At 54.5% G+C, this 140,346-nt stretch overlaps 2 protein-coding genes and 1 non-coding gene across 5 annotated transcripts; 2 read left to right on the forward strand and 1 right to left on the reverse strand.

The window, feature by feature from the left end:
• Window positions 1–216: 216 nt before the first annotated feature.
• Window positions 217–63,849, forward strand: FANCI (FA complementation group I). Of its 2 annotated transcripts, none has more exons than XM_029064966.2 (38): window positions 217–363; window positions 4,709–4,811; window positions 8,092–8,164; window positions 13,737–13,867; window positions 14,919–15,075; window positions 15,231–15,288; window positions 16,482–16,523; window positions 20,731–20,854; window positions 22,094–22,176; window positions 22,820–22,946; window positions 24,889–24,981; window positions 26,612–26,748; window positions 27,431–27,611; window positions 29,782–29,869; window positions 31,509–31,639; window positions 32,367–32,437; window positions 34,319–34,433; window positions 35,729–35,851; window positions 38,038–38,106; window positions 40,439–40,540; window positions 43,498–43,668; window positions 43,748–43,869; window positions 47,806–47,970; window positions 50,040–50,219; window positions 50,441–50,607; window positions 52,312–52,388; window positions 53,740–53,856; window positions 54,105–54,156; window positions 55,200–55,327; window positions 55,434–55,502; window positions 55,634–55,727; window positions 56,246–56,430; window positions 57,175–57,228; window positions 57,314–57,373; window positions 58,472–58,630; window positions 59,882–59,977; window positions 60,873–60,980; window positions 63,293–63,849. In XM_029064966.2, exons 2-38 carry the CDS (start codon window positions 4,728–4,730, stop codon window positions 63,344–63,346), a joined length of 4,047 nt encoding a protein of 1,348 aa, XP_028920799.1. In that variant the 5' UTR covers window positions 217–363; window positions 4,709–4,727; the 3' UTR covers window positions 63,347–63,849. The 2 variants fall into 2 exon arrangements, with proteins under 2 accessions (XP_028920799.1, XP_028920800.1); XM_029064967.2 differs by lacking the exon at window positions 217–363 and adding an exon at window positions 417–442.
• POLG (DNA polymerase gamma, catalytic subunit) lies at window positions 62,255–81,398 on the reverse strand. 2 transcript variants are annotated; one of them, XM_039912291.1, is made up of 23 exons: window positions 81,306–81,398; window positions 78,022–78,700; window positions 76,988–77,183; window positions 73,953–74,120; window positions 72,665–72,811; window positions 72,387–72,466; window positions 71,994–72,176; window positions 71,201–71,367; window positions 70,908–71,034; window positions 70,287–70,529; window positions 69,792–69,909; window positions 68,072–68,161; window positions 67,705–67,824; window positions 66,924–67,084; window positions 66,684–66,737; window positions 66,424–66,541; window positions 65,947–66,082; window positions 65,600–65,846; window positions 65,306–65,428; window positions 64,877–65,045; window positions 64,446–64,654; window positions 64,029–64,129; window positions 62,255–63,621 (listed from the first exon to the last, which is right to left on the reverse strand). In XM_039912291.1, exons 2-23 carry the CDS (start codon window positions 78,603–78,605, stop codon window positions 63,557–63,559), a joined length of 3,606 nt encoding a protein of 1,201 aa, XP_039768225.1. In that variant the 5' UTR covers window positions 78,606–78,700; window positions 81,306–81,398; the 3' UTR covers window positions 62,255–63,556. The 2 variants fall into 2 exon arrangements, with proteins under 2 accessions (XP_039768225.1, XP_028920802.1); XM_029064969.2 differs by having other exon boundaries at window positions 64,029–64,189.
• A 141-nt stretch (window positions 81,399–81,539) lies between these two features.
• Window positions 81,540–81,612, forward strand: TRNAR-UCG. The gene has a single exon. It is a non-coding gene; the product is annotated as a tRNA-Arg (tRNA).
• Window positions 81,613–140,346: the final 58,734 nt, after the last annotated feature.

Consider the following 140,346-nt stretch of genomic DNA (forward strand, 5'->3'; position numbering starts at 1 on the left):
TAACAGAATGAATGAATGGATGACTGCCTGCCTGCCCGCCTGACCGACCCGACTGACTGAACGAACGGCCGAATGACGTCATCCGGGGAGGGGCGGGGCCCCGGAGGCGGGAGCCGTTGCCGGGGGGACGGGGGGGGGACGGAAGTGGCGTCACGAGGGGCGGGGCCGCGGGCCAGGGTCCCGGAAGTGACGTCTAACGGCGGCGGCGACGACGACGGCAGCGCGGGAGATTCGGAGCGGAGGGGACCCGCCGCCCTCCGCCAAGCGCTGCGGGACGACCGCGGGCAGCCACGGGGCGGGCGCCCGGCCTGCCTGCCTGCCTGCCTGCCTCACGGCCTGCCAAGCGCTCTTCTAAGCGCTGGGGTAATCAATAATAAGAATAATAATCATGTGGTAATTGTGAAAGGCTTCCTATGTGCCCAGCCCTGGTCTAAGCGCTGAGGTAATCAGAATAATAATGATGGGGTATTTGTGAAGGGCTTCCTATGTGCCCAGCGCTTTTCTAAGCGCTGAGGTAATCATAATCATCATAATAATGATGATGTGGTATCTGGGAAGCGCTTCCTATGTGCCCAGCACTCTTCTAAGCGCTGAGGTAATCAGAATAATGATGTGGTAATTGTGAAGGGCTTCCCATGTGCCCAGCACTGGTCTAAGCGCTGAGGTAATAATGATAGTAATAATAACAATAATGATGTGATATCTGGGAAGCGCTTCCTATGTGCCAAGCACTCTTCTAAGCGCTGAGGTAATAATGATAATAATAATAATGTGGTATTGGTGAAGGGCTTCCCATGTGCCCAGCACTGGTCTAAGCGCTGAGGTAATAATAGTAATAATAATAATAATGATGGGATATCTGGGAAGCGCTTCCTATGTGCCCAGCACTGTTCTAAGCGCTGGGGTAATAATAATAATAATGATGTGGTATCTGGGAAGGGCTTCCTATGTGCCCAGCACTGGTCTAAGCACTGAAGTAATAATAATAATAATAATAATGATGATGATGTGGTATCTGGAAAGGGCTTCCTATGTGCCCAGCACTGTTCTAAGCACTGGGGTAATTAATAATAATAATGATGTGGTATTTGTGAAGCGCTTCCTATGTGCCAAGCACTCTTCTAAGCCCTGGGGTAATACTACTACTAATAATGTTGGTATTTGTTAAGCGCTTACTATGTGCAGAGCACTGTTCTAAGCGCTGGGGTAGATACAGGGTCATCAGATTGTCCCACGTGAGGCTCACAGTTAATCCCCATTTTTTAGATGAGGGAACTGAGGCACAGAGAAGTGAAATGACTTGCCCACAGTCACACAGCTGACAAGTGGCAGAGGGGGATTCGAACTCATGACCTCTGACTCCCAAGCCCGGGCTTCAATGATGCGGTGTTTGTTAAGCGCTTACTATGTGCCAAACACTGTTCTAAGCGCGGGGGTAGATACAAGGTAATCAGGTTGTCCCACGTGGGGCTCGCAGTCTCGATCCCCATTTTACAGACGAGGGAACTGAGGCCCAGAGAAGCGAAGTGACTTGTCCAAGGTCACACAGCAGACGAGTGGCGGAGCCGGGATTAGAACCCACAGGCGCTGAACTAAGCGCTTAGGTGGATACAAGCAGATCAGGTCGGACAGAGTCCCTGTCCCATGTGGGACTCACGGTCTCCATCCCCATTTTACAGATGAGGTAACTGAGGCGCAGAGAAGTGAAGGGACTGGCCCAAGTTCCTTCATTCAGTCGTATTTATTGAGCGCTTACTGCGTGCAGAGCACTGTACTAAGCGCTTAAAAAGTACAGTTCAGCAACAAGTAGAGATAATCCCTGCCCACAACGACCTCACAGTCTAGAATGGGGGAGACAGACAAAAAAACAAGACATGTAGACAGCCGTCAACAGCATCAGTATAAATAAACAGAACTGTAGATATATACACATCTTCAATAAAATAAATAGAATAATAAATATGTACAGATATACAAAAATGTTGTGGGGTGGGGAGGGGGGTAGAGCAGAGGGAGGGAGTCGGGGCTATGCGGAGGGGAGGAGGAGCAGAGGGAAAGGGAGGGCTCAGTCTGGGAAGGCCTCCTGGAGGAGGTGAGCTTTAAGTAGGGTTTTGAAGAGGGGAGGAGAATCAGTTTGGCGGAGGTGAGGAGGGAGGGCGTTCCGGGACCGCGGGAGGACGTGGCCCGGGGGTCGACGGCGGGATAGGCGAGAACGGGGGACGGCGAGGAAGTGGGCGGCAGAGGAGCGGAGCGTGCGGGGTGGGCGGTAGAAAGAGAGAAGGGAGGAGAGGTAGGAAGGAGCAAGGTGATGGAGAGCCTCAAAGCCTAGAGTGAGGAGTTTTTGTTTGGAGCGGAGGTCGATAGGCAACCACCGGAGTTGTTTAAGAAGGGGAGTGACGTGCCCAGATCGTTTCTGCGGGAAGATGAGCCGGGCAGCGGAGTGAAGAATAGACCGGAGCGGGGAGAGAGAGGAGGAAGGGAGATCGGAAAGGAAGCTGATGCAGTAATCTAATCAGGATACGATGAGTGACTGTACCAACAAGGTAGCGGTTCGGATGGAGAGGAAAGGGCGGATCTTGACGATGTTGCCAAGGTGAGACCGGCAGGTCTTGGTGACAGATTGGATGTGTGGGGTGAATGCGAGAGCCGAGTCAAGGAGGACGCCGAAGTTGCGGGCTTGTGAGACGGGAAGGACGGTAGTGCCGTCCACAGTGACGGGGAAGTCAGGGAGAGGACAGGGGTTGGGAGGGAACCCCTTGGATATGTTGAGTTTTCGGTGTTGGGAGGACACCCAGGTGGAGGTGTCCTGAAGGCAGGAGGAGATGAGAACCTGGAGGGAGGAAGAGAGAACAGGGGAGGAGATGTAGATTTGTGTGTCATCTGTGTACAGATGATAGTCAAAGCTGTGGGAGCAAATGAGTTCACCAAGGGAGTGAGTGTAGATGGAGAACAGAAGAGGGCCAAGAATTGACCCTGGAGGAGAACCTACAGTTAGGGGATGGGAGGGGGAGGAGGAGCCCGCGAAGGAGACTGAAATGAACGGCCAGAGAGATTAGCGAGTTGAGGAGAAGGGGATGGACAGCAGTGTCAAAGGCAGCTGAGAGGTCAAGGAGGATCAGGGTGGAGAAGGAGCCATTGGATTTGGCAAGAAGGAGGTCATTAGTGACCTTTGAGAGGGCACTTTCTGTGGAGTGGAGGGGACGGAAGCCAGATTGGAGGGGGTCCAGGAGAGAGTCGGAGTAGAGGAATTGGACGCAGTGAGTGTAGAGGACTTGTTCTAAGATTTTGGAAAGGAAAGGTAGGAGGGAGATGGGGTCAAGGGAGGGTTTTTTTAGGATGAGGGAGACAGGGGCATGTTTGAAGGCAGAGGGGAAGAAGCCGTTGGAGAGCGAACAGTTGAAGATGGAAGTTAAGGAGGGGAGGAGGGAAGGGGTGAGAGTTTTTGTAAGGTGAGAGGGAATGGGGTCTGAAGCACAGGTGGAGGGGGTGGCACTTGCAAGGAGGGAGGGATCTCCTCTGAGGGAAGGGAAAGTAGGGGAGAGGGTTGGAGAAGGGGGAGGGGAGCTCAGACCTGATGGTGTTAATTTTCCTAATGAAGTAGGTGGCCAGATCGTTGGGGGTGAGGGAAGGAGGAGGGGGAGGAACAGGAGTTAACTGTCCGGAACAGCTGCTGCTCCCTGTGACCCCGTGCCCACTGCCCCCTGTGCACCGTGTTTCTTGTGAACCCTGTGCCCGCTGCTCCCCCTGCCCACTGTGCCCACTGCTCCCACGCCCTCTGCTCCCTGTGACCCCATGACCTCTGCTCCTCAAGCCCACTGTTCCCTGTGCTCCCCATGCCCGCTGCTCCCTGTGCCCACTGTTCCCTGTGCCCTCTGCTCCCCATGCCTGCTGCTTCCTATGACCCCTGCTCCCCGTGAGCCTTGGGAACTCTGCGCCCTGTGCCCGCTGCTTCCTGTGACTCCCCTGCCCGCTACTCCCTATGACTCCTGTGTCCACTGCTTCCCATGCCCACCGATCCCTGTGCCCACTGCCCCCCGGGCCCGCTGCCCCCCGGGCCATGCTGTGCCTGGCCCCCCGGAATGTGCCCCAAGACTCACCATCCGAGGTCGGCGCTGCTTGGCTCCCCCCAGCATCCTGTCGCCGCTTTGGAGGCGGAATCCTGGGCTGGGTGGGACGTGAGGTTGATCAAGTGGTGACGGGGCATATAGTGCGTGTTCCGGATACCGAGAGGTCATTTCTGTCGTTTGACCACCTGGTAATTCCCTTCGGTAATGCCAGGAGTCGCACAGACCCTTTGAACTGAATAGAAAGTCCTGAAAAGGTGAGAGGAAATCCTAAGCAACCATCTGTAGGTTTTGGTTTTTTAATGGTGTTTGTTAAGCATTTACTATGTGCCAGGCACTGTACTAAGCACTGGGGTAGATACGAGATAATCAAGTCGAACACATACCCCGTCCCACACAAGGCTCGCTGTCTTAATCCCCATTTTACAGAGGAGGTAACTTGGGCAGAGAGAAGTTAAGTGACTTGCCCAAGGTCACACAGCAGACAGGTGGCAGAGTCAGGATTAGAACGCAGGACCTCTGACTCCCAGGCCCATGCTCTTTCCACTGGGTCACACTGCTGTTTTGAGTGGGTAAAGAACTGGCCTGCCTGGCTCTTTCATTCTGGGTCCTTCTCTGACTGACCCAGTTTACTTTCCCTGCAGCCCATTGATGTGAACTACGATGGACCAGAAAATCTTATCTCTGTCAGCAGAGAAATCGATCAAGAAACTGCAGGAATTTCTGGAAAGCTTGAGAGAAAACCAGGTGAGACCGTTTTCCAACTTGCCTAATTTTGGAGAAAGTCTTTCTCAAGTACTTAGCAAATATCTAAATGTCACTGGAGATACAAGCAACTAAATAAGAATGACTAAAATGAGCCCCAGGACAAGGGCGAGAGCATGAGTAAAATAATCTTTGGGGAGAAGTGGTTATAGAAGCTCAGGAGGAAAAGCAGCCTGATATAGAAAATGTGCCTGCTTTCCCACCTTCAAAGACTTATTAAAATCACACCTCCTCCAAGAGGCCTTCCCTGACTCTAAGTCCTCATTTCCCCCTACTCCCTCTCCTTTCTGCGTCCACCTAGCATTTGTTTGGATTTGCACCTTTTAATAATAATCATGGTATTTGTTAAGCCCGTACTATGTGCCGAGCGCTCTTCTAAGCGCTGGGGAGGATACAAGGTGATCAGGTTGTCCCGCATGGAGCTCACAGTCTTAATCCCCATTTTGCAGATGAGGTAACCGAGGCACAGAGAAGTTAAGTGACTTGCCCGAAGTCACACAGCTGACGAGCGGCGGAGCCGGGATTAGAATCCTTGACCTCTCACTCCCAAGCCCGGGCTCTTTCCACTGAGCTACGCTGCTTCTTTTATTCATCCTTTCCTCGGCTCCACAGCTCTTTTGTACATATCTGTATTATATTTATATTTATGTCTATGCATCAATATAATATTTATATGCAGTCTCCCCCTCCAGACCGTAAACTCATGCGAGCAGGGAACATGTCTAGCAACTAAATTATGTTGTACTCTCCCAAGCGCTCTCATTGATTAACTCTGAGCTCACTGTGGGTAGGGAATGTGCCTATCAACTCTGTTGCATTGTACTCTCTCAAGCACTTAGTACTGTGCTATACACACAGTAAGTGCTCAATAAATACCATTGATCGACTACAAACGATTGACTGATAAAGGTGTATTTGAGAAATAAGAAATCTGCAAGGCTTGATGTTTGGCCTAAGGAGAGCTTCCAGGAGGAGCCCCCAGATGGTTGAAATTGGTTCTATGACCTATAACCATCCCTTGTTTTTTTGTTTTTATTTTTATGGTATTTAAGCACTTCCTATGCATCAAGCACTGTTCTAAGCATTAGGGTAGATAAAAATTTGTCCTACCTAGGGCTCTCAATCCACATTTTACAAACGAGGCAACGTGAAACACCGAGAAGCCAAGTGACTTGCCCAAGGTCACACAGCGGACAGGTGAAGGAGCCGGGATTAGTACCCAGGACCTTCTGACTTCCAGGCCTGTGGAGAGCACACGCTGTGTTTCCTGTTCAGAACCATCTACACTCCCTGGGAGAACGCATTCGCTCTTACGGCTTCAGCTATCATCTCTATGTGGATGACACCCAAATCTACATCTCCTCCCCGTTCCCTCTCCCTCCCTCCAGGCTCGCACCTCCTCCTCCCTTCAGGACGTCTCCACCTGGATGTCCTCCCGCCACCTAAAACTCAACATGTCCAAGACTGAGCTCCTTATCTTCCCTCCCAAACCCTGTCCTCTCGCGAACTTTCCCGTCACTGTAGACGGCACAACCATCCTTCCCATCTCACAAGCCCATAATCTCGGTGACGTCCTTGACTTCCGCTCTCTCATTCAATCCCACCTATCCAATCTGTCACCAAATCCAGTCGGTCTCACCCTCACAGCATCGCCAAGATCCTCCCTTTCCTCTCCATCCAAGCAACTACCACATTAGTGCAGTCACTCATCCTATCCTGACTGGAGTACTGCATCAGCCTCCTTTCTGACCTCCCAACCTCCTGCCTGTCCCCACTTCGGTCTATACTTCACTCTGCTGCCCAGATTATCTTTCTACAGAAACACTCAGGGCGTGTCAGCCCCCTCCTCAAAAATCTCCTATCAACCTCCGTATCTATCAAGCAAAAACTCCTCACTATTGGCTTCAGAGCCCTCCCTCACCTTGCCCCCTCCTATCTCATCTCTTTTCTCTCCTTCTACATCCCAGCCCGCACATTCCGCTCCTCTGGTGCTAACCTTCTGTGCCTTAATCTCTCCTGTCTCGCCGCTGACCCCTATCTCTGGCCTGGAATGCCCTCCCTCCTCAAATCCGCCAAACAAAGCCCTAGTGAAGGCGCACCTCCTCCAGGAGGCCTTCCCAGACTAAGCCCCCTTTTTCTCAGCTCCCCCTCCCCTGCCGTGTCATCTCGACTCGCTCCCTTTGCTCTCCCCACAGCACTTACATATATACATATGTATATATATAATTCTATTTATATATACTGATGTCTACTTGTTTTGATGTCTGTTTCCTCCCCTCTAGACTGTAAGCCTGGTGTGGGCAAGGATCATCTCTCTTTGTTGCTGTATTGTACTTTCCAAGCGCTTAGTACAGTGCTCTGCACACAGTCAGCGCTCAATAAATAGGATTGAACGAATGAACCGGATTTATTGAACCGCATGAATGAATGAATGAATGAATGAACCGAAGTATTAGTAATTGCCTAGCCTAAAGCTAGTGAGATTTTGATCTATAATAATATATATATAATGGCATTTGTTAAGCGCTTACTATGTGCCGAGCACTGTTCTAAGCACTGGTATAGTTCAGTCATTGAGCACTTACTCTGTGTAGAGCACTGTACTAAGCACTTGAGAGAATATAACAGTTTGTAGGTACGTTCCCTGCCCGCAAGGAACTTACAGTCTAGAGAGAGGAGCTCTATGTCTTGATTATATTGTGATTGCCTACGGAGATTGTGCCTACCAACTCTTGCAAGGGCTTGGTACGGCACTCTCTGCACAGTAGGAGCTCAGTAAATACTACTGATTGACTTCATTCATCCACAGGACTGCCTTCCTCATCATCAGCGGTATTTATTGAGCTCTTATGGTGTGCAGAACGCTGTACTAAGCGCTTGGGAGAGTCCGATGCCACGGAGTTGGTAGACACATGCCTTGCCCACAGCGAGCTTCCAATCTGGAGGGGGAGGATCTAGGCCACATCCAGGGCCCGAGTGGGACTGAGAGCCCTTCTCCCCAGTTGGGTTTCTCTGAAATATCCGGGACCGAGAGCGACTTGCCAATCCATTGGCTGGGATTGTGGATTAGTTGATTCAGACAACATAGCCTTCCAGTTTACTCCACCATCCCATTAAAAGAAAACTCACCTCATCTGGTAATCTTGGTCTTTTCTGACAGGGATCCGGTCCCGATCCCCGAATCTGTTTGGGAAAAGAGCTTAGTAAAGGTTCAAGAGCTTAATACTATCCATAATTTACCGCCTTTTCGTACCGACTTCAGTTAGGTGAGTTCCTCCGGAATCAGGCGATAAAAGGAAAGCAGGTCGGAGCCCTCCTCAAAGCCGTCTTCAAAGGTAAGAGCCCCACTTCCTGAAAAGCTTGGGAGGGGAAAGAGGAGGATTAGAGGCTTCCCTTTCCTGTCTGAGTTTGCATAGGCTAAGCCTGTATTCCCTGCCCCTTTCCTCCCCTCTTGGATGTAGCCTTAGCTCACGACCCTCCCTATAGTCAACGAAGTAAACCTGAGCCCGATGGTAATTAGAATGATGATAGTACCTGTTAAGCGCTTACTAGGTGACAAGCACTGTTCTGAGCGCTGGGGTCGCCCCAGATGGGGCTCACAGTCCTAGTAGGAGGGAGAACAGGGATTGAATCCCCATTTTATAGATGAGGCTAAGTGAGGCCCAGAGAAGTGACGTGATTGACTCAAGGGCACACAGCAGGCAGGTAGCAGAGCCGGGATTAGAACCCAGGGCCTTTGACTCCCAGGCCCGGGCTCTTTCCACTAGGCCACACTGCCCCTCATGTTTCCTTTTGTTAGCTTGGACCCTACCACCTTCATACTTCAATGGGAGCCCCTCACCTGTGCTGTGAGATTTGGTGAATGACAATTCCACGTTCACCGCGTCCACATCTTCCTGGTTTGGTAAATTATAGATGAAATCCCTGTTCTCCCTCCCTCTTAGACTGTGTGGCCCAAGTGGCACAGGGATCGTGTCTGACCTGATTCTCTTATATCTATCCCAGCTCTTAGGACAGTGCTCGGCACATAGTAAGCCATTAACAGTTGCCAAAATTATTCTAAATATTTTCTTACTGAAAAATGTCTACTCTCTTCTGTTGTTCCTGGGATCGTCTTCTTGCTCCCAATCATTTGTGAATAATTTCTGTCCGTCCCTTCCATTAGGTTGTAAGCGCTCGGAGGGCAACAGTTTCATTATACTCTCCCAAGTGCTTAGTAACCACAGCAACACTAATAATGATAATAATGGTATTTTTTAAGTGCTTATTATGTGCCAAGCACTGGGGTAGGTAGAAATAATAAGATCAAACTCCCTATCCCACATGGGGTTCACAGTTTTGGGTTTGTTTTTGTTTTTTAATTGTATTTGTTAAGCACCTACTATGTGCTAAGCTCTCTACTAAGCACTGGGATAGATGCAGGTTGATCAGGTTAGACCCAGTCCCTGTTCCACATGGGGCTCACAGCCTTAATCCCCGTTTTACAGATGAGGTAACTGAGGCCCAGAGAAGTTAAGTGATTTGCCCAAGGTCACACAGCAGATAACTGGTGGAGCTGAGATTAGAACCCAGGTCCTTCTGATTCCCAGGCCTGTGCTTCATCCACTAGACCACCCTGCTTCTCAATCTAGGTAGAAGGAAGAACAGGTACTTTAATCCCCATTTTACAGACGAGGAAACTGAGGCAAAGAGAAGTTACTGACTTGCCAAAAGTCACACAGCAGGCAAGTAGCAAAATTGGGATTAGAATCCAGGTTGTCTGATTCTTAGGCCCGGGTTCTTTCCAATAAGTCAACTTCATACACAGTAGCTGTTCAATAAATATTATGAAGATGATGATCTCTGCTCTTCGCGTTCTCTGTGAATTTCTGGAAAATCACCTAACCTTTCTTTGCTTCTGTTCCTCACCTGTAAAATGGGAATATTATTATTTGCTTCTCATTCATTCATTCAGTCATTCAGTCATTCAGTCATATTTGTTGAGCGCTTACTGCGTGCAGAGCACTGTACTAAGCACTTGGAAAGTACAATTCAGCAACAAAGAAAGACAATCCCTGCCCAGAGCAGCTCACAATCTAGAAGAGGGCTGACAGACATCAAAACAAACAAGCATCAATGTAAATAAATATATTTGTAGATATATGCACATTAAAACAAGTACAAGCATTAATTATAAATAAATAGAATTATAGATATGCACATATATACAAAAGTGCTGCGGGATGGGGTGGTCGAGCAAAGGAAGCGAGTCAGGGTGATGGGGAAGGGAGGGGGAGCAGAGGAAAAGGGGGGCTCAGTCTTGGAAGGCCTCCTGGAGGAGGTGAGCTTTCAGTAGGGCTTTGAAACGAGGTCAGTGTGCTAGTTTGGCGGATTTGAGGAGGGAGGGCGTTCTAGGCCAGAGGTAAGACGCGGGACAGGGATGGACGGTGGGATAGGCGAGAACGAGGCAAAGTGAAAAGATTAATACCACAGAAGCGGAGTGTGTAGGCTGGGATGCAGAAGGAGAGAAGAGAGGTGAGGTAAGAAGAGACAAAGTGATGGAGATCTTTGAAAGCCAATAGTGAGGAGTTTTTGCTGGATATGGAGGTTGAGAGGGATAATCGGGGCAGCAGAGTGAAGTATAGACTGAAAGGGGGATGGCAGGAGGTTGGGAGATCAGAAAAGAGGCTGATGCAGTAATCCAGTCGGGATACGGTGAGTGATTGTACTAATGTGTTAGCGGTTTGGATGGAGAGGAAAGGGCGGATCTTGACGATGTTGCCAAGGTGAGACCGGCAGATTTTGGTGACGGATTGGATGTGAGGGGTGAATGAGAGAGCAGAGTCAAGGAGGACACCAAGGTTGCGGGCTTGTAAAATGGGAAGGTCAGGGAGAGGACAAGGTTTGGGAGGGAAGATAAGGAGCTCAGTCTCGGGCATGGTGAGTTTTAGGTGGAGGGAGGTCATCCAAGTGGAGATGTCCTAAAGGCAGGAGGAGATGTGAGCCTGAAGGGAGGGAGAGAGAAGAGGGGAGGAGATGCAGATTAGGGTGTCATTCGTGGAGAGATGATAGTTGAAGCCGTGGGAGCTAATGAGTTCACCAAGGGAGTGAGTATAGATGGAGAACAGAAGGGGACCAAGAACTGACCTTTGAGGAGTCCCTACAGTTAGTGGATGGGAGGGGGAGGAGGAGCCCGCGAAGGAGAACCGAGAATGAACGGCCAGAGAGATAAGAGGAGAACCAGGAGAGGACGGAATCCATGAAGCCGAGGTTGGATAGCATGTTGAGGAGAAGGGGATGGTCGACAATGTCAAAGGCAGCTGAGAGGTCGAGGAGGATCGGGACAGAGTAGGAGCCGTTGGATTTGGCAAGAAAGAGGTCATTAGTGACCTTTGAGAGGGCGCTTTCTGTGGAGTGGAGGGGACGGAAGCCAGATTGGAGGGGGTCCAGGAGAGAGTCGGAGTTGAGGAATTCGAGGCAGCGAGTGTAGAGGACGCGTTCTAGGATTTTGGAAAGGAAAGGTAGGAGGAAGATGGGGCGATAACTGGAGGGGGCTGTGGGGTCAAGGGAGGGTTTTTTTAGGATGGAGGAGATGTGGGCATGTTTGAAGGCAGAAGGCAAGAAGCATTGGAGAGCGAGCAGTTGAAGATGGAAGTTAAGGAGAAGAGGAGGGAAGGGGCGAGAGTTTTTATAAGGTGGGAGGGAACGGGGTCTGAAGCGCAGGTGGAGGGGGTGGCACTTGAGAGGAGGAAGGAGAGCTCCTCTGATGATACTGCAGGGAAGGATAGGAAAGTAGAAGAGGGGGTTGAGAGGAGCGGGGATGGAGGAGGGGGAGGGGTGACTTTGGGGAGCTCAGAAGTGATGGTGTTAATTTTCCTAATGAAGTCGGTGGCCAGATTGCTGGGGGTAAGGGATGGGGAGGGGGAAGAACGGGGGTCTGAGGAGGGTGTTAAATGTCTGGAACAGTTGATGAGGGTGATGAGCATGGGTGTCAATAAGGGAAGAGAAATAGTTTTGCCTGACAGGAGAGGGCAGAGTTAAGGCAAGAAAGGATAAACCTAAAGTGGACAAGTTTGACCTGGTATTTAGATTTCTGCCAGCAGCATTCAGAGGCCCGAGCATAAGAGCAAAGGAGGTGGACAGTGGAGTTGATCCAGGGCTGTGGGTTAGTGGTGTGAGGGAGAGGGGAGTGAGTGAGTTAACTAGAGAGGGGAGTGAGTGAGTTAAGTAGAGAGGGTGGAGTTGAGAGCATGTATTTGGTCATCCAGAGTGGGTAGAGTGGGTAGGGAGGCTAGGTGGGGTGTGAGGCGCTGAGAGATATGGATGGGGTCGAGAGAGCGGAGGTCTCTGTGGGGGAGTAATGCAGATTTACAGGGAGGTGGGGTGTGAGAGAGGAGGCAAGTGAGAAGGTTGTAGTCAGAGAGAGGAATTTCAGAGTTGGTGAGGGGGAGATTGTGCAGCAGTAAGAGATGATTAGATCGAGGGTGCGTCCGAGTGGGTGAGGTGGGGTGGAGCAGAAGGTTGGCAGAGTCAAGGAGTGATAGAAGGCGGGCGGCAGGGAGTCCCCGCATGCATCCTTGTGTATGTTGAAGTCTCCCAGGTCTTACGCCCAAAATGATGTTGTGAGGAAAAAATGAGGTAATTGGGGGAAAAAATGCCATACAGATTCACGATATTATTATTCTCTCCAGCCATAAACAAATGGTAATATTTCAGGTGCTTAATTGGAAATTTTTCAGGAGCAACCAACTCAAGCAATCTTTAAAGATGCTGTGCCCTGGGGAGCGATGTAGTCAGATCTACAGGCTGGGAGGGATGGGTAGAAAATTTCAGTAACTTCTCCCCCTCCCTGTCTCCCCCCACCACTCTTCTGAACTTGCTGTGGCGTGCTGAATTTCCCCAAATCCCTTGGTTCTACATTAGTAGTTCATTCAGTCATATGTATTGAGTGCTTACTATGTGCAGAGCACTGTACCAAGCGCTGGGAACGTACAGTTTGGCAATGGATAGTGACAATCCCTGCCCAACGACGGGCTCCCAGTCTAAACTAAAGTAATAAAGTGTAAAAATTCATTCACTCATTCAGTCGGATTTATTGAGAGCCTACTGTGTGCAAAGCACTGTACTACGTGCTTGGTATGTGTACAGAACTGCTAACAAGCTAATCATTTGGACCCAGACAGTGGCGGGCAACGTGTCTTGTATATTGTTGTGTTGGTACTCTCCCAAGCGCTCAGTCCAGTTCCCTGCACTCAACAGGCGCCCAATAAATAGGATCGATTGATTGAGGGAAAGGAGGCTCAGAGGAGCGTAGCGCCTTGCCTGAAGTGACAGAGCAGACAAGGAGGCGGCGTTAGAAGCCAGGGCCTGCTGGCCTCCGGCCCCGGGCGCCGCCCACCGCGGCCTGTTAGAACAACAACAACAACGATGGTATTTGGTAGGCGCTTACTATGTGTCAAGCACTGTTCTAAGTGCTGGGGGAGATTCAAGATTATCAGGTTGTCCCAGGTGGGGCTGACAGTCTTCATCCCCATTTGACAGATGAGGTCACTGAGGCCCAGAGAAGTGAAGTGACTTACCCAAAGTCACATGGCGGAGGTGAGATTACAACCCACGACCTCCGAGTCCCAGACCCGGGCAGTTTCCATGAAGCCCCGCCGTTTCTCTAAGCAGAGGTGGCCGTCGCCTCGGGGCCGGGGCAAGGTGGGGGATAGGAGGGGAACCCCAGGGCCCGGGCCGCGCGCGCGCGCTCGCTCGTGATGATTGACGGCCCCCCTCCCTGGGTCCTTCAGGTCGCCCCACGCCCTGCCCCGCTCCCCTCCTCTGCTCCTCTGGTTGGGCGGGGGGTGTTTAAGGTATGGTTCAAGTGCTTACTATGTGCCAGCCACTATTTTCTTGTTTCTGCTCTGCTTTTTCTGAAACAACAAGGATCCCCATGCTGCCAAGAGGCTGGAATCCTTCGCAGAATCGACGTCTACAAGTGCTGCCTCCAGTTAGTGGAGTCGGGGGACCTGACCAAGGATGTGGGATCGGAGATCATGGGGATACTGATGGTCGAGGTAGGGTCCCCCAAAGCCCTCCAAGCAAAGTCTCTCATGGGATTATGGTTTGAAAAGAGGACGGGCGTTTTGGAAGCTTTCTGGGCGTTCTTTAAATTATATATTATAAATTATTAGTTTTTGCGTGTTAATGTCTGTCTCCCCCTCTGGACTGTAAGCTTGTTATGGGCAGGGAATGTGTCTGCCAATTCTGTTGTATTGGACTCTCCCAAGCGCTTAGTACAGTGCTCTGCACATAGGAAGTGCTTAATAAACACCAGTGATTGATTCCAGCATGGCTTGTGCCGTCTTGACCCAGTTATATCCCCACACGATAATAATAACTGTGGTATCTGTCAAACGCTTACTATGTATCAAGCACCATTTTAAGCTCTGGGGAAGATACAAGATCGTCAGGGCAGTCACAGTCCCTGTCCCACACAGGGCTCACCGTCTAAGTAATTATCAATTATTATTATGGTATTTATTAAGCGCTTACTGTGTGCCAGGCACTGTCCTAATCTCTGGGGTTGATACAAGCAAATCGAGTTGGACACAGTCCCTGGCCCACGTGGGGCTCACAGCCTCAGTCACCATTTTACAGATGAGATAACTGAGGAACGGGGATTGAATCCCCGTTGTTCAGATGAGGCAACCGAGGCACGGAGAAGTGAAGTGATTTGCCCAAGGTCACACAGCAGGCACGTGGCGGAGCCAGGATTAAAACTCAAGCCCTCTGACATCCAGGCCCGGGCTTTTTCCAGTAGGTCATGCTGCTCTTCAGCATGAGGAACAATTGGTTGATTACTTTTCGTGTCCTTGCAGAGATGCCCAGTTGAGAAGGCCAGTAAAGGTGGCGGGTGCGGGCATGGGGCTAGGGAGGCCTGACTCCTAGGGACAGTGCCGCTCCTCGTTTGCAAACAAAGCAGGAATGACCATTTGAGAGTGACTCGAGTCTATTCCCCCACCTGTTAGTCTGGGGAAAAGTGCCGTCCGGCGGAAGAAATGCCAAACTGCCTCTGGGACGGCCCGATCGACCATTTGACCTGATCTTTGTCCTGCGGTCCCTCAGGTTCACAACTTCCCTACTTCCTCACTGGTTCAGATAACCAATAAGTTTGTAGGCGCCATCCGAGAAGGCAGTTTGATAAATGGGAAATCTTTGGAATTATTCCCCCTTATCCTCAACACCCTGGCTTCGACGAAAGAAAATCTGGATGACGAAAAAGGTAACTTTCTCCCATATCCAGGGTGCGTCTTTCTCTTGAGCGCGTGCGCCCTCTCTCTCTCCCTCTGCCTCCTTCTTCCTCTCCCTGTCTCCCTCTCTTTCTGTCCCTCCACATGTTCAAGCCCGTTCGTTCCTCAACCCGCTTTGTATCTGTAGGTGAGCCGAATGGAGAAGATTGTAAGAAGCAGGTGATAAGCACCCTCTGTTCTGGCAGGTGAGTCCGTCTCTTCATCCTATGAAATGCCTGCAAAGCTGTAGCGGTGACTGTGCCTACACTTGGGAGACCGTAAGCCCATCAGTGGGCAGCGACTGTCTCTATCTGTTGCCGATTTGTCCATTCCAAGTGCTTAGTACAGTGTTCTGCACATAGTAAGCGCTCGCTAAATACTATTGAATGAATTCCGAGCTAAGAGGAGCCTGAAGGTCCGCTCCTCGACCCCCAGCGTCCCACTGATTTTTTTTATTTTGCGGATCTGGCCGTGGCTGGGTTATGGTTTCATCGTGTCTGCTAATTCTGTTGCGTCGTATGCGTCTGCGCATAGTAAGCGTGCGGCCGAGTGGATAGAGCGTGGGCCTGAGAGTCAGGCGGACCTGGGTTCTAATCCTGACTCTGCCACTTGACTGCCGGGTGACCTTGGGCTTGTCACTTCACGTCTCTGTGCCTCAGTTACCTCGTCTATATAATGGGGAGTGAGACTGTGAGCACCATGTGGGACGGGGATTGGGTCCAAACTGATAATCTTGCATCTACCCCAGCGCTCAGTGAAGTGCCTGGCACAGAGTAAGCCCTAACAGATACCATTATTATTATCATTAGATATCATTAAAAATAAATAAATGCCACTGATTGATTGATCCCTGAGGGATCGGGTCTGTGCGCAGTTTGTTCATTCATTCAGTCGTATTTTTTGAGCGCTTACCGTGTGCAGAGCACTGTATTGAGCGCTGGGTAGAGTACAATCTAACAATAAACAGAAAGATTCCCTGCCCACCCCGGCTTCACCACTCAACTGCCGTGTGACCTTGGGCACATCACTTAACTTCTAAGCTTCAGTTCCCTCATCTGCAAAACGGGGAGTCAATGCCTATTCTTCCTCCTTAGACTATGAGCCCCATGTGGGACCTGATTATCTTGTATCTACCCCAGAGCTTAATACAGTGCTTGGCACATTTCGATCAATCGGTGATATTTATTTAGCACTTATCGTGTGCACTGGGCTAAGCACTTGGGAGAGTACAATACGACAGAATTAGCAGACACGTTCCTATTCACGTAATAAGCACTTAAATGCCGCAATTAATATTATTTTGTAAATGCTCAACACACTTTAGGAATAATAATTATCATTACGGTGAAAATATATACTTATGGAAATGTTTCTGTTCTTTGTGATTTCGTTTGCTCAGATGGGACCTGAGGCACGTAAGCCGCCTCACATCAATGTTCAGGTAAATTCTGTTTTCTTCTTCCTTTCTTACCCTCTCCTGCTCATTTCACAAGTGTCCAGTGATAGCCTCTGCCTCCCTTTTCACCACCCTGTCCTGGCATCTCCTTGGGCTTATCTCTTAGCTACCCAAGACTCAACTGTATTTTCCCTCGATGTGATAATTCACATGTTTAATAAGAGGGATCGAGGTAAACCAATGGGCTTTTTCTCTATTCGCCAGCTGGTTCGGGTCCTTTGCGTGAGTGAGTTTATTAAGCCCACCAAAGGGCTTCAGATAAAGGTGGAGTTGGGACACGCCGATAACCGTAGAGGAGTTTGCTTCTCATTTGCATTCCGGTGGGATTTTAACCCCTCTAAACCGTCAGAGGTGGAAGTTCTGACATTCTGAATGCTGCGCTCTGTGGGCCTCTTCCAAAACGCTTAGGAAGAACACGGCCGTCCGCCTGGCGTCACATCCGAATCAAGCACTCAGTGCGGGGTACGGTTGGCGTGTACGGTAGGTGTTCAGTAGATATCACTGATCGATCAGAATCGAGGCCACTGAGAATTCCCAGAGGCCACCGGAATCGTTCGGAATACCGTGACTTTGGAGGTCCATGGTTCAGGAACTCTCAGACGGCGTTCCACGCTTGGTGCCTCCGAGAAGAGACCATCTCGGTGCTCTGTAGCTTCAGACCAATCCCTCTCTCTGACCACAGTCTTCTCACTTGCCTCCTTCTCTCACACCCCTCCTCCCCGTCCTAAACTTGACAGTTCATCGGCAGGGACCAGGGTCTCCCATGGGCAGTGACTCTCTGTGGAGTCTTCCCCCTACAGAATATCCTTGAGAATCCTCTTTAAATTTACCAAAAAACCAAGAAATCCTAATCCCCTGTTCATTCATTCAGGCAGTCAGTCGTACTGATTGAGCGCTTACTGTGTGCAGAGCACCGTCGCCTCGAGAATCCAATTCCCTTCAGGATTCCTGACAAAAAGTGCACTCTTGGACTTGGCTCTGTTTTCTGTCTAGCCGAGCTCTTTGGGTCCTGAGCCGGGCAGACACGAGTAGATGTATATATCTGTAATTTATTTATCTATTTATATTAATGTTTGTCTCCCCCTCTGTGAGCACTGTGAGCTCATTGTGAGCAGGGGTGTATCTGTTGTTATATTGTACTCTCTCAAGCGCTTAGGACAGTGCTTTGCACCTAGTAAGCACTCAGTAAATACGACTGAATGAACGAAATCCCCGACCTTACACTGGTGGGGCTGGTGTCGGGGGCCGAGGGGCTCATTTCCCTGAGGACCCAGATCTAATAAGCGTACTCTGGAAATTGGTTATTTCCTGGTAGGAAGGGTTAGGGAAGAGATTCTGAGTCCTAGCATTAAAATCCCTTCCCCACCCCCAGATCCCTCCTGAAATACCACCTCCTCCCAGTGGCCTTCCATGATTAATCCTCTTGGTCACGCCAGCCACCTTTACCCTCCCGCTGATGTATTTCTTTAGTTATTTACTTGCTCCTTTGGGTTTTTATCATTTGCATCTCTGCTCTGCCCCTTTCCCTTAACGCATTTTGGAAGCTCTCCATCTGTTTATGCCCCCCATTTGATTGACGCTCCTCGAGAGCAGCGGTCACGTGTTTCATTACCTCTGTTGCGTGTCTCCAGGGGTCCAGGACAGTGCTCTGCACACTGCAAATGCCCTCGATGATAGGCATGAGTCAGGTCCCGTTTCAGTACCTGAAACCTCCCCTCGACTTGAGAGATGATTAGCTGACCTACCTGAGGGCCCCTCTTGGGGGGATGGTTGCCGCCTTGACCGGGAGCCCTGGGCTAATCCAAGCCCCTGAGGCTGCTGGCTCACTGAGAGAACAATCTCCACCCTCACCAACTCTGAAATCCCTCTCTCTGACCACAGTCTTCGCACTTGCCTCCTCCCCGTAAATCTGTATTACGCCCCCACAGATACCTCCGCTCTCTCAACCCCATCATCTCTCTCAGCACATCACATTCCGCCTAGCCTTCCTGCCCACTCTTGATGACCAAATAGAGGCTCTCAAGTCCACTCTGTCTACTCAACTCACTCGGTCCCCCATCCCTTTGTCACTCTCGCACCACTAACCCACAACCCTGGATCCCCTCCACTGTCCGCCTCCTTCACTCTTACGCTCGAGCCGCTGAACGCTGCCGGCGGAGATCTAAACACCAGGCCAACTTTGTCCTCTTTAAGTTTGTCCTTTCTTGCCTTAACTCTGCCCTCTCCTCTGCCCGGCAAAACTATTTCTCTTCCCTTATTGACACCCACGCCCATCACCCCTGTCAGCTGTTCCGGACATTTAACTCCCTCCTCAGGCCCCCTGTTCCTCCCTCTCTCCCACCCCTCACCCCCCACGATCTGGCCACTTAACACCATCAGATCGGAGCTCCCCAGAATCACCCCTCCCCTTCCTCCATCCCCCTCCTCTTCACCTCCTCTTCTACTTTCCCATCCTTCCCGGCAGTATCTTCAGAGGAGATCTCCTCCCAAGTGCCACCCCCTCCACATGCGCTTCAGACCCCATTCTCTCCCGCCTTATAAAGACTCTCACCCCTGCCCTCCTCAACTTCCACCTTCCACCTCTCACTCTCCAACGGCTTCTTCCCCTCTGCCTTCAAACGTGCCCAGGTCTCCCCCATCCTAAAAAAGACCCTTCCTTGACCCCACTGCTCCCTCCAGTTATCACTCCAACTCCCTCCTACCCTTCCTTTCCAAACTCCTGGAGCTGCCTTGAACTCCTCTCCTTCGACTCTCTCCTGGACCCCCTCGAATCTGGCTTCCGTCCCCTCCACTCCACCGAAACCGCCCTCTCAAAGGTCACCAGTCACCTCCTCCTTGCCCAATCCAATGGCTCCTTCTCCACCCTAATCCTCCTCGACCTCTCAGCTGCCTTTGACACTGTCGACCATCCCCTTCTCCTCAACGTGCTATCCAACCTCGGCTTCACGGACTCCGTCCTCTCCTGGTTCTCCTCTTATCTCTCTGGCCGTTCATTCTCGGTCTCCTTCGCGGGCTCCTCTTCCCCCTCCCATCCACTAACTGTAGGGGTTCCTCAAGGGTCAGTTCTTGGTCCTCTTCTGTTCTCCATGTATACTCACTCCCTTGGTGAACTCTTTCGCTCCCATGGCTTCAACTGTCATCTCTACGCAAATGATACCCTAATCTGCATCTCCTCCCCTGTTCTCTCTCCCTCCCTTCAGGCTCACATCTCCTCCTGCCTTTAGGACATCTCCACTTGGATGACCTCCCTCCACCTAAAACTCACCATGCCCGAGACTGAGCTCCTTATCTTCCCTCCCAAACCCTGTTCTCTCCCTGACCTTCCCGTCTCACAGGCCCGCAACCTTGGTGTCTTCCTTGACTCCGCTCTCTCATTCACCCCACACATCCAATCCGTCACCAAAACCTGCCGGTCTCACCTTCACAACATCACCTGGTCCCCTCCTACCTCACCTCCTTCTCACCTTCTCTTTCTACATCCCAGCCTGCACATCCACTCCTCTGGTGCTCACCTTCTCACTGTGCCTCGTTCTCATCTGTCCCGCCGTCGACCCCCTGGCCACATACTACCTCTGGCCTGGAATGCCCACCCTCCTCAGATCTGCCAAACAGTCACACTTCCCCCCTTTGTAGCCTTACTGAAGGCTCACCGCCTCCGGGAGTTCTTCCCAGACTAAGCCCCCCTTTTTTTCCTCAGCTCTCCCCAACCCCAACTTTCTCCCTTTGTTCTACCCACCCACCTCACCGCACTTGGGTATATATGTGAAATCTATAATTCCATTTACCTATAATTAATGCCTGTGTACTTGTTTTAATGTGTATCTATATATTTATATCTCGGCTATCGATGCCTGTTTGTTTTGATGTCTCTCTCTCCCCTCCTAGACCGTGAGCCCATTGTGGACAGGGATTGTCTCTTTCTGTTGCTGAATTGTACTTTCCAAGCGCTTAGTACAGTGCTCTGCACACAGTAAGCACTCAAAACGTACGATTGAATGACTGAATGAGCACTGGACCCAGTAGTTTGATTGGTAAACTTCTCGGGGACATGGGCCTAGCCCAGACTTCTCTTGTGATTCCCCTCTCAAAGGCTAGTACAGGGGCTCTGCCCCAGGTAGGCCCTCCGTGAACACGGGGGAGGATTTAGCGACGGTGAAGAGTGGAGTGGCTCAGTCTGACCTGTGGTTTCCAGGGACATCCTTTTAAGTTCGGAAGAGCTGGACCTTGTGGTGGGGAAGATTCTCAGCTTGTTCTACAAGTTGGACCTGCAGGAAATTCCTCCTCTCGTCTACCAGCTTCTGCTCCTCTGCTCCAAGGTAGGCACCCGATAGGTTATTTTATTTTATTATCTTTTTTATTCTAAATGATCTATTTATATTCGTGACCCTCCTCCCCCGAGACTAGAAGCCCAATGTGGGCAGGGAATGGGTCTGCCAACTCTGTTGCGTTGTCTTTTCCCAAACGCTTAGTATAGTGCTCTGCATCCAGTAAGCACTCAATACGTACCATTGATGATGATGATGATGATGATATTAGGATATATGCCGTGGAAATTGACCAAGGGACAGGGAGCTATTTCATTCCCAGGGTGGCCTACTGGAAGGAGCCCTGGGACTGGGACTCATAAGACCTGGTTCTAATTCCAGCTCTGCCACTTGCCTGCTGTGTGACCTGGGCCGATCACTTAACTTCTCAGTACCTCGGTTTCCTCGTCGGCAAAATGGGGATTCAATCCCTGTTGTCCCTCCTATTTTGACTTCCAGTCCCATGTGGGGCAGGGACCGTGGCCCACCCGCTTATCTTCTATCAACCCCAGAGTCTAGTACAGTGCTTGGCACGTAATTAGTGCTCCGGTGATTACTCAGGCCCAGCTGATGTGTTCTTGTCTGTCCGTCTCCCCCGATTAGACCGTAAGCCCGTCAAACGGCAGGGACTGTCTCTATCTGTTGCCGACTTGTTGATTCCAAGCGCTTAGTACAGTGCTCTGCACATAGTAAGCGCTCGATAAATACTATTGAATGAATGAATGAATGAATCCAGCAGCATGCCCCCTGAGTCAGGGTTCCCCGATTGAGGAGGGGGCCCTCGTTTGGAGCACCTGGGGCCTGAGTTGCTGCCATCTGGGGTTCCCATAAAAATAGTAATTGTGATATTCGTTAAGCGCTTGCTATATGCCAAGCACTGGGGCAGATTCAAGTTAATCAAGCTGGACAGAGTCCCTGTCCCACATGGGGCTCACAGTCATAATCCCCATTTTACAGAGGAGGGAACTGAGGCCCAGATAAGTGAAGTGACCTGCCCAAGGTCACACAGCAGACACGCGGCGGAGCCGGGATTAGAACAGGTCCTCCGGCTCTCAGGCCTTTGCTCTTTCCACTAGGCCCCGCTGCAGGTCCCCAGAGTCGCTTGCAACAGTAGAGGCTCCAGCAGCCCCACCCCGGCGGGGATTTGTGGAACCATTTAGACTGAGGGGCTGGGGATCTGTCGGGGCTACAGGCTCCCGTGGAGTCCAGTTGCTGAACCTCGTCCTTCCCCCGCAATTTCCCACCGTCTAGGGCTGTAAGAAGAAGGTTCTGGAGGGAATCTTGGTTTTCTTCAGCCAGCTGGACAAGCAGTACGAGAACCAGGAGGACACTGAGTGAGTAGCCTATGGATCGGACATGCAGGGAGCTGTTGGAAATTCAGCGGGCCACAAAGTTTTTCATCTGCCCACTGTATTTTCCTGCCCCTCCCTGCTGTACATCCGAAGCCAGACAACCCTTAACGCGCACCTGTACCCGTACACGCATACACACGCGCACGGAAAGCCTCCCTGTTCTCCACTTTCCGGTTGAGAGTTGGCCGTGATGGGGGACCAAAACCACTTCCCTCCGTGGAGAGCCGTCGGTCTGGGGGCTTGAAATGGAGCCACCTTTGGCCGTAGCAGAATAGTGAACGGCAGCTCCAACTCCACCGTGGCCGGGGCCCCCTGACGGCTCCCAGTTGCCGTCTGAGCTCTAGCTCGGCCTACAGAGGCCCCGTGGATAGCCGACGGCAGGGATGGCTGCCAGGGGATAAGCCCTCCGGACTCATTCTGCCGTGTCCGGGTCGGCCATCCCGGGAGCAGGCCTTCTGCTCCCTCTTGGGCCCAAATTTCAGTCACCAGCCGGACAGGTACCGTGTATACCCTTTCCTTCCGTGGCGACGGCTCACGGCAAGATCCGCGCCGCATTCGGCGCGAGCCTGGTCGGCCACGATCCGTGAATCAGGATGGCTCTTTCCTCCCCCCAATGAATTTGCAGCTTGTTGGATCTTGTCACGGACCCACCAGGAGAGCTGCGCCATGTGGAAGGCACCATTATTCTGCATATTGTGTTGGCTAGCAAGATGGACCGGGACCTAGGCAAAGTGCTTCTCAACTTCTTAAAGGTAAATCAGAACTGCGATGGAGCCCTGGCTTTCTTGCCAACCTCTAGGTCCCAGGGAAAATAGCATTGCTGATAATTTTGCCGTTTGTGAAGTGCGTACTAGGCGCTGGGGTGAAATAATAATTGTGGTATTTGTTAAGTGCTTATCGTGTGCCAGATATGGTACTAAGTGCTGGGATAGGTACAAGTTACTCGGGTTGGACACGGTCCCTGTCCCACATGGGGTTCACAGACTTAATCCCCATTTTAGAGATGAGAAAACGGGGACAGAGAAGTTTAGTGACTTGCCCGAGGTCACACAGCAGACAAGTCATGGAACTGGGATTAGAACCCAGGACCTTGTGACTCCTAGGCCTGTGCTCTATCCACTAGGACGTACTGCTTCTCTAGATACGAGATGATCGGATGGGATCCAGTCCCTGTCCCATGTGGGGCTGACCGTTTAAGGGGAGGGAGATTTTACAGATGAGGAACAGAGGCCCAGGCGATCAATCCGTCGATCAGTCGTATTTATTGAGTGCTTACTTTGTGCAGCGCACTGAACTGAGCGCTTGGGAGAGGACAACATAGCATACACATTCCCTGCCCACAGTGAGCTCGCAGTCTAGAGGGAGAGGCAGCCATTAATATAAATAAATTATGCATATGTACATAAGTGCTTTGGGGGCAGGAGTGAGTAAAGGGAAGGAATCAGGGCAACGCAGAAGGGAGTGGGGAAAAGAGGAAATGAGGGCTTTGTCAGGGAAGTTAAAGTGGCTTGCTCGAGGTCAAAAACCAGCTGACAAGTGGTGGAAGTTGGATTAGGACCCGGGTCCTCCGAATCCCGGGCTCTTCCCACTGGGCCGCACTGTTTCCCTTGAAGGACAGAAGAGCTGGGTTTGGTGGTGAAATACCATAAAAAGAAAAAAACAGGCCACTTTCAAAGCTACCTCTTAAATGACCCTGCACTAGGGATCTGGAGATGAGAAAGCTGAGTTCTAGGGGCCAGAGTAGTTAACCGGAAAGAGTTAACAGGGGTCAGGGGTTCAGGAGTCCAGGTGGCTAATCCCAGCTCCACCACCGGCCTGCTGTGTGACTTCGGGTGAGTCACTTAACTGCTCTGGACACAGTTCTGTTCCTCATCTGTGCAATGGGGATAATGATAGCTGCCCCTCCCTCCCTCATGGGCATGGTTTTTTTTTTTTAGTTCTAGTGGTATTTCTAAGCACTTACTGTGTGCCAGGCATTGTTCTAAGCTCTTGGGTAGATAAAAGATGATCGGGTTGGACACAGTCTTAATCCCCGTTTTTCAAATTAGGTAACCGAGGTCCAGGGTGGTGAAGTGACTGGCCCAAAGGCACACAGGAGACAGAGGCCGGGGCCGGGATTGGGACCGAGTTCCCCACCTTTGATATCTTGGGCGGCCCGGCCCCCGTTGATGAAGTGGAGAGATCGCCTGCCCCGTCCCTCCTTCCCTCCCTCCTGGGGTCGCTAGAGTAAATGAGATACCTGTTTTCATCGACACTTAGAGCCCACGAGCCGAACATAATGATCAGCTCAGAGAGAGAGTGCTAGAAGCAGCGTGGCCCAGTGGATAGTCGGCAGTACCTGGGTTCTGATTCTGGCTCCGCCACTTGTCTGCTGTGTGACCTTGGCCAAGTTACTTCACTTCTCTGGGCCTCAGTTCCCTCGTCTGTGAGATGGGGATTAAAACCGAGAGCCCCACGTGGGACAGGGACTGTGTCCAACCCTCTTATCTGGTATCTACCCCAGCACTTAGCACAGTGCCTGGCACAGATTAGGTGCTTAACAAATACCATTTTTCATTATGATTTTTATCATTTGAGTTCACTGGGCAGGGAGCACCGAATAGGGTATTTTATTAGTCAAAGGGTCTGCCTTAATGAGCCTACCTAGGTTATTAACCTTTACTTTGATGATTTCTTTCCGACTGCCTTTCCTAGACTGGGCAGCGAGGAGAACCCAGCCAATCTCTGTGCCCCTTCAGCATCGCCCTCCTCCTGTCTATGTCGAGACTCCCGAAGTATGAGGAGCAGGTGTGTATCTGAACCATCGCCAGGGTCTCCCCAGGGCGAGCTCCACCCCTCCCGCGGCTGACTTAGTTGCTTTGGGGGGAGAGTAGAGCCGATCGTTGGACCTGCACTGGAGCCTACCCTCAAAAAACAAACCAAAAAATCCTGCTCGCCCGGCCCGACCACCACTTAATGAGAGGACACCTCCCCCGGCCAACCGCCCCCCCGTCCCCCCTCCCCAGGATGGGCCAGGTAAATGGAGGGGATTGTGAGTGTTTCCCCGGGGGCCGCCTGCTCGTCGCTTCTTCCGACACAGAAATGACTGCCCACTTGTCCCGTCCTCCCCTCAGAGCAGGGAATTGTCAGGGCCGGGGCAAGGCCACGAGGGGAAAGGAGGAGGGTTAAAAGGACCGGAGAGAGAAAGGGCGGGGGTGGCCGGGGGCCTAGTCTTGGCCACGTCTTTCCCCCGGCCCTCCGAGGGCACCAGTGGCTGCTCTTTCAGTTATTCGTCCCAACGGACCTCACCCGGCTCCTGGCACCAATGATCTGGACCGTCCCCAACTTTGCCGACTGGGTCAGGTGAAAGGTTGGCGTGCGGGTCTCTAGGTAAAGGGTGAGCTCCCGGAGAGCAGGGATTGTATCTACCAACTCTTTTCTAGTGTACTCTCCCAAGTGCTTAGGGCAGTGCCCTGCACACCGAACCCTTCTTCTTCAAATGCCGTCTAGTCATTTCTGACCCGTAGCCACGCGGTCCGCGTCTGACGCTTCAGCTTAGAACTCTCCATTCCGAGTAGCCCTCTGTAGCAGAGCTCTAAACTTCGTCGGCGTACACAGACTCTCCCGCCAAGCTGAAGCGTCGATTCGTAGGAGAGCCGCACAGCGGAAGCGCTCGGGATTTACCGCCGGTTGATGGAGAGCAGAAGGACCGCAAAAGCCCCAGTCGGCAGCGATGAGAACTCCCAGCCGTTGGCAGATATTTCGTACCGCGTCGGAACTGTTTCCTCCGAGTCGAATTGAGGATGCTCTTAGAGAAGAAAGTTAGAGTAAGAAGAAGAAAAATTGTGGTATTTGTTAAGCGCTTACTCTGGACCCAGCACTGTACTAAGTGCTGGGGTAAGTACAAGATAATCAGGTCCCGCATGAGACTCACAGTCTTAAGTAGGAGGGAGATTTGATGGGTATCGAATCCCCGTTTTGCCAATGATGGACCTGAGGCGCAGAGAATTTAAGGGACTTGCCCAAGGCCACCCAGCAGACAAGTGGCGGAGCAACATTAGAACCCAGGTCCCCCGACTACCAGGCCTGAGCCCTTTCCCCTAGGCCACGCTGCTTCTCCAGTCAGTCCACCGGTGGTATTTATCGAGCGCTTACTGTGTGCAGAATACTGTTCTAAGCACTTGAGAGAGTACAGTACAACAGAGTTGATAGACACGTTCCCTGCCCACTGTGAGCTTCCGGTCTAGAGAGGACGGAAGGGTGTTTTGTCTCCCAAGGGAAGGCAGGGATTCCACCAGAATCAGCAATGACCCAGTTTCTGCAGCCCTCAGAGTCCCGATGCTTGGGGAGGGGAGGAGCGGTGAATGGAGGGCAGACAGAGGAGGATGCTCGCGTCAACAGTTTGGGTTTGCTCCGTCCTTCCCTCCAAATGTATCAGGCGTTTGACTTCTTGAAGACGTCGGTGGTGAAAAGCCTCAGACACTACCAGTTCCACCAGGGCTCAAAGTTCCTGCGAGACTTAGTCCCTCAGACATCTTGTGTCTCGGCGATGATCCTGGAAGTGGTGAAGAACAGGCGAGTCGGTGGGCGGTACCTCCGGTGGACCCCGCCCACGGTCCGGTTCGGGGCGGCCACGAAAGGGCGGTCAAGGGCCGCCCGTGAAGCCGTGGCCAGCGGAGGTGGGAATGGGCCGCGCTCCCGTGGACACTGACCCCCCGGACTCTGGGGGGAGCAGCCCCTCGGGGGGGGACGGGAACTCCCAGCGTCCCCTCCCACCTGGAAGTCGGGACCATCTGGTGCCGAGGACCTGCCCCCCAAGGAAGCCTACATTCTGTGTCGATCAGTCGATCAGGCGGTGATATTTATTGAGCGCTTACTGTGTGCTAGCGCACTACGCTAAGCGGTTAGGGGGGTCCAGTATCACAGAGTCGGTAGACACCCTCCCCGCCCGCGACAAGCTTACAGTCTAGGGCGACTGCGTTCAGACGTTAACTCGCCGCCACCTCACATCCCTGTGATAATTCGGCATTAACGGCGACAGTTAGCCGGCACCTGGGGGCCCTTGGCCCTGCGTTTGAGATCCGTTACCTCATCTGGAAAATGGGGATAAAGACTGAGCCCCACGTGGCTCAATCTGATTACCTTGTCTCTCCCCCAAGCGCTTAGAACAGCGCCCGGCCCATGGCGAGCGCTTAACAAATCCCATCGTTGCTATATTATTAGTACTTCCTCTTTTAACCGTTCGGTTTCCCCACAGCGTACACAGCTGGGATCACGTGACCCAGGGGCTGGTGAAACTCGGTGTCATCCTAATGGAGTCGTTCGGGCCGAAGAAGCTGTGGGGAGGAAAGGCGACCGAGCCGAATCGGGAGCTCCCCCAGACCCCGGCCCAGCAGGCTTGCAGCCTGGGGGCCAGTATCCTCCTGGAAACCTTTAAGGTGAGAGAGCGGCTCAGCCAAGTGAGCAGAGCGTGGGCGTCCCACTGGGACTCAGCACCAACGGGACGTTCCCAGGGTTCCTGACGGGGCGCGGTGGGCCGTCCGGAGGCCTAGCCGAGGTGGGGAAGCACTCGAAACAATCTTGCAGGTCCCCACGACAGGACAGGGTGGGGGAAGAAAGGGTCGAGAGGCTGTGTTTGAACTCTAGCTATTTGGTTGAGTTTCCTTCATTCCCCATCTCTTCCAACATCCGGAAATCTCGTTTCCCAGAGTTTTTCCCTCTTCCCCCAGAAGAGTCATTTGTGGCCTGGGGGAGAACTTCTGTGCTTTCTTTATCTTCTGGTATTTGTTAAACGCTTACTACGCGTCAGCCATTGTACTAAGCGATAGAGTAGATACAAGACAGGTCGGACGCCGTCCCTGCCCCATGCGGGGCTCACAGTCTCACTCCCCATTTTACAGATGAGGGAACTGCGGCACAGAGAAATGAAGCGACTTGTCCGAGGTCACCCACCAGGCAGGCGGCGGAGCCGGGATTAGAACCCTGGTCTTCTGACTCCCAGGCCCAGGCTCTTTTCACTAGGCCGCGCTACTTCTTTGGAATTTTTACAAGAGACAGATTCTCCAGGGCACTGTCGGGCGGAAGGGTTATTCGAAAGCGTGGACCGCCCCTCTCCGCTTCCGTGAAAGCAGTCGGCAGACACGGTTCCCACAGCTGGGGGTTGCCTCCGGTGATCTTAGACGAGCAGGTACTCGTTAACGCCGGCCTCCCCGGTATCCCCTGCGGTGGTCTTGGCCCAGTGGGTGGAGCAGAGGGACCTGGGTTCTAATCCTGGCTCTGCCGCCTGTCCGCTGTGCGACCTCAGGCAGGTCACTTGACTTCTCTTTGTCTCGGTGACCTCATCTGTAAAATGGGGATTGAGACCGTGAGCTCGGTGTGGGACCGGGGATCGTGTCCAAACCGATTATCTTGTATCTACCCCAGGGCTTAGGACAGTGCAGGCACTGTGAGCTCATAGTGGGCAGGGATTGTCTCTCTTCATTACCGTAGTGTATTTCCCAAGCACTTAGTACAGTGCTCTGCACACAGTAAGCGCTCAGTAAATACAACTGAATGAATGAAGAAAGAACACAATTATTATCGTTATCATTACCCAACTGTTTTCAGGATTCCTGCTGAACCCGCCCACTCCCTTTGGAATTCAAAGTGCAGCTCAGAGTGAGGGAGGCTTTATCACGATATCTGCAAGTCTCTCCTTAATCCACCCTAGTGTATCTAAACATGACAGAAATCGGGCTGGGCCTAAAGGGAATCCAATGGCTTGTGAATGAAGATTCTGATGAAAAATGTCGACGGCATAAGCAGAGCACGCCTCTGGCATCCTGGCATCCGTCGCTCAGTCAGTCGATCGTATTTCTCGAGCATTTGCTGTGTGCAGAGCGCTGCACTAAGCGCTTGGGAGAGTATAACGTGACAAGAGAACAGACCCATTCCTTGCCCACAAGGAGCTTTGCCGGTTCCTAAAAATGTGGTGGTTTTGGAAACTGAGCTGCTGAGGCTGTACAGCCCATCGAAAGGAAGATGACGACGACGATATCGGTTAAGCGCTTACTATGTGTCAAGCACGGTCTTAGTCCCCATTTCACAGATGAAGTAACTGAGGCACAGAGAAGTGAAGTGACTGGAGCAAGGTCGCACAGCAGACAAGTGGTGGAGCCGGCATTAGAACCCAGGTCCTTCCGACTCCCAGGCCTGTGCTGCAGCCACTAGGCCAGGGGGTCTGGGTGGGGGCGACGGACCCAGTGACAACCTGTGGCTGTCACCTAAGCCCGTCTGGAGAAGAGCATTGTGTCCAGCCCCACTCTTTTAGGTGGATTTTCCTACTTGGGAAAAGGAACCTCCTGCAGGCGAATCGCCGAAGCAGAAGACGAGACCCAGCAGAGTAGGCCTGCCCTTTTAGATGATCCAAACCGAGGCCTCGTTCGTCGCTAGAGCCGAAAACCCTTATCCCCCCCAGTCCCTCAAGCTCTCCCGGAGGCAGAGGGAGCCAGTCGGCTACCAAGTGGCCCGGGGGGTGCCCAACTGGCATCGGGCAGGGGCCGGGCGGCTGCCCCGAAGAGCCTCCGCGACCCGGGGAGTATCTCGGGTTTGTTCTTCTTCCCCTGGCAGGTCCACGATCTGAGCAGAAGAGAGATCCTGGAGCAGGTCTTGAACAGGATCATCATCAAGTCCTCATCTCCCGTCGTCCATTTCTTAGGTAATCGGCTAGAGGAGGGTGAAGGGAACGCCTGAAGACTTCGTTATCGGGCGCTCCCTGTGTGCCGAGCACTGTACTGAGGGCTCGGGGGAATGCAACAGAGTCGGTAGACACGAGTCCGGCCCTCAAAGAGCTCACAGTCTAAGTGGCGGGGCAGGAGACAGCCATCTGTGCGCAGAGCACTGTACTAAGCGGTTGGGAGAGTACAAGCCCGGCTCTGCCACTTCTCAGCTGGGTGACTGTGGGCAAGTCACCTCACTTCTGTGGGCCTCATCTGTAAAATGGGGATTAACTGGGAGCCTCACATGGGGCAACCTCATTACCCTGTATCTCCCCCAGCGCTTCGAACAGTGCTCTGCACATAGTAAGCGCTTAACAAATACCAACATTATTATTATTATTGCATTTGACCGAGTTGGTAGACCCTTTCCCTGCCCGCGAGGAGCTTACAGTCTGGAGGGGCAGACAGACGTGAATACAAGTTGAGAATTCATTCGTTCGTTCAGTTCATTCAGTCGTATTTATTGAGCGCTTACCGTGCGCAGACCACCGTACTAAGCGCTTGGAAAGTACAATACAGCAATAAAAAGAGACAGTCCCTGCCCACGACGGGCTCACAGTCTAAGGAGAAGCAGCGTGGCTTAGTGGAAAGAGCACAGGCTTGGGAGGCAGAGAACGCGGGCTCTAATCCTGGCTCCGCCACTTGTCTGCTGTGTGACCTCGATCAAGCCACTTAACTTCTCTGTGCCTCAGTTGCCTCATCTGTAAAATGGAGATTAAGAGTGTGGGCCCCACGTGGGACAACCCGGTTACCTTGTATCTACCCCAGTGCCTAGAACAGTGCTTGGCACATAGTCAACGCTTAGCGAATGCCATTATTATTATTATTATTATTATTATTATTAAATAGGTAATTTACAGATATATACTGGTCAGGGAAGCTACCAAATGTAAAGCTATGCAGGTAAATGCAGCGGGGGGTCTGTCTCCCCTCTAGTATGTGCTTGGAAGAGTACAATAAAACAGAGTTGGTAGACACGTTACACCGTAAGCTCCCCGTGGGGAGGGACTGTGTCTACCAACTCAGTATTGTACTCTCCCAAGAGCTCAGTACAGTGTGCTGCACACAGTAAATAGTCAGTAAAATAGCCATTGATTAATTGATAACAGTACCAGATCCCAGAAGCCAAGATCCATAGCCAACCGGTCGGTCAACAGTATTTATTGAGTGCTTACTGTCGGCAGAGCACCGTACTAGGCGTTTGGAAAAGTACGGTATAATAGGGTTGCTAGACGGGATCCCCGCTCACGGCGGGGTTTACAGTCCGCCGCGGGAGATAGACGTTAAAATACATCACAGCTAAATAGTTCCCCAAATGAGGTGAAAGCGTAATCGAGAGTGGGTTTGGTCCGTCTTAGCTGTTGAGGGAGTCGGGGTCGCCTCCGCATCTGCCCTCTGTATTCTCAAGTTGGGGAGAGATCAGACTCGACTTGATGGTGTCACCCCAGCTTAGACACCCGAAGGCGTCGGCAGGAAGAGGCACTGAAATGCTTTTGTCTTCCGTCCCGTCCCGTGGGATTTGAAATGACCTTCCCTCCCAGTCTCCCGCGCCAGCTGACCGAGAATCGTGCCTTTCAGACCTGCTGTCCGGCATCGTCACGTACGCACCCATGGTCCTCCAGAGCTCTTCCTCCAAAGTCATTGAAGCCTTTGACTTCTTGCCCTTCCTGCCCCTCCATATCGTTCAAGGGCTGCTCAAGGCGGTACAGGTGAGGCCAAGGCCCTGGGGGTGTCCCAGAGGAGGGGTGGGTGGGGTTCCCCATCCCAGTCCCGTCAGCCCTACCCGGTGCTACTAAGACCCAAGCTTCTTTCCGTAGGCGGGCCGAAGGGGCCGGACGACCCCCTCCATCTCACCGGTCCGCTCTTTCTTCGTACCTCTGGCTCCATCTCTCTCTCGGTCCTTGTTTTTGTTAATGAAGCATCTGAAAGCCCTTAGATGAATTCATCGGTGGCATTTATTGAGTGCTTACTCTGTGCACAGAAGCGACAGATACGTTCCCTGGTCACAGCGAGCTTCCAGTCCAAAGGGGAATGATTTCTACATTAATATAAATAGAGGTTCCTGAAGGAGGAATTATGAACAGAAAATAATAGAGCCAATCCATCGATGGTATTTAATGAGCTCTTACTGTGTGCGGAACACTGGACTAAGCACTTGGGAGATCATAATGCAGCAGTCGGTGGACACGTTCCCCGCCCCCAGGGCGCTTCAGCTTTTACAGCCGATTTCTGGCCAGTCCCGTTTAGCCTGGTATTCAGAGGCTCCTGCTGACTCCACCGTCGAGCTGGCTGAAACAGGAAGCCGCGGAAGCCACGGGAAGCCATGGAAAGACTCCTTTACAGGCTGGGATTGGAATTCCAAGCAGTCCCGGGGGAAGACTGAGCCGGGCCGGGCAGGTCTGCTTTTGTTTAAGTCCATCCTGTCTTCTCTTTCAGCCCCTGCTCAAAGTCAGCATGTCAATGAGGGACTTCTTGATCCTTTCCCTCCGCAAAGCCATGTTTTCCAGGTGAGTAGCTCGTTTTGTGTTGTCAGAGGAAAGGCCTCTGGGATGCAGTGGATCTTGTGCCCCGGTCCAGTCCAGCCTGCGGCCAACTCTCGTGCCAAAGCCGACTATCCTGCAGATAAGCCGTTTCATGGCTCTCCGTCCCCAGACCGAGTGGCTGCCGGGCCAGAATCCTCAAGTCAGTCTTCGAAAGCAAGCCAGCCGTCGCAGTTCAGAAAAACTGCTGAGGAGATGAATGAAAACCGTACTGAACTGAAAATGAATAGTTCCTAGCCGTACAAACACCGGTAGTGCGGTTCACTGGACGGAGGGTCGGTCGAGGAGCCGGGTCTGGCGTTTTCCCCGGGGTCCAGCCGCTGGCTTGCAGGGCGGCCTCGGGCTGGTCACTCAGCCTCTCTGTGGCCTAGGTTCTCCGTTTAGAGAACGGGGATGATAATTCCTCCTCCTTCCCTGCTTCCAAGAAATGTTCTAAAAGGAATAAAAGAGGGTCTGGCAATTCCTGAACCGTTCCATTGGCAGGATGAAACATGGCCTAGGGGAAAAGCAGCATGGCCTAGTGGCACAAGCACGGGCTTGGGAGTCGGAGGGCGTGGGTTCTCATGCCGGCTCTGCCGCTCGTCTGCTGTGTGACCTTGGGCGAGCCACCTAACTTCTCAGTGCCCCAGCTGCCTCATCTGTAAAATGGGGATTGAGACTGTGAGCCCCACGTGGGCCAACCTGATTACCTTGTGTCTACCCTAGTGCTTAGAACAGCGCTTGGCACACAGTAAACCCTTAACAAATACCATTATTATTATGATTTTGCCAAGTGAGCTTCACGAGATTGACTCGTGGCTTTCACCCACAGCTTGGCCTAATGGATAGAGCGCGGGCCTGGGAGTCAGAAGGTACTGGGTTCTAGTCCTGGCTGCATGTGACCTCGGACAAGTCACTCCACTTCTCTGTGCCTCAGTCACCTCGTCTGTAAAATGGGGATTGAGACTGTGAATCCCATGAGAGATATGGACTGTGTCCAAACTGATTAGCGGGTATCTGCCCCAGCGCTTAGAACAGTGTCTGGCACATGGTAAACATTTAACAAATACAACGACAACAATAATAATAGACTGAGTCCATTATTAGAAATTCCCTTACTTTGCTATCCCTCGAAGAATCTTACAGCTCTTAGCTGTTTTAGGGCGGCCAGGATACCCTCACTGTTATTTTCATCGATACCCGAGAAGCAGTGTGGCCTAGTGGAGAGAGCCCGGGCCCGAGAGTCAAGACCTGGGTTCTAATTCCAACTCTGCCAGTTGCTTGCTGGGTGACCCTGAGCAGTCACCTACATCTCTGGGCCTCAGTTACCTCAAATGTGAAATGGGGATTAAATCCTCCTCTCTCCAATTGAGACTGTGAGTTCCATGTGGGACAAGAGTGGTGTCCAACCAGAAAAACTCATATCTTCCCCCAGCCCTTAGGACAGTGCTTGACACAAAGTAAGCGCTCAACAAAAAAAGGGAAAGGAAAAAGATGAATGGAATGGGAGGGAGTCATGGAAAATGCATTTTCCTGTAAAGAGAAATAGGGATTCAACCCCTGCAGAAAGCAAGTACCCCAACACTCCGCTGTTTCCGTCTGTGTAGTCTTAGGGGAAACCAAAGGCAGTACAACTGGGGTCATTTAATTTCACTAGGATGGTTTCCCTGATTTCATAGAATGGCCTAGATTTATTTCTAATAATAATAATAGTGGCATGCGTTATGTGCCGAGGACCGTACTGAGCGCTGGGGTAGGTAGATACCAGAGAATCGGGTCCCACATGGGGCTCCCGGGCTAAATGGGAGCCTTTTGCAGTGGAGTTGGTATTATAAATCAATCTTCTTTCTCTCCCTCTACCCGAGTCAGCCAGCTTGATAGCCGGAAGTCTGCAGTGGCTGGATTCTTGCTCCTGTTGAAGAATTTTAAAATTCTGGGCAGTTTGTCATCATCTCAGTGCAGCCAGGCGATCTGTGCCTCTCAGGTAAGACTAGCCCTGCGTGGCCCCTGAAGCGCTGCCAGCCTAGTGCCCGCGCGCTCAGCCTTGATTACGGAGAGCCCTCCCAATGCCCTCCGGACCTCAGTTATCTCATTTCATCCTCACGACATCACTGGGAAGTAGGAAGAGGTGGGTATTCTTACTCTACTTTGCGGATGAGGAGACTGGGCCACAGTGAGGCTGAGTGATTTGCTCAAGATCCTCTAGCGGGCGTTGGCGGAGCTTGGGCCCGAGAGTCTGGATCTGACTTCCGGGCGTTGGAAAAGGCTGCGTAGCTGTGCTGTGATGACAGCCCAGGAGTGAGAACCAGGAACTTCGGGTACTGCTTCCAACTTTGCCATTATCTTGCTCGTTGAAGGGACGTCTCCTCCAAGAGGCCCTCCCCGACTAGACCCTCAGTTGTTCCTCTCCCATTCTATTCATCCTTGCACTTTATTCACCCCTCCCTCAGCCCCACAACACTTATGTCCGTATCTATAATTTGTTTATATTGATGTCTGTCTCCCCCTCTAGACTGTAAGCTTGTTGAGGGAATGTGCCTAACAACTCCGTTATATTGTACCCTCCCAAGCGCTTAGTACGACGCTCCGCACGCATTAAGTGTTAATAAGTATGATTGATTGATTGGGCCAAGTGGGAAAAGGGCTTCGTCTCTGAGTTTCCAAGGCTTAAGTTCCTCAGATGCAGAGAGGTGGGGATTCCTTGATCTAAGGAAGGTATCGAGGCAGATGCATTGACTCTTTCAGGCCACTGAGATAGCATTTTGTCCATTCTTTCCAACTTGTGTCTGTAAATCTCCCTCCAACCTCACCTACTGACTTAATGTTGAAAATCACAGTGAAATTCCCTGCTGAAATAAAAGTAGGTCATACACTCCACCGTGTCAACCCCAAGTGTTCATCCGGCCCGGCACTGTCTCTCTGACGGGGACCTCGGGGTGCTCGGAGGAACTGTATCACGGTGGTCCCCTGAGCCTGCCATCTCTTTGGTTGACGTTTCCTATCAGAGCTGATTTTTCTCAGTAGCGACTCAGTAGAGAGCTGTGAATCTTTCGGAACCATTAGCCCAAAGCATCTGGTGTCCACCCGAGGCACGGTGCTGATCGGACACCTCGGTCCCTCAGACTGATCCCACCTGGCCAGTTGTTACTACGATAGCACCTTTTCCAGCAGGAGGTGGTTGAGGATAGTAGGATCCGAATTCCTTCCGCTCCGCCGGCCTTGACTGATCGGACCGGGAAGAGGGAGAGAGGCAGAAACCCATCCCGTCGCCTTTTTTAGGTCCAGGTGGACGTGCACAGCCGTTACAACTCTATGGCCAACCAAGCCTTTTGCCAAGAGATCCTAGATTGCCTGAAGAAGTGCCTGAATCAGAAGGCTGACATCCGTACCATGCTCTATGAGGTGAGAGGCCCCAGTGCCTGTAAGCTCCTTGTGGCCAGGGAGCGCGTCTCCCTACTCCGTTTCTTACCATGCTCTCCCAAAGCGTTTAGTACGGTGCCCTGCTCATAAGTAAGCGTTCGGTAAATGTCGGTAATTGATTAGTGTCGGGTGCTCCCTCTGCCTTGCGGCCTGCCAGCTTTCTTTTAGCTCACCGGTTAAAGGAGGATCCGGAGTCCCTGCCGAGAGGAGGGCGAGATGCAGCCATTTCCCAGGGAGGGGGAAGCCGTTCGCTTCCCTGCTGCCTCGGGGAACGGCGGCTGCGCCGGACTCCATCTTTCCCCGGGCTTTCCCGAGGGCGTCTGTTCCCACTGGCACCAGCTCCTGGGTTTCCGTTCAATAATAATAATAATAATAGCAGTGGCATTTGCCAAGCACTGTCCTAAGCGCTGGGGGGTATACAAGGTAATCAGGTTGTCCCAAGTGGGGCTCACAGTCTTAATCCCCGTTTTACAGATGAGGTAACTGAGGCCCAGAGAAGTTAAATGACTTGCCCAAAGTCACCCAGCTGACAAGTGACGGAGCCGGGATTAGAACCCATGACCTCCGACTCCCGGGCCCGGGCTCTTTCCACTGAGCCGCGCTGCTTCTCGTTGTCATAGTCACTGCTCTCTGACTTGCACCCTTTATTCATCCCTCCGTCAGCCCCACGGCACTTAGGCACAGGTTCATCATTTATTTATTTATTTATTTATTTGTATTAACGCCTGTCTCCCCCTCTAGACTGTGGGCAGGGGACATGTCTACAGACTCTGTTATAATGTATTCTCCTGAGCATTTAGTACAGTTCACTGCACACAGTAAGCGCTCAATGAATACCATCGATTGATTTGTCGGGGGCCCTAGAGAAGTCCTCAAGTGATATAGGCCACACCAGATTCCCATCCTACGAACCAGCAGTCTGAAAAACTAGGAAAGACTCAGAATCACCTTACTGCCCCTGCAGGTCTTTTTGACGGGGGGCAACCGAGGGCAACTTGAACCCGCCCCCCCCCCCCCCCCCCCCCGAATCCTCTGCCAACCGAAGAAGGGATTCCTTCTCCCCCAAAACCCCAGAGGAGAAACGGCAAACTTTATAAGCCATTCCTCTCCCCGGCTGATGGTATGCAGGTCGGGCCCTGACTAAATCTCAGGAGATTAGGAGATGGTTATGTGCAGCTGGCTAGTTCCCAGACCAGTACCTTTCTGTTGTTTTTCTAAAGGAGGGACCCAGAATGGAAAATTTAGATAATACCCATGGGGAGATGGTAAACTCTAATGGTAAACAACCCATTATATTAAAGGGATCCAACAGACATTTCCTCTGAGGTCTTCCCCAACTAGGCCGCCATTTCCTCCCACTCCCTTCTGTGTCACCCTTGCACTTGGATTTGCACCCTTTATTCACCCCTCCCTCAGCCCCACAGCACTTACGTACATATCCGTAGTTTATATTAAAGTCTGTCTCCCCTCAAGACTAAGTTCACTGTGGGCAGGGAAGGTGTCTACCAACCCTGTTGCACTGTACTCTCCCAAGCACTTAGTACGGTGCTCTGGACACAATAAGGGCTCAGTGAACACCATTGATCGTTTGAGAGAGACTGCCCTCGAACTCTCTCGGTAAAGGAAACACTGGTGACGGCACGTAAAGAAGCCGGGCTGTATGATCGCCACTTTACGTGGTGGAAGAACCGGTGAAGCAGCGTGGTCTAGCGGGTAGACCACGGACCCCAGAGTCCGAAGGACCTGGATTCTCATCCCGACTCCACCGCTCGTCTGCTGCGTGACCTGGGGCAAGTCACTTCACTTCTCTGGGCCTCAGTTACCTCATCTGTAAAGTGAGGGGTGAAAGCTGTGAGCCCCATGTGGGACATGGACTGTGTCCAACCTAATTAGCTTGTATCCACCCTAGTGCTTAGTACAGTGCCTGGCACATAGTGAGCACCTAACAGGTACCCCCAAAAAAGTGATGGCAAAGCAAGAGGAATGTGTCTCACCCTCTAGACTGTGAGCTTGTTGTGGGCGGGGAATGTACTGCCAACTCTGTTGTATTGGTCTCTCCGTAGTGCTTAGTGTAGTTCTGTGCGCAGAGCGTATGCTCTGTCAATACCACGGAATGAATGAATGACTTGTTCGTTTTATTACGTGAGCTAACTCGCTCCTCTTTTCAGGGATTTTATGACATCCTGCGAAGGAACTCCCAGCTGGCGAAATCCATAATGCAGACTCTACTCTCTCAGGTAAAATGTGCTCCTTGGCTGAAGACAAGGCTAACAAAGAAAATCCCTGAAGGTTGACCATGAAATTTGAAGGAGGCTGACGTGAAAACTAGAAGCTTTTCGGGGTCTAGAATTCCCCATTGAATAATAGTAACGGTCACCGTGGTATTCGTTAAGTGCCTACCGTATGTCAAGGACTGTACCAAGTGCTGGGGTACTTCCGAAATAACCAGTTACCACGTGGGGCTCAGTCTAAGTAGGAGGGAGAACAAGTATCGAATCTTCCTTCTGAAGATGAGGGAACTGAGGCACAGAACAGTGAAGTGACTTATCTCGGGGCACACAGCAGGTAAGGGCTGGAGCCAGGGCTAGAACCCAGGTCCTCTGACTGCCAGGCGTATGCTCTTTCCATTAGGCCGCACTGCTTCTCTGACCCTGAAAAACTGTGGTTTGGTCGCCAGTTACACCGGAAGAGTGCTGGGCCTTTTTCTTTTTTTTTTTTTTTAACTTCTGGGCCATCTTTCCCTGAGCATCATAATACATTTAGTCCGGCCCGTAGAGCGTGTTCTCACCACGTGTTTTGTCTAGTGCGCTGTTAGGAAATTAATGAACTCATTTGGCTATAATGTGCTGCAAAGTCTAAAGAAAAAGTTAAGGAAAGTTTTCCTCAATTTGAAGGTTTCTGCAAGAACTCAACCCCTTGGAGAGGAGAACTGGTTGTAATGCTTTCCCCCGCATCCTGTCCGGAGACCTTCTGCAATCTGAACAGGCCACGGGAGCAGACCCCAGGCCCACATCTAATGTCTGTGTCCAGGGCCAGGAAACGACCAGGGATTCGGGAATAAGCTCTCTATCATCCCTTAGTGATTTGCCAGTTTGTCGTCCATGACATTTCCTGGATCTGCCCATTCCTCTCCTTGCAAACAGCTGGCACCCTGCTCCAAACTCTTGTCAGATCACAGACTCCTGTCTCAGCCTTTTCACTGCCCTTCTTGCCTCCAGCCTTTCCCCTGTTCAGTCCACATTCCACGCTGCTGCCCGGATAATCTTGAAGCGTCGCTTGACACTCTCCACGCCTCAAAATCCTCCACGGGCTACCTAACTCTCCTTGCAATTGGCTTTAAGGTTCTCCACCATCTTTCTCCATCTGACAGATAATAATAACGGCATTTATCAAGCGCTTACTTTGTGTCAAGTATTCTTCTAAGTGCTGAGCTAGGTACAGGCTAAGTCAGACACGGTTCCAGTCCCACAGGGGGCTCGCAGTCTATGCATAAGTGCTGTGGGGCGGGGAAAGGGGTGAAGAGCAAAGGGAGTGAGTCACGGTGACGGGGAAGGGAGGGGGAGCTGAGGAAAAAGGGGCTCATTCCGCGAAGGCCTCGTGGAGGAGGCGCGCCTTCGGTAGGGCTTTGAAGTGGGGAAGAGCGATTGGCGGATTTGAGGAGGGAGGGCGTTCCAGACCAGAGGTAGGACGTGGGCCGGGGGGTCAACGGGGAGATAGGCGAGATCGAGGCACAGTGAGAAGGTTAGCAGCAGGGGAGCGGAGTGTGCGGGCTGGGATGTAGAAGAAGAGAAGGGGAGGTAAGGAGCAAGATGATGGAGAGCTTTGAAGGCAGTAGTCGGGAGTTTTTGTTTGATACGGAAGTTGATTGGCAACCAGTGGTGATTTTTGAGGGGGGGCGGTGACATGCCCTGAACGTTTCCGTAGAAGGATAATCCGGGCAGCAGAGTGAAGCGTACGGACTGAAGTGGGGAGAGGCGGGAGGTTGGGAAGTCAGGAGGCCGATGCAGTAATCCAGTCGGGATAGGATGAGTGACCGTGCTAACGTGAACGCATCTGCCATGAGGCTGTGTGATCTAGGGAAGAGACAGCTGGGAATTCGGAGATCCAGGTGCTGTGGCTCTACAGTCTCAGCGTGGGCTCGAACAAGTCCCTGACTTCTCAGTGATGATCGGCTCCTCCGTCTGACTTAGCCCGTGGGCCCCAGGTGGGACAGAGACTGTGTCTGACCTGATGAACTCTTGAATCCACCCCAGCGCTTAGAACGGTGCTCGACACGTAGCAAGCGCTTAGCAAACACCATCGTGGAGGCAGATGGGAGGTGTCCGGGAAGTGTCGTCAAGACTAAGGAAGAGGGCGTTAAGGCCCTTAGACGTACCTCGGTTGCCAGTAGCCGGTCTAGGATTAAAGCGCGGCCTGGTTGTCTTCGTTCGTTGATGGTGGCGTGAGCAACGGGGTTGGGGGCGACGGGCGGCCGTGGAGGTCGAGGGTGGCGTCGGGTCAACTGTCCGTCCTGTGAAGGAGCGCTAATACACCGGATGCTGTTTCTTTTCCTCACCTCCGTTTTGGCAGTTAAAGCAGTACTATGAACCTGAGCCTGACCTGCTGCCCCCACTGAAGCTGGAGGAGTGTATCGTGCTCCAAGGAGATCTGGTCCTGCTACAGGAACCTCTGGTGAGGGCTTGGATCGATTTTTCTCCCCAGGGATGGTATTTCTGACCGAGGAGCAACTGCCGGGGAGTGGCAAGAATGGGAGCCTGTAAATAATAACTGTGATACTTGTTAAGCCAAGCACTTGAAGCCCTGGGGTGGATACAACCTAATAATAATAATAATGGCATTTGTTAAGCGCTTACTCTGTGCCAAGCACCGTTCTAAGCGCTGGGATAGATACAGGGTTTTCAGTTTGTCCCACGTGGGGTTCACGGTCTTAATCCCCGTTTTACGGATGAGGGAACCGAAGCACAGAGAAGTGAAGTGACTTGCCCCAAGTCACACAGCTGACAAGTGGCGGAGCCGGGATTAGAACCCACGACCTCCGACTCCCAAGCCCAGGCTCTTTCCACTGAGCCACGCAGTCTCCGTCCCATACGGAGCTCACGATCTTAATCCCCATTTGACAGATAAGGCCCGGAGAAGTGAAGCGACTTGCCCAAGGTCACACAGCAGACAAGTGGCAGAGCCGGGATTACTACCCAGGTCCTTCTGACTCCCAGGCCCGTGCTCTATCCCTTAGGCCACACTGCTATAGCCAATCAATTTTTTTTTTTTTTTTGCTGGGGAGGGTGTTTGTTGAGCACTTGCTTTGTGTCAAACACCGTTCTAAGCACTGAGATAGGTGTAAGTCAGTAAGGTCGGGCACAGTCCCTGTCCCACATCCCAGTCTAAGTAGGAGGGAGAGCAGGAATTGAATCCCCATTTTAAAGTAGAGAAAACCGAGGCACAAAAAGCGCCTTGCCCAAGGTCACGTGGCAAACAGTTGGCAGAGCCAGGTTTAGAATCCCGGTCGTCCAACTCCCAGGCCTGTGCTCTTTCCTTGTTGCTGCTCAGTGGTATTACTGAGCGCTTACTGTGCGGAGAACACTGAACTGAGCGCTTAGGAGAGCATAGTCCAATGGAGTCGGTAGACGCGATCCCTTTCCACAAGAAGCCCCGCCTTGGACCCAGCTGTTATCCCTGGGAAACGGCTTCCCTTCCGCACAGGCGTCCCCCTCTCCTGGTTAGCGGGGTTTGATCCTGAACCTGGATCGGTAGCCTGGGGGGCCCAGCTACTTCTCGAGTCTACCCGCTTGCACTCTCCGCGTCACCCTTGCACTGGTATTTGCGCCCTTTATTCACCCCACCCTCAACCGCACGGCTCTTACGGACAGAGCTCTCATTTATTTGCATTAATGTCTGTCCTGTTATCGTACTCGCCCAAACACTGCGTACAGCGCTCCGCACCCAGGAAGAGCTCAGTAAATGCGATCGACCGCTCTGCAGAGTCAACGCTCGATAAATGCAAGTCGATTGATTAATGACAGCCTCCGTCTATGCCTCCAACCCCTCTCCTCGTGTTATAAAAACAACTGCACCTACTCTTCTTCCCCCCCGGCCACCACTTGGCCTAGTGGAAAGAGCGTGGGCCTGGGAGTCGGAGGAGCTGGGTTCCAGTCCCAGCTCCCCCATTTGGCTGATGCGTGACCTTGACGAAGTCACTTCACTTCTCAGTTACCTCATCTGAAAATGGGACTTCAGTGCCCGTTCTCGCTCCCCCTGAGACCGTGAGCCCCCCGGGGGGGTGCGGACCGATTATCTTGTACCTATCTCAGTGCTTAGTACAGTTACTGTGTGTCCTTGGGAAAGGCACTTCACTTCGCTGGGCCTCAGTTTCCTCATCTGTAAAATGAGGATGGAGACCGCGAGCCCCACGTGGGACAGGGATGGTGTCCAACCCGATCTCCCTGTATCCACCCCAGCTGTTAGTACAGTGCCCGGCACATACTGAGCGCTTAACAGATACCATTTCGTTATTACAGTCCTTGGCATATAGCGAACCTCTATGTACATATCGGCAATCTATTTATGAATATTAATGTCCGTCTCCCCCTCTAGACTAAGCTCCTTGTATCTGCCAACTCTGTTGTACTCTCCCAAACGCCTGCCAACTGCTTGCTCGTTATGGGCGGGGGATGTGTCTGCGAATTCTGTTGAATCGTGCTCTTCCAAGTGTTTAGGACAGTTCTCCGCACATAGTAAGCACTCGATAAATGCAACTGATGGATCGATTGATGAACAAATACTAAAATTATTATCACCTTCGATCTCTCACTCTCTAAGAGCTCCTTTCCCTGGGCCTTCAAACACACCCAGATCTCCCCATCCTAACAGTAGCTTTCTCTCGGCCCCAATTTATCCCCGCCTAGCGCCCCGTCTCCCCGCTCTCACTCTTTTCCAGACTCCTCAAACTGATCGTGTATCGCCGCTGCCTCGACTTCCTCTCCGGCTCCCTCCCCGATTTGTCATTCATTCAGTCGTATTAATGACATGATCTTAAATCCACCCCAGCGCTTAGAACAGTGCTTGACACACAGCAAGCGCTTACCATCGTGAAGTCAGATTGGAGATGCCCAGGAAGCGTCACGGCGAGACTGAGGAAGGCCCTAAAGCCATTGAGGCCCTTAGATATCCCTCGGCTGCCAAAAGATCATATGGGATTGAAGCCCTCATTTCCCCCATGGCCTCTCCCTTCCGTGTCACCTTCGCACTTGGATCCGTACCCTTTATTTGCCCCTCCCTCAGCCCCACAGCTGATGGACGGGTCCGTGATTTATTTTAACGTCTCCCTCCCCTTCTAGACTGTGAGCTCCCTGTGGGCGGGGAACTTGTCTACCGACACTGTCGTATAGTACGCTCCCAAGCACTTAGTACAGTCTCTGCAAACAGTGAGTCCTCATTAAATATCACCGGTCACTTAGAGATTTCCTCTCTCTAGATGGGTTCTTTCCACAGATTTAGGCCTTTAAGGGTTTCTTTCTTGGGGGTGGTGCGGAGATACCGGGCTTGAGTTCCGGGCATCAGCTTCCTTGGGCCTCTAATACTAATGACGATAAAAATAACCATGGTATTTGTCGATCGATTTGTTCCATCAGGACCACCTCCTGCGATGTGTCCAGCAGTGCCTGGCCTGGTACCAGAGTAAAATGCAGCACCCGCTGCAACACGAGGAGGATGAGGAGGGAGGGTTGCAGGAAGAACTGGATGACATCCTGCAGTCCGTCACCAGCCGCATGATCAAGAGCGAGCTGGAAGACTTCGAGCTGGTGAACTGGGGGCCGGGAGGGGGGTGGGGGGAGGGACGGGTGCCGAGGAAAGCACTGACTTTGGCGTTCGGACTTTCAGGACAAATCAGCCGACTTCTCTCAGGCCACCGGCGTCGGCATCAAGAATACCATCTACGCCAGCCTAGTGATGGGAGTGCTTGAGGTCCTGATTGAATATAATTTCAATATTGGCAACTTCAAGTAAGAATCCCCTTGTGGTCCCAGCCTACAGATAGTGGGAGGGTAGTACTGACGAGGGTTATTTTCTAGTAACTGTCATGAATCCACAAGGTCCTAGGAGTAGTAATCACATTTGTCCAGTGGCCACTGTCAGTCAGTCGATTGTATTTGAGTGCTCACTGTGTGCAGAGCACTGGGCTAAGCACTTGGGAGAGTACAATCTGACAATAAAACATCCCGCACCCCCAACAAGCTCACAGCCCAGAGGGGGAGACAGACAGGAATATAAATAAATAAAATGAGATACGTACATAAGTGCTGTGGGACTGGGAGGGCGGATGACCGAAGAGATCAAATCAGGGTGATGCAGAAGGGAGTGGAGAAGAGGAAGTTGGGGGTGGGGGGGAGTTTAGTCAGGGAAGGCCTCTTGGAGGAGAAGTGCCTTTGAAGATGGGGAGAGTCATCGTCTGTGGGATATGAAGAGGGAGGGCGTTCCAGGCCAGAGGCGGGATGTGGGCGAGAGGCCGGCAGCGAGACAGATGAGATCGAGGTGCTGGGAGAAGGTTAGCCTTAGAGGAGCGAAGTGTGTCGGCTGGGTTGTAGTAGGAGAGCAGCGAGGTGAGGTGGGAGGGGGCAAGGAGATCGACTGCTTTAAAGCCGATGGTAAGGAGTTTCCACTTGACACGGAGGTAGGTGGGCAACCGCTGGAGGTTCTTAAGGAGTGGGGAAACGTGTCCGGACCGCTTTGGTAGAAAAATGATCCACTGGGTTCAACGTACTGCGCTAAGCATTTGGGAAGAACAAAACAAATGAGTGACACACTCCCCGTCCACTGGTCCGGCCAGAGCGTCGAATTGGAGGTGGTGTCTTTCCCGGGAGCTTTCGTTCGAAATCCCATTCTCCCCATTGAGCTGCAGAGGTCAGAGAGAACAGACCCGCAGTGTTTTACGGTCGTCTTTCAAGCGGGGAAAAAGTTGGATAATTTTGCGGTTGGTTTTGAGTAAGGCTGCCTTTCACAGGTGCAGAGTCTAGAAGGAGAGGAAAGACAAGGGGTGACATATTGGCGAAGCCTAAGAGCTTTTGATGGTGAGGTCCACCCTCCCTGGGCTCGGATGGTACATTTGGGAGTTAATTGGATTTGCTGACTGTCCAGCAGAAATCCGACAGTCAGGTTTCTTCTTCTTTCATTATTCCCCACCTCTCTGGCTTTGTTCCTCAAAGCCAACAAGGGATTTTTTTCTTAGGGTTTCTTTTTTGTTAAATGGTATTTGTTAAATGGTTATAATGTGCCAGGAACTATACTAAGCGCTGGGGTGAGTACAGGTTAATCAGGTTGACTACGGTCTTAAGCCCCATTTTACAGATGAGGTCACCGAGGGGTCAAAAGGGACTTGGCCAAGTGTGACACCCAGCAGGCGGGTGGTGGAGCCGGGAGTAGAACCCAGGTCCTTCTGACTCCCAGGCCCGTCCTCTCTCCACTAGGCCGTGCTGCTTCTGCAGTACCTTCTAGCCATCATTCATTCGATCGGTCATCTTAACTGAGCGCTTACTGTGTGCGGCGCCCTGTACTAAGCACTCGGAAAGTACACTTGGGCAACAAATACAGGCAATCCCTACCCAACAACGGGCTCAGTCTAGAAGTCACAGTCTGTCCTCACTGAGCGCCATCCCCTCACTCACGCTGTTCCCCTGGCTTGGAACTCCTTCCCCCCCTCCGGCTCTTCAGCCAGATCCCTGCTCTCCCCACATTTACACCGTGGCTTGGTGGATAGAGCCTGGACCTGGCAGTCAGAGGTCCTGGATTCCGATCCCGGCCCCACCCTAGTGTGCTGCGTGACCTTGAGCAAGTCACTTAGGTTCTTTGTGCTTCAGTTCCTTTATCTGCAAAATGGGGGTTCAATACCTATTCTCCCTCCTACCTAGTCTGTGAGCACCATGTGTGAGCTGATAGTCTTGTATCTACCCCAGCACTTAGAACAGTGCTTGGCACATAGTAAGCGCTTGACAAATACCGTTATTATTGTCGTCATCATCCCTCAAGTTGCACCTCCTCTAACAAACCAGTTAATTCCCCAGTTACCTGAGCCATTTCATCCCTTGATTTGGCCAGCTTAGCACTTAAGAACTTATCATCCTCTGCTTAGCTTTTAGGGATATCTGTCCTCTCAGTGTTTTCATTTCGGACCTCTCCAGTTGTATATACTTTTTATGTTCATCTCCCCCATTAGCGTGTAAGTTCCTTGTGGGCTGCCAACGTGTCACTTGGTTATTCTGCAGTCCCCAAGCACCTAATACAGTGCACCACATCAAGTGGGTACTCAGTAAATGCTACATACTTGTACTGCTATTACTACTATGACGGGATTAAGGGAGAGTCGGTGGAGAACCGGGGAGTTGATTATGAGGAGTTTTTGCCCGATGTGGGAGGCCGGTGTATTCGTTCATTCATTCAGTCGTATTTATTGAGCGCTTACTGGGTGCAAAGCACGGTACTGAGCGCTTGGGAGCGTAAAACATAACAACAGACAGACACATCCCTGCCCACAGTCTAGAGGGGGAGACAGACATTAATATAAATAAATAAATAGATAAATAAGTATAGGCTTTTGAAGGGTGGAGAGATGTGTGCCTGGCAACTTTTCAGGGAAGTGACCCATATTGCAGCAGAGAGACCAACAAGGAGGCTGCTGGAAATAGTCTCGCCACACTATGGTGAGAGTTCGGTGGGTGCCGTGTCTGCTGCGTGACCTTGGGCAAGTCACTTCACTTCTCTGGATCTCAGTTCCCTCATCTGGAATTTAAACTGTGAGCTCCATGCGGGTCATGGACTGTGTCCAACCTGATTCGCACTTAGTTCAGGACTTGGCACATAGTAAGTGTGTTAACAAATACTAATTGTGCATTCCAAGCGCTTAGTACAGTGCTGTGCATATAGTAAACGCTCAATAAACACTATTGAATGAACAAATACCATTTTTAAAAAAAAAAAACCCACTGAATTTGGACCATAATAGTAGCAGTTCAGGTAGGAGAGGAAGTGGTAGAATTGAGAAAGGTGTAGCAATCGCTGCCCACGACAGGCTTACGGTCTGGAGGGGCGAGGCGGACATAATCAGTCACTGGTATTTATTGAGTGCTCATTATGCGCAGAGCACTGTAGTGAGCACTTGGAAGAATGCAATGCAAGAGTTGGTAGATTCTGAGAAGCATCATAGGGTGGTGGATTGAGCACGGGCCTCGGAGTCAGAAGATCGTGGGTTCTCATTCCGGTCCCGCCGCGTGTCTGTTGTGTGGTCCTGGGCAAGTCACTTCTCTATGCCTCAGTTCCCTGATCTGGAAAATGGGGATGAAGACTGTGAGCCCCATGTGGGTCAGGGACTGTGTCCAACCTGAATTGCTGGTAACCACCCCAGCGATTAGTACAGTGCCTGGCACAGAGTAAGCACTTCAAAAGTACCACAATTATCATTTTTATTAGACACGTTCCCTGCCCACAAGAATTGCAGACTTCTGAAACCGGGAAGATGGTGGTGTTCTCAACCAACTAAATAATTAATAGTTTTATTGTCAGTCATATTTGTCGAGTGCTCACTGTGTGCAGAGCACTGTACTATGTGCTTGGGAAAGTGTAATTCATTCAATCGAACTTATCGAGAGCTTACTATGCAGAGCACTGTACTAAGCGCTTGGAAAATACAATTAAGCAATAGAGACGATCCCTACCCAACAACGAGAGTATAGTATAACAGTATAGCAGGCACATTCCCTGCTCACAACGAGCTAACAGTCTAGAAGACACCGAACCAGCCCCTGGGATTATACAATGCAACAGAGTCGGTAGACACGTTCCCTGCCCACAGAGAGATGGGTGAGGTAGGCGGAGGAGTCGGTTTAGGAAGGAGCATTGATATATGCTGTTCTGTGATGAGCATGGCTGCTTTTCTCTTCCATCTCCAGTAAGAACAAGTTGGAGGATGTCCTGAGCCTGTTCAAGAGTTACAGCAAACTTTCCGACATCCTCAAGGAGAAAGCCGGTAAAAGCAAACCTTCGGAGACCCACAAAACGACCCCCAGCTTACTGTCCATGAGCTTCGTGTCGGTTCTGCTCAAGGCTCTGTTCAGGTGAGTCCCTTGCCGATCTGAAGGGGTCTGGAGGAGCTCGGCGAGGCAAAGATAACTGGTCTAGGGCTAAGCCCTGAGCTCTTCGAGGCTATTTCCGTGACCCGAGGTGGTTCCTACACGTTCATGAATGTGAGCAAAGCAGCATCAGAACATGCCGTGGAGGCAATCTCTGATTCCCGGGCCCCTTGGGTGCCCCAACCCGGAATCAGTCTAATCCTGGATCCATCATTTGTCTGCTCTGTGACGTTGGACAAGTCGCTTCACTTCCCTCTGCCTCAGTTACCTTGTCTGTAAAATAGGGATTAAGATTGTTGGTCCCACGTGGAGCGTGGGTTGCGTCCAACCTGATTAGTTTACATCTACCCCAGTACTTAGTAGACAGCGCCTGGCACGTAGTAAGTGCTTACCAAGAGAAGCAGCGTGGCTTAGTGGAAGGAGCACGGGCTTGGGAGTCAGAGGTCATAGGTTCTAATCCCGGCTCCGCCCCTTGTCAGCTGTTTGACCTTGGAAAAGTCCCTTCTCTGTGCCTCAGTTACCTCATCTGTAAAATGGGGATTAAGACTGTGCGCCCCACGTGGGACAACCTGATTACGTTGTATCTACCCCAGCGCTTAGACAGATACTGTTATTATTATTATTACCATTTTAAAAAAACAAACAGTGGACTTGATGATGATGATAACGGTGATGGTATTTTTAAGCACCTACACCGTGTCATGCACTGTTCTAAGCGCTGGGGTAGATACAAGCTAATCAGGTTGGACACAGTCCCTGTCCCACGTGGGGCTCACAGACTTAATCCCGGTTTTACAGATGAGGTAACTGCGGCACCGAGAAGTGAAGTGACTCGCCCAAGGTCACACAACAGGCAAGTGGCAGAGCAGGTATTAGAACCCAGGTCCTCCCGACTCTCAGGCCTGTGCGCTCTCCACTAGGCCGTGCTGCTTCCCACTTTGATGATGAGCCCAGGCTCAAATCCCGGGATTTTGCACTTCTCCATCACACAGATGGATGGTCAGCCAGGTTTGTGCTAGGAGCGTCCGCCAAGAAAGGAAATCACATTTCAGTGATTTCACAAATAAGGGAAATTACTTGCACTATGAGGGAGGCACACTGGGCCAGCACTTATGTGCATATCCGCTATTTATTTTTTTATATTAATGTCGGTCTCCCCTTCTAGACTGTAAGCTCATTAAGGCCGGGGAACGTGTCTATTAACTGGTGTACTTTCCCAAGCACTTAGTACAGTGCTCTGCAGTCAATCACTTGTATTAATGAGCACTTTGTATAGACCACTGCTCTGAGAACGCGGGAGAGTACAGTATAACAGGGTTGATAGACGTGTTCCCTGGCCACCACAAGCGTACAGCCTAGAGAGGGAGACAGGCCTTACTGTAAATGAAGAAATGACGGATATGGAAGTGCTGGGGGGCTGAGGGAGAGGTGAACAAAGGGTGCAGATCCCTAGTTGAGGGTGACACAGAAGGGAGGGGGAGAAGAGGAAATGAGGGCTTAGTTGGGGACGGCCTCTTGGAGGAGATGTGCTTTCAATTAAGCGCTCAGGAAATTCCACTGATGGTATCCCACCGGTCCAGGCAGAGGCAAAAGATATAACACGTGGGTCTGATAGGATCCAAAATATGTGGCGACTAAAGGCCGGCCAGTCCCTCAACTCGGTGACCGGAGTATTTCTGCATGCACCGGACATCTTCAAGGGCCGGGCCTCCAGTGCGCCGCACACTGTCAGCGCTTAGTACTTCTACTACTACGCTGGCCTGGGTTCAGAAGGAAGTACTACCGGGTAACTGTCAAATAACCAGAGATTTTCCTTTCCAGAATAGTTATTTAAGGGCATGGCTAATGCCAATACTGTTATAATGAGTGACGACCGGATTAATCTGAAAAAGGAAGGAGTCGTCCGATGATAAAGCCTTTTGAAGTCTTAACCGTCATGGGGCACTAGTGGCCAATCAGAGTCTGCTGGCTGCTTCTTGCCTGAAGGTTCTGTCCAGGCCAGAAGGTGGGTGGTTTCAGCTCCTACTCCCAGGGTGATTTTTAAAATTCCCCAGGGACAACGCTCAGAGCCACGAGGAGAGCCTGGCTGTCCTGAGGTCCAGCCAAGAGTTCATGCGCTACGCCGTGACCGTGGCCCTGCAGAAAGTGCAGCAGCTGGAGGAGACGGGTCAGGTGGACGGACCCGACGGCCAGAACCCCGACAAGACCTTCCACCACCTGTGTGAGATCACCCGGTGAGCCCCCCCCCCCCCCCCCCCCCCCCCCCGTTGCTCGGAGCCCCGACCTTCTCAGACGTCCCCTCTTGCCCCCTGAAGAGGGGACTGGGAGAGGGGAAGGTGGGCGCGGGGGGAGGACGGAGCCGGCCGGGGTGTTGACGGGACAGCGCCCGAGATTGTCTCTCCGAGTCCTGCCGCGGGGAGACCGAATGCCGGCCCTCCCCTCCGTCCATTTCCAGGGTCTTGCTGTGGAGGTACACGTCGATCCCCACGTCCGTCGAGGAGTCGGGGAGGAAGGAGAAGGGGAAGAGCATCTCCCTGCTGTGCCTGGAAGGCTTACAGAGGATCTTCCACATGGTGCAGCAGTCCTACCAGCCCAAGGTCAAGCAGTTCCTCAGGGCCCTGGGTAGGCACGCAAATTTTGTACTTCTGTTGGTGTTAGTATTCCCCTCTAGACTGTAAGCTCGCTGTGGGCGGGGAACGCGTCTACCAACTCTGTGGTACCGTACTCTCCCAAGCGCTTAGCACAGTGCTCTGCATACGGTAAGCGCTCATCAAATACTGTTGGAATACGACGGATTGGGATGAGCACTCTAAGTGTGTCGCCACAGCTCGGAGTTGCTAAACGGTGACGTGTGATGGTCGTATTTTTTTTTTTTAGAAATGGCACTGACTGGGCTGCGTCTGATTCAGGGGACTCAGAACAATTCCGGAAGGAACGATCGAGTTTTCTTGTTTTTAATCTGGGTAGGAATCCGGTGTAAATGTCAGAAATAGGGGGTTTATTGGAATGGTCGACCCAAATCATCAACTGTCCGGATGGAGCCTCTCTGACAGTGCTACATACTCTTTTCTAGCCCTTGCAAACGAAGGGAAAGCATTCTAAATGAACCCTTGACACCGCGGCTAGCTGTTGGCACTCTCCATGGAACTCAGGCAGCTTCATTTGTAGAGTCGGACCCTACGCCCCTCCAAAGCTTTCCAAAATCAAAAATGTTGGTTTGGTGGCAAGGACTCTGTGGGGGAACAGGAATCCTTTAATCCCAAAAGCAAGCATTTATTGAATGGCTACTGCGTGCAGAGTCCTGTCACAGGCATTTGAGAAAGGACAGTAAAATCAGGAAGCATGATCCCTGCTCTCAAGATTATAATCTAACTGGAGAATGATGGAATTTATACGCGTGATGAGCAAAAAAATTGATCAGGGATACTGTTTATCCAAGGAAACTGTAGTCTCTTTACGGAGTGGGAGGAAGAGAGATCGTTCAGGAAAAAAAAAAAAAGCAAAAGCATTATAAAAATGACAAAAACCTCCAGGGTTCACATTCCAAAATATACGTAAATCTGCTGATGGCAGATGAAGTTTCGACAACTCAACCAAATGTCCTAAATGGACCGAAGTCCGAGTTAGGGTGATTTACTAAGGAATCACCGCTGACGAGATTTATCGAGTCGACAGTGCCTCGACCACCGCATTCATTGGGTGCTTGGAACCGTACAGTAGAAATGACTTGGTCTTTGCCCTCAATTTGCGTACAGATTATTTGGGGAGGCAAGCAGATATAAATTGCCAAAAGAGTAAGGCATCGATCCAACTAATAAGAAAAGAGAAGCAATTCAACAATAGATAAGTAGATATCCGCATGATGACTAAAGTGGGTGATGACTAAACCATGAAGGTGCGTGAGTGTCAGGGACTTAAGTCCATTTTGGCAGTGACAACAATTTTTTTTAAATTACATTTTTGGGCCACTCTGTGGGATTTAGCTCCATTTTAAAATAATGCTTCCGCGGTAGAAATTGAGCTAGATTAGGTAAGGCCTTAAAAATCCAAACTACAAATAATCAGTAGCGGGGGCTAAGAAACTCAGATGGGGTAGAATTAGAACGTCTTGGGTCCTCCCATTCCGTCTTCAGGCATCTTTGTTGCCTTTCAAAATGGCGCGCGAGGAGGAAGAGGAAGCCGCCATAGGACACTCGGTTTGCAGCCGTCTCTCTTTTCACACTCCAGCGGTTTGTCTACAACGGTGGCCCCCGGACTGCGTGAAGGATCCTATTGAGGGTCGTCCTGCAGGTCACTGAACCTCATGGTTTCGATTTCCTTTCATAGATATCTCTTACGGGGAGGGTGAAGCGACAGAAATCAGCGTCACCCAGAGAGCGGCTTTCCAGATTCGACAGTTTCAGGTGAGGGGGCGTTGGGGGTAGGGCGTTGAACTCACCCTCGGGGAGGGTCAGAAAATCTCCGGGAACCTCAGGCAAGAGACCGAGCCAGTTTTCAACCCGCTCCTCTAGGTTGCAAGCTTGTTGTGAGTTGGAAACGGGTCTGCTAACTCTTTTGTATTGTACGCTGCCAACCGCTTAGTGTAGGGCTCTGCGCATAGTAAATGCTCAATAAATACCATTGACTGATCGATCCGCTACCGTGGGGAGCAGAGCGGGAACTCCTCATCAGCTGAAAGAAGAGTGGAGCGGAGAAGACCAAGGCGGAGACATGAGAGAAGGAGAGGTAGCCACAAAGAGGCCGAGGAGATCAGTCCAGTGATTTTTTTCATTGACAATCACACGAACAGTGCTAGTACCTGGTCAGACCAGTTCTCCTTCCAACTGAGGATTCTGGCAGTGGTTCCGGAATTCTTGGAGGTATTTATTGAGCGCTTACTGTGTGCAGAGCACTATACTAAGCGCTTGGGAAAATACAGTGTAATAGAGTTGGTAAACATGTTCCCAAGAGGAGCTTACGGGAACTATTAATTGGGTTAATAGTTGCCTTTTGGGACATCCATCCTCCTGGTTGGGGGTGGTTTATCTTAACTTTCTATTAGAAGTACCTAGTAAAAGCTTTTACCATCTAATCCCAACTGCTCAGGTGGCAGGTCTGAACTCTTTCTGGTTGCAAGTCCCCACAGTCCCATAAACCACTCGGAAGTGCTCGTGGATGGTTCCGCACGGGTGGCCAAATCCCCACATCGGTGCACCATCGTCTTTGGCCGGATCGAGTGGGTAGGAGCAGATTCCCCACTGGCTGAAATTTAAGATGGTGGCATCCATAATCATCCTGGGACGGCTCCCAGATCGGACACTTCTGAGGTGGTGGACTCACGATCAAGAACCCCAAGGCTAGGAGGAAAGTTAGCACTGCCATTCCTTCTGAGTAAAAGTCACTTAACTGCTGGGAACACAAAAGCCTCGTGGGGTTCATCTTCATCTTTTGCAGCGGGCAATAAGATTTGTTTTTATGTAGCACAGAAGCCGTGGCCAGAAAGGACAAGGACTGGAAGACCTTCAGTACGTCTAGGCCTCCAATTCCTAGAATAATTTAACATCCTCCCCCACCCCGTAGTTTCCTCCCCTGGGATGTTGATGCTGCCCAGATTTTGTTGGCTTCTGATCCCATTTTTCCCTCCCCAGCCTAAAGAGCCTATAGCCAGACACCTCTCCATCCTTGCCAATTGAATGCCTTTTGGTAATTCATTCATTCAGTCGTACTTTTTGAGCTCTTACTGTGTGCAATTCTGTCTTGTCTTGCTTCTATCAGAGATCCATGGTGAACCTACTAAGTGGCAGCGATGAGGATTTCAATAGTAAAGAAGGACTCATCCTCGTCACCATTTTGTCGACTCTGTCCAAGCTGCTGGAGACTACCTCCCCCCAGGTAAACCTGTCCTTCGGAGCAGGAGATAGTTGACCTAAGCTAGCCAGCCAGCCAAGGCAGAGGATCTACTGAACGTTCCTCTATACGGGGTATTGTGCTGGGCAGTGGAGGAGGGAGATCGCGGGGGCTCCCTCTTGGCGTAATTTACCATCTAGTAAGGTAAATCGGGGCAAACGAACACGCGAGCCTTTTCTTCTGTGGAAACAGTGACCCACCCTCTAAGGATTTCATTGTCTTCCCCGGTGTAGTTTGTACAGATGCTCTCTTGGACGGTCAAGATTTGTAAGGAGCACAGTGTCGGTGAGTCCCCGCTAACTTTGTGTGCCGTCTTCCCCCTAAGCAAATGGTACTTAATAAGTTGTTACCCAGTCGATCAACTGAACCTTAGTCGTTCCCTCTAGCTCTCCAGGGATGCGGGATATTCTCCACAAGGTTGTCGCCTTAACAAGACCCAGTTGAGTTTTTTGTTGTTGTTTTGTTTTTATATGGTGCCCGTTAAGCACTTACCATGTCCCAGGCACTGTAGTAAGCGCTGGGGTAGGTATAAGATCATCAGGTTAGACAGAGACCCCGTCCCACGTGGTGCTCTCAGTCCAAGTCGGAGGGAGGAGGGTCAGTCCCCATTTTACAGATGACAATAACTGCGACACAGAGAGGTGAAGCGATTTGCCCAAGTTCACAGAACTGACAAGTGGTGGAGCCGGGATTAGCACCCAGGTCCTCTGACTCTCAGACCCCTGTTCTTTCCACTAGATCACGCTGGTTCCGTAATGGAGTTGTTCTGGTAGCCTGGTTTCTAGGGTCTGCTCTCTGGGCCTTTTTATGCTCTTGAAAGATGAAAATCCTATCCCCGGGACACCGCGTTTCTGCTTGTTGCCCAAAATCCTAACCACCGCCAGTGAGGAGCTCTTGTTCGGGGCCCGCTGCTTGGTAGCCAGTAGCCACTGAAACAGCCTCCCTGTCCCCGGTGATTTGAACCTGGTCCTGTCCTTGAGGAGCGGTTAGTAGCGAGGGCCCGAATGGGGGTGTCATTGATGTCTACAGACGTTCCCCAGGACAGAAAACCTGTTTCGGGGGGGCTCGCCTGCACTCGGGCCTCAGATTCGGTCACGACCTCTTTGCCGGTGAGAGTGGCGAATTTTGAAGCAGGGGTTTGGAGTGGTGAAGCAGCGCAGGAGGGGCGGGGGCTGAAGGAGACCCGTCCGGTGGGCCCAGGGGTGTCGGCTTGAGGTCTCCGTCCACTCCCGCCGTCCTTCCCCGCTGGCCCTCCGATGGGCTGTGGACGGCCGCGCGAAGTGTAACGTGAGCCCGCAGCTCCCGAATGTTTTCCTGCCCCTTCCCAGAGGATGCCGCATTCTGCAAAGGCCTGCTGAACCTGCTCTTCAACCTTCACGTTCGGTGTCGGAGTCCCGTGAGCCTCCTCCGTGACCTCTCCCAGGATCTCCATGGGCAGCTTGGAGACATAGACCAGGTACCGCAGACCAGCCCGCTCTGTCCGGGCCTGGCGGCCGGCAGACGGGTTTCCGCTCTAAACCCGAATGAGCTCAGGTGGGCCTGACTCCCCTCTCCCTCCCTAGGATATAGAAGTGGAGAAACCAAACCACTTTGCCATGGTGAATCTGAGGACAGCAGCCCCCACCATCTGTGTAAGTGTTGGCTCTGCCCTCCGCCCCGCCCCCAAAACACGTGGGCACCTGTCCACGTCACCCCGGCCTGGGCCCTCCCACAGCGGCCGAGGAGGATTGCCAACCCAACCGTCCCCCTCTCTCTTTCCCAGTTGCTGATTTTGGATCAGGCGGAGAAGGTCTTGGACGACGTGGACTGGGTCATCGGAAGGCTGAAAGAGCAGCTGAGTCTCGAAGCCACCGCCGGTGAGGAGTCTTTTCTCAGGGGGTGGGCGGGTTTGAGGACGACACAGAGAAAGAGAAAGGAAACCTGGGACCGGCGATGGAGAAAGCACCACGTGATCTCAGGTCAGAGAGTTTGAGTAGGAGAGACCTGGGGGGGAGACGCTTATCAGGTTAGACCCTGCGTCCACATACCCGAGCCTGAATCTTTTTCCACAAATGCACCGTTGGTCTGTTTCTAAGAATCGGACCTTCAAGATAAAGCCTTGCACTGTAGTTTATTCCCCTTTCTGATCCCAGTGGCTTTAATACCTAGGCCTCCCATCGGTCAAGAGTTCTGTTCCTTGGCCTGAGGACCACAGTGCCGTCCCCAGGATCGGGGAGACTGCGGACCTCATTTCTGCCGCGGAGTCAAGCCAACGGCACCTTCGCCCCGAACAGGGGTGGGAGCCGAAGCCTTGATTTCCACCCCGGGCTCTTCCGTTCCTCCAGAAAACACGGAGGGCTCCGGTTGGAACGGCCCGCATTTCCTCTCTCGGCAGAAGAGGTCCCTCAGACCGAACTCCCAAAAGAGCCCCTCGAGAAGGCGGTCATCCTCCAGTTGGGAACGCTCATCACCGCTTTCCATGAGCTGGTGCAAACAGCCCTCCCGTCGGGCAGCTGCATAAACACCCTCCTGCAGGACCTTGGCAAGATCTACACCATCCTCACTTCGTTTGCCAAATACGTGAGTACGGGGCCTTCAAGGAGCTTACACTCTAATGGGAATAATAATGCCTGTGGTCTTTGTTCGCTGCTTCCTCTGAGCTCAGTCATTCGTACTTATCGAACGCTTACTGCGTGCAGAGCACCGTACCGAACGCGAGGGAGAGGACAGTATAACTAGCACGGTCCCTGCCCACAGCAAGCTCACGGTCTAGGTCGCGCAAGTCACACGGTCACAGTCCCGCTCCCACAGGAGCCTCACGGTCTTAAGTGGGAGGGAAAACAAGTATTGAATCCTGATTTTACTGATGAGGAAACCGAGGCAAGGAGGAGGAAAGGATCGGGCCTGCCGACTCTACGGTACCGTCCTTCGCCAGGCACTTAGTACAGTGCTGTGCACCCAGTAAGTGCTCCTTGGATACGACGTGCATACGTTAGCACCGAGGAGGATCTAAATTAAGCCCGTTAAAGGGATGATGTGACTCGGCATTGGGAATTAATCCGGGAAGGCTCATTGGAGCAGTTGGGATTCTAAAGGGGGATTTGAATGGAGGGAGAACAAGGGTCTGAAGGGGCTGGGCTGGGTCCCCTGGAAAGACAAGTTGCAAAAGCACAGGGTGTGAGAGATGACACCAAGCTAGACACAAAGCTCGTTGCAGGCAGGGAACGTGTCTACCACCTCTCTTGTACTCTCCCAAGCACTTAATTTAATGCTCTGCACACAGTAAATGCTCAGTAAATACCACTGATGGTTCTCGTTTACCAGTATCTCCAGGTCTGCCATGACTCCGTAGGGATTCCCACTCGCATGGAAAAGCTAGTGAGTGCGTCTTTTTTCGGGGTTTGCGGGGGAGAGTGGAGGAGAGGCTCCCCCTGAATTGTATTGAGGTGTCTCTCTGCTGCAGGTGAAACTCTCAGGCTCCCATCTGACCCCGCAGTGCTATGCCTTCATCACCTACGTGCAGGTAAGGGGATTCAAACACGGAGCTGAGGTTTGGATGATTTCCCTGGTCTGAGACCGGTAGGGGTGAAATCACTTTTTAAAAAATGATGATAACGTTCGTATTGTTATCGTGGTGCTTGGTAAGTGCTTACTCTGTGCCAAGCACTGAGCTATGCGCTGGGGGAGATCCAAGATACTCAGATTGGATACCGCCCCTGCCCCATATAGGGCTCACAGTCTCAACCTCCGTTTTACCGATGAGGTAACCGAGGCCCAGAAAAGTGAAGCGACTTTCCCAAGGTCATATAGCAGATGGGTGGCAGAGCCAGGAGTAGAACCCGGGTCCTCTGACTCCGAGGCCCCGACGCTTTCCCCTATCCAGTTTACCTGCTCTTCGATCAATCTTCCGTCACCCTCTTCTACAGAGAGTTAAGCAGGAGCAGGGTTGAGGTCAAACCTGTGGCCAAGTAGGAACTAGAATCTGGCTTTCTGGCTCCTGGTTGGCCCCCAGAAATGACCGGAGGTAGAACACTTTCCCTGAGAAGTTTAGAAAGCGGACGCCTCGACCAAGCGAGTAGCTCCCGGCAGAAAGATTCCAGGCCAGAGGATTTCGGTAGGAAACATTTCTGTGGGATGCAGATGTCCACAAGAAGTAGTAGAGGAGGTCACACTCACCGAGCACCCGCTAGGCCCAGAGCTGCTCTGTACTGAGCGCTGAGCCAGAGCATTCCGATTTATGAAGGATTAGGGGAGGACAGAGCAGTTGGCATTGGAAGGAGGATAACATATCTGCCTTTTCTTGGGTCTTTCGAAGCTCGTCAGTGAGTATCTGGCAAATGGGGAGAGGAAGCCATGGAATGGTAGCGGGGAACTGGAAGTGGGGGGGGGGGGGGGTGTAGCCTCATTTCTTACAAGCGGGAGGTGGCGGGGAGGGAATGCAGGGACAGTTTCTCCCATTATGGGAGGCAGGGAATGCATCTTCCGACTCTCGTAGTCTCCCAGGCGTTTAGTACAGTGCTGTGCACACGGTAAGCCTCAGTAAATATCGTCGATTGACTGTGCCCCACAGGGCAAGCTTCCAGAGCCAGTGTGTGATGACAGTCTGTCTCGATTCCCGCAGAACATCCAAAGCGAGGCCCAAAGCACTGTGGCAGAGAAAAAGGAGAAGAAGAAGAAGGAGGAGGAGAAAGAGGAGGAAGAGGACACGGAGGAGGAAGAGGAAGAGAAGGACGAGGACGCGAAGAAAGAGGAGAAAACTGCCGCGGTGGCTCCGGCTAAGGTGAGCCAACTGTGTCCGTGGTCAAGAAAGCCGTTTCTCCCCGGGCTCGGGGATTTCTCCTTTATCCCCCGGAACGGTCTTCCGTTTTCAGTGGGCTTCAGAGGGGAATGAAACACTTCGCCTCAGAAGTGGCGCGGCAGGAAAACCGTGAGAAAGGACGAGAGGTCTTGGGAACCGTTGCCCAAACTGATCCGGGCGTGCTCCTCAGTGGGAATTACATCGGGGCAGAGGCAGCCTGTGCCCTGGCGGCCCCCAGCCCGAGCTCGGTGCCCGCACGTACCCCCACCCCACCACACGCCCCAGCCGTCCCTCAACCGACAGGCTGAGTGGCAGAGGAAAAGAGGCCGGGGGTGGGCAGGGGGTTCCGCAAGGGAAGCACCCCCTGGCTCCCATTGGCGGCGGGCCCTGCTCGATCCCCGACTCCGGCACCCGGGAGCTCCCGGGTACGTGGTCCCGGGAGCCGCCCTGTCTAGACAGCGGAGGGTGATGAAGACAAGGCCGAGGGCACCATGGTGAGCATAATCATTCTCTCCTGGACTCCGCCCAAAAGGTTTGCGTGGGGACTGAAGGAATTACAGGAAAAAACTGTGATTTCCCTGGGAGCAGAGCCAGGCCAGAGGGGTCGGGATTGACTGTTGCCCGGAGCCGCTGTTGAAAGGGATGGTGGGAAGAGGTGGCGTCTCTCCACGGTTGCTCTCTGAGCTTACGGCTCATCCCCGTGGACGGTCCCAGCCGTCCACGGAGTGTAGTCCACGGAAGGGGGCGTCCCGCCCCATCGCCCCTCCCGACCGATAAGTGGGCTCCGCCGATTCCCGTGCCAGGCCCTTAAGGTGGTGCGCCATCCACCCCCAACCCTCGGAAACTTGAGGTTCCCCCGAGAGGCGGCAGTTGGCTGAGCCCGAGGCCCTCTGCCGCAACGCACTCCGAGGCCCCCCCCCCCTCCTGCTCCCTGAAGGGCTCCGCCGCCCCCGGGAGCAGTTTGGGGTTGCAGGAGTCCTCACCGTCCCGGGATCCGGCCCCCTTTGGGACGGGTCAGTGGTGAAAGGGCCCAGTAGGGCCCAGATTGGATCAAGTCGCTTCACCGGCCCGGCCCTCTCCGGGAAAGATCACATCAAACCGGGACTGGCCGGAAGCAGAACAAGCCCGATTTCTGGGTCCGGTCCCGCACTTGGCCCCAGACTCCCCTAGGGTTGCCCCCTTCCCGCGCAGCTCTGAGCCCCGATGTCTGACCTCCGTCTGTGTGACCCGCAGGTTAAGGTTTTTCAGAAGGCCAAGCCGATCCCCAACCTGATCTTCGCTATCGAACAGTATGAAAAATTTGTCATCAACCTTTCTAAAAAATCAAAGGTAACGGTTTGTCTTTCTCTGGCGTTTATTAAGCGCTTACTACGTGCCGGGCATCGCGCCAGGCGCTGGGGTAGGTACAAGTCGGTACCCAGTCCGTGTCCCACGTGGTGGGCGGGTGCTCGGTCTTAATGGCCGTTGTACAGGTGAGGTGACTGACTCAGAGAAGTCAAGTGACGTGTCCGAGATTCACACGGCAGACAGAAGTGGCGGAGCCGGGATCGGAACCCAGGTCCTTCGGTCTCTCAGGCCCGGGCTCCTCCACTAGGCCGCGGCGCTTCTCTCGCCCTGCTCTTGAGCCCAACGGTCCCAGACGGGCACTGCCCCCCGTTCCGGATGACCTAATCAGAACTGCGGTTTGAGCCCAGGCATCAGGATCACAAGCCTTGCAGGGCTGTGGGGAGACGGATTTGGGACGCGCAACACTGCCCTAATAACTGTCGTTATCTGTGAAGCGCTTACCGTGTGCCAAGCGCCGTAACTAGGTGCCGGGATAGATTTGGAATAATCAGTTCAGGCACGGTCCCTAGCCCACAAAGGGTCACAGTGTAAGTAGGCGGGAGAACAGGAATCGAATCCCCATTTTACAGATGGGGGAACTCGGGCGGTGAAAGTTCAGGGACTTGTCCGACCAGGTCACTCCGCAGGCGAGTGGCGGAGCTGGGATGGGAAGCCGGGTCCTCCGATTCCCAGGCCCGCGCCCTTCCCACTAGCCCACCCCGCTTTCTCTCGTGAGTTACCAACTTCAAACAGCCCTGCCCGATGGAGCAGTGCGGCAGGGGAGAAAACAAGAAGGGGGTGTTCTCCGGGAGGGACCGGGGAGGGAAGACGAGGGTCGGGCCGGGCCGCCCGAGGAGCGCAGCGTAACGTACCGTGTATCCCCCGTCCTCCCCCTCAGATAAACCTGATGCAGTACATGAGGCTCAGCCTGTCCCGGGACTTCAAAATCAACAAAGCCATCATGGGCAGCGCCCTCCAGGAGTCGGGCGAAACCGACACGAACCAGGTACGGTACCTTCCTGGGCCGAGGCCGGCCAGGCTACCGTTCCCGCTGGGGGTTTGCCTTCAGCGCAGCCGCTGCCGCCCAACCCGAAATCTGTCCCTCCGGCCCGGTGATCCCAGTCGCGCACCCCAGAGTCAGCTCTCGCTTGCTCCCCCCCGTCCCCCCCGTAATGGGGATAGGGAAAGCGTGGACCGCTAAATCTCACCAACTGACGACCTGCTCCCCCAACAGGGCTTTGACTGTGCTTATCTGTTCAGTGCTTAGTAATAATAATAATGTTGGTATTTAAGCGCTTACTATGGGCCGAGCACCGTTCTAAGCGCTGGGGTAGATGCAGGGTCATCGGGTTGTCCCACGTGAGGCTCACAGTCTTCATCCCCATTTTACAGATGAGGTCGCTGAGACACCAAGAAGTGAAGTGACTTGCCCGAAGTCACACAGTTGATAGGTGGAGGAGCCGGGATTAGAATCCATGACCTCTGACTCCTAAGCCCGTGCTCTTTCCACTGAGCCACGGTGCTTCTCTAAGTAGGTCGATCAGCCTCTCAGTCAACTCTATTGAGCGCTTACTGTGTGCAGAGCACTGTACTAAGCACTTGGGACAGTACGGTATAACAGAGTTGGTAGACACGTTCCCTGCCCAGCACTTTACTAAGCACTGAAATAGATACACGGGCACTTGAATTTCCTCTCTTTTTTACCCCTCCCTCAACCCCTTGGTACTTATATAAATGTCTGCAATTTATAAATTGTAAATTTATGAATTGTCTATCTCCCCGTCTAGACGATCAGCTCATTCTGAGCAGGGGATGTGTCTGCTAATTCTGTTGCATTCTCCCGCGTCCTTAGTAGAGTGCTCTCGACCTATTAGAGAAGCAGCGCGGCTCAGTGGGAAGAGCACGGGCTTGGGAGTCAGAGGTCAGAGGTTCGAATCCCGGCCCCACCGCTCGTCAGCCGTGACTGTGGGCAAGTCACTTAACTTCTCTGTGCCTCTCAGTTACCTCATCTGTAAAATGGGGGTGAAGACTGTGAGCCTCATGTGGGACAACCTGATTACCCTGCATCTACCCCAGCGCTTAGAACAGTGCTCGGCCCATAGTAAGCGCTTAACAAATACCAACATCGTTATTAATTAATGCCATTGATTGATTGCCGCACAACGGAATTGCCAGGAACCCCTTCTCCTCTGCAGACCCCTGGCCGTGGCTTGTGTGAATTATCCCTTAGGGGAAGCCTCTATTTTCATCCGAGATCTTGGGCAGCCATAAGGAATCATCATCAATGGGGTATTTATTGAGCGCTTACTGTGTGCAGAGCACTGTACCAAGCACCTAAGAAAGTGCAGTACAACAGAGTCGGTAGACAGGGTTGTCTTTCCGGCCACTTACGGCCACTGGATTCACGGGATCAAGGCCACGGCTTGAGCCTCGGCACGTGAACGATGCCACCAAGCTTTTGGTTCCGTTATCCATTTGTCAGTCGACCAGCAGTATTTACCGAGTGCCAAGCCCTGTGTTTGGCCCTTGGGGGAGAAAGAAGTAGGATTAACAGACAAGATTCCTGCCCTCAAGGAGCTTCTAGTTCCACAGGGAAGACAGATGCTAAAGTTAAACCGAGGGGTACGTACTAAACGCCGAGGGGAAAGCAAGAGCGTCCGAGTGCCGAAGAGGTGTCCGGGGTGGGACATTAATCCGTGAAAGCTTCCTGGAGGAGATGTGCTTTCAGAAAGGCTTTGAAGATGGGGAGAGCGGTGGTCTGCCGGATGCCAAGTAGGAGGGAATCCGAATTGGGAGGGGTGGAAGAGAGGAGGAGGAGGAGGAGGCCCAGTGAGTAGGGTAGCTGTAGAGAAGTAAGGAGAAACAGCAGGGAGAGGGCTAATTGAGTGCTTTAGAGCTAGCGGGTGGGAGTTTCTGCTTGATGCAGAAGGGAAATGGGCAACCATTGGAGGGTTTTGAGGCTTCAGAAAAATATCTGGGCGGCGGAGACCAGAGAAGAGGGAGAATGAAGGTAGGCGAGGAGGCCGAGGGAGTAATAAAGTCAGATGGTGATAAGTGCCCAGAAAATCCGGTTCTGGTAACCTTGGGTCCACGTGGTCCCCGGAAACCCTGACGTGGGGGGCTGACGCGCTCTGGTCCTTTCCTGGAGAAGGTGGGGAGGGGCTCTTAGGCGCTCCTGCAGTGACACGCCCTGCTCGGAGCAGCCGGGTGCCCAGAGGAAGGAAGGCGGCTTTAAGCTGGGGAGCGCTGGGAAGGAAAGACTGCAGTGCAGTACATAGTCCCACTTGACACTTTTTATTTCTTTCTCTTTCTCCCCAGAGTGTTGGGTCTGAGCAGAGCCAGGAACCAGCCAAGAAAAAAAGAAAGAAATGATCCCCACCCATTCCAAGTCACTGGGGACTCTGCAGCCGGGGTTTCCCTCTTGCCCGCAAAGCCCCGCGCTGCCTTTAATCCCCTGCAGCACCTTCACGAGAATCAGGGCCCCAAGCCGTCATCGAACCTCTGCCTCCGCCCCAGCCGGAGGGGATCCCCCCCCCCGCCCCCAAAGGCAGGCCTCTCCTCAGGGCCCCGGCTGGCGGCCGCTTAGTTTGTCTTCTCCAAAGAGCCGTTGGTGAGTTGAATTATTTGGTAAATATCCAGGGCTTCACCTGCAACGACAGCAAAGGGTTAGGTTCCCTGCTCCGGGCCCAGGTGTCCTCGGGGGCTGGGGGGGGGGGGGGGTGGCCCGAGCCAGGAGGAGGAAGACGGCAGCGAGGGGACCACGCCTGGATCCCGGGGGCTTCGGCCCTGTCGCGGGATGCCCAAAAGCTTCGAGTGAAAAGCCCGGCTGATGCACTTTGGCTTTACGTTTCCAATAAAAGTATGTTACGAAGAAAGCGGTGGCTTAGCCGAGGTTTGTGGGTCTGGGTGGGCTTTCCGGTGGCCGCTGATAAACACCCCATTCCATTCCCCTCGCCGTGAGGGCCGGGAGAGCTCTGAACAGGTAGCTCGAGGAAGCCCGGCGTTAGTCAGAGCTCGGGGGTGGAGGGGAAGGCAGCAGGGGTGGAGAACTCACCCCGGGGGATCCCGTATCTCCTTTCCATGCCAGTGGGGTTGGAGGGGGTTTTACAGTCCATGGTCACCTCCTTCCTCAGGCACCGATCAATGTCCACTGCGCTGAAAAAGGCCACAGACTGGGGCAGGTCCCGCAGGCCCAGTTTGTAGGCAAACATGCACCTGAAACAGAACCGACAGGCACCCCCTGGGATTCTGCCCGCAGCCCATAGATCCCTGCCACCGAGGGGAAAGCGGGCTGGGCTAAACCCCTCTCAAACGGCATTCTCCCTTCTCCCTCTCTCTGCCCGCTAGAAGTTGGGGGGGTCCTCCTCCCAGATCAGGCGCTGACCCCGTGGCCCCCGCTGCCAGCCGACGGCCCGAGCACCGTCCGCGGTCGGGGCGGGCCGCGCGTGACCCCCCCCCCCCAGGTCCTTACCGGGTCAGGAGGTTGGTGATCTGCAGGGCCAAGGCTGCCCGATAGCGGTCGTCCGCCCGCACCAGGTAGCGCACCTCGTCGTGGATGCTGATGCAGAAGCGGCCGTCGATGGCAAACTCTTCGAACAGCCACCTCATGGCCACCAGCATGAGGTGCAGGTAGTCCACCGCCGAGCTCTGCACCACCCAGTTCACACGGCTGGTCGCGAACTGCCAGACGGGGAGGCGAGATCGGGGAGAAGGACGTGCCCAGTGGGCAACCGCTCACTGCCACCCTGGCAGGGCCCAGAGGCCCCCAGCGGGCCGCGCCTCCCGTGCTCGGGGCAAAGGGGACGAGACCGAGGTCGGGGAGAAATGCCCCCGGAGAGCCCCGCGACCCTCTGGGAAAAGACAGCCCCCGGGAAGGGCACGCCGGAGAGTCCGGCCGTTTACCTCCCTGCCGACGGCCGCCGGCTCCAGGGCGCGACTGATGCGACAGCCCAGCACGGGGGTCCGGGGGGCGGGGGACATGGCGATGCTCTCCAGCTTGTTGAACATCTCCGACTCGGTCCCCCCGGCCCACTTGTACTCGGCCACCACGTCCCACTTGCCCCGGCGAGACCTGTGGGGGCGGAGGTCCCCGGGTCGGCCCGCTCTCCGAGCCCCCAGAGCAGCCGCCGCCACATCCGCTGCTCGGAAACGTACACTGGGGGGGGGGGGGGTTGGGGGGGTGGCCTGGGGCTGCCAGGTCCCACCGGGCGGGAGATTTGGCCACGGCGTCGGGTCCTTAGCCTCCTCCCGCGGCCAAGCGCCGCGCCTCCACCTTCCATCCCGGTCCCACCGAGGACCCTGCCCGAGGCCCAGCCGCCGCTCTGCCCCTACTGTTTGGCAGCCTCTCTCTGGATCCTCCGCAGGTCCCGCAGGGAAACCCAGCCGTCCTCCATCTCGTCCAGGGAGAGCCCCAGCTCCTTCACCAGCCACTGGCCCTCCTCGGACAGTCGGTATCTGGCGAAGGGACGCAGGGCCGGCACATGGGTGCCGGAGAACCCGGACTCCCACCTCCTATCGCCGGCCGACTTCCCGCCGGGCCCTCGGCGAGGGGTCAGAGGTGGAAGCGTGCGTCACCCCAGCGGGTTGGGGAAGAGGGCCGGGGAGGAGACGGGCCGGGCCCCTGACCTGCGGAGGCCTTTGGTGACCGCGTACATCTGCCTGGCCTTCTCGGCGGCCTCCTCGGGCGCGAGCCGGTGGTTGAACTGCATGAGCAGGCGCTCGGCGAAGGGCCGGCCGGCCCCGTAGATGCGCCCGTAGTTGAAGACCTTGGCGTGCTCCCGGCTGATGCCCACCGTGGTGGCCGTCTTGCTGTGCAGGTCGGTGCCGCTGCTCTTCTTGCCCTGCAGGGTCATCCAGCCGAAGGCGGTGGAACCTGGAGCGGGGCGGGCGGAGGGCCGCGGTGGGGCGGGGTCGCGGGGGGGCGACTCGCCCTTCCCCCAAGGCACCCCAGAAACTCCCCGCCGCCCACTCACCGTGCATCCCAGCGAAGTGGGCATCCCCGAGCACAGCCGCGATCCACAGCTCTTGCGAGTCCACGTCGGCCCCGACGAGGACGTAGCCGGGCGGGGCCTGCACCATGGCCTTGAGCTCGCTGCCCACGCGGTCCTCCTGCGGGAGAGGGCGGCGGGGGATACCGAAACCGTAACGGGGTTTAGTGAGTAAGCACCGGTAGGACAGTCACAGGCTGTCTCGCCCGGGATTCACACTCCGAGAGGAAGAAAGAAGCAGGATTTTAACCCTGCGGTACAGAGGTCCGGACAGGTTAAGTGGCCGGCCCTGGGTCGCGCGGCAGAGAAGTAGGGAATCCAGGACCGGACCGTGGGCTTCCTGACTCGCAAGCCCTCTCCACTAGGCCCCCGCCCGCTGCACGCTGGAGCTGCCCGTTTGCCAGGGCCGCCTGAGGTTGGTTAGGGCAGGGGGCAGGCCCGAGGCCGCAGGAGGACACGTACCCGGGCGTTGCTGGCCGTCAGCCAGGTGGGCTCCACGGCCCTCCGGGTGATGGTGCCCGCCGTCACCACCTGGGGCAGGATGGCCCCGTAGCGGCCCTCTTCATCGTAGTCGGGGTGCCTACGAGGGAAGCCCAGGTGCAGGGCTTAGCCTCGGGCGGGAGGCCCTCGGGCTTGGCCCACTTCCCGGCAGGCTCTCCCCACCCCCGTCCCGGCACGCCTGAGACGCTCCCGGCCCTCCCTTCCCTCGGCGGGACCCGCACCTGGTCACCGGACGAGGCAACTCGGCTCTCCGCAGCCACACGACCATCTGGGAGCTGGAGGGTGGGAGGGGATGGGGTGAGGGCGAGCCAGTGCGGATTTAAGCCCCCCCGCCCACCACCACGGGGATGGGGTGACGTCAGAGTCCCCCCCCCCCGCCCACCACCGCTCCCTGAGCCCTCGGACAGAGCAACCCGGAGAAGGCCTGGGCCCCCTCCGCCCCGAGCCCCACCCAGGGTGACCTGATGCGCTTGTGGGCATTCCTCCAGAAGGAGATCATCTTGTTGATCTCCAGGGCCCGAGGCCCGCTGGCACCACCGGGGCCCGCCTGCAGGGTGCCGTCCTCCATCTTGGGCAGGAAATCCTTGGTAAAGGGGCTGCCCACGTTACAGTTGTCTCCGTCCTGTAGGCAGGCAGAGGAGGAGGGGGAGCAGCCCGGACCACTGTCAGGAGTCGGTGCGCAAGGATCCCCTGCCGAGCTCCCATTCTCCGCTCCCCGACTGAGATGCGAAGGGGTGAGCCAGGAGTGAAGGGGTGAGGGTGTAGGATTGTGTGCTGTGGGGATTCTCTCTTATTTTAATGGCACTTGAGGACTTACTGTGTGCCGGGCACTGTCGTGAGCACTGGGTAGATAGAAAACGATCAGGGTGGACCCAGTCCCCGTCCCGCACTGGGCTCACACTCTTAATCCCCACTTTACAGATGAGGTAACCGGGGCACCGAAAAGTTCAGTGGTCTGCCCAAAGTCATACAGCAGATAAGTGGCAGAGCCGGGACGAGGCTCCCCCTCCTCGGGTCCTTCTGCTGCTGGTCTGAGGCCAGAGAAGGATCGGACAAAGACGGACCGACCGCCCCCCAGCCCGCTTTCTTCTCCCTCCCTTTTCCGCATCTCTACATCCGCCCCATCTCCTCTGAGTGTCCGAGAGCAGGCAGAGGGGGCTGGGAGAAGGACCGGGGGGCAGGATGGAGCGTGGGGGGCGGGGGGGGGGGCGAGAGATGGGGCCGAGGGAGCAATAGGGTCACCTTGTGGGGCAGCTTGAAATACCAGCAGCCGGGGACGTTCACGTCATTGTAGGGTCCGTTGCCCTGATGGTGGGGGGGCCGGCTGTCCCCCAGCTTGGTCTCCGGACCCCCGGCTTCCTCCTGTGGGGGACAAGCCCACAGGGCCTGGGTCCCCGGTGGCGCGGATGGCCGGGGCAGAACAACACGCCAGCCTGGGAAGCGGGTGCCTGGCGAGACCCCCGTGCCCCAACGCCCCCCTTCACGAGGCCCCGGGGAGATAGGTGATTCAGCGGTGGCTTTCTGGAAACCGGCGGCGGCCGGCCACCTGAGCCCCCCCCCCCCAATCCCCGGGCTCCCCAGAACGGACCCGGACAAGAAGCCTGCTCACCTGGGGCGAGGACTGGCCTGTTTTCCTGGCCGCCCGGAAGCTCCCCAGTTCCGTCTCAAGGTCTTGCTCCAAGCAGTCGAGCTCCTCCACCTGTGTCGGGGGAGAAGGGAAGGGAGAGAGGGCTGGGGGGGTGGTGTGGGGGTCACCCAAGCTGCCCCTTCCCCTGCACCCAGGCCTGGCACAGTCCGTCCCCCCAGCTCGGGGAAACACTCAGACCTTCCTTGCTCCACTCCCTCCTCCTCCCTGATTGTCTCATATCTACCGCAGCGTCTGACACAGGGCCTAGCGCATAGTAAGCACACGATAAATACCACCATTATTAGCGTTACGTCACTCCCGGCCTCGTCTTGGGCCAGTAGAGGGGCACAGTGGGGCTCCAGAAAGACGGTCTCGGAGATGCCCCAGTGAAGGGCTCGGGGCATAGTTGGGGTGGTAGGAAGGGGCCCGGATGAGCCCCTCTCTCTTCTTCCCTCTCCTGCTACCACAGAGGCCCTTCTCGGACAAAGCCCTCCTTTCTTTTTCTCCTCACTCCCTTCTGCGTCGCCCTGACTCGCTCCCTTTATTCCACCCCCGCCCCCCCAGCCCCACCGCCCTTCCGTACATTCCGTAATTTATTTATTTATATTAATGTGCGTCTCCCCCTCTAGACTGTAAGCTCAATGTGGGCGAGGAATGGGTCCGTTTATTGTTATACTGTATTCTCCCGAGGGCTTAGTATAGTGCTCTGCACAGAGTAAGCGCTCAGTTAAATACGATTGAGAATGAACGGCAAGAAAGCTCTCCTCGCGTTTCTGGGTGGGACGAGGTAAGGTCAGGGCAGGGGCGGTTAACCACATGGGGCCAGAAAACCACCCTGCCTTTTATGCCGACTCCCAAACTCACCCCGAAAGCCACGCTCCACGGATAAATGTCTTATTGTTAGAGAATAGTATAATGATATTATTATATTATAACGATATTATTAGAGAAGCAGCGTGGCTCAGTGGAAAGAGCCCGGGCTTGGGAGTCAGAGGTCATGGGTTCGAATCCCGGCTCCGCCACTTGTCAGCTGTGTGGCTGTGGGCAAGTCGCTTCACTTCTCTGGGCCTCGGTTACCTCATCTGGAAGATGAGGATTAACTGTGAGCCTCACGTGGGACCACCTCATTACCCTGTATCTACCCCAGCGCTTAGAACAGTGCTCTGCACATAGTAAGCGCTTAACAGATACCGACATTATTATTATTAGCATGTGTGCTCCGCCCGCCCCCAAGCAAGGGCTGGAGGGGGTGGAAACGAGCTGGCTGAAGGGGTCGGCAGACTGTGGTAATCTTTCCACAGGCCCAGACGGAGCTTGAGGGCTCCGATTCCCGGCCAGACCAGCGTGTGAGGCTGCCAACTGATCACTCTATTAAGTAGTATTTACTGAGCAATCACTGTGAGCTGAACGCTATACTAAGCACTTGGGAGAAAACGATACTCTGCATTGCCTACGAGCTTGAATCTGCACACTTTCAGGTGCCTGATATTCACCACCCCCCGTACACTCGACCCCACGGCACTTATGGACATATCGGTGATTTATTTTAACGTCTGTCTCCCCTCTGAACTATAAGCTCCTTGTCACGTCTGGGAGGGGATCCTGACTTGCCCGGGGGCTCCTGGAGCAGCCACCTTCGACGGGAAGAGTCGGGGGGGGGGGGGGAGCTGGCAGAGGCGGGGGTGAAAGAAGACCAGTTTACCGTCTGCCACATGGAGCTGTTGTCGGTAAGCACAAAATCCTCGCTCAGGGGCAGGGGAGTCTGCTGCTGGTCCTTGTCCTTCTCCAGGCAGTGCTCCTGGTACAGGCGCTCAATGGCTCTGGGAGAGGGAAGGCAGCCGAGGGAAGACCCGGCCCACCTCCCCCAGCATCTTCCCGGCGAGGACAGGAGCGGACTTGCGATCTGGTGTGAGTGTGGGGCCCTGCCCTGACCTCAGGGCCGCCCCCGCCACCAGCCAGCAGGGCGGGAGGGGACTGAAGGGCCCCGTCTCCTCCACTGACCGCCCCCCACCCCCACTCCGGCCCCGCAATCCTCTCTCTCGCTTGGGCAGGGTGGGTAGGAAGGCAGGGCGGACGGCGCAGAGGGGCAGGGATGCTGTGAACAACTCTACCGGCCGGGTGGGGCAGGTCAGGAGGGCCCGAAAGCGTTCACTCTACTGTCCGAGGCCTGGAGTTCAGGGCCGCTCCCCTCTCCTACCTGTGAGGGCACGACGCTGCCGCCGGATCTGGGCCCGGCTCCGGGTCCCAGGAGTCCGCTTCCAGATTGTCCTGCCGCCCGGGCACCAGGTAGCCCCAGCCGTGCTGGCCCGAATAGTGCACCGGGAAGCCGTCCCAGGTCAGAGCCATGAGCTTCGGGGTCACTTGCATCTGCAGGCTGATGAGGCTGGGGCCCGGCCCCCACCCTGGGTCGTTCAGGCGGGGACAGAGCTTCCGGTACCACCTGAGTCGGGGGACCCAGAACGGGGAGGGTTGAGAGACGGGGGCAGAGCAACGGGGGAGCGGGGGAGACCAGGCAAGGTGCGCTCTTGGGTGGGGCGGCCGGGAACGGGCAGCGGCCCCGGGACGGGTAGGGGGAAGACTCGGCGTGCGCTCTCCCTCCTCTCTCGGCCAACCCCAAGACCCACACGTTCCCGGAGGCAGGCCCAGAGCGCCCACAAGCGCCCGTGTGCACGTACCCAAAACCGCCCATCCCTGCGGCCCCGACTCCTGGGAGGTCCCCCCCGCATCCTCTGACCTCCGATCCTCCTGACCCGGAGAACGGGGGGGGGGCGGGGGGGGCCCGCCGGCCTCGCCTCTGGGTCCCAGCCGGGGGTCTCACCTCGGGTGTCCCGGCAAATGCTGGGTCCTCTTGGGCAGCAGAGATGACGTGGCCTTCAGCTGCTCGAGGCGGGCACGGACGGCGGGGCCTCTCTGCAGCTCCTCTTCCTCACTGGGGGGGCCAGGATCTACACCAGCGGGGAGAGGAGAGTCCACGGTGCCTCGCCTCTCCACGTGGCCACGCGACTCGCACCCGGGTTGACCTCAGGGCCCCCCCTTCCCACGAGAACTAGCCTGCCTGCCTCCTCCCTCTGCGCTCCTCCCGCCGCTCCTCCAACCAACCATTGGCCCCACCTGCCTGCCACTCCAATTCCGGGGGGCTCTCGGCCCCGGCTGGGGGCGTCCCGGGCTCCTCCCGCTCCGGACCCTCTTTCTTCTTCTTCCTCGCCGGCGACGGCTTCTTCATCTTAAACTCCTGTAGGTCCCATTCCAGGTCCCACAGCCAGGGATCGTCCTTGTACCTGAGGGGCCGGACCCCCACCGTCGGCAGCGGGCCCAGCCCCGGCATCAGCCCGCCCAGCTGGTAAAGCCCTCGGCTCAGGGGCGGTCGGGGGAGCGGGCAGGGGGCCGGCACGAGAGCGGCTACCCGAGGCCAGGAGAAATAGTAACAGTGATAGCAACGATGGTATTCGTTAGGCGCTCACTATGTGCCAAGCACGGGGGTAGATACAGGTTGTCCCACGTGGGGCTCACAGTCTTAATCCCCATTTTAAAGATGAGGGAACTGAAGCTCGGAGAAGTTGAGTGGCTTGCCCAAGATCACACAGCAGGCGAGCGGCGGAGCCAAGACTAGAACCCAAGTCCTCTGACTCCCGAGCCCGTGCTCTTTCGGTGTGAGCGCCGGCCACACTGGGCTGTTATGCCCACGGCGACGCCCGTGACCCCTTACCCCCGAACACGAGGCGTCCCTCAAGATCCAAGGGGAGAGGAGCCCCTCGACGGGTCGGACCACCGGTGGGCACTCTCAGTCCCGCCCCTCCCCGTGAAGCCGGACGCGGAGGCCCTCCCCCGCCCCCCGAGTCTGGTCCGCTCCGGGCCGGGTGGGGTTGGGTGCCGGGGAGGTCCGGCCCAGCCCCGGCCCGGCTACCTCTCTCCAGAGAGCAGCTGGCAGGCGTCGTTGGCGAGATCCATGAGCGATTTCTTCATCTCCCTCTGCAGCTCCTCGTAGGTGCTCTGGGCCTCCTCCAGGTAGCGCTCCCAGTTCTGGTTCACGGGCAGGTAGGACGCCCCCATCTCCAGCATCCCAGCCAGCGTCACGGGGTGGGGGCACCTGCCCCACCCGGGAAGGGCAGGCGTGAACGCGGGGGGCTGCACCCCCTCCCCCGCCCCGGGACTCCGCCCCGCGCCCACGGGCGAAGGAGCTTGAGGCCCAACAGAGGCCTCCCCGCCCTAACGCGGCCCCCCCCGTCTCGACCCCGAAGACCCAAGGAGACACCGGAGCCCGGCCTCCCGGGTCCCGGGGGGACACCGGCCGTCTCACCGCTCCAAGAAGAGAGGCAGCTGCTCCTGGAACACTTCGTGGGTGGCCTTCACGTCCAGGGCACAGTACCGCATCAGATCCTGGGGGCGCAGGCCGAGTCCAAGTGGGGCCGGGGCTGCCGGCTCCCTCTGGGAATCCCGGCCCGGATCCACCCGGCTCCAGGGCCCCCCGGCTCAGGAAGAGACGGGCAGGTCAAGTGGCGGGAGACCAAGGGGCTCCCCCGGCCCCCGCCCACCCGGCTCCCCTGCCCGGGGCCTCCCCTGGCCTCGGCCACCCACCTGGAAGTTTTCCCGGACGTCTCGCATGGAGCCCTTGACGAAGAGCTCGCGCACCTCCTTCCGGAGGGGGGGCCCCCCCACGTACAGGCCGTGCACGTCCGCCAGGTTGTTGACGCTGCTCAGGTCTAGCCAATCCCAGGCCGAGATCTGCGGAGACACGGGGCAGCCCGGCTGGCCAGGGGACGGTGCCCGCCCCCGCCCGGCTCTGGGGCCGCTGGGCTACGGTCATTCCGGTGAGGACGGCGGGGGGGGCGAGAGGGGAGCTGCGCTCCATTAAGCCCTCCCGGTAAGCCGAGTGCCCGGCGGGGAGCTACGCCAAAGGCAGAGAGGACGGAGTCCCTGTCCCAGTCGCAGTAGGGAGAAGAGCCGGTAATTAATTCCCATTTTACACATGGGGAAACCGAGGCCCACCCCGGTGGAGTGACTCATCGAAGGTCACGCGGCAGTCGGGCGGCAGAGCCGGGACTAGGACCCGGGTCTCCGGGATCCCAGGCCCACGCTCTTCCCCTTAGGCACAACGGGAGGGCTGTCGACCTGAGTTCCGGTAGCGAATGAACGAATCACGGTACGTGTTAGGCACCTACTACGTGCCGAGCACCATCCTAAGCGCTTGGGCGGATGCAGGTGAATCGACTTGCCACCTGTCAGCTGCGTGACTTGGGGCGAGTCACTTTACCTCTCTGTGCCTCAGTTACCTCATCTGGAAAATAGGGATTAAGACTGTGAGCCCCACCCGGGACAGCCTAATAACCTTGTATCTCCCCCAGCGCTTAGAACGGCGCTCGGCACACAGCAAGCGCTTTACAAATGCCACGATCATTTATTAAGTTGGACGCAGTCCCCGCCCCGCCCCCACCACTGGGGCGCACAGCCTCGATCTCCATTTTACAGATGAGGTAACTGAGGCCCCGAGAAGCGAAGGGCCCGGCCCACGGTCCCGCGGCGGACACGTGGTGGAGCCGAGGTCACTCGTTCATTCATTCACCGGTATTCATCGAGCGCTTGCCAGGTGCGGAGCGCTGTACTGAGCGCTTGGCATGTACAGATCGGTAACAGATAGAGGCAGTCCCTGCCCTGTGACGGGCTCACGGTCCAATCGGGGGAGCCGGACAGACAAGAACCATGGCCGTAAATCGAATCAAGGGGAAGAACGTCTCATTAAAACGACAGCAAATAAATAGGACCCAGGTCCTTCTGACTCCCAGGCCCGTGACTCTATCCACCGAGCCACAGCGGTAAGGGGCGCAGCCGGAGGAAGACGCCCGCCCCCCCCCAGCCCCCAACTCACCGCCGGGCCCTTGGCCTTGCCGCGGGTTTTCTTGACCTGCTGAAGCACCTCCTGGGCGCCCTTCCGCTTGCCCTGCTTGGCGGCCATCCAGAGGGTGCGCTGGAAGCCCGTCAGGCCCGAGATGGCCATGTGCATGCTCATGGTATCCAGGAATCGCATCCGAGAGCCCTGCGCACGGTAACCGGTAAGAAATAAGGATAATGATAATGAAGTCGGTATTTGTTAAGTGCTCACTATGTGCCGAGCACTGTCCTAAGCGCCGGGGGAGATACGGGGGAATCAGGCTGTCCCACGTGAGGCTCGCTGTTAATCCCCATTTGACAGATGAGGTCCCTGAGGCCCAGAGCCGTGAAGCGCCTTGCCCACAGTCACCCAGCTGACAAGCGGCAGAGCCGGCATTCGAACCCACGACGGCCGACTCCCAAGCCCGGCCTCTTTCCACTGAGCCACGCTGCTTCTCAAGTACCGCCCTCTGCACACCGTAGGCGTTCACCACGGGGCCCCGCACACCCTAGGCATTAAACGTAATCGTACTTATTGAGCACTTACTGCGTGCAAGCCACTCTGCTTCGTGCTTGGGAGAGTAGAATCTAACAACAGACATACACACGCCTGCCCGCCCACAAGCTCAGATAGTAATAATAATAACGGCGGCATTTAAGTGCTTACTATGTGCCAAGCGCTGTTCTCGGCACTGGGAAATTCATTCGCTTACACATTCATTCGATCGTATTTACCGAGCGCTCACTGCGTGCGGAGCACCCTACTGAGCACTTGGGCGAGCGGGTCGTCCTACGTGGGGCTCACGGGCTCAATCCCCGTTTTACAGATGAGGTGGGCGAGGCGCAGAGAAGTGAAGTGACTTGCCCCAGGTCACCCAGCTGACAAGCGGAGGGGCCGGAATCGGAACCCGCGCCGTCCGACTCCCAAGCCCGTGCTCTTCCCGCCGAGCCGCGCAGCTTCTCAGACAACGGCTCTCTGCCCACTGGAGGCACTGGGTAAGGGGCTGCAGAGTAGACGCTCGGTACGGTGCTTTGCGTGCAGCAGGCGCTCAGAGCGCTCTGCCCGACGTACGGCGGCGTTCTGCCCACGGGAGGTACGTACGGGGCACTCCGCCCGCAGTAAGCATTCAGTGGACCGCTCTGCCCACCAGAGACGCTCGGTTCGATGCTGCGCGCACAGTAGGCACTCGGTAAGGGGCACTCTGCACACGGTAGGCGGTCACTACAGTGCTACGCTGTCCACAGGCACCCAGTACAGAGAACGCGGCACACCAGAAAGGAGTGCTCTGCACACAGCAGGCCCTCAGGACAGCCCTCTACTGATAAAAAACGATCGCGGGGGCTGTTGAGGGCTTACTCTGCGCCAAGCACTGTTCTGAGCGCTGGGGCGGAGACGAGACAAGCGGGTTTAATACAGTCCCACACAGGGCTCACGGTCTTCATCCCCGTTTGGCAGATGACAGAACCGAGCCACAGAGGAGATGAGCGGCTGGGCCGAGGTCACCCAGCAGACGGGTGGAGGAGAGGGGATTAGAACCCAGGTCCTTCTGACTCCCGGGCTCCACCCACTAGGCCGCACCGCGTCCCACTCTACCTGCAGCAGACACTCAGCAGAGCGCTCTGCGCCCCGTGGGCAACAAGTACAGAGACCGGAGGCAGTCGCAACGGCCCTCTGCCCACAGAAGGCGCTCATTCCGGCAATGGCCACCCGGGAGGTGGCCGGTAGAGCGGTCCCTGTCCTGTGGAAGCAGCGTGGCTCAGTGGAAAGAGCAGGGGCTTCGGAGTCGGAGGTCATGGGTTCGAATCCCGGCTCGGCCACTTGTCAGCTGGGTGACCGTGGGCGAGTCGCTTCCCTTCTCTGGGCCTCGGTTACCTCATCTGGAAAATGGGGATGAAGACTGTGAGCCCCACGTGGGACCACCCCAGCGCTTAGAACAGTGCTCTGCACGTAGTAAGCGCTTAACAAATACCGACACTATTATATCGAGCCCACTCCCACCCGGGCCGAGAGGAGCTAAACCCTCCCTCCCCGGCGCCCCACTTTACATCTACTTGGACCTTCCACAGACTGGTGGAAGGGGAAACTGAGGCCCGAGAGAGAAGCTCGAGTCCCGCCGGCTCACGACCTCACCCGGCCAACGGAGAGGCCGCCCGACCCAAACGCCGTCCCGCTCCCCGGAGGGGCTCGGGGGGCGCCCCCCCCCCCCCATCCCGCCATACCCCCACCCCTCCAGGAGAAGAGGCGAGAGCCGGGCGTCGGAAAGACCTCCAGGGTCCAACTCTCCTCCCGCCGGAGAAGCAGCGTCGCCCAGTGGATAGAGCACGGGCCCGGGAGTCGAGAGGACCCGGGTTCTAATTCCGGGCTCGGCCACCTGTCGGCCGTGTGACTTTGGGCGAGCGGTTTAACTCTCCGTGCCCTCGGTTATCTCACCTGTAAAATGGGGTGTCGAGACCCAGCTCCACATGGGACAGGGACCGCGTCTAATCTGACCCGCTCCTATCTACCCCGGCGTTTAGTACGGCGCCCGGCACATAGTAATCGCTTAACAGATGCTGTGACAAAAAATAATCACGATGACAATAATGGCGACGGCATCCGTTACGCACTTGCTATGCGCCAAGCACCGTTCTGAGCGCCGGTCAGTCGGACGCGGTCCCCGTCCCACGTGGGGCTCGCCATCTTAATCCCCACTTTACAGGTCCTAACTGAGGCCCAGAGAAGTTAAGTGACTTGCCCGAAGTCTCACAGCAGATGAGTGGCGGAGCTGGGATCAGAACCCATGTCCTTCCGACAAAACGAGAAAAACACACCAGAAAAACAGGTCCAGGGCTTCCGCCCACCTCTGCCGCAGACAGGGCCGCCCCTGCCCGTCTCCGCTCGCCCCCCCACCCCCACCCCGTGGATGGCCCTCCTCGGGGGACGTGGGGGCCGGGTTCGACAGCCCCCCGATCTCAGCCCCTAGGGTTGGGGGGGGTCTCGGGTGACTTCCCGGCGGGGCCGCGGCCGGGAAGCGGGAAGCCAGCCGGTCCCACCTGGATCAGGTACTGCTCCTTGACGTGGGCCCGGTCGAAGGAGACGTTGTGGCCCACGACGAGCCTCTCGGGCCAGTCGCGCTTGGCGGAGCCGCCGGTGCCGGCCGAGGTCTCCAGGGGGATGAGGTCGGCCGGGCACAGCTCGCTGGACCAGGAGAAGCGCTCTTCCACCAGCCGCCGGCTGCACCACGAGTACCTGGCCGGGAGAGACGGCTGACCCTTCGGGGAAGGCCCGGGACCCCGCTCCTCCCCGACCCCGACGGGACCGCTCCCTCCGGGGTCCCCGGGGGGGTTGGACGACGCTCGCGACCCGGCACGGCCCCGGTCGGCATCGCCCTCCTCCTCCCGAGACGTCCCGGGGCCGGGAAACGGGGCCGAGGGGGGGCGGGGGAGTCGCCGGAGACGGTGGCAGCGCCCCGATACCGTTCACCCGTGACCGGGAGCTCGGCTTGCCCCCAAGGGGCCGGGCGCGTGACCCTCCGCCTTCCAGCAGCTGGACCCGAGGGCCGGAGGGACGCCCCGGCCGGGAGACCCCAGCTGGTCCCAACCCGGGACGCCCAGTTCTGGACCCGTGCCGGGCCGACCCCCCCCCCCCCCCGCAAAATGGGTGGCGGGGGGAGCTCGCCGGGACGGGTGAGGGGAGAGAAACGGGGCCACAACCAACTAGGGGTCCCCTCCGATCTCCAAACCAGAAGCCTGTCGTGGGCAGGGAATGCGTTCTACCCAGCGCTCCGCATCCGAGCTCAATAATCACACTGGTGATTGCGGTAGGTGTTCAGCGCTTACTATGGGCCAAGCACCGCACTAAGCGCCGGGGTGGACGCGGGTCGGACACGGTCCCCGTCCCGTGTGGGGCTCACGGTCTCAATCGCCATTTTTCAGACGAGGTAACCGAGGCCCACGGAGAGGACGTGACTCGCCCAGCGGACACGTGGCGGAGCCGGGATTAGAAGCCCCGACCTCCCGACGATCGACTCGATAGGTGCAATAATCGGCCGTCCGACCGACTCCAGCCGGTTTGGCGACCAACGCACCAGGCAGCGGGGGACACGGCCACGGCCAGGGTGGGGCAGCTCCCCTCGGACACGCAGACCTCGACGTCCAAAACCAGGGCCCGCTCGTCGGGGAACGCCACCGCCTGGCCCTCCCCGCCCGGCCCGTAGCACGTCCAGCCCTCCCTCCAGGCCCACGTCGGGGGCATCGGGGGCGGCTGGGCCTGCAGCAGCCGCTGGGCGGCCTCCAGGTAGGGAAGGCTCTGTTTCTGGGCCAGGAGGCGGAAGTGCCGGTCGAGGTCGTCCCCGTAGAGGCGGGGCAGCCGCAGGTCCACGTCGGGCAGGACCGCCACCTCCCGGCCCCACAGCCCGTGACGCCGCAAGTGCTCCACGCTGCGACGCACGGCCGCCTCCTCGGGCCGCGCCTCGGCCTCGCCGAAGATCTGCTCGTGCAGCCCCTTGGACAGCATCTGGATACGCAGCGGGTTCCGCCGCGGCGGAGGATGGGCCGGGGCCGCCTCCCGGGCCCGGTGGCTGGCGGCGGCGGCGGGCGGGGAGGCGCCCGAGGGCCGGTGCCACGGCTCGGCCCTCCGGGCGGCCGCCTTCCTCCACGGGAGGCGGCTCATCTCGGCGCCGGACCCGGCGAGGAGAAAGAGCCGGGCTGGGGGTGGGCAGACCAGCCCCCGGTGGCGCGAAAAAGCCCCAGATCCCTCTCTGCCACCTGAAAAACAAGAGGGGGCGCGTTACGATACGCTCCGGTCCGGGGCATCGCGAGGCCACGAGCGGCTCCGAGGAGGTTCTGGGCGCAGAGTTCACGGAACCCGGGGCCCGCCTTGGCCCGTCTCGGTCCCCTCCCCGTCCAGAGCCACGTCTCCTCCGGCCAGACCCCCCGGAGGTCCGGGCACCTCTTCCAAGCCCTGGGAGTCGGTGGCGGGGCTCTAGGCGGGCGGGCACCGGCTGGGGGTTTAAAAGGCGAACGGCGGACACCGGACCCCCGGGGCCAAACTCATCTCTCCACTCCTCCGGCCTCCTGTCTCTCCCCACTCCGGTCCATACTTCTCCCCGCTGCAAAGATCGTTTTTCTACACTCAGTCCACGTCGCCCCGTTCCTCAAGAACCTCCGGCGGTTGCCCATCCGCCTCCGCGTCCAACGGAAGCTCCTCCCGGCTGGTTTTAAAGCACTCGATCACCCTGTCCTCTCCTAACTCGACCCCCCCACTCTCCTACTCCAACCCAGCCCGGACACTTCACTCCTCTAATGCCGAACTATCCACCGGTACCTCCATCTTGGCTATTTGGGCACCGACCCCTCGCCCACGGCCCGCCGCTGGCCTGGGACGTCCCCGCTCCTCGAATCCGACGACTACTCTGTCCCGAGCCTTAGTAAAGGCACATTTCCTCCGAGAGGCCTTCCCCGCTAAGCCCTCCTTTCCTCTTCTCCCACTCCCTTCTGCGTCGCCCTGCCTCTTTAGTCATCTTATTCATCTCCCCTCCCAACCCCGCAGCACCGGCGTACATATCTGACATGTAGCGATTTATACCGTCTTACTCCCTCTAGACTGTAAGCTCATTGTGGGCAGGGAACGTGACTGTTGACTGTAACTCTGTGCTCTCCCAAGCGTTTAGTACAGTGCTCTGCATACAGTAAGTGCTCAATAAATCCAATTGAATGAACTCTCCCCCTCCTACCTTACCTGGCTCATTTCGCCCTCCAATCAGCCCGCACATTTTGCTCCTCCAACCCCAGTCTATTCACTACGCCTTGATGGAGGGAGGACGTGAGCCGGGGCGGGGAAGGCGGGGGGGGGAAGGTGAGACAGATGACATTTGGCATTAATAATAATAATGATGGTATTTGTTAAGCACTTAACTACGTGCCAGGGACCGTCCTATGCGCTCGTGGGGATACAGGCGGATTGGGTTGGCCACAGTCCGTGTCCCAGGTGGGGCTCGCAGCAGCGTGGCTCAGTGGAAAGAGCACGGGCTTGGGAGTCAGAGGTTTGACTCCCGGCTCTGCCACTTTTCAGCTGTGGGGCTTTGGGCTAGTCACTTCACTGGGCCTCAGTTCCCTCATCTGTAAAATGGGGATTAACTGTGAGCCTCACGCGGGACAACCCGATGACCCTGTATCTCCCCCAGCACTTAGAACAGTGCTCTGCACATAGCAAGCGCTTAACAAATGCCAACGTTATTATGATTGACTGATAATTACCAGCCAGAGGACAGACTGCCTCCCTCTCAGAGGTACTGACCGCAGGTCATTGGCGGGGCTTTTTTTTTTTTACGGTATTTGGTATCTGTGCTAGGCACCGTACTAAGCGATGGGGTAGATGCAAGCTAATCGGATTAGCCCCAGTCCCTGTCTCGCATAGGGCTTTCAGTCCCCATTTTACAGATGAGGGAACTGAGGCCCAGAGAAGCAAAGGGACTCGTCCTCTGCCTCCCAGGCCCGCGCTCCATCCACTAGGCTAGGCTGCTTTTCCGTCGGACGGGCCGGTTTTCGGGGGACCGTCCGGTTCCGGGGAGGAGTTCTGGGGTCTGCTTGAGGGCTGACCGTCCGTGGCCAACCCGGGGACGGGGGTCCCCGGCGGTGAAAAGCACCGGGCCGGGCCCGGGCGGTGTGGCTCAGTGGAAAAGAGCCTGGGCTTCCCGAGTCAGAGGTGATGAGTTCGACTCCCGACTCTGCCGCTTGTCGGCTGTGTGACTGTGGGCAAGTCACTTCACTTCTCTGGGCCTCAGTTCCCTCATCTGGAAAATGGGGATTAAGACAGTGAGCCCCACGTGGGACGACCTGATTCCCCTATGTCTGCCCCAGCGCTTAGAACAGTGCTCGGCACATAGTAAGCGCTTAACAAATACCAACATCGTTATTATGATTATTATCTCCTGCCAGGAGGCGACCCCCAGAGTGGGCAGCGAGACCCCAACACGGGCCCCCGGAACAACGCTAAGCCGCCCGTCTCCCCTTTCTGAACGGCCTCCCCGGGCCCGGACAGAGCCCACGCCCAGCTCCATCCCCAGCCTCAGAATTATAATAGTAATAACGGTATTTGTGAAGCGCTTACTATGTGCCAAGCGCTCTTCTAAGCACTCGGGTAGATACAAGGTTGTCCCACGTGGGGCTCCCAGTCTTCATCCCCATTTTACAGATGAGGTAACCGAGGCACAGAGACTGAACGGCCTTACCCGACGTCACACAGCTAAGTGGTGGGGTAGGATTCGAGTCCCCGCCCAGCCCCAGCCCAGCCAGTTCAGCCCAGTTCCAGACCAGAGCTCCCAGTCCAAGGCCCGGTCCCCGCCCCAGCCCAGCCCCCGGCCCAGCTGACCTGGTGAGTGGGGCTGCGGAGGCAGGATGGGGGCGGGAGGTGGCAAACGGCCCCTCGGGCCGGGGGGGGGTCCGGAGCGCGGAGGCCGCGGAGCCGCCCGCCGATGGCGCCGCTCTCCTCCCCTTCCGCCCCCAACCCCCCCCGCCGCCCGGGACGCACTTGGATTGGCCCGGCGCGAGCCCGGGGCGGGGCCGAGCCTTCCTAAACTCACGCGAGGCCCCGGGACTAGCGGGCGGCCGCGTGGCCTAATGGATAAGGCGTCTGACTTCGGATCAGAAGATTGCAGGTTCGAGTCCTGCCGCGGTCGGGAGACGGCAGCGCTTTTTTTAAAGTCAATAAATTTTCTCTTGGGCGGGGGGTCACTCTGCCCCGAGGATTTTTTTTTTTTTGCACAAACCGAAAGGGAGGGTTATCATTCGGAGACGCCCGAGGACCGTGTCCATCCACCTTAGCAGCAAAATGCAAGGGATATAGGTTAGGGGGACCCACCTGTGTGACCTTGGGCAAGTCACTTAACTTCTCTGTGCCTCACTTACCTCATCTGTAAGATGGGGATGAAGACTGTGAGCCCCACGTGGGACAATCTGCTTGTCTTGTATCAACCCCAGCGCTCAGAACGGTGCTTGGCGCCTAGTAAGCGCTTAATAATAACGTTGGTGTTTGTTAAGCGCTTACTAGGTGCAGAGCGCTGTTCTAAGCGCCGGGGTGGATACCCCAGTCCCTGCCCCTGCCCCACCCCCACCCCAGCCTCCAGAACAGAGCCTCCAGCACAGGCCCAGTCCCTGTGCTGATACATCAGATTGCCCCACATGAGGCTCAAAGTCTTAATCCCCATTTTACAGATGAGGGAACTGAGGCACAGAGAAGTGAAGTGACTTGCCCACAGTCACACAGCTGACATGTGGCAGAGCTGGGATACGAACCCATGACCTCTGACCCCCAAGCCCGGGCTCTTGCCGCTGAGCCACGCTGCTCCTCTCCAAATGCCATCATCCTAATTATTTTTATTCTTATAAAACCGTTGGCTTTCCACTTGAAAATCTATACAGCAAGCACAGACAGAGCACTCTTCTGGGAGACTGGGCCACTGGGTCCCTCGGGCTTCCTCAGAGCAAATTCACCCTCTGGGCTGAAACTCCCTGAGCCTTCACGTACAACAGATCACCACTCCCCCCCCCCCCCCCCCAAAGTCTTATTAAAGTCACATCTCTTCCAAGTGGCCTTCCAAGATCGAGTCCTCTTTCTTAATCGTATTTGATAAGCACTTACTATGTGCCAGGCGTTGTACTAAGCGCTGGGGTAGGTACAAGCTAATCAGGTTGGACGCAAGTCCATGTCCCACTTGGGGCTCACAGTCTAAGTGGGAGGGGGAACAGGAATCGAATCCCCATCTTACAGATGAGGTTACTGAATCACAGAGAAGTTAAGTGACTTGCCCGAGGTCACACAGCGGACGAGTGGCAGAGCTGGGATTAGAACCCGGGGGCCTCCGACTCCGAGCTCTTTCCATTCGGCCTTCTCGCTCTTCCTCTGCGGCATCTATGCGCTTGGATCTGTGACCTTTGAGCTCTTTGAGCCAGGAAAGTAGCATTAGGAATTCTTGTGGACAAATGTCCCAGAGATTGTCTCTCAAAGACGCCTACACCCAAGGATGCAGTTGTCAATCGTGCTGAGAAACAGGGTGGTCTCATGGATAGAGCCCAGAATTGTACTTTGCTGCACTGTGCAATAGCTGAATTGTACTTTCCAAGCACTTAGTACAGTGCTCTGCACTCAGTATGCACTCAACAAATACGATTAAATGAATGAAAGCACAGGCCTGGGAGTCAGAAGGACATGGGTTCTAATTCCGCCTCCACCGATTATCTGCTGTGTGATCTTGGGCAAGTTGCTTCAATTCTCCGGGTCCCAGTCCCCTCCTCTGTAAAATGGGAATAAAGACTGTGAGCCATATAGGGGACAGGGACGGGGTCCAACCTGTCTATCTTGTATCTACCCCATCTCTCAGTAAAGTGCCTGGCACATAGTAAGCACTTAACAAATACCATAAAAAAAAATTCGACAGGAGAAGGCACCCCCTGGGGATTCCACTGGGACGTTCCGGCTTCTCCCTTCCCACATTCCACATCCTCTCTCCCAGGGGCGAGGATCCTGAGAAGAAGCACAGCTTAGTGGAAGGAGCAAGGGCCCGGGAGTCAGAGACCCTGGGTTCTAATCCCGGCTCCGTCACTTGTCTGCTGCATGACCCTGGGCAAGTTACTTAGCTTCCTTGTGCCTCAGTTCCCTCGTCGGCAAAATGGGGATTCAATACCTGTTCTTCCTCTTACTTGGACTCTGAAACCCATGTGGGACCTGATTTTTCTTGTATCTACCCCCAGCAGTTAGTACGGTGCAGATAGAAAGTGCTTAACGATATGTATTGATAGTATTAATAAAATATTCTGGGTGCTATTGGCCCAGACCTCCTATACGACATTTAATAAGTACTTACAGTGTGCCAGGCAGTCTAGTAAGCACGGGGGTAAGCTAATGAGTTAGAAAGATAATGAGGTTGGACACACCCCATGTCCCACGTAATAATAATAATGGTATTTATTAAGTACTTACCATGTGTCAAGCACTGTTCTAAGCACTGGGGTAGATACAAGCGAATCGGGACACAGTCCTTATGCCATATAGGGCCTCATGGTCTTAATCCCTATTTTACCAATGAGGTAACTGAGGCACAGAAAAGTAAAATGACTTGCTCATGGTCACAGAGTTGACAAGCGGCAGAGCCAGGATGAGAACCCAGGTCCTCTGACCCCCAGGGCTGTGCTCTATCCACTAGGCCACTCTGCCTCTCCTCTGTATTGGAGGACCAAGCCGATGGCACCCTGAACTGTGGGGAGGGGCCTGGGGACGGTCTTGGGTTGTACTTAGGGAGCCTCTCCTACCTCAGAAACCCCCAGCCCCGTTGGCAGAGCAAGTCAAGTTCCATCTGAAACCCCAACCCTCTGGGCTTGATTCATTCATTCGGTCAATCGTATTTATTAAGTGCTTGCACACAGAAAGCACACAGAAAGTGCAATACCCCAATAAACAGTGACAATCCCCGCTCACTACAAGCTCACAGTCTAGTGGCCGGGGGGGGGGGGGGGGGAAGAGGGGGGATAGGGGGAGACAGACCTCAATACAAATAAATAAAATTACAGATACCTACATAAGTGCTGTGGGGCGGGGGGTTGGGGGAAGCGCAAAGGGAGCAAGTCAAAGTGATGCAGAAGGGAGTGGGAGATGAGGAAAAGTGGGGCTTAGTCTAGGGAGGCCTCTTTGAGGAGATCTGCCTTGGATAACCTTCGAAAGGAGAGAGAAATAATTGTCTGTCGATTTTGAGGAGGGAGGTTGTTCCAGGCCAGAGGGAGGACGTGGGCCAGGGACTTGGCAGCAAGACAAACGAGATGTAGGCACAGTGAGAAGGATAGCACCAGAGGAGCGAAGTGTGCAGAGTGGGTTGTAGAAGAAGAGACGTGAGGTGAGGTAAGAGGGGGCAAGGGGATGGAGAGCTTTAAAGCCAATGGAGAGGAGTTTTTGTTTGATGTGGAGGTGGATAGGCAACCACCGGAGATTTTTGAGGAGGAGGGGTGACACGTCCTGAACGTTTCTGTAGAAAGATGATCCGGGTGGCAGAGTGAAGTATGAACCGGAGTGGGAAGCTGATGCTGTAAATCTAGGTGGGATAGGATGAGTGATTACCGATGGTAGAAGTTTGGATGGAGAGGAAAGGGCGAATTTTAGTGATATTGTTTAGGTGGTACCGACAGAATTTGGTTGACAGATTGAGTATGTGGGTTGACTGAAAGAGAGGAGTCAAGGATAATGTCAAAGGTTACGGGGCTGTGAGACGGGAAGGATGGTGGTGCCGTCTACAGTGATGGGAAAGTCAGGGAGAGGACAGGGTTTGGGTGGGAAGATAAGGAGCTCTGTTTTGGACGTGTTAAGTTTGGGGTGGTAGAAGGACATCCAAGTAGAGATGTCCTGAAGGCAGGAGGAGATAATAACGTTGGTATTTGTTAAGCGCTTACTATGTGCCGGGCGCTGTTCTGAGCGCTAGCTTGTGAGCGAGATCAGGGGACGAGGTGTAAATCTGGGTATCATCTGCATAAAGGTGGTAGTTGAAGTCGTGGGAGTGAATGAGTTCTCCGAGGGAAAAAGTGTAGATGGAGAATAGAAGGGGACCCAGAACTGAACTTTGAGGGACCCCCCCCCCCCCAGTAAAGGGGTGGGAGGCGGAGGAAGAGCCTGTGCCTGACTGAGAATGAAAGGCCAGAGAGATAAGAGGAGAAACAGGAGAGGACGGAATCAGCGAAGCCAAGGTTGGATAACGTTTCCAGGAAAAGGTGGTGGTCCACTGCGTCGAAGGCAGCTGAGATGTCGAGGAGGATTAGGATGGAGTAGAAGCCATTGGATTTGGCAAGAAGGAGATCACTGGTGACCTTTGAGAGGGTAGTTTCTGTGGATTCTCGGTCCTGGATCATTCGATCAATCATATTTATTGAACACTTTTTGTGCGCGGAACACTGGACTGAGCGCTCGGGGGAGTACAACACAATAATACAAACACATTCCCTGCTCAAGCTGCGATATTTCAGCCCAAACGGATCTCTACCTTCTGCACTTAACCCCCTTTTTCCTCCATGGGGCAGCGGGGACGGCCTCTGACAGCAGGGGGAAGGGGAGGGGGCCCGACCTCTACAGCCCCCGCTCCCTGAGCCTCTTTCTGGAATGAGGCATCCGAATGGACGAGAGGGCTTCAGGAAGGAGAGACTCCCCACTCCGCCGAGCAGTCGAGCCAAGGGCTGCGGACAAATAAGGGGGTGAGACTGCGGGAAAGACTGGGGGACAGGGAAACCGAGGAGAGAGAGAGAGAGGCCATTCCTCCACTGGAACCCGAAGAGGAGCCTTCCCGGTTTTTTTCTGGAAAACACAACTTGGCCAACGACAGGCTGTGTGATGTGAGGAAAAGCACCTCCCTGCTCTGTGTCTCAGTCTTCCTGTCTACACAAAGGAGAAAGTAATCTACAGCCTCCGAATTTGTCTGCTAATCAATCAGTTGCATTTACTAAGCATCTACTGCGTGCAGAACACCATACCAAACCCATGGGTGACTCCAAAAGAATGAGAAGGCATTATTGCTACCCTCCAGGAGCTTACCATCTAACGATGGAAACCGACATTTAAAAGAGATTAAAGCTAGAGGGAGTAATAGTTTATATACATGAGATGGGTTCATTAATGTGACCTCAAGGTGTTAGGGTAACGTATGGGCATAGGTGGGGCAGAGGAGTTGAAGAGTCACTTGGAGGACATAAAGGACAGAGATGAAGGAAGCAGAGTGGCCTCATGGTTAAGGCTCAGGACTGGGAGTCAGAAGGACCTGGCTTCTAATCCCGGCTCCTCCACCTGTCTGCCGTGGGACCTTGAACAAGTCACGTTACTTCTCTGGGCCTCAGTTACCTCATCTGTAAATGGGGATTCAGAGTGTGAGCCCCATGTGGAACAGTGACTGGGTCCAACCTGATGAACTTGTACCTACTCCCAGGGGATAGAAAGACGTCTGGAGCATAATAAGCCTTTGACCTAGTAAGCACTTAACAAGACCAATAAAAAATAACAAAATAGGGCAACTATTCAGATCTCATCTCCGCAGACTTTGAATATGAGGAGAGCAGCGGTCTGCCAGCTAGCTCCTGGCCGGTGCCTTCTTCAGCACCAAGAGCAGGTACCCCAGGATTCCATTTTGACGTCAGTTCTGGTCCCCCTCCCCTGTCCACCTCCCAGGATGTGGAAAGGGAAAAGGTCAGGGCTGGAGAGCTAGGACTGGAAACCTTCTGCGGCAGAGTCTGTTGGAGGCAATTGGAGCAGTGGATAATGAAAGAGATAAAGCCTCAGAAACCCTTCGAATGTCTCGAAGATATAGTCGTAACGATGCAGTAGTGACTGAGGTTAATGATATTAATTGAGTTCTCCTCACTTTTCTGTATTTCCTTCAGAAGAGACTCTCCTTCGGTTCGAAGACAAAACAGCAGATGGAGAGATTGCTTCCACTGATCCATCAATTGCTCGGTCAATCAATCAATCTGTGTGCAGGGCAGTCTATTATACTATTGAATGAATGAATGAAAGCATAAGGGAGTGTATAAGGGAGGAAGGAGAAATGATTCTTGCCTTCAAGGAACTTACAATCCAACAGGGGAGACAGACACACAAAAAACATTAGAGAGGGAGAATAAGTGCTTAAAATGGAGAATGTAAATTGCTATGTTCCAAAGTGCTACGGGGGGTTGTGAATGTGTAAGTGCAAAGGGCTGAGATGACAGTTGGGGGGCTGTCATCAGGGGACAAGAAAAATTAGTCAGGGAAAGCCTCCCGGAGGGGCTAAGACTTCAGAGGGGCTTTGTAGATAGGGTGTGAGCCAGGGGTCAGGGGCAGCATAGCAGAGAATGAGGTACGGGGCATTAGGTTAGCTGGGGAAGAAGGATAGGAGAGACAACTGACGGAGTGGAAGAGGAGAGGAAGTCATTGAAGGTTTTCGGGGAGTGGAGAGGAGTGTGTAGAATGAGGTCATGTTCCAGGCAGCAGAGTGAAGTTTAGACTGCAGAGTGGAGGCACTAAAGGCGGGGAGAACGACAAAGAGGCTGAAACATTCATTTGCCAGAATATGGTGAACACCTGGACCGAGGTGATGGTCTTCTGGATGGAGAGAAAGGGGCAGATTCTGGAAATGTTGTGGAGAAAAAAACCAACAGAAATTAGCACCTGACAGTGTTAGGATTGTAAACTCGAATAAGCTGGCACTGGGAGATGGATTGATAGGGATAATGGGTCCAATCTATAGTTAGCAAAGAGAAGATCTCTGAATCCTAGTCAACAGTACGTACCACTGTGCCTCGCCCATTTTGCAAACCATCTATGGATATCGAACTCAGAGCGGCACCCCTAAAGGAGCTCTTCCACGTGTGGTGCAGTCCCTAACCGAAACCACCTAGAGAATATGAAAGAGAAAGAAGCAAAAGACCTCAAGACATATGATGAGGATTATTTCCTAGTGTTTTACGATTGACATTAATAGAGAAGCGGCGTGGTCTAGTGGAAAAAGCACGGGCCTGGGAGACAGAGGACCTGGGTTCTAATTCTGCCTCTGTCCCTTGCCTGCTGTGTGATCTTGGGCGAGTCACTTCACTTCTCTGGGCCTCAGTTACTTCATTTATAAAATGGGGATTAAGCCAGTGAGCCCATGTAGAACGTGAACTGTGTCCAACCTGATTAGCCTGTATCTACCCCAGGGCTAAGTAGAATGCCTGGAACACAGTAAGTGCTTGACAAATACCGCAACATATATGGTATATAATATTGCGTGTATATATATATATGTATATATATATATACACACTTATATACCTATTCCTATACATATGTATTCCCCGTATCCCCCAGGGCTTAGTACAGTACCTGGAACACAGTAAATTCTTAACAAATACCATGATATATATGGTATATAATATTATGTTTGTGTATATATAGTGTAAAAAGCCCGGGATTGGGAGTCAGAGGTCGTGGGTTCTAATCCCGGCTCCGCCGCTGGTCAACTGTGTGACCTTGTGCAGGTCACTTAACTTCTCTGAGCCTCAGTTACCCCATCGGTAAAATGAGGATGAAGACTGTGAGCCCCACGTGGCACAATCTGATTACCTCGCATCTACCCCAGCGCTTAGAGCAGTGCTTGGCACATAGCAAGCGCTATACAAATAAGCAGCATGGCTCAGTGGAAAGAGCCTGGGCTTCGGCGTCAGAGGTCATGCGTTCGACTCCCGGCTCCGCCACTTGTCAGCTGTGTGACTGTGGGCAACTCACCTCACTTCTCTGTGCCTCAGCTACCTCATCTGTAAAATGGGAATGAAGACTGTGAGCCTCACGTGGGACAACCTGATTACTCTGTATCTGCCCCGGCGCTTAGAACAGTGCTCTGCACATTATTTTGTAAATGAAATGTACATCGCCTTGATTCTATTTAGTTGCCACTGCTTTTACGAGATGTTCTTCCCCTTGACTCTATTCACTGCCGTTGTTCTTGTCTGTCCGTCTCCCCCCGATTAGTCCGTAAGCCCGTCAAACGGCAGGGACTGTCTCTATCTGTTGCCGACTTGTTCATGCCAAGCGCTTAGTACAGTGCTCTGCACATAGTAAACGCTCAATAAATACTATTGAATGAATGAATGAATAGTAAGCGCTTAACAAATACCAACAATACTATATATATATATTTGTGTGGGTGTGTGTGCGCACATACATGTATATATGTATGCATATTATTGGTACCTTGTATATTTTATATCGTAGATTGTACTCTCCTAAACGCTTAGTACAGTGCTTTGCAGACCGTAAGCCCGTAATAAATACGAATGAATGAACGAACGAACGAACGAATGAATGAATGAATGAATGAATGAATGAATGAATGAATGAATGAATGAGTGTATCCTCGGTAAACTTCGGGCCCGAAAATACCACAGCGGCCACCAGGTGGCGGTGTAACACTGCTTGTCAACCCGAGCCGAGGTCCGGATTTCTCCGGCCCGCGACTGGCTCCGGGGGTCACTCAGGAAACTCTAATAATAATAATAATAATAATGATGATGTTGGTATTTGTTAAGCGCTTACTAGCTGACAAACGCCACTTGTCAGTTGTGTGACTGTGGGCAAGTCACAACTTCTCTGTGCCTCAGTGACCTCATCTGTAAAATGGGGATTAACTGGGAGCCTCACGCGGGACAACCTGATTACCCTCTATCTACCCCAGGGCTTAGAACAGTGCTCTGCACATCGTAATAATAATGTTGGTATTTGTTAAGCGCTTACTATGCGCACAGCACTGTACTAAGCGCTGGGGGAGATACAGGGTCATCAGATCGTCCCACGTGAGGCTCACAGTTAACTTCTCTGTGACTCAGTTACCTCCTCTGTAAAATGGGGATTAACTGGGAGCCTCATGTGGGAGGATCTGATGACCCTGTATCTCCCCCAGCGCTTAGTACAGTGCTGTGCGCATAGTAAGCGCTTAACAAATACCAACATTATTATTACTATGTGTAGAGCACTGTTCTAAGCCCTGGGGTAGATAGAGGGTAATCAGGTTGTCCCGCGTGAGGCTCCCAGTTATTCTCCATTTTACAGATGAGGTCACTGAGGCACAGAGAATTTAAGTGACTTGCCCACAGTCACACAGCTCTACCCGTCATGGAACTGGCCTGGACGGACGGTCACAGACTGGGGGCATCCTGAAAGATGCTGGCAGAACAAGAGCAATTCCTTCCCAGGAATTCCTTTTCCCGGCCCCCCCTGGGGTCAGGGATTTGAGTGTCGGGGCGGGGGAGACTGGGGCGAGGAGATGGAGAGGCTGGGGAGGAAGGGGCCAGCGTGGGGAAGTCAGGGCCAGGCTGGACAGGGGTGAGGCAAGTGGCAGAGCCCACGCAATGGAGAACAGTGGGAATCCGCATCATAGCGGTCGGGTGCCAATCTGCCGTTCCGGCCTTGGAGATGTCAAGCCCTGGCGGGGGGCAGTGCCAGGGAGGGACTGGCATTCACTTATTATTATTATGGTATTTGTTAAGCGCCTACTATGTGCCAAGTACTGTTCTGAACTCTGGGGTAGATACAAGGTAATCAGGTCGTCCCGCGTGGGGCTCACCATCTTAAGCCCCATATTCCAGACAAAGGAACTGAGGCACAGAGAAGTTAAGTGGCTCGCCCGAGGTCATACAGCAGACAGGTGGTGGAGCCTGGATTAGAACCCAGGCCCTTCTGACTCCAAGGCTTGTGCTCTGTCAACTAGACCATGCTGCTTCTCTTCCAGCACTTCTTCCAGCACCGAGAGCTCCTGGAGGTGCCCCCTGCTTTCCTCAAAATCTCCCCTCCCTTTCTTCGTTTCCCAAGACCCAACCCCCAGCAATTGGGGGAGAAGTCTGCCCCTTTCCCATTCCAAGGGTCCAATTTAGAATCTTAGTCGCCTCCTACTGAAGATGAGGGAAGAGGAGGAGGTGGAGAAGGAAAAGGAGGAGGAGGAAGAGGAGGGGAAGAGAGAGGAGAAAAAGGAGGAGGAGGAAGAGGAGAAAAGTGGCCCAGTGGATGGAGCACGAGCCTGGGAGTCAGAGGACCTGGGTCCTAATCCTAGTTCAACCACTTTTCTGCTGTGTGACCTTAGGCAATTCACTTCATTTGTCTGTGCCTCAGTTCCCTTACCTGTAAAATTGAAATTAAGACTGTGAGCCCTATGTGGGACAGGGATTGCGTCCAACCTGATCAACTTGTGTAAACGCTTAACAAATACCATATATATGGTCTGGAAAATTGAGTAATGAAGGCGTTCCAAACAGGCAGGATGGAGGAGAGAGAGTGGAGAGCGGGGAACAGTTAGGTTAGTTTGAGAAGAGTGGAGAGAGTGAACTGGGAAGTAGCAGGTAAAGAGAGCAGATTTAAAGGGTGGGGTGAGTCGGTGAAGAGCCTTGAAGCCTATTTTGAGTTTTTGCTTGGTGCAGAAGAAGTCAATGGGCCAGCAGAGGATTCAGAGGGGCCGTCAGCAATAACCTAAGCCCTTTTCCTTCTCAAGGTTCTCCCAGGAAAAGGCCCTCCTTGGGCCTTGTGTTCAACGACACTAAATCCACACACCAGGAAGATGAAGGTTTTAAAGGTTTTCAATCGATAAACGGTATTTACTGAGCACTTATGGTATGCAGAGCACTGTACTTAGCACTGGGGAGAGCACAGTACCACAGAGTTGGTAGACAGGTTCCGTGCCCTCATTGGAGTTTCTTTCCCGAGAATAAAGCTCTTAGCGTTGAACGTCTGGTGAGGTCAGATTCCAAAAAACACCCCTCCTTGGGGAAGGGAAATGAGAGGTGATGACATCAGAGATTGTGCGTCCGATCCCTACTGGGTTCCCTAAAAGTCACCACCTGATTTGTTCAAATCCTGTTTCAGCAGTGCTCGATTATCTTTGATATCTTGTTCTCTCCCAGACTTTCCCATCACAGTAGATAACATCACCACTGTCCCTGTCTCACAAGCCCGTAACCTCAGCCTTATCCCCCGTTCATCTCTCTCGTTTAACCCGCAAAGTCTGTCTGTCACCAAATCCTATCTCTAGCATCTGCTCCTTCCTCTCCATCCAAATTGCCACCACCTTGGTCCAAGCTCTTATCATTTCCCATAGCCCACCTTTTTTAAAATGGTATTTGTTAAGTGCTTACTATGTGTCAGACACTGTACCAAGCTCTGGGGTAAGCCCAAGTTTAACCAGGTTGGACATAGACCATGTCCCACATAAGGCTCGCCGTCTAAATTCCCATTTTACAGATGAGGTAACTGAGGCATAGAGAAGTGAAGTTCTTTGCCCAACATCACACGGTAGACAAGTGACAGAGCCACGGTTAGAGAAGCGGCATGGCTCAACGGAAAGAGCACAGGTTTGGGAGTCGGAGGTCATGGGTTCTAATCCCAGCTCCGCCACTTGTCAGCTGTGTGACTTTGGGCAAATCATTTAACTTCTCTATGCCTCAGTTCCCTCATCTGTAAACTGTGGGACTGTGAGTCCCACAGTGGGACAACCTGATTACGTTGTATCCCCCCCAGCGCTTAGAACAGTGCTTGGCACATAGTAAGTGCTTAATGAATACCATCATCCACATCCCAGGTCCTTCTGACTTGCAGGCCTGTGCTCTATCCACTAGACCACAATACTTCTGGTGCTTCTCCTTGACTCCTGCATCACCCTCCTTGCTGACCTTCCTGTGTCCTGTCTCTCCCTTCTCTTGTCCATACTTCGCTCTGCTACCCAAGACCACTTTTTAAAAAATAAACTGTTGGGTCCACATCTCCCTAACTCCTCAAAAACTTCCATTGGCTGCCCCTCCACCTTCACATCAAATATAAATTCCTTACCATCAGCTTTAAGGTACACAATAAGATCTTCCCACTCCTACTTTACCTTGCTAATCTCCTACTACAATCCAATCCACATACCTGGCTTCTCTAAAACCAATCTACGCAGTCTTTCCTACCTCACGACAAATCCCTCACCCACATCCTCCCTTCCCTTTCCCCCTCCTGTTCTATAGCTTCTCTACCTTCAAAGCCCTACTTACATCACATCTCCTCCAAGAAGCCTTCCCTGACTGGAACACTTCTTATTCAACCCACCCCCCTGCTCCACAGAATTTATGTTCCTATATACTGCTCCTATCTGTAATTTATTTTAACATTATCTGTTTAGTTTAACATCTGTCTCCCCCTCTAGACCGTAAACTCCTTGTGAGCAGGGATAACAACAAACCACATAGCCAAGACCCACCCTTTCCTCTCCATCCAAACGGCTACCACGTTAGTACAAATCACTCATCCTGTCCAGACTGGATTACTGCATCAGCATTCTTTCTGATCTCCCAACCTCCTGCCTCTCCCCACTTCAGTCTACACTTCACTCTGCTGCCCAGATTATCTATCTACAGAAACACTCTGGGCGAGTCATTCCCCTCCTCAAAAATCTCCAGTGGTTGCCTATCAACTTTCATTATGAAGCAAAAACTCCTCTCTAGGCTTCAAAGCCCCCTCCTACCTCACCTCCCTTCTCTCTTTCTCCAGCCCAGCCTGCACACTCTGCTCCTCTGCCGCTAATCTCCTCACGGTGCTTCGTCTGTCCCGCCGTCGACCCCTGGCCCATGTCCTACCGCTGTCCTGGAACGCCCTCCCTTCTCACAGCTGCCAAACTAGCCCAGTTCCCCCCTTCAAAGCCCTACTGAAAGCTCACCTCCTCCAAGAGGCCTTCCCAGACTGAGCCTCCCTTTTTCTCTGCTCCTCCTCCCCTTCCCATCGCCCCTACTCCCTCCCTCTGCTCTACCCTCCTCCCTGCCCCACAACTCTTGTGCATAGATGTACATATTTATTATTCTATTTATTTTATTAATGATTAATGATATATTTCTCTTTATTTATTTTGATGCTATTGATGCCTGTCTACTTGTTTTGTTTTGTTGTCTGTATCCCCGCTTCTAGACTGTGAGCCCATTGTTGGGTAGGGATTGCCTGTATGTGTTGCCGAATTATGCTTTCCAAGTGCTTAGTACAGTGCTCTGCACACAGTAAGCGCTCAGTAAATATGATTGAATGAATGAAGCAACTCTACTGTACTGTACTCTTCCAAGTGCTTCCCAGGGCTCTCTCCCAAATGGAAGCAGAGTGGAAAGAGCATTGGCCTGGGAGTCTGAGGGTCTGGGTTTTAATCTCTTTGCTGTGTGACCTTGAGCAAGTCACTTAATTTCTCTGTGCCTCAGTTCCCTCATCTGCCAAATTCATGCTCTTGCTCTTACTTGGACTGCGAGCTCCATGGGGGACCTGATTATCTTAGAGAAGCAGCGTGGTTTAACGGATAGAGCACAGGCTTGAGAGTCAGGGGACCTGTGTTCTAATCCCAGCTCCTCCACGTGTCTGCTGTGTGACCATGGGCAAGTCACTTCACTTCTTTGTGCCTCAGTTACCTCATCTGTAAAATGGGGATTAAGACTGAGAACCTCACATCGGGCAGGGACTCTGTCCAACCTGATTAGCTTGTATCCACCTTAGTGCTCAGTACAGTTCCTGGCACATAGTAATCGCTTAAAAATACCAAAGAAAAGCACTTAGAACAGTGTCTGTACACAATAAGCATTCAATAAATACTATCGGTTGAGTGTCTGATTGTCCCAGATCCACTACTCAACAGCTGTCAAAAAATCCATCGGCAGCTGACTAAGAATACCTTTCAAGTTGTTTTTCATTTCCTCACCCAGTGAGATCCTAGCAGACGGGCGGAGGAAGGAGGTGCCTTACATCTTTTAACCAAAGCATTAGATGTCTCATCAGAACCTTGTTGGGCATGTCAGCTCTGCCCAGAAAAACTGTGAATAAGGATATTGGCACCTCCCAGGTGTTCTGGCTGCAGCTGGATATCAAAGACACTAAAATGCAGACATGCATTTCTCTGTTTCCGTCAGCACGAGGGCAGAGCCATAACTATAGTTGGTTCTCAGGGGGACTCGGGCTAAATGGAGGGGTGGTTTAAGGACCGGCTACCCCAGTGCTGGGCAATTCGTTTACTCAATCGGTGGTATTTATTGAGCAACTAATCTGTGCAGAGCACTGTAACAATAATAATGGTATTCGTTAAGCGCTTACTATGTGCCAAGCGCCGTTCTAAGAGCTGGAGGGGGATGCAAGGTAATCAGGTGGGGCCCACAGTCTTAATCCCCATTCTACAGAGGAGGGAACTGAGGTGCAGAGAAGTGAAGTGATTTGCCCAAAGTCACCCAGCTGACAAGTGGCGGAGCTGGGATTAGAACCCGTGACCTCTGACTCTCAAGCCCCTGCTCTTTCCACTGAGCCACACTGCTTCTTTACACACTAAACACTTGGGAGAGCCCAATAGAGTTAGTAGGCTTGAGCTGGGGGGAGAGATTCTGAAATAAATTGCAGGTGGGAAGAAGTAATAAAGTACCAGGACATGTACCTAAGTGCTATGGGGGAGATGGGAGTGAGTAGTCAAGTGCTTAGAGGAGGGATACAGACACTCATTTTAATAAATGAATTGCAGATAGGTCCATAAATGCTGGTGGGGCCGAGGGAGGGGTGAATAAAGGGTGTAGAATCAAGTGCAAAGGTGACAGAGAAGATAGTGGGAAAGGGGAAGTGAGGGTTTAGTTAGGGAAGGCCTCTTGGAGGAGATGTGCTTTTAATAAGGGTGAAAAGGTTCTCATCTTTTGGGTGTGAAGAGGCCAGAGGCAGGAAGTGGACAAAAGGTTGGCGGCAGGCCAAGCACTGTACCAAGCACTATGTGCCAAGCACTGGACTAAGCGCTGGGGTAGATTCAAGATAATCGGGTCCCATTTGGGGCTCACAGTCTAAATAGGAGCACAGACAGGTATTTGAATCCCCATTTTAACTGAGGTACAGGGAAGTTAAATGACTCACCCCAAGTCACACCGTAGGGAAGTGGCGGAGCTGCGATTAGAACCCAAGTCCTCTGACTTTCGGGGCTGTGCTCTTTCCACTAGGCCACGCTGCTTCTCTCTGTCCTTTGAATTCAAAGGATTTGTCGTAGATGGTGAAACTGAACATGGGTTGCATGAACCCCTGAAGAGACCAGTGAGAGACTTATATTCCCAACCACACGCTGTACACCTAAAGACGTTCCTTTGTTGTGCTGTAATGTTCTGTTACGTGCTTCTTTGACTCACGATCTGCTCGACACTTGTCCTGTAAAGGAGTCACTCCTTCCTCCGTTGCAGCATGCCACGCTGGTCTGTCTGCTGCCGTTCTTTCCCGGCTTTCGGCCGAGATACTACGAGGTCTGAAGCTTCACTTTCTTGTATCCTTCAAGTGTTTCTTCCATCTATCCTGGTTTCTGTCTCCCCTTTCCAACTCCCCACTCGGCAGCTGTTCTGGTCTCAGATGGCCACCCATCATCCTCCCATGACCCAGTCCTCCCGTGAGTCCAAAACTCTACACACCCTAAAAAAACATTTTATTTTTTGAATAAATACCTGAGAGAGATTGTATATTCTATATTCCCTAATGAAGCGTGTTGCGTCTTCACTGCTTTCATCAGGGGCAATCCCAAGGAGGATTAGATCTTGTCATTCATTCATTCAATAGTATTTATTGAGCGCTTACGATGCGCAGAGCACTGTTCTAAGCGCTTGGAATGAACAAGTCGGCAACAGATAGAGACAGTCCCTGCCGTTTGACGGGCTTACGGTCTAATCGGGGGAGACGGGCAGACAAGAATAATGGCAATAAATAGAGGCAAGGGGAAGAACATCTCATAAAAACAATGGCAACTAGATAGAATCAGGGTGATGTACATCTCATTAAACAAAATAAATAGGGTGGTAAAGATATATACAGTCGAGGGGACGAGTACGGTGCTGAGGGGGTGGGACGGGAGAGGGGGAGGAGGAGAGGGAAGGGGGGAGAAGAGGGTTTAGCTGCGGAGAGGTGAAGGGGGGTGGTAGAGGGAGTAGAGGGAGAAGGGGAGCTTAGTCTGGGAAGGCCTCTTGGAGGAGGTGAGTTTTAAGAAGGGTTTTGAAGAGGGGAAGAGAATTAGCCTGGCGGAGGTGAGGAGGGAGGGCATTCCAGGACCGCGGGAGGACGTGGCCCAGGGGTCGACGGCGGGATAGGCGAGACCGAGGGACGGCGAGGAGGTGGGCGGCGGAGGAGCGGAGCGTGCGGGGTGGGCAGTGGAAAGAGAGAAGGGAGGAGAGGTAGGAAGGGGCGAGGTGATGGAGATCCTCGAAGCCTAGAGTGAGGAGTTTTTGTTTGGAGCGGAGGTTGATGGGCAACCTCCCCATAACAGATGAGCTGAAACCCTGAGGACATTGGGAAAAAGTCAAAGAAAACTTCCTGCTCACCAAACACTGCGGTGGCCAGTGCATTGAATTAGTAATGTGGGAGAAGGAGCAGGTTATAAGACAGTGGGAGAGTACAAAAAACAAGACATTATCCCTGTCCTCAAGGAGTTGACAGTCTATTATTTCCTCTGTCTGTCGTTTATTGAAGGTGTGTTCATAAGAGCTGCGAGGGTCATGGTAACTTTTAGTTTGGGGGTCATGGAATGCCTGAAGTGGTAGTTGGGGAATATAAAGTTGCAAGATGATTGAAGATGAATCAGGAAAGGTAATACTAATAATAACATTAATAATAATTATACATGCTAAGCATTTACTATTTGTCAAGCCCTGAGGAAGATTCAAGACACTCAGATCAGACAAACTCCAAGTTCCACACGGGGAGACTAATGGGGAGAAAGAAGAAGTATTTAGTCCCCATTTTAGAATTGAGGAAACTGAGGCACAGAGATGTTAAGGGATTTGCCCCCAGTCACCCGCCGGCAAATGGCAGAAGCAGCATGGCATAGTGGATGGAGCACAGGCCTGGGAGTCAGAAGGTCACAGGTTCTTCATTCATTCATTCATTCAATAGTATTTAGTGAGCGCTTACTATGTGCAGAGCACTGTACTAAGCGCTTGGGATGAACAAGTCGGCAACAGATAGAGACAGTCCCTGCCGTTTGACGGGCTTACGGTCTAATCGGGGGAGACGGACAGACAAGAACAATGGCAATAAATAGAGTCAAGGGGAAGAACATCTCGTAAAAACAATGGCAACTAAATAGAATCGAGGCGATGTACAATTCATTAACAAAATAAATAGGGTAACGAATCCCGGCTCTGCCACTTCTCCGCTGTGTCACCTTGGGCAGGTCGCTTTACTTCTCTGTGCCTCAGTTACCCCATCTGTAAAATGGGGATTGAGACTGTGAGCCCCACATGGGGCAGGGACTGTGTCCAACTCGATTTGTCGTATCCACCCCAGCACTTAGTACAGTGCCTGGCTGTACTACTTACTATGGTAAGTGCCTAACAAATACCATCATCATCATTATTATCCTAGGTCTTCTGACTCCCCGGCCCATGTTCTGTCCGCTAGACCACGCTGCTTCACTAAAGGAGATGTTATTTCATAAACACTTTGATGATGGGTAAAGCAGTGGTCTTACAGATAAGAATTTATCCAAGGTATTTACTGGGCATGTACTGTGTGCGGGGCACTATACTGAGCGCTTGGAAGACTACGATCCAACAGAGTTGGTAGACATGTTCTCTGCCCACAATGAGCTTACAGTCTAGAAGGGGAAGAGGAGGGAGTTCTAGGCTTAGAGTTCTAGGCAGAGGGGGAGGGTGTGAGCAAGAGGAGGGCTGCAGGAGAGATAAGAACGAGGAACAGCGAGTAGGTTATCTTATGGGGAATGAAGATTGCCAGCACGGGGGTTGTGAGAGAGGAGTGAGGAGAAATAGCTGGCAAATTGCTGATTGAGTGCTTTAAAGTCAATGGATGGGAGTTTCTGCTTGATGTGGAGAGAAATGGGTAGTGAATGGTATTTACTGAGCGCTTACTGTGTGCAGACCACTGTAGTAAGCACTTGGGAAAGTGTACAATACAACCGAGTATTTTTGTTTTGTTTTATTTACGGTATTAAGCGCTTACTATGTACCAGGCACTGTACTAAGCAGGGTAGGTACAAGGCTGTCAGGTTGGACACCATCCTTGTTTCACATGGGGCTTGCAGTCTTCATCCCCATTTTACAGATGAGGCCCAGAGAAGTGACTTGCCCAAGGTCACACAGCAGATAAGTGGCAGGGCTGGGATTAGAGCCCAGGTCCTTCTGGCTCCAAGGCCCATGCTCTAGCCACTAGACAACATTGCTTCTCAAAGTTGGTAGACATGTCCCCTGCCCACAAGGAGCTTAGAGTCTGGAGGGGAGACCACTGGAGGTTTCGAATCCTCAAGGAGCCTTGAATCGAAGGTAAACAACAAGGTTGGCAAAGCCGGAGGTGACGGCCGGGCTGACCCGGATTTCAGAATACATGACAAGCTACCGAAATGAGTCTCTCAGGATTGCATCTGGAGAGTTTCCAGTACTCTATCGTTCTCGATTATGGGAGACAGAATCAAGCAGAGGCATATCCAGTCCTTTCCTAGCTCGGGCAGTGGCTAGCCAGTGGAAGGCAATCGGCTACAGGTCAAAACTCACCCGTGCTGGGCCGCCGTGGCATGGGAGAAAGGCAAGGGCAGAGACTCGAGTTTACTGCACGGAAGAAGGCAGTGGAAAACCGCTTCCGTATTTTTACTGAGAAAACTACGGATCCACTACCAGAACGATTGCAGGTGGAGGTGAGGCGTTGTGGGAGAGATGTGTCCGTGGCGTCCCTATGGGTCGGAGATGACTCGACAAGACCGATATGAGGTTGTCCACGATCAACGCTTGTGAGGCCGAGTTCTGTCCACAGGAGGTCACTGAAAAGGCCAGTGTCGCCCACCCCTTCTTCCTTCATAATCCCTCCATCTTGGGAGCTCAGAGCACTTAGTTTGATGAGCATTTGCTACCTGAAGCCGTCATCCTCTACTGATGTACTCTGTATCAGCAGATGCCCTCATACAGCACTGGGCCTGGCAGCCTGGGCACGGTGCCTCAAGGAGGGCAGACTCAGGGTGGGAGGGGTTCCACGTTGTAGCCCTTTGGCCTCTGTGTTCTCCAGAGGCCCTGGAGTAGCCAACGTGACTCCTGTGGGGACAGAGACCATGTCTAATTCCCACCTCTGTATTCTTTCCCAGCACCTCCACACAGGAAACCCTTAATAAGTCCTCCTATTACCAGTAGTGCTAATTTCAGCCCTACCAGATGCCTAAACGTTTAATGTGCCCGAGCGGCAGTCAGGAAGGCTGTCCCGGTACTCCAGTGGCTCAGCGGGGTTTGGTTTGCTAAGAGGATCTAGTCATCAAAAGGGGGGTTAGGTCAAAGTCCTGAGGCACGTGTAAGGCAGCTCTAATAGCACCCAAAGGAAAGGCTCCCCGAGACGAATCCCAGAAAACCTTAATGGCCTTCCCCACTTTTCCCTCTGCTTCCCTCCAATATTTCCTGACCCTGTGGTGGAGAGGTGGAGTTTGTGGGGAAAAAACAGAAATTTCTCCAGGTCCTGGATGGTCTTTTTTCCATCATTGTCCTTCGGAGTGTTGTGAGATTAGTGGTTCTGTGTTTCTTGAAAGATGCTGGAATCCCAGCCTGACTAAGCTCTTTGGTGTAATCAAGCTGTTTCACTCCTGTTATTGCAATGACTCCCCTGTTCCCCTCCTTCCTTCGCACACACATGCGTGCGCACACACGCCCACACATGCGCACACACATACACACACCTCATCTGACCTCCCAGGAGGTAAGGTGAGGAAGCTCTGGCAGAGATGAGAAAATCCACTTGCCAGAGGTCACACATAGGTCACCCAACATGTTAGGGGCAGAGCTCGCGGCCTCCCTTTCTCCCTCCCTCCCTCCTTCCCTCCCTTCCTTCCTCCCTTCCTTCCTCCTTTCCTCTCTCCGTTCCTTCCTCCATCCACCTGGACCACTGTGCTCTATGGTTGGGGTCCTTATCTGGGGACCAAAGGAGATTTATTGAGGAAGATCCTTAAGGGTCTGGCCTGTGGGAAGAGATGGTGCCCCTTTCTGATCAGAAAAGTCCCACTTCTCTCAGTGCTTATGCCCTTCACCAGGAATGGATCCTCTTGGGGGTGCCTTCGTTGTCCCTACACGACACTCCCCGGGCCACCTCCACCGCATCACCTATTCACCTGGCTGTGTACCCCTGAAACCCTTTGATATTCACCCCAGCCTCACAGAACTTACAAAGATAGCTTTATACTCTACTATTTCCCTTATCTGTAATTTATTTTAAGGTCTGTCTCCTCCTATAGACTGTAAGGTCCTTGGGGGCAGAAACCACATCTTCCACTCTATTGTATTTTCCCAAACCCTTACTACAGTCCTCTGCACACAGTAAGTACTCTATAAATACCACTGATTGGTTGGAATCCTGCACATCTGCCTCTGTCAGTCAATCAATCAGTCAATCAAAATACACTTACTGTGTGCAGAGCTCTGTACTAAGCGCTTGGGAGAGTACAGTATTACAGGGTTGGCTGATACGTTCCCTGCCCGTGGCGGGCAACAGCATGGCATAGTGGACAGAGCATGGGCCTGGGAGTCAGAAGGTCATGGGTTCTAATCCCAGCTCTTCCACTTGTCTGCTGTGTAACCTCGGGCAAGTCACTTCACTTATCTGGGCCTCAATCACCTCATCTGTAAAATGGGGATTGAGACTGTGAGACCCATGTGGGACAGGGACTGGGTCCAACCCAATACGCTTGATTCCACCCAGGGCTTAGTTCAGTTCCTGGCAGTAGAAAGAGCTTAACAAAACACCTTATCATTATTGTTACTATTAATGGTCCCCTTCCAGATCCAGGGTCCCATCAGCTGTGCTCCCCAACTGCGGCCTTCCAGTCCTCTCCAGCCAGGCCTTCTGTGACCTGGCTTGAGGGCCGGGCCCGAGTGCGGACAGCTGGGATGAGTGGTCCCTTCCCTGCAGTCTCTCCCCCACCCCCACCCTCCGGAGTTGTCTTCCTCCCTTAGAGTTAGCGTCAACCCTCGCGGGAGAGTCGTGGCAGGGTGGGGGGATTTGGTGTGTGTGTATGTGGGGGTGGGGGGAGGTCTTTGGCCTGCCTTCCCTAGCAACACCAGGAGTATCTTGGAATGGTGAATGGACAACTCAAGTGGGAGTCACCCGCAACCCTCCCCAGGCCCCTGATTCCTGATCCTCTGCCCTCCCCTGCAGAGGGGTTCAAGAAGAAGCCCCCTACCATGACAAATAACTGCCCAGGTGACTTTGCTCACCTTGACCGACTTCACGGAGGGGGAGGGAGAGTTGACTTTGCTTCTAACTATGAGAGAAAGAGCGGCAGAGAGAGAGAGAGAGAGAGAGAGAGAGAGAGAGACTGACAGAGATTGAGAGACAGAGTGACAGTGCAAGACAGAGAGACAAGGTGACAGAGAGAGACAGAGTAGGAGACAAAATGACAAGGCAAGACAGAGTGACAGAGAGAGACAATGAGAGACAGAGTGACAGAGAGGCAATGAGAGACAGACAGAATGAGAAGCGGGGAGACAAAGCAACAGAGTGAGTGACAGCGAGACAGTGACAGAGACAGAGAAATAGAGTGAGAGAGTATGACAGAAAGACAGTGAGAGACAGAGTGGCAGAGTGAGAGACAGAGTAGCGACAGAGAGAGGCGGAGAGGGACGGAGAAAGAGATGGCGGGATACAGACAAAGAAGCGGAGAGAGAGAGATTTTGGAAATTATGCTTCTGTGATAACTTACAGAGAACGGTATTTATAAATTCCGTGCATGTACGTAGACACGCTGTATACAGAGGCTAATAATAATAACAGTGAGGATGATGACGGTATTTGTTAAGCGCTTACTACGTGCCCAGCACTGTTCTAAGCGCTGGGGTAGATACAAAGCAATCAGGTGGTCCCAGGTGGGGCTCACAGTCTTAATCCCCATTTTCCAGATGAGGGAATTGAGGCACAGAAAAGTTGAGTGACTTGCCCGAGGTCACACAGAAGACAAGTGGGGCAGACAATAGAAGCCACGACCTCTGACTCCCGAGCCCGGGCTCTTTCCACTGAGCCACGCTAGCTCTGAACCTCGACTCCTCTGACATTTCCAACCCAGAGGAAAGCCGAGAGCGGTTTCCTGGCCCCGCTCCCTCCCCTCCCTCGGGTGCCAAGGGACCCCCACCCCTGCCCCCCTCCTGTCCCCTGCCAAGTCGCCCTCGCCCCTCCGCTAGAGGTCGCTGCGGGCCACTGCCCCCGCCGGGAGAGCGCCCCCCGCCGGAGCCCCAGAGCATTCACCGCCGACGGGGCGCCTAAAGCGGGAAGAGGCCCTCGAGAGAGAGCACGTGCTCCCCATCCCGACTCTGCCCCTTGTCAGCTGTGTGACCGTGGGCACTTCTCTGTGCCTCAGTTCCCTCATCTGTAAAATGGGGATGGAGACCGTGAGCCTCACGTGGGACAACCTCATTCCCCTGTATCTACCCCAGCGCTTAGAACAGTGCTCTGCACGTAGTAAGCGCTTAACAAATACCAACATTATTATGATTATCCCACCCTTCCGACTCGGCCTCCCTGGGGCTCCGGGGGCCCGGAAAGCCTTCAGAGAGGTGCGGCCTTGTCACGCACGTCCCCTGTCCCGCCTCGGACGCGGATCGCCCCCCGCAGCCCTCACTCTGGGGGCCCTCCGGGCTCTTAGGGGGGGACGGGCCGAGCTTCTCCTGGCGGGATCCCGCCTCCCCGCATTCCCACGCGCCGAAGCCCGAGCTTCCCTCGGCTGCGGGGTCTGCCCGGAGCCACGGACGGGCGAAAGGGGGGAGGGGGAAGAAGGATTTCCCCCGGTGGGGGCGACGCCGCTGGGACTTCCCCGCTGGGCTTCCCTACTGGGCCTGAGCCCGGGTGGAGGCCTATTGTTTCCATTCGGGGGTCTGGGAGAAGTGCGGGCAACCTGGGGTCAAAATCTGCGTGCGGGTGGGTTTGGGGCGGGGGGGCGGTTGTAGGGGAGGGAAAAGACGGGGAAGCTTTAAGCTCCATGCGTGCAGGGAGCTGCCCGATCTGTTGTCCGCCTACCAATTCTGTTCCAGTGTACTCTCCCCAAGCGCTCAGCACAGGGGTCTGCCCCCAGTAATCTCGCAGTCAACCCCACTGATGGATTGAATGTCCGAAAGGCGTCATTTATTCCTACGTTTTCCTACCGTAAGTGTTTCTCTCTCTTTTATTTGAAACCCCCGCGACGGCTCCGGCTCCCCACGGCCACCGGCTGAGCCACCGGAGCGCTCCCCGCAGCCCCTCGGTTCCCCGGAGCCCTGCCCTCGCCGTGCCCGCCGCCACCGGAGGAGACCCCTCCCAGGGTCAGCGGGTCACGGCCGGCGCCCTTGATCCCCGTCTGACCTCCTGACCTTTCTCCGACGGGGATCAGAGCAGGGGTCGCCGGCTGCCGCCCTCGAGGCGAGGTGGGAACAGGGGGGCGGGGAGGGGAAGGGCTGTCGGCGGCCGGGAAGGATTCTTGGGTCCTTCGGGAAGAAGGGAGGCGGGACGCCCCCCCTTCCTGGGCGAGGGGCTCATCGAGCTGGGCGAGGAGGGAGGAACGGCGCGGGTTTGGAATGGATCTGGATGGATGTTTCCTCGGATTGTCCCGGTTCCCGCTTCGGGAGGAAAGAGGGCGGCGAGGACAGGCGATCCTCGGGGTCGGGGAGCGGCCCCCCGGGACCCCGAATACCCCCCTTCGGGAGGCAGCTAGCCCCCCCCCCCGAGCTCCCCCAACTCCTAGGCCCCCAAGGACAGGCACTCCCCCAATTCGCTCCAGACGAGACCACGCCGACGCCGGGCAGCAGCGGCGGCGAGAGCAGAAGGGGAATTTACACGCCCATAATGAAGCAAGAAGAGATCGCTCCTCTTGGTGGCCCGAATTACTGCCCGGGAGCGAAGGCGGGCGCTGAGCGGAGGGATGGTACCCAAATCTCCGACGGAGGGGGTCGAGGCGGAGAACGCTGCCCCCCGCGGCCCGGGGATTGACCTAGGGAAGAAGCAGCCCGGGGGTCGGGGCGGGGGGCTGAGCAGAGGCCTGAAAAGCTCTTCCTTTCTCAGGTCCGGGCCGGGGAACTGGCTCGGGGGCCTGAGCCAAAGGGGCGTCGAAGCGGGAGGTGATGGGGGACGGCCTGGACCCCACTTCCGAAACCTGCCTGAAGGACACAGGTGTCCCGGGCCCCTTCGGGACACTGGGGGGTGACGGGGGGAGGGGGCCCAGCCTAGCTCGAGGGCTGCGGAGAGGGACGGTGGCTCGCCCCCGGGGCCGTCGTGGAACCGGGTGAAGCCCGGGCCCGAGCACGATGTTCGTCACGATAGTAAATGCTTATACCACCACCAACATCGTGGTCATCATCACCTACATCGTCGTCGTCCCAGCCGAGTTTAATAATAATAATAATAATTAATAATAATGGTGGGATCTGGTAAGCTTTAACTACGTACCAAGCACTGTTCCAAGCGCAGGGGTAATCAGATTGTCCCACATGGGGCTCACAGTCTTAATTCCCATTTTACACATGGGAGAACCGAGGCACAGAGAAGCGAAATGATTTGCCCAAGGTCACACAGCAGACGAAGCGGCGGAGCCGGGATTAGAACTCACGTCTTCTGAGTCCCAAGCCCGTTCTCTTGCCGCTAGGCCACGCTGCTTCTGGGGCACAGGGTCCGCAGGACCCAGACCCCCTCCTCCCCCTCCCCCGATAGCGCTCTGGCGAGGGGTGAGGGCCAAGGGTAAGGGTCCTGTCCGGTCCTGAGCTTGGAGGTTAAGGTGCGGAGAAGGGGAGGGCCAGCGGGGTCCATCCCCCTCTCCCCGGGGTCCTAGGTCAGGGCCGGGAAACGGGGACAGGTCAGAACCGAGCATTTTACGGGGCTGAAAAGGGTGGGCGAGACCGAGAGGGACCCCCCCCCACCCCAGGGCCCGGTCCACTCTTCCTCAGCCTCCGGGTCTCCTGGGCCGCCCGGGGAAGCGGAGGAGGCTGACCCCGACCCTGCCGTCCTGCTCTGTCCCCCCCGGGGGGGGGGAGAGTTTGGGGAGCATTAGCCCCCGGCCCCTCCCCTGGACCCCGGGAGAGAGGCCCTGGCCCGCTTTCTAGGTGACGTAGGGCTCTACGTGGACAGGCCGGGCCCCAGCCCCGCCTTCATAGGCTTCTCCCCCCTGAAGTGACACTTCTCTGCCTGTCCCCCCCTTCCCCCCGACACACACACACACACACACACACGAAACGGGGGCGCCTCCTTTTTCCGATCGGGACGCCGCTCCCGCCTCGCCACAAAGTCCCCGCGCTCTCCGGAGACAGCAGAGGCGGGGGAGATACCCGGACACCAGGGTCCGACCTGGCCCGGCTCCGCTCCACTCACGAAGGTGAGTCTCCCCACACTTTTCCGGGGGAGAGGCGGTGGGGGTGACAGGCAGAGGGGAGCTGGAGGGGAAGGAGGAGAGGGGGCCGTGAGGAGGAGGGTCACACCATCCTCACTCTCTGTCTCGGGGAGGGACGGAGGAGGTGGTCACGGCGAGCTGAGAGAGGAGAAGGAGCGAGAACGGAACAGGGCGCTCAGTTCACAGCCCCGATAAGGTCGCAGGTTACAGCAGCTCTGGACAAGGCCCGGTGGGGTGGGGGGAAGGACTCAGTGGGGTGATGAAGGGAACCCAAATTCGGGAGGAATCAGTTCCTGGGTGGGGGGCGGGCAAGAGGGAGGAAGAGAAGGAGAACGACGATAAAAAAAAGGTGGAGGAGGTAGACGGAGGCGGAGGAGGAGGAAAAAGAGAAGGAAGAGAAAGATGGGAAGGAGAAATAGAAGAGGAGGAGGAAGAGGGCGAGAGGGAAGAAGAGGAGGAGAACGACGATAAAAAGGTGGAGGAGGTAGACGGAGGCGGAGAAGGAGGAGGAGAAAGAGAAGGAAGAAAGAGGGGAAGGAGGAATAGAAGAGGAGGAGGAGAAAGAGCGGAGAGAGGGGGAGAAGGAAAAATAGAAGAGGAGGAGGAGGAGAAAGAGGGGAGAGAGGAGGAGGGGAGAGAGGAGGAGGAGGAGAGTGCTTCGCCATCCCCCTCGCTCCACGACGCCCCCCCCCCCAACACGCCCCCCGTCCTCAATGAGGCGAATCAATGGTCCCGAGCCTGGAGATTGGGAGCGGCGTGTCCCTAAATTCATTCAGCTTCGCTTGGCACTAAAGCGCTCTCAATAGGGGGACAATGGAGCCCCAGTGCGACCCGAACAAAGAATTTGGAAGTAGTTAAACTGCAGGACACGTCCACGGGCCGGGTGTCTCCATGAAAAAGGAGATGGAGAGACGGACAGACAGAGGGGGGACACGGGGGGGTCGGGGGAGGTGGGGGAGGAAGAGAGAAAGAGAGGGTCAGAGGCAGACAAGGACAGAGCCAGCCAGAAAGGCACACTCGGTGACTGTCACTCCCGTGGGCAGAAGCAGGAAGTCCTCAGTAGGTACTGAGAGGTTTGGGTCACGCAGAGGGGCCGGTTCAGCCCTCCGGGAGCCATTTCGGGGACACAGATGCACTCCTTGGGGCTTCGACAGAGGCTGGAGGGGCGGAGCGGCCGCCAGCTCCATCCAAGGGCAGAATCCCGGCGGCAGAGAGGCCCGGGAGGCTGGAGGCAAGGGGAGACCGAGGCCGAGGCCCCGAGGAGAAGGGTTTTGGACACCGCCAGGGTCAATCTTGGGCGGCGACCAGTCCGATTCGGCGGATGGCCCCGTCTCTGTCTTTCTGACTGCTTCTCTCCGTCCCTGTCTCTGCCTATCTCTCTCCATCCCTCTCACGGCCCGGCGCTAGGCGTTCGGAAATGGCCGTGTGCTTCTAAAAAACCCTTCTCGGTGTCCGTCTTTCCTGCCTCTCCTTCCCACCCCTCCCCCTCCCCCGTCCTCTTAACACCTCCCTCCCCCATTCCTCCTCCCCGCCCCTCGAGAGATTATTTTTAAGAATTGGTGGGTGGGTGGGTGGGTGGGTGAGTGTGTGTGTGTGTGTGTGTGCGCGCGCGCGCGCGTGTGTGTGTGTGTGAAAATAGAAAGCAATAGCACCGAAGAAAAGAGGCTTCAAAGGCGGCGGGAAGCGGGAGAGGAGGAAGAGAAGGTTTCTATTTAGTAAATGAAATAAAACCTAGATGAAGAATAATCGGCCCAAAGATGCTGCCCCCAGCCCCCATCCGAAGCGGTGGTGGGGACAATCTGGGGAAGAGACGGGAACTACAAAAGGTAGAAAAGGGAGAAGTCCACCTCCCCTCCTGCCCCTTTCCCCCTCCCCGCCTCCCCAGCGCCCTCCTCCCCTCGACCCCTCCCCGGAATGTCGTTAAATGTCGAGGTGGGGAGAGGCCCGGAGCGGCGAGAGGGGAGAGAGGGCGAATGGGGGGGTCGCCCCCCGCCCCTGCCACCCCAGAACGCCCCCGCCGAGAGCCTCCCTCCCCCCTCCCTCCCCTCCCTCACCTCACCCCAGCCCACCCCAGCCCACCGCCACCCCCACCCCGCCGGAATCCCTCTAATTCCAGCTCTTGGGGGCGGGTGGGGTCTCGGAAGAGCTAAACCTATCGCTCATGAACTTGGCCTGTCTGTCTGGGGTTTGATGGATGGTAAAACCCCGCTGACAAGTTCAGCCGTCGAGACCTCCCCTGCCGCCGTAAGGGCGGGGAGAGGGAGGGGGGGGAGAGAGAGACACAGAGACACAGAGGAGACCGAGGGACTCCTGCTTAGCGTTCTCCGCATCCCGGGTCCTCCTCCTCTGCCCCTTCCTCTCTCGCCCTTCCCCCGAATTCGAGTTTCCCCGGGCTTCGAGGGCGGCAATCCGGATGGCCCAGATGGGCGTCCCCCCTATCCCACCCTATCATGCGGATGGGCAGGGGGACGGATTCCCGAGGAGGGGGCGCGGGGGGTCCGTCCTGGCGACCGGACGGTGGGGTTGCCCCGAGGCCGGCCGAGAGGACCGTCCGGCGTGCAGTCCCGGGCCCCGCCCTGTTCCCGTTCAGCATTTGGACAGCGGCCGGGCTGGGCGGCCCCGGGCCGCGGAGGCTCCGCGGCCTCCGCGCCGGATCCGCCAGGACCGGCTCCGGGCCCACCGTCCCTCCGTCCCGAGGGAGCCCGCCAGAGGAGCCCCCCCCCCTCCAAGCTCGGCGCTGGGGTTCTTCCCCCCGGAGTCTCTCTGGATGAGGCCACCCTCCCCCCCGCCAAGCCCCCCCCCCCCCGACCTTCCCCAGCTCCGACCCCCGCCACTCTCCGGCTCCCCCGGGCCTCCCCATCCCCTTCGATCCCCTCCCCGCCGGCTTCCCTTCCCCCCCCACTTGGAGGAGGAGGGGGGGCTGGGGGCGGGTCTGGGTTCGAGGGCGCCCGGCGTCGGCAGGGTTCGCCGGTTTGGGGAATGGCGCCGCGGCGGCCTGCCCCTCACTGTGAGCGCCGATCGCCGAGAGGGGTTGCGGGGAGGGGGCGATGAAGCCCATGGGGTTGCGGGGGAAGGGTCCTTCCCCCCCACCCCCCACCCACACCTCCCTCCCCCGCAGGTCACTCCCGCCGGGCCGCCTCCTCCTTCCTCCTCCTCTTCCTCCCTCCCCTCCCTTCCGCAATGTTTGGAGTGAAGGGAGGGGGAGGGAAAGGGGGAGGGAAAGGGGGAGGGAAAGGGGGACGAAAGGAGGAGGGGGCGCTGACGTCACTGCGGGCCGAGTCTGCCGGAGGAGGCGGCGCTGGGAGCCGCTCCAGAACCGGGAGAAGCTGCCAGAGGAGAGGACAGGAGAGGAGAGCTGAGGAGAGCTAAGGAGAGGAGAGGACAGGAGAAGAGAGAAGAGAACAGGAGGGGAGAGGGAGAGGAGAGGGAGAGGGAGAGGGAGAGGGAGAGGAGAGGAGAGGAGAGGAGAGGAGAGGAGAGGAGAGGAGAGGAGAGGAGAGGAGAGGAGAGGAGAGGAGAGGAGAGGAGAGGAGAGGAGAGGAGAGGAGAGGAGAGGAGAGGAGAGGAGAGGAGAGGAGAGGAGAGGAGAGGAGAGGAGAGGAGAGGAGAGGAGAGGAGAGGAGAGGAGAGGAGAGGAGAAGGGAAGGGAAGGGAAGGGAAGGGAGGAGAAGAGAAGGGAGGAGAAGAGAGGAGAGGAGAGAAGGGGTCCAGCGCCGACCACCGACCACCGCCCCCCGCCGCCGGCCGCGAGAGGGAAGGGGAAACAGTGGGGGCGGCAGGAGCCCGTGGCAAGATTGGGAGCATTGTCTTCCCCATGATGGGGCTGGGGCCCACCCTCCTCCCGAGCCCCAGCCCCCCCGCCCCCCGCCCACGCCGACCCCAGACCACCGACCAGCCTCTGCCGCGGCCTTCCGGGCCCCCCGCCCGGCCCCCTCCCCCAGTCGTAAGTGCCGCCGTCGGGTGCGTCTCCTTCGGGACCGGGTCGGGGGAGGCTCCGGACCCCCGTGGGGCTGAGGAGGCTCAGGGCGAGGGGGCGGATCGGGGACCGAAATCAGGCCGGGGGCCGGGGTGGGGGTGGGGAGCCGTTCTGGAGAGGAAGGGTCTCTAGTTCCGCCGCCCAGGGGCCGCCCGAGGCCGAAGGGGAAGGGAAGGGGGCTGGTGGGGGGGGGATGGAGGAGGGAGGACCCTTCCCCCGCCCCCCCCCCCCGGACCGAGCCTCCTGAGCCTTAGCCACGGTCAGGGCTTTGGAGGGGGCGGTGATGGGGAGGGAAGGCCGGGGTGTGGGGGGGTGGGGGTGAGAGCCGGCGCTGGGGGTGGAGGGAAACATGGGCTAGTGTCTCAAGTCCCCAGGGAATGAGAAATGGGGGGGGGGGGGCGTGTGTGTGTTGGGGGTTGGGGGGGGGGAGTTGAAAGACTTGAAGGGGACAAGGGCTTGGGCCAAGGGAAGGAACAGGAAAGAAAATCTCTGGGAAGCCCCCAGCACCCTCTTCCCCATACACCCCCTCCCCCCCAGAGCCCACATCCTCTCAAAACCCTTCCCCCCACTCCCTCCCCCCAGAACCCTCCCCCCCCACTCCCCTCCCCCCGACAACCTTCTTCCCGCTCCCCTCGCAGCAGAGGAAACAGTCAAACTGGTGGAACGGCAGGAAAGGTTGTGGAAGGGTCAGCGTACCTCGCTTCGGCCCTCCAAATTGTGGTTCATGACATGGAGCTTTTCCTCCTCTGAAATGGGGAGCCTAGAGGGTTTGCTTCCTTGGGGAGACCTGTGTGTGTGCGGGGGGGTGGTCTTATCTCTCTTGGGGTGGTCGTGACGCTGTGCCTGGTCTCCTGAGAGCCGAGGGAAGAGCCAAGGGCCAAGGGATGGAGCAGGGCAAACGGGTGGGTGAGAGCCCGGGTGGGTAGGACGAGGGGCCTCGGCTGCTGGTTGGAATCGCAAAGAGCGAGAAGGGTGACGATCCGTCTAAGGCCTGTCCGGGGTGGGGGGGGGGAGGTGAAGGTGGGGAACAGGCTCGGATTCGAGGTCGTGGAGGGGTTCGGGGTGGAGAGGCGGCCAGGGCACGGGGTGTCTCTGTCCCGTGAGTCCTGGTGAGAGCGAAGGTGGGCGGCTCGACCCAAGGCTCTACCGAATCGGGAGAAGGGAAATGGTCAAGACGAGCTGTAGGCCCGGAGTAGAGGAAGGGAAACGGATGGGAAAGGCTGGCGGGAGGTCAGGGCAAGTCGGCTGGGAATTCGGAGCCGCGGGAACGGCGACCCAAATTGCATGGATCGGAAGGCGGGGAAAAGGCGGATTAGCCACCTGCGGATCCGGGGTCAGCTTCCTGTTCGCCCGGGCCCTGCTCACCGCGCTTCCAAAGTGGACAACCAGGGAGCGTGGGCTGTGGGCCTTGGGTTGGGGGCGAGGGAGGGGAGAGCTGGGGAAGGGCTCTGAGCTCCCTCCCTCACCCCACCCTGCCGAGGCCGGGACCCTTTGGGTCTGATTTGCCTTCGGGAATACAGAAATCGGGCCAGCACCGGCCTGAGGCTGGGATAGGGTGAGGCAGAGGCAGAGGAGGAGGAGGAGGAGGAGGAGGAAGGAGGGAAGATATGGATGTGTGTATGGTGGGGGACTGGGGGAACACTAGTAAAACAGGTCACTTGAGATGACTAAAAATAACTTCCTCTAATTAAAAGGCCATGACGTCAAGTGGGGAGGATGGGGGGCGAGGAGGAGAAACAGGCTAAATTTCCCACTCTGTTCTACCCGATCCGGTCCCATCAGGTCCGACCTGTCCGGCCCGGGCCCCCTTCAGGGCCGCCGAGCTCTGAAGCTCCTGAAGCTGGGGCCTTGGGTCCTTCCCCTTCGAGTTCCGATAGCTTCGCTCCCGAGACACATACACACACCCTCGCCCTCACCTACATGTACACAGAGAGGTTACACTTTTGCACACATACACACGCATTCATAAATGCATGAACCCAGACACAAGTCCTCACAGGGCCCCGCGCTCACATATGCAGGCACTCATATACAGACACATATGCATGTTCTTATATACAAACATTTGCACACACACACACACACACCAGGCCTGACTGCCTTATCTGCTCTTCCAGTCCCTCTCTTCTCCCCTCGCCTTGCCCTAGAATCTTTCTCTGAAGTTTCTGCTGGCCCCACTAGGAACGGACCTGAGGCAATTGAGAGAAACTGCAAAATCGTAGGAAGAGGAGAGAGAGAGGTAGCCCTCGGACAGACCTACCCACCCAAAGGGCCCTTCTGAAATTCATTAGTGTAGATATAGGCATCTTTAGGAAAATCTGCTTGTGTTTGTTCGGGGAAGTGTGTGTGCAAACTTATATATATATATATATATATACATATATATATATATATATATATATATATGTGTGTGTGTGTGTGTGTATTCCTACGGCTAGATGAATATGTGTATTTATCTCTAAATCTATTGTAGGGGTATATCCTCGGAGGGCTATATATTGTGTACTTATTTGTAAAGGTGAGTGGGGGAGGTGAGCTTTCAGGCGTCGGGGTTGCGGGTCTGTGTGTGTGTATGTGTGTGCGTGTGTGTGTACACGTGAGGATATTTTGAAGGATGTATAATTTTCGGCATGTGAGTAGGAAGAGCTGAGGGTGTGCAGGTATATAAATGTGGCTCTGTGTGTGTGTGCCTGTGTGCCTATGTCGGGTCTTCCTTCGACTTGTGTATATGTACACAAGGCGAAAAACCTGTGTGTGTGTGTGTGTGTGTATCTCTAGGTGAGAGGGTCTGTGTGTGCATCTGTGTGCGGACCCAAGGCGACATATGCGTGTTTTGTCTTCATCTGTGTGTGGGAATGGAAAAGGGTACGAATAGGGGTTGGCAGCGGGGGGCTCCGGGTTCGGGAACCAAGCTACCCGATGCCCGCCCAGTCCGGGCCAGCCAGGAGGAGGGATGAGGCTGGGAGCCCGGTTGTCTCGGTCGCCCGGCCGGGTGGGACGAGTTCCGGCGCTCGGGGGCTGGAGGGTCGGGGGGGGGGGGGGGCGGCGAAGGAGGCAGGCTCATCCTGGGCTCCTCTCCGGGCATCTCCAGCCGGGACTGGCCGGGCCCCGGAGGGCGGAGGGAGCGAGGCTCAGCACCATGGCCAGGGATCGGTCACTCGTGGCTAGCGACTCCCTGCTCCTTGCCCAGGGCTAGCGGGCCCGTGGGCCCAGCAGGATGTAGGTTCTCCCTCCCTCCCCGACCCCGTGGGAGCTCGGGTCTCGACAAAACTGCATCAGTTCCGATCCGCGAGCTCCTCTGTGTGTGCCTCCGTTGCGTGTGTGTGTGTGTGCCTGTGCAGCGGTGTGAACCCGTGAGGATATTTTGAAGGGTGGGTAATTTTCTTCACGTAAGGCGGGAGAATGAGAGCGCATCATCATCATCATGGTATTTGTTAAGTCCTTCCTACGTGCCAGGCGCCGTACTGAGCGTTGAGGTGGATACGAGTGCCTGGCCCATAGTTCGGCGCTCAACGAATACCGAAATGATGATTACACAAGCACCTCGTGTGTCCGTGCGTGTGTGTGAGTGAACGTGTGTCTGCGTCTGGGAGTTTATTTAGGCGTGTGAAGGGCGAGTGCCTGGAGGTCTGTCGGTGCGTGAGCGCGTATCACGGTGCAAGAGGGCATTTCTGCGACATAGCCATGATATTGCGGCTTGTAGCCCTGCGGGGCGTGTGCCTTACAGGGTGTGACGCAACGGGCCCATGGCTCAACTGAAAAGCCTTCATCTTGGAGCAGTCCAGGAGGGAGGTAGCCCAGGGCCCCTAGGGAAGTCCGGGCCGCCAGCCTCTCGGCCGAGGGCTAAGAGCCAGGCTCGCCCGAAGAAACTCTGCCCAGGGTCCGGCCTGGCCCAGCCCGGCTCTGCTCGGCTCGAGCGCGGAGAGACGGGACTTCGAGGACCCTCTTTCTCCTCTCCCTGAGCAATTGGGCCCCGGCTCAGGAGGTCGGGAGACTTTAAATCCGCCCCGCGGGGAAGGAGCCAGGAGAAAGGAGTCTTGGATTTAGAGGGTTGTTGGCTTTGCCACCAGGCCTGGAGCACGGACTATCTGGGCCCCGAGTCCCCCGTCCCGAATCCTGTCTGCCCTCCCGCCTCGCTAGCTTCACCCGTGCCCTCAAAGTGTCCCCCCTCCCCACTCCGGGGAACCTCGTCCCCCCAGCTCAGCCCGGAGACGATTTTCCTGGGCTGTGGTCTTGAAGGGAAGAGCGAAGGAATGGGAAAGAGCGGAGGACAGCGAACCTTTCTCTCTGCCCTCAACACTATCCAAATTGGGGGTTTACTGGGCTTTTTTTTCCCCTCTAAGCAAGCACTCTGTGCCTTCTGCACACTGTTTGTTAGCATTAGCGACTCCGAGAAGCCATTTTGTACGCATCCTGCTTAAATTACACTTAAAGGGGCTTCTCTCCCTCTCTCTCTCTCTCTCCCTCTCTCTCTCTCTCTCTCTCTCGGTGTCTCTCTCCTATCTCGTTTTCTCCTTCAAGGTCTAACCGGGCCCTCAAATTCTCGAATTGGGCTCTGGGGGCTGCCGACTCTCTCCTCACATCCCCGGCTCCGAGCCCTAGTGGGGAATCTAAGGGAGCCGCCCACCGGGAGACAGGAGAGAGGGGATCAAGCCAGGGGGAGGGATTGGGGGCTGTAACCCACCCCCCACCCCCGAAAAGAATATCGTGATTATTGGAGAGTACACATCTCGAGTCCGAGGACCGACACCGTTCTATCACGACAGTTCACGGTCTGTTTTTCTCTGTCCCCTTGTATCTGGTGGCTCCGGGGGTGTCTCTCTATCTCTGTTCATCTCTCTCTATCTCTGCCGCTTTATCTGGCTCTCTCGGCTTTCGGCTTAGGCGGGGGTAGGCCGACGGATATTAAATAGTCGGTTGGGCCGTAGGTAGGGGGTCGGGGGGACTTGGCGGGAAGCGGGACGGACTCACTGTCTCTTTCTCGTCCTAGAAGAAGAAAAAAGAAAACAAGTGACCAGCGCCTAAAGGAAGTCGGAGACGATATGGGAGTGGGATGAAGGGAATTGTCATTTAAGAAGCAGCCCGCGACTCCCAGGGAGGGCTTTTCGCTCCCCAAGGAGAGGGACGACTGTCTCCGGCCCTTTGGGAATTCATCCCTCTCTCGGCTGCCCGGAGGACCATGGAGGACTGCGATCCTGCGGCCCCCCGAGGGACCCCGGCTCGGCGGCCTGGAGCGGGCAGAGAGGGCAGAGAGGGCAGGGGAACGGCTGCGGGGAAAGGTCCCCCAATCCGGCGCTTGGTGGCGGGGCGGGAGGCCCAGGCGTTAGCACGAACAAAGACAGCTTCAGAGAGGGAGAGAGAGGAGAGGCTCACAGAGGCCCGGAGAGGAGATTCCATTTTTCTTAGAACAGCCCTCCCTCCCTTGACACCCAAGAAATGGTCCCAGGGGTGCGGTGAATTCCCACCGAGTCCCCTAAAATCTGAGCTCCGAGAACCAGGCCTCACCTGGAGTCAATTTCGGAGGGGAAACCCAAAGAACCTGCCCCGGGAGTGAGGCTGGGGACGGGGGAGGGGGAGGCGATCAGCTACCCAGCTGGGGATCCGGAATGAGCCCCCTCCCCGCCAACCAGCCCCATCCAGACCAAGGCAGGCGGTGCTGCAAAACAAGGCGCGGGAGCCCATATTCCAGCGAGGCATCCTTCTCCTTCGTTTTCCATCGCTAATGGTATTTATCTGAGAATTAGGTCAGCGGCTGTATAATTAGCACGAGGGCAAAATTCGCCCGGTTCGGGTTGAATTTCAATGAGTAAAAATGGCGTGAGTGTGCGTGTGTGATTGTCTGTATAAGCTGGCGTGGCTCTTTACCTGTACGTATGACAAGCTGGGACGTGTGTGTGTGTGTGCGTGTGTGTATCTGGGTGTGTATCTGTGAGTATCTGTGTGGGTGTGCCTGTGTATGTCTTCGTGTTTCTTTGTGTCTGTGATGGGGCGCGGTTATCCGATTTGGGTAATTGAACGAAACCTACCTTCTCCAATCGTTGTTTCGCTGAACGGAAAGGAGCCCTGGAGGCTGTGGAAAGATTGGGAAAATATGTAGGTGATACGAGCGAACCCACAGACTCTTTTCTCGGAGACGGCCCGGGAGTGGAGGTGAGGAGAGCGCGCGAGAGCGCTCTCGAGGCTCCCCCACGGCCCAGAGACCCAGGTCCCAGCTAAGAGGAGCGGTCTGGGCGTCCCGTACGCTCCGAGGAGCACCGGGGCTCTATCCCGAGGACGGGAGGGGCGGTTCGTGCCACGGCGGGTCGGCACCTACCCGCTCCCGCCCATTCGCGCGTGTCCTCGGCGCTCAGAGCAAAGGCTGTCACTTGCATAGACGCCTCCCCTCCACCCATCACCGTCACCTTCATATTCCCACAGACACCAGCCCACTCGCACGCACACACGTCCCCCCCCCCCCCCCCCCGGGCACACCATTCCCTGGAGAAGTTGGCCGTCCTTCCCCAAGACCCTCAAGATTTTTCCGAGAGGAGAAGGGGTCCGACCCTTCCCCCCGCGGAGAGGCCCCTCCTCCCTTCCTCCTCCAACCCTCCTCCCCCGGGGTGCAGTGGAGAAGGCCAAGTCCATTGTAAAGTCCGGGCCCGGCCGAGCGCGGGAAAGTGTCGGTGGTTTGAATGGGGGGGGATGCGATTGGCCGGGTGTCGCCTGACGTCACTTCCCCGCGGGGTGATTACCATCCCAAAGAAGGACTGGTCGGGCAGTGGGCGTGGGGGCGAGGGGGAGGGAGGAGGGCCGGGGCTCCCCCGCAAGCCCGGAGCCTCGAACCCGCACTACATGACCCGCATGCCAACGGGACGCTTTCCCCCGCGCACCCGGACGACCCCTCGCGGGCCTGCCGGGGAATCCCAGCCGCCCGGGGCTGCGGGAGGGAGGAGATCCAGGGCCCGCCCGACTGACCCGCTTGGCTTTTTTTGGTTTGGTTTTGTGTTTTGTTTTTTTTGTTTTTCCCTCTCCCTTCCCTCGCGCTCCCGTCTTCGACTGTGTGCCCGGAGGAAGATGAAGGCCGGCTCTCTCTCTCTCTCTCTCTCTCTCTCTCTCTCGCAGCCCGGCTGGACGGGGCGACTCCCGAGGTGGCGGAGAGGGCTCCCCCGCGCCGGACCGAGGCCCGTTTCTCTCTTTGGTTATCTAGCTGTATGAGTGTAATTGAGCCATCATAAAGCTAGATAACCGAAAGTAGAAATGACTTTCACAACTTCTCAGAGCGAGGAGCGCGCCCCCTCCCCGACCTCGACCGGGCCACCGTCACCCCCCGCTCCCGCCCCGCCGACCCCCGGCATCCCTCCCCGGGCGGACCGGGGCCGGGCCCGATGCGGGAGGGTCCCAGGAGTCAGAAATCCGTGCTGCCGACACCCTGAACCGTCAGCCCGCAGGACCAGGTACTCATTGTCCGTCTCTCATCTGTCTATCTATCTATCTATCTATCTATCTATCTATCTATCTATCTATATCTATCCATCCATCCATCCATCCATCTATCCATCCATCCATCTATCCATCTATCTATCCATCTCTATCTCTATCTATCTGTCCCTCTTTCTCGCTCTCTCGGTCTCCTCGGGTCTCCGTCCCGCGTCTCTCCGTCCCGTCCTGGCTCTGAACTCACTCGGGGACAGTTTTTTTCCCCCTCCCTGGGGCCGAGCATCCCCCTCCCGTGGCCGGGGAAACTGTGAACGGCGGCGGGGAAGGGGCGAGGGGGCGGTGGGGGGTAGTGAGAGGGGAGGAGGGGAGGCTCTTGAGGGAGAGCAAGCTGCGGGGGGGGGGGGGGGGCAGGCGGATAGAGAGAGGAGGAGTCGCTGATCTTGGGGAGGGGGAGACGACTCCTCCCTACCCCCTCCTCTCTCTTCTCATAAATCAGGTTGGAAGAAACCGGTTCCCATAGCTCGGGACTGGGATTTTTCGGATGCAAATCGTGTGGGAGGGAGACAGGGGGCCGGGTAGGGTGGGGGACACGGGGCGGGGGGTGTGGACGGCCCGCCGCTCGGCTCCCACAATGCGGCCTTTATCGAATTATTCGGCGAGTCAAACCTGGAGCGGCATTAGCATGCGGCTTCGGTTTTTGATCGGGCTCTACTCAGCCCTCCCTAAGCTTCGCCCCTCGGTGAGGTCAAGTTCTTGATAATTTGATCACTTTTCACGGGCTTTGGCAGCTGCCTTTGTGTGCGGTTGGGGGGTCTCTGTGTAGCGTGAACCGGAGCAGAAATGAAGGGGGGTGGGAAGGGGGGGGGGGCGGGGAGGGTCTGCTCAATAGAAAGAGGCTGCCCGCCCCGCCGAGACTTTCCCTGCATACAAACTATCTGTTTGAGCCGGGGCTGGGGCATCCCGCTCCTCCCCCTCCCCTGCCTCCGCCTCCGCCCCTCTCCCCTTCCCCTCACTCCCAAGTTGCCTGAATGGTTAACATGCAGAAAAGGCTCCTCGCCTTGCCTCCCCCCCCCCCCCCCCCTTTTCCTGCAAACCCGAGAAGTCGCAACATAAGATGTATTACAATGTCTAGCAAATAAAAAAGCAATTGTGGGGAAATCTGCATTCCGTTCCCATAGCAACGCAAAGCACCGAGCGCTCTGCCACGCAATCTCCTGGCACATTTTAGCAACACATTGGGAGACGGGCGAGCTCCTCCTCGAGCTGGTTTGGCGAAAACCAGACCCTTCCCCCTCTCTGCTCCTCCTCCCTCTTCCTCCACCGCTCCGCTCCTCTCCCTCCCTCCCTCGCCTCATCTCTCCCGGCAACGACAGGGTGCAGGTTGTCAGGAGAAGAGAGAGGAGAGAGAGAGAGAGCCTTCTGAGGGAAAGACAGCAAAAATTCTAAGGCGCGAATCCCAAATCTGGAGGGCTCGAGCCCCTTAGCCTTTCGGATTCGCCCCGGGGCCTGATTTCCCTCCGCTCTTGGGCCACGGGATAGTCCCCTTCAGCAGGTTCGGGAGCTGGAGCCGGGGCGGCATCGCTCTGCCCAGGGCCCAAAGCCGGCCAAGTGCGCTAGCCCCAACCAGCTGGCTGGACCAGTACTGTCCCGGTACTGGGGCGAGGGGAGAGGGGTTTGGCGAGGGCAGAGTGGGACGCTTCGGCCTGGCCCGCCCCCTGGGATGCGCCTCTCTCCCTGGAGTCGCTTCCAATTCCCCTTTCTCTCTTCCCCCGCCCCCGGGGAACGGAAGGGCGCGGGCGTGGAGAGAAAGATTACTCTCCCATCTGGACTGTAAACTCGTTGCGGACAGGCGACGTTCTATTTTACTCTCCCGAGCGCTCAGGACAGTGCTCTGCACTGCTTTCCCCATCTAGATTGTATACTCGTTGCGGGCAGGGAAGGTGTCTACCAACTCTGTTGTATTATCCTCTCCCAAGCGCTTAGGACAGTGCTCTGCACAGAACAAGCGCTCAGTAAGTACGATTGATTGATTCATTACTCAGGGATCCCACCTTCCTTCCTGCGCCCCGCCCCCTCCCCCTTCCCAGGGTGGCTGGCAGCAGGGGGTAGGGAGGCGCTTTCGCTGACAGCGGGGAAACTGAGGCAGAAGTCGGCCCGAGTGTCCCCGGGCAGAGCCGAAGACCCTGCCCCCTTACCCTTTCTCGACTTTTCCTTGTTTTTTTAAAGGTATTTTTAAGCACTTACTGTGTGCGAAACTGTTTTATGCACTGGGGGAGGTACCGGTTAATTAGGTTGGACACAGACCCTATCCCGCATGGGGCTCACAATCTAAATAGGAGGGAGAACGGGCAATCATTCATTCATTCACTCAATCTATCGTATTTATTGAACGCTTACTGTGTGTAGAGCACTGTACTAAGCGCTTGGAATGTACAACTGGGCAACAGATAGAGACAATCCCTGCCCAACGACGGGCTCACAGTCTAAACGGGGGATTTGATCCCCATTTTACAGTTGAGGAAACGGAGGCACAGAGCAGTGAAGTGACTTGCCCAAGGTGACACAGCAAGCAACTGGCAGAGCTGGGATTAGAACCCAGGTCTTCTGACTCTCCGACTCGTAGTTTTTCCACTAGGCCACACGGCTTCTCGGCTGGGCAATACCTGGTTTTACCGGCCTTTCCTGGCTTCGTCGTTACCGAGAGGGATTCGCTTTTCATAGCTTCATCCCTCTCGGAAGCCGCAGAAAGGAAACGGTCTGGGGAAGACAGGGACAGGTGTAGACGGTAAAGGAGGTCCGATGTAGATGTAGATGGAAAGTCAGTTGATGGGGGAAATGATGGAGGGGCGGGTGAGATTCTCCCCCGCCTCTCGGTGCCACGGGTCAGGGCAGCCTGAGGTAGGGGAAGGCGCGTCTCCCAGGTCTTCGCGAGGGAGCCCAGACAGTTCAGGCAGCCCAGAGAGACCAGAGAGACCGGACTCCGGATGGCGAGGAGGCTGGTGGCGGAGCGGGGAACGTTCTGAAAATTCCCAACAGGAAATGACTTTCTCGGAGTTTGCCCCTCCGCCTCCCCTGGACACGTTGACGGGCCTTCCCCTTGACCCTCTCCCCCACCCCCACCAGTCCTCCCGGTCCCTCGGCCCCCCCATCCCACGGACCCGTGGCGAGAAGGGACCTGGCCCGGTACCTCCGCGGGGCCAGCGGGAGATGCCAGGGAACTAAGACGGGGCGGGAGAGGCCTCCTAGGGCCGGGCCGGAACGCTGAAAGGCATGAAGGGTCGGAATTAGACTCTCATTTAGCGAGCGTTACTAATCCGAAGTTACAGCGCTAATTCCCTGATCCGCCCGCTCCCACACGCAGCGCCCGGATTAGAGACGCAGAAGCTCGCCCTCGCCCCCCACCCCCTCCCGCCTTCCCCCTCCCGTCCCCTCCCGAAACGGAGCTCAGCGGAGGCACCCGAGTCTGCAGGATCAAGATTAATCCCCCCTCCCCGCCCCCCGCACCCGGCGCGAACGTGCCACGAGGCCAAGCCCGCGCCGCGCTCCCTCAACCAGCTGGAGGCCCGCAGCCTCCAGGCATTCGCCGAGAGCTGTTTTGGGAAAGGGAAGGGGAGCGGGGATGATGATGATGATGATGATAACAACAGTGATAATGATATTTGTTCATTCAATAGTATCTATTGAGCGCTTACTATGTGCAGAGCACTGTACTAAGCGCTTGGAATGAACAAGTCGGCAACAGATAGAGACAGTCCCTGCCGTTTGACGGGTATTTGTTAAGCGCTTACTACGTACCAAGCCCTGTTCTAAGCGCTGGGGTAGATGCAAGGCAAGCCGGTTGTCCCACGTGGGGTTCACAGTCTCAATCCCCATTTTATAGGTGAGGGAACTGAGGCGCAGGGAAGTTAAGCGACTCGCCCAAGGTCGCACAGCAGACAAATGGCAGAGCCGGGATTAGAACCCACGTCCTCTGACTCCCAAGCCCCTGCTCTTGCCGCCAGGCCATGCTGCTGGGCCGAGGCGGGGGGTCGAGAGCGCCGGTGTCCCCTTTCCTCTCTCCCTCCTCTCACCCAGCGCCATTTCCAGCCCCCGAGAGCCGTTACCAAGATCTTCCCCACGGGGATCGGGGGACCGGGGAAGGACCAATCGATACCCTAAAATGGGAAGAAAAATTAAGCCTAGCGGAGCCTCCGCCTGCAAGCCCCGAGACTACCGAAGAACCCCAGGTCAGACCCGCTCCCTCGGGGGGCTGTGGAAACGCCCTGACTTGGTCTCCCTTTTGGGGAAGAGAACGGCAACCTCCGAGCCGCTCTCCCTCACAGACCCCATGGACCGACCCATCCGGGGCCTGGTCACTGACCAATCAGCACCGGGGCCCTGGGTGGGATGCCCGTCACCATGGAGACGGCGAGGGTTGTGCATTCCACCCCGGTTTTGTGAATGGGGAAATCTCGTCCGTTCACAAGATCCGTTCGCTGCGCCTGGATGGGTGTGGCCGAGAGATGCGCAGGAGAGATGGGGCGGGGGGCTGGCGGGGAGACGGGACCCCCAGGTCCTACGTTGTCCCCGACTGGGACCACCCCCCCCCCCGAGATCGAGTCAGGGGCATCCATAGCCAGGAAGGAAGCGAAGGGGGCTGTACTTCGAATTCGGTTCCGGAACTGCAGGGAAGAAAGAGGAAGCGGGGTCGCCCCCCTACCCCCCCACTCCTCCCCAAATCAATGCTCAAAGACTCAAAGAGGGGAACCCAGGAGAAGTCCAGCCCAGAGGCGCCCCGCTTGGCCTTCCTTCCCCTGACAGTATGGTGGATAGAATTTTTTAAAAAAGGAAAAAACATTTGGAACAAAAAACCCTGGTCAGTTGTGTCTCAGAAGGGGCTGTTGCCGGTTCCTATAGAGACTCGCTCTTTCCCTTCACCCCGGTCCGGGCTTAAGCACCACTTTAAGTGGGTTTCGCTCATTCACCGCCAGACCCCTCGCGGCAATTGAGCCGGCAGGGGTATGAAAGGAGGTCCGGTGCCTCAATGACAGGACCTTGGGCCAGGCTAATTGGTTTTGGTTCAAGGGGATATTGGATTTGTGAAAAGCCCCAACCCGTCTTTCCCACGCCGGGGCCCAGCGCCCCCGGGAGAAGGGTCGGAGTGGGTGGGGCTGGGGGAGACAGAAAAGGGGAAATAAGGTGGCTTCGAGCAGGTGACAACACATAATAATCCTTTTTTTGGGGGGGGGCGCTGGGAGCTCGGGGATTGGGAGGGGGGAGAGAAGGGGCAAGCATCCATCTGCTTCCTGGACTGAGGAATCCGGGACTGCGCATTGTGTGTTTGTGAGTGAGCGAGGCAGCCAGGTGGGCGAGGACCATTTTGCAGAGGTTGGTCAAGGCCTGGAAGCCCTCGGTTTCCTTGCGCGTTGGTCCTTCAGACTGATCTCAAGACCCGTCAACCAATCAATCAGTGGTATTTACTGAGCGCTGACTGCGTGCAGAGCACTAAGCGCTCGGGGGAGTACAGTGCCACAGATTTGGCAGACACCTTCTCCTGTTCCTTAAGGAATAGGCCATCCAGGCAGCTTTCCTAGGCCCACACAAAGGGTGGCTTTCCAATAAGGATGCTTTCTTCGTGAGCCCAGCCTTTCGAAGCCATAAGAAACCGTGAGACGGACAGGGATGCGGTGCCATGAATTTGGAGGAAGTCTTTCAGGTCAGGCAGGGTCTGGGCAGCGTTAGGGCTCCCTTCCCTCACCATGGGGTCAGCTCCAGAGTGAGGGTCCCACTCCCAGCCCAAACCTGCCAGAAACCGCTTCTCGCAGGGCCACGTTTAAGTATCTCTTCAGAGGCCTGGAGCTGAGGCTGGAGTGGAGGAACAAAGGACTCCGCAGGCCGGCCCCTCGCTCTGCTGTAATTAATTATTACAAATGGATCAACTCCTTCCTCACGTTCCAAAAGATAAAACGGTAATTCATTGTCATATGGCATGAATGCATCCTTATTACACCTAGTAATAATATAAACACATTAGAACAGAGTACGGCTTCTCGATGATACTGAAAATGTACCCAAATGTGTACGTAATATGCTTTCTCCCAGAGATAGCTTTGTGAGCTAGCACAGAGTCATGCACCTGGTAAGATTTAATTATTATTATGAATTGATTTGGAGGATGACGGTGTCGAGAATGAGCGGACCACCTAAAATAAGCTCGGTAGAATGGGGACGAGTCTACACGGTTCGCTTTGTGTGACGGCGTGTGCGTGTTGGTACACGTATCCATTCCCCCAGCTTTCCTCTTTCCTCCCTCGCTTTCCAGTAGTGACACGGGGATATATACCCGACAGCAGCACGCACCGGCGGGTATCAGAAGCCTAGAACCCTAGCTCTCTGGTGAGGTTTTCCATTTTTATGGAAATTTTTACTTTTCCAGCCTCCACAGTTTGCTTCTCATCCCTAATCCCCGGACTCGCAGGTCTTATTACATCATCTGACTGACATTTTCCTATAAGATGGGCTTGTATGTATGTGTAGGTGGGTCTTCATATATGTGCATATCCATTTTTCTATACCCGCATAATACTGCTTGCACTTGAACAGATACCCAGGTAGGAGCACACACCCGTCTATTCAAAAGACCTTATTTTCCTTTTACGTGTCTACCATCCCAATGAAGTGTCCCATTTGAAAAAAACATAACAAAACTGTGTGCCCATCGTCTCAGCCCACTTCTCCGACACCAAGATTTCCTAGCTGGAGTGAAGTCTCCTATTAGGCAGACTTCATTAATGTAACCAAATATACTCCAGCACATTCACTAGCCTACTATGAAGTATTATCATAAATAATTAAAATTAAACTGCACTTGTCAAAATAAATGAACAAAGTACAGTCGGCTATGCCGTTGTCTTGATTTGCTCACATTGGGTTTGCTTATTCACTAATTTGCACAAAAGGGGTGGAGGGGTTGGTGGAGAGACCAGTAATCTACAGTGGGCTCCCAGGCATTACTGTGACTTAGTGAGGTTGGAATGCATTTTCTAATGTCAGTTTATAATGAATATAGAGGTTTGGATGCTAAGGGGTTGGGGGAACTCTTTGTTGAGAGAGACAGAGAGAGAAAGGGAGAGAAAGATAAATTCGTCCTGGAATTTAGAAGGTTAATTTCTCATGGAGGTTGGGACTTTATTTTTTCTCAAGTTACCTTCAGCTTCCTTATTCAATTTACCCCTAAATTTCCATAGAAGTATACAAATCCGGAAAGACATAAGCACACACAAGCACACACACATATCATAGTTGTGTGTGACTCTCAGGTACTCTCTCTCTCCATATATTTTCCTTTTGGTAGATTGATCATTTATTCTCCATTGTAAGAGGGCAGGTTAGTTCAAAAAAAAATCGTGAGCTGGTATTTTGTGTCTTTATCAGCCAGTCGGAATGAAGATGATTAGGTAGGGCACGTTCGTGCGCGATGTGTGTGTGTGAACGGTGTTTGTGTATACCCCACTAGGTTTGTGGTTGTGTTTCAATATTTTCCCCTCTGATGGGGACAGAAGTCAGCTCAGTAATTAGATTTAGGAGAAGGCCTCAGATTCTGTCGGTGTCGCTGCCGGGAAAGGTCGGTTCTCACCCTACGTTCTGTTAATTGATCCGGGGACAGGTAAGCATCACACATTCCGACTTCCCAGCTTCCAGCAGCATCAAGGAATCTGTGATGAGCTATTAATGGTCTCTGTGCCAATTAGTACTTCCTTTCAACTTTCACCTGCTTGTGCACTCTGGTCTCAGTTTGTTGCTCCGACTTCCATTCCTTTGTGTTCAGGCTGGGTTTTGTTCCCTGGATCGAGTTCCGGGAGGGTGGAGTGAAAGAGGGAAACCGTCTTTGCCTCTGACTGAGGTTTTTATTGATGGGTCCTTTGTATCCCGTCCCCTCTCCCTCTTAGGAGACATGGGCTGTTTCTCCTTTGCTAAAACCAGAAACTCATGGGCTTCGTTTTTGTTCTTTGTTGTTGTTGTTCTTTCTTTCTTATTTTGAGCTCTTTGGCGTTGGCAGGATGAAGGATTGGCATCACCTCTAGGGTGCTTCTGTCCAACCTCCTTATTTGCTAGCTAACAACCTCCCGGAGCCCCGCCCCATCTTGCAGTAATTAGTCCTGGTTCCAATCAATCAATGAGATTTATCGAGCCCATGCTGGTTGCAGAACGCTGTACTTGGAGCTTGGTTGACTACAAAACTGAAGAGTCGGTAGATACGTTCCCTGCCCACAAAGAGCTTACAAGCTAGAGGGCGGAGAGGCAGACATCAATAGAAAGAAATGATGGCAATCAATCAATCAGTGGTATTTATCGAACACTTACGGTGGACAGAACACTCTATGAAGCGCTTGGGTGAGTACGAAACAGTCGATACACACGATTCTTACCCTCGAGGAACTTAGAGTCTCTAACTCTAGGAGTTGCCTCCTTCCCACAGTCACCCCCTCTTCCCAGCTCCATTTCCTCACCTATCCAGTGCTTTTTGCTCCCTCGCTCGGCTCCTATCCTGATAGCCCCCCTCACTGATCCATCCTCTCGCTCTGCCCGAGATGCCTCACTCCACTTCTGTCGCCTCTACCGGTCCCTCATACCGGTCTCTCTCAGATTTCATTTGGGAAAATCCAGTCCAATAGTGAGAGCGCCCGACTGTAACCCAGACACCTCCTGGCTCGCGGTCTACCTATAGTAGTACACCTACATATTGATTTCTCGCCCTCCTCGTCTGGTCACGTAACCTTAGAATTTCAGTTGAGCATTTTTTAAAAAAACCAAACGCGGAATGTCTTTCAGATCTTTTCTTTTCTTTTTTTTTTTTATGTTGGACTTCAGATACTCGAGGTGTCAGTGGTTCCTCGGTGAACGCAGCCTGGCACTCAGTCGCGCAACGTGCCGCAGACAAAACCAGAGTTTTGGGGTTGTTTTTAATCGCCTGTTTGGGGGTTTGGTTGGTCAACGTCCTTTGTACACCTGCTTTAGATCCCCCTGAGCACTCCCTTGCTTGTGTAGGTTGGGACGAGGAGAGACGCAGCTCGTTTTGGCTTAAAAGATCCAGATGGTGTTTTCAGTTCCCCGGCTGTGTAGATGTGGATTTGCCATCCTCTGGAACCCCCTGACTAGCTCCGGGTGTCGCCCTCGCCCCCGGACCTCAGTTCACCCACCTGCCGAAATGGGGGTGCGTGCTCCCCGGCAACCGGGGGTCCTGGAGAGGGCCTCGCTATCCTGAGCTCTCTCTCGCCTCCGTGTTCGGGCCTGGGGATTCCCGGAGGGTCTCACTCCCGAAAGGGGGTCACTGGCCCAGACCAGACTGGGCCCTGTTTCCTCCAGCTTCCTCCACCATAAATCACGAGTAGGGTTTCGACTTCTTCACAATCTCCCCTCTGAAAAACTGCCAGTCCTGTATTAACACTGGAATGGATGTAGCCATGAATGTGACATTTGATCTTGTGGAAACTCAGAAGTTCTCTCCACCCTTAGAGCATTACTTAGGTCGCATCTCCTCCAAGATCCTTTCACGATCAAGCCCTCTTTTCCCCGGTTCGCTCTCCCACCCCCAAACCCACAGCACTTATGTACATATTTTTAAATTATATTTTATAAATTACCTATCTATTCATATTAATGCCTGCCTTCCCCTCTAGACTGTAAGCTTGTTATGGGCAGGGAACATATCTGCTAATTCTGTTGTACTGTTCTCTCCTAAGCGCTTAGTACAGTGTTCTGCCCCTAGTAAGCGCTCAATAAATACGATCGATTGATTTCACAACTTTTCTACGGGTGGGGAGGAGCGAGAAGAGCGGCGCCGACTCACTCGGGTGAAAGGGACAGTTGGGCTCTTTACAACCTGATAATGCCTTCATTCCACGCCCAAGGCAGCGGTTGGGCTGCCGGTTGCCTCGGGAGCGGAGCGGAGCGTGTTGCGGGCTGTTGTACCCGATCGGGGGGGAGGGCAGGCAGGAAAAGTGTCCGGACCTGGATCGTCTCCTGGATGACTGTGAATAGGGAGGGGCGGGGTGGGATACGTGTGAATGATACAATAAATTTCATTTTATATATATATATATATATATATATATATAAATTCATTCAATCATTCAATCGCATTTTTTGAGCGCTTCCTCATTCCTTCAATCGTATTTTTTGAGCGCTTACTGTGTGCACTGTACTCAGCGCTTGGAAAGCGCAAAACGGCAAGAGATAATCCTTGTCCACAACGAGCTCACAGTCTTGAGGGGTAAATATATTTTACCTCTCTCCCCGTGGGTGTGGGGGTGTGGGGGGGTGTTGTATATGTGTGGGTGTGTCTCTGGTCTCCAATGCTTGTCGTCTCTCCCAGTCTTTCCTAAAGGAGGTGGCGCCAGCGGAGCATCCCGGAGGTCAAACGAATTCCCTTCGTCCACCAGAAACTGCCGAGGGCGGCTCGGAGTGGGGAGAGAGGTAAGTGGGGTAGCCCTAGAGTAGCGGGATCGCAATCAGGGAGGCGGGGGGGCTTCCAAAACTGGACCTCAGGACGCCTCCCGGAAAGGCGGCTTAATCTATTCCCCAGCGATCCCCACACACTCTAGCTTGGGAAGCCTCAAAAGTTTAGCCCTCCTCCCCCCCACCCCCAGCTCTGGGCACCCCCGTCCCCCTAATCTCTTCAACTCTCCAGGCCAAATCAGAGACCCCGCCCTTCTAAAATGACAACGATTTGGAACTGCTGGAGATCTCTAGGGGAAAGGGGGATGGGCTTGTCCCCTTCCCCTCTTCCTCTCCCGGTCCCTCTCCCTCTACCCTCCACTCCTGCCTATTCCATCCATCTCCTAAGCAACCCGATTGCTACCCTTTTCCTGCCCTTTGGAAGCGCCGGCAGCCGCCCTCTTCTTTGATCTCTGCGCATTAACGGATTGATCGATGGTATTTACTGGGCACTTACTCTGTGCAGATCACTCTACTAAGCGCTTGGGAGAATACGATGCAACAGAATTAGTCGACGCGTCCCCTGCCCATAACGACCCGACCGTCTACGGGACGGTGCATGGATGTGCTTTGCCCTCTCTCTCCCAGCGGGACCCTCCAGCTGCAAGTTCATCACCCCAGCGACCCCCGTTCCCCTCCCCCCACGAGGTCGTAGAGCATCGAGATGTCCCTCTCCCTCGGTCACCCTCCTCCTTTCGTCCACAGCTCAGGGGTCACCAAAAGGGTCCAGACTAATGCCTGGGCAGCTCTCGCCAGAGGCTCAGCACAGACCGTTTCCCGTCCTCCTCACTCGTCTCCCCAGAATAACCCTTAGCGCAGGAACGGATACGACTGCTCTATTTGATTTTCAGTTCAGGTCTTGCCCAGTCGCGGCTCTGGCTGACCAGGACTCCGCTCCAGAGGGGTTCTCTGAGACCCAGTGTGCCCAGAACGGCCTAAGGCGGGCGGGCGGAGCCGACCCTGACCCCTAGTAGATTTAACGCTCAGAACAGTGCTCTGCACATAGTAAGCACTTATTATTATTAAAGGCTGAGAACTGGCTGTGCCACCCGGGCCGTTGGACGCAAACTCCAAAACGGCTGGGGAAACAGTGGCGAGGGAGCAGCCGGCCTGGTGGAAAGACCGACGGACGTTGGGGCGAAGGGGAAGCAGCGTGACCTAGTGGCAAGAGCACGGGCTTGGGAGTCAGATGTGGTGGGTTCTAATCCCGCTCCGCCACTTGTCTGCTGTGTGACCTTGGGCGAGTCACTTAACTTCTCTGTGCCTCAGTCACTCCAACGATAAAACGGGGATGGAGACCGTGAGCCCCAAGTGGGGCAACCTGATGACCTTGTATCTATCCCAGCGCTTCGAACAATGCTCGGCACATAGCGAGCGCTTAACCAACACCATAATAATTCTCATTATTGTTGCAGGGGTGCGGGGAGGGCGAGGTGCGAGGCGCCGTTAAAGGGGGTGAGGAGGGTGTCATCGAAGAACGACAACGATTCGATCTCTCTTCTTCTGTGCAGCCCGTCGGCTGGCAGAGGGTCGCCGGGGCCCGAGGTGAGGGGCAAGGGCAGCCCGGCCCGAGCAGGAGGAGAAAGGAAAGGAGGAGGAGGAACTGGCGTCGCAGGCCAGGCGGCCGTCCAGGGAGGTCGAAGGTGGTCTCCCGTGCCCCCGCGCCCGTTTGCCCATCGCACCATGCCCTAGCCCGGCGGCTCCAACGCGGCTGGGTGCCCGGAGGCCATTTTGATGGAGCTGTCTGTAAGATGGCTGCGTGGGCACGAGGTAGGTTGCAGCGCCGCTTGGTTCCCGCCGACGCCGCGCCCCCCACCTCCTCTCCCGCACGCCCCCTCCCCGCTGCCAGCCCGGCCCCTCGGCGGAGGAACAATGAGCCGGGGCTGGCACTGCCCAGCCGCGGAGCGCTGCCACCTTTCCCCACCCCGAGCTCCCCATCTGCCCCGCCCCCTCCCTCTCCTCCGCCCCCCTCCGCGATATTAATTGAATTAACCCAGACCGGCCTAATTTTCCGAGCGAGTCGGCGCGTTCCCGAGTTGGGCCTTTCCCTCCCGCTCCTGGCTTTCCCCAAGCCTTTCCTCTCCCCGGGGGGAGGGAGAAGGGCAGGGCGGAGACCCCCGAAAACGACGCCCCCTCCTCACCGTCGAGCATCCCCCGTCCTGCCAAAGAGGGGCCCGCTGGCTAGGCGGCCCGGGTTGGAGGGCTACCCTGCTTTCCGGCTCTTTTGGGGGTTTTTTTTCGACAATGTTTCACATTTGGGGGCGGGGGAAATCTCTCCGTGATGAGACCTCCCCCCCCCCGGCCCGAAATGGCCTGAGAGCCTTGAGACCCCCGAGGTGGGTGACAGCCCAGACTCGGGAGAGGAGGAGCTGAGCTGGAGCCCGGAGCTTGACTGGGGGAGGTGATGCTGTGTGGGCCCAGCCCCCGATCCTCCAACCCCCAGCCCCCAGGCCCCAGCTCCTAGCCCCCCCCAGTCCCTAGCCCCCAGCCCCCAGACCCGTCGGGTTTGGCTTCACTAGTTCTGCGGATGGGGAATAAAGGGGACGGGGAAAGAAAGGACGGGACCTCGGGATCGTGGGCTGGTGGCTGGATCCTTAAAAGGAATCTCGAACGGTCTAAGGGTCCCAGCCACCCAAAGTTTAAATCCTCCCCAAATGGTCCCGCCTCGGGTGGGAGGTCCGGGAAGTTATCTTATTCCGCGCAGCCCAGCGGGGTCCTTGGCCGCCGCCCGCCAGATGGGGAGACGAGGATGCCCGCAGGATGAACGCTTCTGCCCCGAAAAACTCCCCCGCGCCCTTGCAGAGATGGGGACTAGAAGCAGCGTGGCTCAGTGGAAAGAGCACGGGCTTTGGGGTCAGAAGTCATGGGTTCGAATCCAGGCTCTGCCACTAGTCAGCTGTGTGACCGTGGACAAGTCACTTAACTTCTCTGTGCCTCAGTTACCTCATCTGTAAAATGGAGATTAAGACTGAGCCCCACGTGGGACAACCTGATTCCCCTGTGTCTACCCCAGCGCTTAGAACAGTGCTCTGCACATAGTAAGCGCTTAACAAATACCAACATTATTATCTCTCCCGCCCCCCATCAGTTCTCGGGGGAGGGGTATACACGGCTAGTCATCCAGATGGTGGAACCCTCTCCCCTCCCGCAACAAACCCTTTGCTTTGTTCAACAGGTCCTGACCATGCAAAGTTAGTTTCTTTTCCCCCTCCCTGAATTATCCGAAGAATGGTCCAATGTAACAGTTGACTTTGTTCTGTTCGATCCTCCCTATTCAAGGTGAAGGGGCGGGATGAGATCTTTGGGAGAATCCCAATTTCCCAACACGAGTTTTCGCCTCGAAAACCGACTCCAAAGCTTATTTTTGTCAGCTATTAATTCTATATTACCTTATAGGAATAGTATCAGGTTTACTTTTCGCGCCCGCCCAGCTCTGCTCGCTGGGGCTGGTCCCTGTTAGAGGTAAATTCGTGTTGGCCCGGGACAGGAACCGCCCTCTGCTGCGCCCATCGCTCCAAGGGGAGCCAGGAGAAGGCTCATGGCCAAGATTAATAATAATGTTGGTATTTGACACGAAAAGCCTAACGAAGCCCCCTCCCGGGGGAGGATCCCCGGCAGGCAGACCCGGAGAGACCCTGAGGCAAGAGCCGCGGGAGTCCGCGGGAGCCCTGGGGGCGAGGAAGTTACGCGCCCAACTAGGGTATTTTTACTCCTCCCCGACAGCCCGGCGGGGACCGGTCTCCTGAAGTCTTCCCGCTGCCCCTTGGCTTCCCAGGGCCTACAGGTGCCCGCTTTCCCCGTGGAGGGCAGGGCAGGGAACAGAGGAGCAAGCAGGGAGGGGTTTCTTTATGGTATTTTTTAAGCCCTTACTATGTGTCAAGCACTAGTCTAAGCTCTGGTTGTCAGGTTGGACACAAATCCTGTCTCGCAGGAGGCTCACAGTCTAGTTAGGAGGGAGAACGGGGATTGAATCCCCATTTTACAGATGATAATAATAATGATAACGATGGGATTTGTTAAGCGCTGACTATGTGCCAGGCTCTGGTCTAAGCCCTGGGGTAGATTCAAGCTTCTCGGGTTGGACACACTCCCGGTCCCACATGGGGCTCACAGTCTTAATCTCCATTTTACAGATGAGGGAACTGAGGCACATAGAAGTGAAGTGACTTACCTAAAGTCACACAGCAAACAATTGGCAGAGCCAGGATTAGAACCCAGGTCCTCTGACTCCCAGACCTGGACTCTTTCCATTAGGCCATGCTGCTGGAAGGGTCCAGGCAGGTTTCAGAGAGACCAGATGTGAGGTCTTCTCAATCCTGTGCTTGGAAGCTCCAAGTTCGGGTTGGAGTCTAGAAGTGAGAGAGACAAGGGCAAATCCAATCAATATGGGTTAACAGTGACTTTACCCCGCACTTGGAAATATTTGGGACATCACCCCCAAGCACTGGCGTCTATGCCGGGACGTCAATCTGTCACTACAATGCTGGGTTGCGGGGGGCATTCCCCGTCCCGCTTCCTTCACCCCACCCCCAGAACCTCAGCCTTCAGTTCCGTTATTTAGAGCGTGAACCCTGTCTGGGGTAAGGACTGTGTCCAACCTGAATACCTTGTGTCTACCCCCACTGCCAGAACCAAGCTTGGCATATAGTAAGCACTTACCAATTCCTATTGCTATTATTATTGTTGTTTTTGTTGTTGCTATTCTGGCTCCCTGGCATCTCCTTGAAATGCAGCTGAATCTAGGGTGGGTACATATATCTGCACTGAGGCAGAAGCTTTTGGGAGATCTAAAGAACAGTGTGAGGAGCTTCGAGGCAGAGGGAGGAGTGAATAAGTGTAGCAGTGTCAGGCCCAGCTTTCTTTCACAACCAGGACTCATCTCTTGCCCTGCTACACTCCCATCTCAGGCGATGCCTGGGAAGGGGTATAGAATCTGCTCTGCTGAACCCTGGATTTGGCTCCTCTTTGACCATCTGTCATTTTGTTCCTGGCGCAAAACACTCCCTCCCTCCTAAATTACGGAAGCCAGGACCCTCAGAACTAATAACACCATCAAAATCAATTGACTTTATTGAGGTTTTACTGTGGGCACAATACCGTACTAAACATATGAGGGAATACAATATAACAGAGCTGGTAAGCACGTTCCCTGCCCGCAAGAGATCTCTGCTTTGATAGACACTGCATTTATATTTGGAAGGCAGACAACAAACTCTTCTGGGAAAGAATGCTGTAGAAGGTACTCCTTCCAATTGACCAGTGAGGAAACTGAGGCACAGAGGAGTTAAGTAAATTGTTTCTACCACCCAGTAGACTTGGGGTGGAACCAGTATTTGAGCCCAATACCCCATCTGGCCTACAAATGTTCTATGCACAAAGTGACACTGCCTCTGCACAGAAAGGATTTGATCTGAAGCTGGAGTGTGGGAGATGCAGCAGAATAATAGGCAGGAAATGGACTCTAGTGGTGCCAAGGTAGGCAAATTAGGGGAAAACAGGGGCTTGGCCTTGCTGAGTTAGGAAGCTTCAGTCTTATGACTGTCTCTGTTAACACGGTGACTGGTTCCTTGGTAATAATGATTGGGTTGGCATGGTGACTCTGGAATAAGTTGAGTTGTTTGTACTGACTAATGCAAAGAGGGAGTTCATGGTTCATTCTGTGCTGGGTGTGTGGAGAATTTACAGGAACGGGGGCCTGGAATTAAGAAATTGGAAAAGCTAAGAGCCTCCCTAATTATAATGATAGTAATCATGGTCCTTTTTAAATGCTTAGTATGTGCCAAGCACTGTTCTAAGTGCTGAGGAAGATGGAATAGATATAAACTAATCAGGTTGGACGTAGTCCCTGGGGAGTAGGTTTTAATCCCCATTTTATAGAGTCACACAGAGTGACATGACTTGCCCAAGGTTACCCAGGAGACAAGTGGCAGAGGCAGAATTAGAACCCAGGACCTCTGACTCCGAGGCCAAGGCTCTTTCCACTAAACCATGCTGCTTCTCCCTATCCTGCTCCACACCAGTTTTCTTGATCTCATATTTATCTCTCTTCGAATCACCATTTTCCCATTTCCTTTGCTGAAGTTTTGGGTGAGATGTGTTGCAGGATTTGTGAGTTTGACCCCGGCAGGACAAATGGGGGTGGGAGGTGCATGGCCTAATGGAAAGAGCCCGGGCCTGGGAGTTAGAAGACCTGGGTTCTAATTCCAGCTCCGCCACGTCTGCTACGTGACCTTGGGCAAGTCACGTCGCTTCTCTGGGCCTCAGTTACATCCACTGTAAAATTGTGGATTTAAACTGTGAGCCCATGTGAGACATAGACTGGGTCCAACCTGAGTAGTTTGTTTTTACCCCAGCACATAGTAGAGTACCTGATACATAGGAAGCGCTTAACTAATACAATTTAAAAAATGGTGACGGTTGAACATCCAGGCGTCATCAGCCTAGGAATAGAGGGGAGGCCTGATCGTTCTTTCTCCACACCACTGCCCTGTTCCCTCACTGGACCACAGCTCAGAGCTGGCACTGGCATTCAGCTGTAGAGTGATTTGTGATGTGGAGAGTTAAGTCTGGAATGGAGAGGGTCATGAGGGTTGATCAAACATAAGTGACTTTCTTGTCTGGATCAGGGCCCCACAGAATGAGGGTTCCAGGTAGATGGGCAAGAAGAGCACTCAGTAAATATGATTGAGGGAATGATGGACCTATGACTTTATATGATGAAAAGCAGCATGGTCTAATAGATAGAGCACAGGCCTGGGAGTCAGAAGGACCTGGGTTCTAATCCCAGCTCTGCCACTTGTTGGCTGTGTGAGCTTGGGCAAGTCACTTCACTTCTCTGTGCTTCAGTTACCTCATCTGTAAAAGGGGGATTAAGACTGTGAGCCCCATGTGGGATCCGGACTGTCCAACCTGATTAGCGTCCAACCTGATTATCTCGTATCTATCCCCGTGCTTAGTACAATACCCGGCGCATAGTAAGCACTTAACAAATGCCATAAACAAAACAACATTGCAAGATCCTGGTGTCACCCTATCACTGTGGAAGAGGCTGCGGTGAATGAGATAGACACTAAGAAGGGTGTCTTGAAGAAAAGGAAAACCCTAACTCCATTTTTTTTATGGTATTTGTTAAGTGCTTACTATGTGATAGGCACTGTACTAAGAGCTGGGGTACAGACAAGCTAAACAGTTTGGACACAGTCCCTGTCCCATAAAAGGCTCACAATCTTAATCGCTATTTTACCGATGAGGTAACTGCGGCCCAGGAAAGTGAAGTGATTTGTCCAAGTTCACACAACAGACAAGTGGCAGAGCTGGGATTAGAACCCAGGTCCTCTGACTTCCAGGCCCGTGCTCTTTCCAGTAGGCCATGCTTGAGAGTCTTCCAGGGAGAATCAATCAATCAGTGATATTTATTGAGTACTTACTGTATGCAGAGCTCTGTTCTTAAGTGCTTGGGAGAATACAAGCGTTCCCTGCCCTCAAGGAACTTACAGTCTAGAAGGGAAGACAGATATAAATATAAATAAATAAATTATGGATCTGTCCTTAAGTGCTCTAGGGCTGAAATAATAATGTTGGTATTTGTTAAGCGCTTACTGTGTGCCGAGCACTGTTCTAAGCGCAGAGGTAGATACAGAGTAATCAGGTTGTCCCACGTGAGGCTCACAGTCTTCATCCCCATTTGACAGATGAGGTAACTGAGGCACCGAGAAGTTAAGTGATTTGCCCAAAGTCACACAGCTGACGGGTGGTGGAGCCAGGATTAGAACCCATGACCAATGACTCCTAAACCCGGGCTCTTTCCACTGAGCCATGCTGCTTCTCTAAGTGCTTAAAGGGTACAAATCCAAGAACATAGGTGATGCAGAAGGAAAAGGGAGTAGGTGAAAAGAAAGCTTAGTTGGGGAAGGCCTCTTGGAGGGATGCAATTTTAATAAGGTTTTAAAGGTGGGTAGTATGATGGTCTGTTGGATATGGAGCAGGAGGGAGTTCCAGGCCATAGGGAGGATGTGAGGAAGGGGTTGGTGGTGAGTTAAATGAGGTAGAGGAAGAGTGAGTAAGTTGCCATTATAATGTTGGTATTTGTTAAGCGCTTACTATGTGCCGAGCACTGTTCTAAGCGCTGGGGTAGACATAGGGGAATCAGGTTGTCCCACGTGGGGTTCACAGTCTTAATCCCCATTTTACAGATGAGGGAACTGAGGCACAGAGAAGTTAAGTGACTTGCCCAGAGTCACACAGCCGACAAGTGGCAGAGCTGGGATTCGAACTCATGAGCCCTGACTCCAAAGCCCGTGCTCTTTCCACTGAGCCACGCTGCTTCTCCATTAGACAAGTGAAGTATGCAGACTGGGTTATACTAGGAAATTAGTGAGGTGAGGTAGGAAAAACCTAGAGATTAAGTCCAGGGACTGGCTAACTCCTCTCTTCCCACACTGGAGGACTTCACAGCTCTAGGCCGATGGTGTCTTTAATTATTTTGACCAGTAGATAAAACATGACTCAGGGAAACAAGAGATTTGGGTGGTAGCCCCCGTTCTGCAAGTGGGGGAGTGCTTGGCTGGGGCTATGTTATCAGCAACCAAGTCTGGCAAAGTCCACAGTGGCTACCAAGGCAGGGTTTGTGGCTCTTTGGCAGAGGTTTGGCAGTTTGGTGCAGTCATTTTGGCTGGAAATGGGTCTTACATGGGAAAAAACCCTTCACATGAACACCCCATCCACCTGCTTTCATGTTTCACTCTGCGCCCAAGCAAGAACATGACTGTCAGGGAGGAGAGAGTGAAGTGGCACTGTGCAAATGATAAACAGCTCCTTTGTATAGGTTCTTGGTTCTATGCTCTTAATCTCAGTAATAATAATGATGGCACTTATTAAAAACTTACTATAGGCCAAGCATCATGCTAAACACTGGGGTAGATACATGATAATGGAGTCTGGCACAGTCCCTATCCTTCAAACTCTTGAGGCTGAATCTGAATTCGTTATACAGATTAGGAAACTGAGGTTCAGAGAGGTAAAGGCGTAAGCTCCTTGTGAGCAGGGACTGTGTCTCCTAACTCTGTTATTTTTGTACTCTCCCAAACGTTTAGTACAGTGCTCTGCCCACAGCAAGCACTCAATAAGTGCCATTGATTGACTGGTTAATTGATTGAGAAACCTCTTTGCCTGGCTTTCACCAGGAGTCCGGGTCTTCCAGGGCAATTTGTGGATGAGAAAGAAAGACTTCCCTTTCTCCTGACTTGAAAGTCACCGGAGTTGGTCTAAAGTCTCAGTTTTGTAATTCGGGGGTAATTCTGAGGATGCTGGTATGGAGGCAGCGAGAAGGCAGCGAGATCCCCCTCTCTCAGGGAGTAGTGGGAATAGGAAACAAGGCCCAGGAAGGGCAGGAGAAGGCAGGTTTGGGGCAGGAGCTGAATGAGGCTTCTCATTCAATCTCCTCCAGATCAAGACCCCCCAGTTCTTTGGTGACTCCTTCAGAAGTCCAGGGAGTCCAAATGGACACCAATAGGAGGCTCCAGAGTCAGTGATGGCAGTATCCCAGGACTCCAAGAGAGACCAGGTCAATCCAGCTTCTCCCCGAGGGGAAGACATTCTCTGAGAAGATGAGGCATTCACTCTTTCAGGCTCCTAAAGAGCCATTTGGAATGAAGAAGCAATGGTTTTGCTTCGTATCCTGGGGATCTGGAAGGGTGAATGCAGCATCTAAATGACTGACTCAATCCCAGAAAGTAGCTTACTCACTCAGGAGGGTCTGGCTTCTCACATCTGCCTCCAGGAGCCTGGCATGGGAAGTAAGGAGATTACAACGAGCTCCTCTCATCACTCATCTCAACATCTCTGGAGCAGTGCAATGACTTTGGGCCTCTCCTTTTTAGCACCTGGAGAAATTGAAACAGAGATTTTAAATGTTTTGCCTAGGGTCACCCAGCAAAGCGCATGGTTGAGTGTAGAATTTGTTCTACAACTCTTCCCTAAGAGGAGGGAAGATGGGAGTGGAGATGGGATGAGAAGACCTCTCCCATGGCTCCCCTTTAATTTGGAGCTCTCGATGGCATTTGATAATAATGATAATAATAGTAGTTTATAGTATTTGTTTATGGTTTTTGTTAAGCACTCACTATGAGCCTAGCACCGTTCTAAACCCTGGGGTAGACACAAGATAATTGCGTTAGACACGGTCCCTGTCACACATGGGACTCACAGTCTTAATCCCCATTTTACAGATGAGGTAACTGAAGTATACAGAAGTGAAGTCACTTGCCCAAGGTCACATAGCAGACAAGTAGTGGAACCAGGATGAGAACCCAGGTCCTCTGACTCCAAGGCGCATGCTGTTTCCAGTGGGCCATACATGCGCCGGGCTCAGACAAGATCCCTAGGGCTAGAATATAGGTAAGGGAATCAGCTTTCTACGCAACTTGAGGATTACAATGTTGGCATGGATGGTTTGGGGTAGGGAAAATAATGAGGGATTGGAGAGGGACAGGGGCCATGGAGAGAGGATCCATTTTTACCCATGTCCCTGCCTCTGGTAAGCCTGGCACCTTCCCCTCTCTCCAATTCCCCTCAATGCAATTGGGGCAAGGAGGTGCCCAGGTTCTTCCGGCCCTAACTCTGTGCTTGAGACCAGTCAGCCTTGGCTGGTTACTAGGATTTGGTACCGAGAGACTGCCACAGTTGGGAGCAGATGAACTGACCAGGGCTAACCCCAGCTAGACTGAGAGCTCATTGTGGGCAGGGAATATCTGTTGTATTGTACCCTCCCAAGCACTTAGTACAATGCTCTGCACATAGTAAATGCTCAATAAATACCACTGATTGATTGATTGATTGATTCTGAACCAGTCCGAACTTGGTCTTCCTGAAACTGTCCCAGTTCCCTCAGGAAGAAGGAGCTATGTCTCTGCCCTCAGCTCTAGTGGGATCCACTCCTGCCCCTGCTCCATTGGTGGCTGGATCGGTCAAAAATCTGCAGGGTCCAGTCTAAGTGTCCAGTCTTCACATCTCCATCCTTAGACCCAAAGCTGTTCTCCCTCTCCCAGGGAATTGCAAATCTCAGGGACTGAAAAAATCCACACCAAACCCAGCTGGAAGATATTTCCCCAGGGATGCTTGACGCAGTGGGAAGATGAGGTTGTGAGCAGGAAGTTCAAACCATCAATGTTAGATGGTGGGAGAGTGGGTATGCAGCCTGCCAAATGAGAAGTAAAGGAAATAGGGGTGGAAATGAAATCCACTGAGGTTGGTGACCATGGGGAGAAGAGTGAGGTTTATTGAGGATGTTATTCATTGGTATGAAAGAAGCCAAGACAATTTTCTTCCTTCTTTCCTCTTTCCTTCTTTCCTTGGTTCGTTTGTTTGTTCCTTCCTTCCTTCCTCCCTCCCTCCTTCCATCCCTCCCCCCCTTCCTTCCCTTCTCTCTTCCTTTTTCTTTCTTCGTTTTATTCTCTGTTGCCCTCTTTTTCTTTGCTCCCTCTCTTTCCTCATCCACCTTTTCTCCTTTTTTTCTCCCTTTCTTTCTTTCTCCTCCTCTATTTCTTCCTTTCCTCCTCCCTTTCTCCCACCCTGTCTCCCTTTCTCTCTTGCTCTTTTTCCCTTTTGCAGCTGGGGAGTGTTAATGATGGTCCAAGTGGTTAGGTCTACTGCAGCATTTTTGACTTCAAACTGCCCGCTCCACCTGTAACCTTAATAAC

The sequence above is a fragment of the Ornithorhynchus anatinus genome, chromosome 5 (genome assembly GCF_004115215.2).
Source record: "Ornithorhynchus anatinus isolate Pmale09 chromosome 5, mOrnAna1.pri.v4, whole genome shotgun sequence".
Lineage (NCBI taxonomy): Eukaryota > Metazoa > Chordata > Mammalia > Monotremata > Ornithorhynchidae > Ornithorhynchus > Ornithorhynchus anatinus.

Coding starts and splice junctions, on each gene's coding strand:
- FANCI (XM_029064966.2), top strand. CDS start 4,728: ATGGACCAGAAAATCTTATCTCTGTCAGCAGAGAAATCGATCAAGAAA. Junction 20,855..22,093: donor TTCTGCTCCTCTGCTCCAAG/GTAGGCACCCGA, acceptor CCCACCGTCTAG/GGCTGTAAGAAGAAGGTTCT. Junction 47,971..50,039: donor CTGCTCAAGGCTCTGTTCAG/GTGAGTCCCTTG, acceptor AAAATTCCCCAG/GGACAACGCTCAGAGCCACG.
- POLG (XM_029064969.2), bottom strand. CDS start 78,605: ATGAGCCGCCTCCCGTGGAGGAAGGCGGCCGCCCGGAGGGCCGAGCCG. Junction 77,184..78,021: donor GCCGTGTCCCCCGCTGCCTG/GTGCGTTGGTCG, acceptor TCTCCCGGCCAG/GTACTCGTGGTGCAGCCGGC. Junction 66,738..66,923: donor AATGCCCACAAGCGCATCAG/GTCACCCTGGGT, acceptor CCCACCCTCCAG/CTCCCAGATGGTCGTGTGGC.